The sequence below is a fragment of the Emys orbicularis genome, chromosome 10 (genome assembly GCF_028017835.1).
Source record: "Emys orbicularis isolate rEmyOrb1 chromosome 10, rEmyOrb1.hap1, whole genome shotgun sequence".
Lineage (NCBI taxonomy): Eukaryota > Metazoa > Chordata > Testudines > Emydidae > Emys > Emys orbicularis.
In genome coordinates this window covers 63,559,475-63,703,653 of record NC_088692.1, presented here as the reverse complement: position 1 = coordinate 63,703,653, position 144,179 = coordinate 63,559,475, and the positions used below count along the sequence as shown (strand labels likewise).

The 144,179-nt window shown below is 43.8% G+C and overlaps 1 protein-coding gene across 1 annotated transcript; it reads left to right on the top strand.

Moving 5' to 3' along the window:
• The first annotated feature begins 65,496 nt into the window (after positions 1-65,496).
• On the top strand, positions 65,497-141,581 carry LIPC (lipase C, hepatic type). Its single transcript, XM_065411908.1, has 9 exons — positions 65,497-65,578; positions 117,216-117,403; positions 119,710-119,889; positions 122,886-123,003; positions 127,106-127,339; positions 128,405-128,647; positions 134,756-134,876; positions 136,371-136,589; positions 140,735-141,581. Exons 1-9 carry the CDS (start codon positions 65,497-65,499, stop codon positions 140,856-140,858), a joined length of 1,509 nt encoding a protein of 502 aa, XP_065267980.1. The 3' UTR covers positions 140,859-141,581.
• Positions 141,582-144,179: the final 2,598 nt, after the last annotated feature.

Below are 144,179 nucleotides of genomic sequence, written 5' to 3'. Positions count from 1 at the left end.
ACCACCGTGAGGGCATGAATTCGGAGAGTAGCTCCGAGCTCTCAGAAAACAGGAGACCCTGCGCCCAGGACATCTCGGTGTCACTGGGTCTTGTGGATACTGTGGAACGGCGATTCTGGGCCCTGGAAACAAGCACGGACTGGTGGGACCGCATAGTGCTGCAGGTCTGGGATGAATCCCAGTGGCTGCGAAACTTTCGCATGCGGAAGGGGACTTTCCTCGAACTGTGTGAGTTGCTGTCCCCTGCCCTGAAGCGCAAGGACACCCGGATGTGAGCAGCCCTGACTGTCCAGAAGCGAGTGGCCATAGCCCTCTGGAAGCTTGCAACGCCAGACAGCTACCGGTCAGTCGCGAACCACTTTGGTGTGGGCAAGTCTACCGTGGGGGTTGCTGTCATGCAAGTAGCCAAGGCAATCGTCAAGGTACTGCTATCAAAGGTAGTGACCCCGGGAAACGTGGAGCTCATCATAGATGGCTTTGCCGAGATGGGATTCCCAAACTGCGGTGGGGCTATAGATGGGACTCACATCCCTATCCTGGGACCGCACCACCAGGCCAGCCAGTACATAAACAGAAAGGGATACTTTTCCATGGTGCTGCAAGCACTGGTGGACCATCGGGGACGTTTTACAAATATCAACGTTGGATGGCCTGGCAAGGTTCATGACGCTCGTGTTTTCAGGAACTCTGGTCTGTTTAGACGGCTGCAGGAAGGTCTTTACTTCCCGGACCACAAAATAAGTCTTGGGGATGTGGAGATGCCTACAGTGATCCTCGGGGACCCTGCATACCCGCTAATGCCCTGGCTCATGAAGCCCTACACTGGCGCACTGGACTCAGAGAAAGAACTCTTCAACTACCGGCTGAGCAAGTGCAGAATGGTGGTGGAGTGTGCTTTTGGCCGTCTCAAGGGGAGATGGAGAAGCTTACTCACTCGCTGTGATCTCAGCGAAACCAATATCCCCATTGTGATAGCTGCTTGCTGTGTGCTCCACAATCTGTGTGAGAGCAAGGGGGAGACCTTTATGGCGGGGTGGGAGGTTGAGGCAAATAGCCTGGCATCTGATTACGCCCAGCCAGACAGCCGGGCAATTAGAAGATCACAGCGGGACGCGCTGTGCATCAGGGAGGCTTTGAAAGCCAGGTTCCTGACTGAGCAGGGTCTCCAGTGACTGTTTAGTTTGTGGACACAGATGCTGAACCTGCCCCCGTTTCTTTACCCAGTTACTGTTGACTATCCTTCCAAGTTACATACCCCCTTCACCACCTTCCCAACAAATAAAATCTGTTCTGTTTTGTTAATGAACAACGTTCTCTTTCTTACTGTTTTCGCGGGAATGTTTTAAACCGGGGACGCAGACTGTGGCGGGGGGCGGGTTTAGTGTTCTGATGCAAATGATGCTTCTAAACTCCCGGAATGACAGGCTCCGCAGTGGTGGATTGGTTGTTTCAACGGAGCCTGCCAGCAGTCCTGGGCGGGACTGCGTGTATGTGTCGGCCAAGTGACTTTCTGGCAGGGGGTGGAGGGTTACAGACCCCCTGCTGCGTGGCTCTGTGATCCAGGATAAGGACCGCGGCATAAGATCTCTAACTGCCCTCCCCTGCCACAAAGTCACAGATCAACCCCCCCCGCCCCCCAGAACATGAAAACCACCTCCCAGACTGACCAGGGTAAATGGTGACTGCACTGTGTATGTGTCCTGATGCTGGACCTGCCCCCGCCTCTGTAGCCTGCTAAAGGTGACTGTCCTGTCCAATTAACAAACCCCTTCCCCCCCTTCAGACAGAATCTCCTCTAAAAGACAATCTTGGAAACAGTACTTAACAGAAACAGATGTTTTATTATGAACCGCACATGAAAAGGGGGGGAGGAAACTTGGACGGGGGCTTGTGTGAGATGGGTAGGAAAGGACTTTTCAAACTTTGTGGAACGAGAGCCTTCTATTGCTGCAGCAGTCTGCAGGGGTTGACTGAAAGTTTTAACGGCCCTTGCCGCCCCTCCTTCTTTGGACTTTTGGTGAGGGGGGTGTGGGACTTGGTGGCGGGGGAGGGCGGTTAGAGATAGACTGCAGCGGGGCTCTGTCCTCCTGCCTCCGGTCTTGCAGAACATCCACTAGGCGCCGGAGCGTCTCCGTTTGCTCCCTCATTAGTCCAAGCAGGGTTTGAGTAGCCTGCTGGTCTTCCTGGCGCCACCTCTCCTCCCGTTCCATGACTGCTCGGTGCATTTGTGACAAGTTCTCCCTCCACTGTGTCGTCTGGGCTGCCTGCTCTCGTGAGCAGTCCATAAGTTCATAGAACATGTCCTCACGCGTCTTCTTCTTCCTCCTCCTAATCTGCGCTAGCCTCTGGGAGTGTGATGCCAGGCTGGGTTGGGAGACAGTCGCAGATGTGTCTGTGGGAATGGGAAAAAGGGAGTGAATTCCTGAGACAGATAAATGAAGTTGCTAACAAAGAACATAGTCTTTCTCTGTGAACAACACCATGCACTGCACCTTTCACATGCGCACTCAGGACAAGGTCGAATTTTCGGCCCTCGCCTTCAGTGCCTGGGGTCTTGCAGTTGCGATCTGAGATGCGTGGCAGGACACCTCTACTTTTGTTGCAGGAAAACATGGTAAGCCGTAGACTTGTGGCAGCTTAAAACTTTAATAGTAGCACTGGGCTCCTTTCGCACTGAAAGCAATGCCACTCTCTGCTGGCAGCAATCAGGGAAGCATGAGCTCTGCCCCTGTCCCACCACCTCGCGGCTGTCCCAGGGAAAGATCCCTGTATGCTGCCCCTCTGCCGCCTCCACCGCGTGGCTGTAAAGCAGTCCCAATACTAACATTCCCCTCCCTAATTTAAAGCAGGGCGTCATGTGCGACATCACGCTAATGAGGATCTCGGAGAGCGACAGGGGACGGATGCTTCGGGAGAGCATGCAGAAGCCAGGGCCGTATGCCGCCATGCTCTGCCGTGCTATGATCCCGGACTACTTGATAGAGTCATGGCGTGGGAACGTGTCTTACCACGGTGGACCTAACAAGATCGCCCTGCCACGGAACCTGATGCGCAGGCTTGAGCAGTACCTCCAGGAGAGCTATGCTGAGCTCTCCCAGGAGGACTCTCTGTCAATTCCCGGACATATTGACCGTCTTTTCGTGTAACTGTACTGGAAGGGACTACAGAGTGGAGCGTCCTGTGGTTGCCTAATCATGAAAATCCGGACATTATTTGATTTTTTATACATAGTTGGGACTAAATAGTTGCCTAAGGCAAAGAAATCATGAACACCCAATTGCTGACATAGTTAATATTCCTGTTGTGTTATAAATAAAAGTTTCTATGTTTAAATGAGTGAATGAAAACCCCATTGTTTACAATATAAATATTCCAGTTATGTTAAAATTAAATGTTTAGATGTTTAAAGCACTCACTGCTTGATCCTTCCCCTGATTCGGTGTCCGGGGTAACGGATGGGGACGGTTGGTAGGGGATCTCGGTAAGGGTGATGAAGAGCTCCTGGCTGTCGGGGAAATCAGCGGTGCAAGCGCTGTCGACTGCCTTGTCCTCCTCATCTCCTTCCTCATCTTCCCCGTCCGCTAACATTTCCGACGAGGAACCGGCCGTGGACAATATCCCATCCTCAGAGTCCACGGTCAGTGGTGGGGTAGTGGTGGCGGCCGCACCTAGGATGGAATGCAGTGCCTCGTAGAAACGGGATGTCTGGGGCTGGGATCCGGAGCGTCCGTTTGCCTCTTTGGTTTTTTGGTAGCCTTGTCTCAGCTCCTTGATTTTCACGCGGCACTGCGTTGCATCCCGGCTGTATCCTCTCTCTGCCATGGCTTTAGAGATCTTCTCGTAGATCTTTGCATTCCTTCTTTTGGAGCGCAGCTCGGAAAGCACAGACTCATCGCCCCACACAGCGATGAGATCCAAGACTTCCCGCTCAGTCCATGCTGGGGTCCTCTTTCTATTAGATTGCACGGCCATCTCTGCTGGAGAGCTCTGCATCGTTGCAAGTGCTGCTGAGCTCTCCACGCTGTCCAAACAGAAAATGAGATTCAAACTGCCCAGACAGGAAAAGGAATTCAAATTTTCCCGGGCCTTTTCCTGTGTGGCTGGTCAGAGCATCCGAGCTCGAACTGCTGTCCAGAGCGTCAACAGACTGGTGCACTGTGGGATAGCTCCCGGAGCTATTACCGTCGATTTCCATCCACACCTAGCCTAATTCGATATTGCCATTTCGAATTTAGCGCTACTCCTCTCGTTTTCGAGGAGTACAGAAGTCGAATTTAAGAGAGCTCTATGTCGAACTAAATAGCTTCGTGGTGTGGACGGGTGCAGGGTTAATTCGATGTAACGGCGCTAAATTCGACATAAACTCCTAGTGTAGACCAGGCCTCAGTCAGAATGGGGCTCCTTTACACTGAAAGCCACATAAGCACATGTGCCCTGGCCCTGAAGAACTTACAATCTAAGATGACATTTGACATACAAAAGGAGGGGGAAAGGAATATGTAAAATTTGTCTATTTGACTGTATGGTCACTTTTTTTCTGATAATTATAAACAGTAAATCCAGCTATCCTTATCTTACCCTCAATCAACTCATTTCATATATGCGCCAAGCCAGCAGTGGATCTTGAGGAGATATTTGGAGGAGGTAGCAAAGATCTTACAATCCATTTGCTCATTTTTACTGGAGTCATACCCTGAGCTGATGAGTACAAGGATTTCATGCACTGACTCCTAAATCCCAGGGCTGCTTGGTATGCTATATCACTGTTCCATTTAATCTGTATATTCCACAGTATTAATTTAAGTTTGTCTGCATTCACTTTATTTTCAGTCTACCTACACTATCATCTTAGAGATAAATCTCCCTGAATATTCTTCAATTTATTTATCTTCAATTTCAGTATCCTCAGCAAATAGTTATCTTACAATTGATATTGCTATCCATCATCATTAGATACAGCAATCAACAAAAAGATGGCTCATAACTGACCCCGAAGGAAATGCACCATTTTCTAACAGTCACTCAGTTACTTGTTTCTGAGACTGATTTCTATCCATTAAACTATTTTCCCCTCTCACACAGAGAGTCTTCACTATACCATCACCATGGGACCTTAAATGTTTTTTTTAAATGTAAATTTATTCTGTATTATATCTCCTGTATTAGCTGTGCCAATCATGGCAGTGATACTGTATCCTTGAAGAAATGCAAGAAGATAATGAACCAAGATCTCCCTCTCCTAAATCCAGCTTGATTGGCTCTTATAAAATTAAGTTTTTCAAGGTGTTCCTTCACAAAATTCTGAAAAACAGACTGCTAATATTCTCAGTCACAACTGTTGTGAGGTAACTAGGCTACTCTAAATGCTTGCCAATCTTTCCTAACCTTTATCTTGAATTATGTTTACCCCAGAATCTGATCATTTAAACAGCGCATTGGGATTTAATTTCTACTCCCATTTCCCTTAAAATTCATGGGTATATATTATTTGGACCTGCGTTCACTCTAAGAGATTCCAGTGTTTAAACAACTGTTTCCATTCTTATCTACACACTAGCTAACACTTCCTGTGTCCTAACAGGAAATCTGATCTCTGCCATACATAGTTCTTTATCCTTTCATTCCATTTTAAAGCCAGCTGAAAACGAATTGTTCTTTAAGGGCAATGAAGTAAATGACAGGGCATCCATTAGCTTCAGTAGGAGCAGAATTTGGCCTTAAGTCTTCTTCATCCTTATGGGATTTCCCTAGACTCCCCCTGAATGTCCCCAACACCCCAGTTACATGCAGTGTTGCCAATTTAGTCGTTAGTTGGAAATCTGAACTGAAATTGAAACATTAATACACACTTTAAAAGCATATGCAGTATATGAGAAAATACTTGTACCTGAGAAAGCATAATGGGTTTGAAAAGTATGAACAAAGACTAGCTTCCTCATATAGCTCTTATTTATGACAATGTCGGCACATTTGTTTTGGCTATCTTGGCCTATCTAATAATTTCAAATTATTATTTATAAGCAAGGTCTGAATGAGATCTCCCCTGACAGCTAGTGATGAGCCAGTGATGGTTGGAAAGTCTTCAGAACTAGACTGTATTTACATGAACACACCTTCTCTGCCTAGGTATCCAGCAGACAGAACTGTGCTACCAAGTGATCAGTTTTGGCTGGTGTTGGGTTACAAATCACTTAAGTATTAAATGTGGGGCTTATGAAACGTTGTTATCCTTATTGTATGAGTAAAGGGCAGCAGAACTGTACTTAGCCTGACTGAGGGCTTGTCTATACTGGCAAGTTTTATCTCCAAAAACTGCCTTTTGGTGACAAAACAGCGATAGCGTACACACTGCAAGATCACTTTTTTTTTTTAAAAAACGTTTAGATTTGGCATCAAAAAACTTCCACCCCTGTGAGAGACTTTTGTCTTTTCCCTCCCTTTATTGTCGACAAACAGTGTAGACACCACAGTGGTTTTTTTTCGATTTTATTGGCCTCCAGAAAGTATCCCACAATTCCCATGCTGCCGCTCTGGTCAGCGGTTTGAACTCCACTGCCCTGCAGCCATCCTGCCCCTCCCCCTTGCAAGCCCCGGGATTTTTAAATCTCATTTCCTGTTAGCCGGCTTCCCAGAGGAGCTTCCCAGGTGAGCCTGGCTGGCTATCGCACCAAACGCGCTCCCGCTTGGAGCACCGCTGAATTGTTGGATCTGATCAGTATACAGGGAGAGGAGTCTGTTCAGTCACACCTGTGAGTGACCCATAGGAATCGGGACACATATGGGCAAATTTCTCAGGGCTGTGTGAAAAGGGCTATGATCGGAATATGCAACTGTGCAGAGCGAAGATAAAGGAGCTGAGGCAGACGTACCATAAAGCGTGGGAGGCGAACCATCATTCCGGTGATGCACCTAAGACCTGCCGCGTCTCTAAGGAGCTGAATGCTATCCTCGGTGGTGACCCCACCTCCATCACCGATTGCCCCGTGGATACTTCGTATGCAGCTGAAAAGGGGGTAACCCGGAGGCTGAAATTGTGGATGAAGAAGTCGAGCTAGAAGAGGATGCGGTGTTCCCAGCAGGGTTGCCCGGTGGGGCAGGCAGCCAGGAACTTTTCTCCACTCCAGAAGTGCTCAACGGGGAGCAGGAAGCAGATGAGATGCCAGGCAAGTTGCTGTGGCTTGTGTAGGGAATCGAAAAGTGGGAGGCAGGTTTTCTGTGAGCTGGACATTGCCCTGTGTAGCTAATCTGCATGGCCAAGCAGGATATCAACGGACATCGAGACCTGCAGGGAATCCTCCAGAGAGTGGCTCTGGAAAGTTTCCAAGAGGTACTTGTTAATCCTCTGCCACAGATTCCAAGGGATTGCAGCCTTGTTAGTTCCCCCATTGTAGGAAACTGTACCATGCCATTTAGCAATCACTGGAGCTGGGACCAAAGCAGCACATAGCTGAGCTGCATATAGACCGGGGTGAAAGCAGCAAGCATTCAGCAGCTGAGCCCTGGTTTCTCTGGTCACCCTCAGCAGCGAGATGTCAGCCAGCAGGTTGGCCGCCTGTGAAAAATTGTGGGATAATTTTACAATGAGATCTCTGCTAAGGTACCCTGCAAGCCGTGACCTTTTTGTCCGTATGCACAACCAGCTTCCCCCACTCCCGAAACTCACCATGATTGGGGTGCTCGCAGAGCTGTGTGCCTGCCTAGAGTCTCAGAGAGAAAGTGATTTCTACTAGCAAAATGCCCTTTTTACTAAAATGTTTCAATCGTTTGCTGGAATGTAACAATCCCACTTCTGTTCAGCACAGACCTTGAAGAACACACCACGCACCTCCGCAGACCAGCTGTGGCAGATAAGAAAAAAACCTAGGTGCAGCAAAGAAGACACGTTCCGTGAGGTTATACAGCGCAATGAGAGACAGACCAGGGAACGGAAAGAGTGCTGGGAAGCCGAAAGGCAGGACAGAAAAGAGAATGCTGCTTTTGCTAGGCAAGCGACAGAGTGGATGATAAAAGTTATGGAGGATCAGACAGAGATGCTCAAGTCTCTGATACAGCTGCAGACTGAGCAGATCCGAGTTCGAGCGCCACTGCAGCAGATGCACAATTCTTTGCCAACCCCACCCTCCTCTATGCCCACACATTTCTTTTCACTTCACAGCACTCCTGAGTTTCCCCATCACTCCACCCCCTCTCACAGCTTGCACAATGATAGCTGGAGCTACACACAGTTGTGAGGTTTTACCCTTTTTAACAATAAATAAAGGCTAAGGTATTTAATGGTACAGCATTTTTATTCTGTGATCTACAAAAGTGTATAGCAATCAGTTCACTCTCGGGAACAGGTTCCTAAAGCATTGTGTTGCACGAATCTTGGGCCCCAAAATTGTACACGGATGCAACAGGGAAGCAACTCCAAAGCAGACATGTGTTACTGCCCCTCATTGTCAAAGTGGTTCCTCAAAGCCTCTCTGATGTTAATAGCAGCCCTCTGGGCTCCTCTGACAGCCCTAGCATCTGGCTGTTCAAACTGTGCAGCCAAGCGCTCTGCCTCAGTGCTCCACACCTGAACAAACATTTCACCTTTAGATTCACACAGATTATGCAAAGTGCAGCATGCGGCTATGACCACGGAAATATTATCCTCGGTAAGATCTAGCCTGCCATTGAGACACCTCCAGCGAGCTTTCAAACAGCCAAAGGCACATTTGACTACCATGCAGCACCTGCCGAACCTGTTGTGAAAACGCTCCTTGCTGCTGTCCAGTTGCCCTGTGTAAGGTTTCATGAGCCAGGACTGTAAGGGGTAATCCGGGTCTCCCAGGATTACTATGGGCATTTCCACATCCCCCACTGTGATGTTGTGGTCTGGAAAGAAAGTCCCCGCCTGCAGCTTTCTGTACAGGCCACTGTTCCTGAAGATGCGTGTGTCACGCAACTTTCCAGACCAGACTGCATTGATGTCCGTGAAACGCCCCTGGTGATCCACAAGCACCTGCAACACCATGGAGAAGTATCCCTTCCTATTGATGTATTCAGAGGCAAGGTGGTCTGGCGCTAAAATTGGAATGTGTGTGCCATCAATCGCCCTGCCACAGTTAGGGAAACCCATCTCTGCAAAGCCATCCACTATTTCATGCACATTTCCCAGAGTCACGGTCCTCCGCAGCAGGATGCAATTTATTGCCCTGCACACTTGGAGTAATACAGCCCCAACAGTGGACTTTCCTACTCCAAATTGATTTGCGACTGACTGGTAGCAGTCTGGATTCGCCAGCTTCCACACAACGATTGCAACATGCTTCTCTACCGGAAGGGCAGCTCTCAATCTGGTGTCCTTGCGCCGCAGGTCGGGGACCAGTCCAGTACATAGCTCCATGAAGGTTGCTTTACGCATCCTGAAGTTCTGTACCCCGTGGTCGTCACCCCACACCTGCATGACAATGCGATCCCACCAATCAGTGCTTCTTTCCCTAGCCCAAAAGCAACAGTCTACCATATGTAGCTGCTCTGTGAATGCACAAAGCACTGATAAGTTGCTGCTGTCCATATCACACTCGGGTGCCTGCGATTCATCCTCTGCTAACTTTGCAAGTAACTCAGAGAGTAACTGTGCTGCCATGCGATGTCTTCACGACAGCTAACAGCGCATAAGAGAGAAGTGAGGGATCCATCCTCTCTCACTGCAGATGCTGGAGCACACTACAAAAGAATGACAGTTGGAAAAACGGTGCGAAAGGAAGCCAGAGACCTTAGGGGGTGGGACACAAAGCGGTGCATGATGGTACATTTTGCACATCCCAGGACGTGCCGCGCTGCGTTTCCGCATTCCCACAACACCTAGCGACGGATGTTGTCGCCAGGCATTGTGGGATACATACCCACAGTCCATTGCTCTCACTGTCGACAAAGGTGCCCCAAATGTGGACATGATCTGTCAACAGAGGGAGCAAATGTAGACACTTTTGTCGATTTTTCATTGGCGACATTAGTTTCATTGAAAAAACTTGCCAGTGTAGACAAGCCCTTAATGAAGGGGTCTCCCTCAGTGCTTAATTTGTGCTGGGGCTTGCCAGGGCTGAGCTCCAGCACCTCTAGGCTTTGCAGTTCATAGCCCTGGCACCTCTGGGCTTGTCACATCAGTTATGAAAGTAACAAACTTGCTTGAGCCCAAGCATCTCTTTTGTTACAAATTAAGCACTGGGCATCCTCAACTGAACTGCACTCCCTAAGCAGGAGGTTTGGATGCCAGATCCTAGTGAAGAGAGAGAGGGTGGGGCACAGGTGTTTTGCTTGGTGGTGTGGGCTCTGCCTTTTTGACCTGCCCCTCTCTCCTGTTTAGAGAGAGAGCTGATTAGGCTTCATAAGTGACCACTAGAGCTGAAATCACTGATAATCAGGTCTAAGTGCTTAGACCTGCTGTGGGACAGTGTTTCTGTGGAAGAGACAGTCCAGCCGGTACTAGCAGCAAGGTTCCCCCACTGAGAGCTGGGTGGAACCGCGAGAGACCGACACGCAGAGGTCACAGTGGCAGGTGGCAACAGAAGGTGACAGTGCAGGGCCATTGGGGACCGAGTGGTAGAGTGAACGGTGGCATGACAAACAACAGCGGCCAGAGCACTGGATTATGTTTTAGTGACTTCACTACAGAATGTTAGATTTGTGACTGGGAAACTTATATAAATACATTTCCTAGTAGGTCAAGATTTTTAAAATGCATTATTTGCCAAGGTCATTATCTCACATCATTGCTACCTCAAGAGGTCGTTATCTTGGAGAGTTTCTGTACTAAACTTTTTTATTATAATTATTTTTACGTAAGAACGGCCATATTGGGTCAGACCAATGGTCCATCTATCCCAGTATCCTGTCTTCCAACAGTGACTATTACAGGTGCTTCAGAGGGAATGAACAGAACAGAGAATCATCGAGAGATCCATCCCCTGTCATCCACTCCCAGCTTCTGGCGAACAGAGGCTAGGCACACTCAGAGCATGGTGTTGCCTCCCTGCCCACCCTGTTATAATTTTGGCCTGGCAAAAAGTTCCACAGGTGACTGTGTGTTGTGTGAAGAAATACTTCCTTTTATTTGTTTTAAACTTAGTGCCTATTAATTTCATTGGGTGATCCCTGGTTCTTGTGTTAAGTGAAGGGGTAAATAACACTTCCTTATTCCTTATTTTCTCCACACCAGTCAAGATTTTATAAACCTCTATAATATCCCCTCTTAGTCGTCTCTTTTCCAAGCTGAAAAGTCCCAGTCTTTTTAATCTCTCCTCATATGGAATCTGTTCCATACCCCTCATAATTTTTGTTGCCCTCTCTGTACCTTTTTCAGTTCCAATATATCTTTTTTGAGATGGAGTGACCAGAACTGCATGCAGTATTCAAGATGTGGGTGTATCATGGATTTATATAGTAAAAGTGAAGGAGCTTGGTTTGCCAGACTGATCAGTTAAGCCAATACTGACAACCTATATGAAAAGGCTGCAAAACACCATGCCTCTGGACTGCATCAACATGCAGAAAACCTTATAAGCCAGTCATTGTCAAAGCCAATTTTAGAAGAACATAATGAGGCTGTTAGGAATGCTGGAGACACAACTCAGTGTTTGTGAACCAACACGGCTGTTGCATCATACTTTCTATTTAAGCAAGATACCACACACTACAAACTGGAGACCAATGTTAATCTTGAAGTTGGACACAGGTTTCAAAAAAGACTGGCAAATGCTTGCTATCTTTCTGAAAAAACTCAGTTGACTCTCTAGAACAGTGGTCTCCAAAGTGGGGTGCGCAAGAGGATCTTTGGGGGTGCACGGCAGGAGGAGTGCTTTTTTTTTCTTTTCTTGCTTCGGCAGTTCGGGCGGGAGTCCGAGCGTCTTGTTTTTTTTTGCGCTTCGGCAAAAATGGTAGAGCCGGCGCGGCAGGGGGTGCATGCTCAAAAATTTTTTACTGATAGGAGTGCGCGATCAAAAAAGTTTGGAGACCACTGCTCTAGAAGCATGCAGTGCAACAGTGAAAAACACAGCAGTTGAAAAAGTGAAGAATTCTCTCACCGTATTCAGAATATGTGCATACATGGCTGATGAAGCACCAATGCAAATAGGCATCAAATATTAAGTTATTGGATATGTTATCTTGATGTCCATGGTAGGCCAGTAGATGTATTCTAGATGTTCAGGTTATAGAAGACATATCAGCTGCATCTGTCACATCTTAGAAGAGTTAAATGTTTGTAAATTGAACCCCAAACAGATGGCTGCTTGTGCACTTGATGGAGCTACAAACTTCTCTGGAAGACATAGTGGAGTACAAGCTTTGCTCAGAGAAAAGTGTAACCCTAATCTCTCCTATACACACTGCAGAGGCCATCTACTCCAACTAGCACTAGTGCAAGCTGCAGAATCTTAAAAAGACATTTAAAAGCCAAAAATTTAATGGCTGTTTTATACTCTTTTTTCCAGCAAGAGTCCAAAAGGACGGAACTTCTTGGAAACAAATAGAAGATACATTGGGATTGAAGTTCAAATTAGTCCAACCTGGAAAACCCTGCTGGCTTTCTTATGAGCAAGTCTTGGCTGCTGTCTTAAAATTACTGCAACTGTTATTACTGACTTTGGAAAGTATCCACCAAAATAGGACAGCTCTAAGTAGTGAGGCTGGTGGACTACTTTTGTTATTAAGTTCAGAGAAGACTATTGCCATTCTCTCTCTCAAAAGTCTACTGTTGAAACCACTTGGATCATTAAACAATGTCATCCAGGCATCTCCTATAGCAGTAGTAGATCTTTGTCCAGCAATAGAAGCTACTCTTGGATCAATCAGAGATATCCATTTAAAATGTACTGAAAGAAGCAAAGACTTCAGTCCAGAAGTTGACAAATTATGGTACTATATATTGACTCCTTAAGTGAAGAGGACAAGAAGTGCGTGTTAAGCCAACTGAAAAAGTACATAGACTTGATTCTTACAAATGTACAATAGCGAGTTCTGGATTCTACTCAACCTCCACATAGCTTTTACAGATTCCTGTCTTATAAAACACCTACGGTTGAGTGGCGTGAGGCACTACCAGCAATAGGGCTGCTATGTGATCAGGACAGAATAGAGAATTTTGAACACAGAGTGGAATATCATACAACGAATGAATGAAGATTTAACTTCAACTTCTTTCTCAACACTAGTGGTTCAACCCAATCTTTGTGCTATGTTTCCTGGGATGAAAGAAGTAGGAATTCATCTCTTGCTACTCCCAGTCACAACAGCTACAGTTGAGCATACTTTTTCCTCATTGAATAAAATTTTGTATTCTGAAAGAAGTCGCCTTCTGCCTGATCATGAGCATATCATGAATGACTGGAAGTAACGGACACACAAGAAGACACCAAAGAGTGCAAAATTACAACAAGAAACCAAGATGGATGTAGATGTAGTGCTTCCTAGTAGGCTTGAGTGGCCAACTTTTATTTTTGTGATGATTTTAAAACATGAGTTAAAGCTAATAAAATGGTCGTGAAACATTTTTCAATTTTTACTATGGTGCCATACAGCACACCTTTGCCCTCACGGTCTCGACCCTCGTTGGCCCTCACCTGCCAACACCCCCCCTAATTTCAATTCCTGGGGAAAACACTGCTTACCTTCGATCTCTGCTTGCCACTATAATGAGTGGACCAAATACATGTAGATGAGCGATGTAGCTGTCTCACAGAGAGGATAACCTTTAGTTCATGTGGGAGAGGCCTGTGATTTCGCAATTTAAAAAAATCTAAGTTGCTCTCCTGGATCCCTGTTTGTGTGTGAGATTAATACAGTAATTGTGTCTCTGGTCATATGGATTATTATTCAAGTGACCTTGTTTGGTAATATATTTGAAGAACATGTTAATTCTGCAGTCTTTTTAAAAGGGTGGTAGCATTGTGGCTTCTATTGTAGAACCCACAAAATAGTGACACTAGCTGGTGACAACTATTCACTGTCTCTAAAAAGTGAATTTTCATCTATGTTTGTTTGAAAGCTTCACTTTACAGTGAAAATTGTGTCAAACAGTAATCTGTTTCAAAGTCAGGTGAAAGGGAGTGTTCTGATTTTGTTACATACTATAAGCCAGATTCTGGTATAACATAGGTACTTCTGGAGTAACGTCACTCAAGTCTGTGGAGCTGCACTGATACAAAACTTAAGAGAGATCAGATCCAAAAAGCTGGAATCAGACATCCATGCTACTTTGGAGTGAGAATTATATGGATGTCCTACCCCTAGCTGGTTCACCTAAGATGTTTATGAGTCTGCTACTGTTCCCAGATAACAGGCCTAGTTCTTTAGCTTAAACAGCAGAGACTCCTTGATTTAAAAGCAAGAAGCAGCGGGCTTTTATCCCCACTCGGTATCACACTGAAATTCTGACATTCATGTAGATTTCATAGTTACTTCAATACAATTCCACTATTTACCCTCAATTAACTAAACAATTATATGGATTTAGATGCATAGGTCACTTAGGCACATCTGAAAATTTTACCATAAGTTATATTTTCTTTTATATTAGTACATCTTCATATTTTCTTGTATAAGTTCCTACCACTGAGGCTATAACTGAAGAAGATTGAAGAAATACAAAGCCCAAAAGAAACAGGATTAAATGCTACTAAAATACTGCGCTAAGATTTTGTAATTTCAATATTTAACATTGTGTTCTAACACCAATAGATGGGTACTTGGCATCACAGACTAAAGCAGATGTTAAGGCAAGAAAACTGGTAAACACGGAACAGTGCAAAAGGGTTCTATCATGATTCAGAACTTGCTGAAAACATGCTACGATTGGCTAATGTTGTGTCTGCCAATTAAAAAGAGCTAGTTAAATTATTTATTTAAAACAATATCTTTTGAAAAATAACCCTTTTTTTGTTAGTGGATTGTTCAGGAGCTAATCATAGTTTCCTCAAATGCATGCATTATTCATTAGTATTCAGTTTATGGGGGTTGTTCATAAACTGTTCACTTTGATTAATCACCATTTGTATTATAGTCGCCTGGTATAGATTTTCTGTTCCCTGACTGGATGACAGATTTTTAAGTCTAGAGAATAACTTCTCTTTTCCCATATACAAGGAACAACTCTATACTTTCAAACACAATTACCTTTATTTTACATTAAAAGGAACAAGCAAGCGCAAAAGTAATACAGATACAAGCTACGTACAGCAAGAATAATGATTATAAATGCTAAATAATGAATAGCCCACTTCTGAGATGAATGTTTCAATAATGTGAAACAAACTTCTGGGATCTGCAGACATTTTACAGCAAATTGCACTTAGGTATTTTATTCACAGCCATTCATAAATTGTTTGGGTTTTTTAAAATATTTACGCAGTTCTACAATAAGTAATTATTCAACTCCTCAACAGGTTCACAGGGTGCTTTACTCATTGTATGTGCCTCTTGCACTTTAGAGCTGCTGGTTCTCACCCAGCCCTGTGGTTTTGGGGTGCAGGTCCATCCCCAGAATCATAAGGAAGCCCAGCAATCCAAGCCACTTTAACACTACACCTCTACCCCGATATAACGCGACCCGATATAACATGAATTCGGATATAACGTGGTAAAGCAGCGCTCCGGGGGGGGCGGGGCTGCGCACTCCAGCAGATCAAAGCAAGTTCGATATAACACGGTTTCACCTATAATACAGTACGATTTTTTGGCTCCCGAGGACAGCGTTATATCGGGGTACAGGTGTACTTCCCTCCTCCTAAACCAAACCCTTGCACCCATACAGTATCCTATCGAGATCAGTTGGACCTCTCGCACAGACCTCCGTGCCCATACAGTGTTCTGAGTGTCCCAATCAAGTCAATGGGACTCCGAGCACAGACCCCTACACTGTACAATGCCCCACACCAAAGCCTGTAGGATGCTACATGGACACCAATTCTGTGCTAGTGGATTTCATGACAGGGCTAGGGCCTTGGACTGGAAGCTCCCCAGGGGAGGGACCATGTCTTGTTTCTGTTAAGCACCAAGTCCTCTTTTGGGCACACAATTTCTTTTTTAAATGATGGGAATAAATTGCTGATTTTTCCTGAGCTTCTTTGCTAACTAGTGAAGGAGAAAGGCGCTGTTTGCACTTAGCAGAATGTGAGTATGCAAGGGTAGCTGTGCTGTACCTACTAAACTCAACTTATCTATGGAGAGAAAACCTTCATGTTCTGGGACATAATCTCTGCTTTCAGGCTGCTGGATAAATCAGGCAGGCACAGTTGTGCTGTTCCATTCACAGCATGGGGGCAAAGGTTAATGGAACTGGCAGCCTCTAGTAGAAAATTGGTTCCCTACATCCATTGTATCCATTTTGCAGTTTGAACAAAGTGTTATTTTGGCATGTGGCTATTCCCTGGGCAAACAGGATTGCACAGATCAGTTATTTATTTAACTGCTTTCTTTTTTAAGCTGTTTGTTTTAGAAATAGTCTAGCAGCTGAGCATCTACACCTAAGAACATGAAAGGTTAAAAGTTCAGGTGCTATGAGGTGTCTGGACAAAAGGACAGGAAACTGAGCATGCTGCCGTGATTGAGCAGTTTAGGAGGTAGATAAAACCTTTAAAAGGCTCTCATATCTTATGCTGTCTCATGCTTCCTTGCTCTCAGTTTCCAGGCAGAGTCTGAATCTCCTTTTAAGTATCTCTGACATCATTTAGTCCAACACGTAGTGCTACAAGAGGCTGAACACCAAACCTCTTGAATAGTTTATCAGGTCTCTCTGCAACCTCCTTCATCTTTGCTTCTGGAAGATTAACAACAATCCTGTTAGCTAACCCCTTTTTACAGCTATAGATACCCACAAAGCATATGATTGAGTCTCCTATTACAATAAATCTATATCCTTCTTTTGCTTCCCAGTGTTCTCTCATTATGCTTTGCTGCACAGTGAAACGATCCTTTGAATCATATTCTGTGCCAACCAGTACCTGAAACCATAAGCACTTCATTTCCCTATATACTATTCCTTTTATCTGTCCAACAGCATCTCCTGCCTTTTACCTATTCACCATTTAAGAGCAACTAGTTTTATCTATACTGCGCCTCTAAAACACCCTCCACACAGTTCTCAGACATTCTGGGGCTAAAATGATAACACTCATACAGTACCTTTGATCTCAAAGCACAGTACAAACTATGCCCACGAATCACTTCATACACCACTGAAATGAAGCAACTCAAGCTGAAAGGCAGCAACTGCTTAATAGTGCATGGCAACATGACCACAGAAGTTACGTCAGCAAATGGTGAATAAATTTGTTCCATCTGAACCTGCTGTTGGGATTTAGGGTAGGGGTAGGCAGAATGTAATGACGGCAAGTTGGAATTTGACCAGGACAACAGTCTCGAAAGATGCTTTGGGAGTTTTAAATGGCCACAAGTGGTCAGGACCTTATTTTTACATTTAATCTGGAAGATGAATGGTCACTGTGTTGTCAATGAACCTCTAATTGGTTTGCCCCAGAGCCTTTTAAATCAACACCTTATACCTCCTACTCTCTATCAAACAAAGATTTTACACTCAGAACAATGCAGTCCCCCTGTTTCAGCATGACAGCATGGTTTTAAAGAGAGGACTGGGAATGCTTATAAATTTACCATGTGTGTTGAAAAACCTTCATTTGTTTTGAACTACAGCCAAAATGCTTCTGAAATAAATGTAGTCAAACTTTACTAATTCTGGGTCACTGAGAATGAAAATGATGCTTAAAATTGTTGATTGGCTCTAGTTTTCAAGATATGCTATTGGGTCAGTATATACGACCCTTGACTTGGGAATGGCGGAGGACAAGTGAGTTATAAAGGGAAGAGATCTCAATTTAAACCAGAAATGACTAAAATACATCTTTGTCTGGATCTATGAATAAATCTATGACTGGGTTTGGACAGTACTTGCTTTTTAGGCAAAACAATGAATGATGCAATCTGAAGCTGGTATTGCGTCATACATGATATGAATTGCATCATGTTATTCCTAGAAGTCATGGATGATGCAATCATAACGAAGCTTACATCACTCTGCTGAACAAATTGCCCTATATCAGCTCTAGAAATCATACAGTGTCGTGCTCTCTTATTTGTCAGTGTTTGATTTTGCAAAGGGACACATTTCTGTTTAGCCAAAGTGAGCAGAGATGCCTCGTACTTGTGTGAACAGTGCAGATAACTTCTGCTATGTTTGTGGTGAAGTGACTTTTGCATCACAAAAGCGCAGTATAACCACTATGGTTAAGAAAGCCTATCACCTTTATTTTGGCTGCAAAATTGGAGATCAGGACAAGAGGTGGGCCCCACACATATGCTGCAACACTTGTGCAACAAATCTTCGCCAGTGGTTGAACACGAAAAGGAAATCTATGCCTTGCCAATGATTTGGAGAGAGCCAACAGATCATAATACCAGCAATTGTTACTTCTGCATGGTGCCTCCAGTTGGGAAAGGTGTGTCAAAGAAGAAAAAGTGGACTGTGCATTATCCAAACATTGCATCAGCTATACGCCCAGTACCCCACGGAGAAGGATTGCCGGTTCCTGATGCACCAGAATCATTCTCACTTGAGTCAGACGAGGAAGAGGAAGAGGATGAAACTTCTGGTCCTAAACCATCAATGTCACAGGACCCACATTGTCTCCCATCCTCCTCCTCTGAACCACACCTCATAACACAAGGTGAACTGAATGACCTTGTCAGGGATTTGGAACTACCCAAGAGTAAGGCAGAGCTGTTGGGCTCCAGACTACAGCAGTGGAATCTCCTGGCAGGTGATGTTAAGGTTTCCATGTTCCGTGACCGTCAAAAGGATCTTGTCCCATTCTTCTTCATGGAAGGTGATCTTGTAGCCTGCAACAACATCGATGGTGTGATGGCAGCCCTCAACATCGTTCACGATCCAGATGAGTGGAGACTGTTCATTGATTCATCGAAGATGAGTCTTAAAGCTGTTTTGCTGCATAATGGCAATGTTTTGCCATCAATTCCAGTTGGTCATGCAGTCCATATGAAGGAAACCTATGACAACATGAAACAACTTTTGAGGTGCATAAACTATGACCAACATCAGTGGCAGCTTTGTGGCGATTTGAAGGTTGTTGCTCTCTTGCTTGGTCTGCAGACTGGATACACAAAGTACTGCTGTTTTCTCTGCGAATGGGATAGTCGTGCAAGAGATTCCCACTACATCAAGAAAGATTGGCCACTCCGACAGTCATTGGAGCCTGGGAGGAAAAGTGTTCAGCATCCACCACTTGTTGAATCAAGGAAGATTTTGTTACCACCCTTACACATCAAGCTGGGTCTGATGAAGAACTTTGTCAAGGCCATTGACAAAACACAAGCAGCTTTCAAGTACCTCTGTGGAAAATTTCCAAGGTTAAGTGAAGCTAAGATAAAGGAAGGTGTCTTTGTTGGTCCTCAGATTCGTGAACTTCTTCGAGATGATGCATTTGACCATGCACTGCGTGGCAAGGAAAAGACGGCATGGAAAGCCTTCCAGTTAGTGGCAATAAATTTTCTCGGAAACAACAAGGCAGACAACTACAGGTTGTTGGTGGAAAACCTCCTCAAGGCATACAAAAGCCTTGGTTGCAACATGTCACTAAAGATACATTTTTTGCACTCTCATCTAGATTGTTTTCCACCGAACTGCGGAGCAGTGAGCGACGAGCACGGCGAGCGATTTCACCAGGACATTGCAACAATGGAGAAACGCTATCAGGGCAAATGGAGCCCATCAATGCTTGCAGACTATTGCTGGACAGTGACAAGAGATGCTCCATTTAATGAATACAAGAGACAAGCCAAGAAGCGCCGAGTAGACACTGAATAGGACTAAACTATGTACATAATAGTTTTTTGCCTTTTGTTTCATAATAAATTTTATTTATATAACCCTTTTGCTGATTTTTAAAGTGTTACATAAACAGGACAGGTGAAATATTATCATGTAAAGCAACCATAAACACATGAAAAGACCTAGGTTTACAATTTATGATTAAAACTCTACTATCTACACAATATACGTAGACATAAAATGTAAAAACTTAAATATCTTAGAAACAGTAGCCAATCAGTTGTTTTAATTGTCATATTTGAATTCAGCACATCAAAATACATAATAAATAGCACATTTTATCTCTGAAGCAGACGACTTCTCAAAAATTGTAGACCAGTGTTATCTGGTCTGCAGCAGGCAGAAAAAACCAAAAGCTTCTAAGTAATAGTTTGGGAACAGACTAGGCTTCTATTAGCAACTTTAAAAAAAAAATTCTCTGAGCTCTGCCACCTCCCTTGAGCAAAGGTCAAAAAAAAAAGGGTTAGTGTCCTTTTCTGTTCTCCCTCCTGACAAAAACTAAACAGCTTCACTTACCAGTGAAAATACCTTGAAATGTTGGAAATAGACATTTAATTATTTCTACTCTACAGTAATTCTATGATTTGATTTGCATTAGTTCAATACAAAATAAACCACACCCTGAATTTAGAGAGCTGTGAATGACTGGAAAAGTATGTGTACACTGCAATTAGACACCTGCGGCTGGCCCGTGCCACCTAACTCAGGCTCCCGGGATTTGGGCTAAGGGGCTGTTTAGTTGCAGTGTAGATGTTAGGGCACAGTCTGGAGTCCAGGCTTTGGGACCCTGTGAGATGGGAGGGTCCCAGAGCCTGGGTCCAGCCCGAGTCCAAATGTCTACACCACATTTAGACAGCTCCTTAGCCTGAACCCAGCGAGCCTGAATCAGGTGGCATGGGCCAGCTGCGGGTGTCTGATTGCAGCATAGACATACCCAATGAGGCCAGACAAGAGAGCAAATACAATATGATGACCACTGACACAGGTGCACAATTTCTCTCACATTCACCAAGTTCTAAGATTCCTTTTATGTCAGGTGTGGCAAACACAGAGCTCCTGGACCAGCGCTGGCCCACCTGATGTTTCATGTGGAACCACATAAATACATTTCAATTTTTCAGAATTTGATTTTTCATTTAAAAAAAAAGTTTCTAGCCTCGTGACTGCAAAGAAAGCTTTCCAAATATGAAACTGTGTTGTCTTGACTCTGCAGACAGCCATAAACATCAACTCAGAGGTGTGAAATTTTCTGCCTCAGATTCATCTCATCTCTAAGCCTAATGGTGACACTTCAAATGTGAGCTATTTAACCAACTATTTAGTAGTTGATCATTTTAGCAGATGGAATGGGAGAAGGGGTGGGAGAGAGGGAAGCAGGAGGCTGAATCTTTTAGCTTGTAAGCTTTTTAGAGCAGAGACTGTCAGGGCCTGGTTGCAGCTGCCCAGGAGAATAAGACAACCCATGATGGCCCTGTGCAGCTCCCTGCACCTTGGATCCAGAGGTAGGCAAGAGAACAGGGGCAGCATGCTGTATTCCATACCCAAACCCATGGGGTAAAAAAAGGTGGTGGAAAGGTGTAGAGCCTGCAACCGGCTGGCCAGCAGAGCTAAGGGCTGGCCTACACTGAAAACTTGCATTGGCATAGCTACCTCTTACAGGGGGTGTGAAAAATCCACACTGCAAGAGATGTAGCAAAGCCAGGGTAGACAGAAGAACTCTTCCATCAACCTAGCTACTGCCTGTCAGGGAGGTAGATTAACTGCAGCAATGGTAGATTAACTGCAGCAACCCTCCTGTCACTGTAGCGAGTGTCTAGGGAAGCACAGAAGCTGTGCTGCTATAACGTTTTAAGTGTAAACATAGTCTTAGGCCTGGTCTACACTAGGAGTTTATGTCGAATTTAGCACCGTTACATCGGATTAACTCTGCACCCGTCCACACCACGAAGCTATTTAGTTCGACATAGAGGTCTCTTAAATTATAAGGTCGACTTCTGTACTTCTCCCCAACGAGGGGAGTAGCGCTAAATTCGACATGGCCATGTCGAATTAGGCTAGGTGTGGATGGAAATCGACGGTAATAGCTCCGGGAGCTATCCCACAGTGCACCACTCTGTTGACACTCTGGACAGCAGTCCAAGCTCGGATGCTCTGACCAGCCACACAGGAAAAGCCCCGGGAAAATTTGAATTCCTTTTCCTGTCTGGGCAGTTTGAATCTCATTTCCTGTTTGGACATTGTGGCGAGCTCAGCAGCACTGGCAACGATGCAGAGCTCTCCAGCAGAGATGGCCATGCAATCTCAGAATAGAAAGAGGGCCCCAGCATGGACTGATTGGGAAGTCTTGGATCTGATCGCTGTGTGGGGCGATGAGTCCGTGCTTTCCGAGCTGCGATCGAAAAGACGGAATGCAAAGATCTACGAGAAGATCTCTAAAGCCATGGCAGAGAGAGGATACAGCCGGGATGCAACGCAGTGCCGCGTGAAAATCAAGGAGCTGAGACAAGGCTACCAGAAGACCAAAGAGGCAAACGGACGCTCTGGATCCCAGCCCCAGACATCCCGTTTCTACGAGGCACTGCATTCCATCCTAGGTGCGGCCGCCACCACTACCCCACCACTGACCGTGGACTCTGAGGATGGGATATTGTCGACGGCCGGTTCCTCGAACATGTTAGCGGACGGAGAAGATGAGGAAGGAGATGAGGAGGACGAGGCAGTCGACAGCGCTTGCAACGCTGATTTCCCCGACAGCCAAGATCTCTTCATCACCCTTACAGAGATCCCCTACCAACCGTCCCCAGGCGTTAACCCGGACACAGAATCAGGGGAAGGATCAGTCGGTAAGTGTTTTAAACATGTAAACATTTATTTTTAACAGAACAGGAATATTAACAATATTAACAATGGGTTTTGCATGATTACTTTGCCCTAGGCGCTTAACGTTTCAGTCCTTGGCAGTGCAACTTCTGAAAAAAAAATCTAACAATGTCCGGTTTAGCATGATTGTTTTGCCCTAGGCGCTCTACTGTGTAGTCCCTGCCAGTGCAGCTACAGTAAAATCCGGTCTATATGTCCGGGGATAGAGCAGAAATCCTCCTGGGACATCTCCACGAAGCTCTCCTGGAGGTAATTGGAAAGCCTTTGCATCAGGTTCCTGGGGAGAGCGGCCTTATTGGGTCCTCCGTGGTAGGAAACGTTTCCGCGCCAGGAGACAATCAAGTACTCGGGTATCATTGCCTTGCAGAGCATGGCGGCATACGGCCCTGGTCTTTGCAGGCTTTCCCGAAGCATCCGTTCTTTCTCCGTCTCTGAAATCCTCATCAGAGTGATGTCCCTCATGGTGACCTGCTTTGAATTAGGTAGGGGAATGTTAGTATTGGGACTGCTTGCCTGTTCCTTTACAGAACTGTAACCGGCGGTTTAGAGCCACGCGGTGGAGGCGGGAGAGGAGCAGCATACAGGGATCTTTCCCTGGGACAGCCGCGAGGGGGTGGGACAGGGGCAGAGTTCATGCTTGCCGGATTGCTGGCAGCAGGGACTGGCATTGCTTTGAACGTGAAAGGAGGCCAGTGCTATTATTAAAGTTTTAAGCAGCCACAAGTCTACGGCTTACCATGTCAGCCTGTTACCCAAATTCCGCTGTCCTGTCCCGCTTGTCTGATCTGCACTGCAAGACCCCAGGCACTGAATGCGAAGGCCGAAAATTCGACCTTGTCCTGAGTGCGCATGTGATAGGTGCTGTGCATGGTCTTGTTCACAGAGAAAGACTATGTTCTTTGTTCACCCAAAAATTTATCTTTCTGAGGAATTCACTCCCTTTTTCCCATCCCACAGCTGCGACTGTCTCCCGAACTACCCTGGCATCACACTCCCAGAGGCTAGCGCAGATTAGGCGTAGGAAGAAGAGGACACGGGAGGACATGTTCTCGGAACTTATGGGCTGCTCCCGAGCCCAGGCAGCCCAGCAGACCCAGTGGAGGGACAACTTGTCCCAAATCCACCGATCACACATGGAACGGGAGGAGAGGTGGCGGCAGGAAGACCAGCAGGCGACTCAAACGCTGCTTGGACTAATGAGGGAGCAAACGGACACGCTCCGGCGCCTTGTGGATGTTCTGCAGGACCGGAGGCAGGAGGACAGAGCCCCGCTGCAGTCTATCTCTAACCGCCCTCCCCCGCCACAAAGTCCCATACCCCTCTCACCCAAAGTCCAAAGAAGGAGGGGCGGCAGAGTCCGTGAAAGCTCTCACTCCACCCCTGCAGACTGCTCAAGTACCAGAAGGCTCTCATTCCCCAAAATTTGATAAGTCCTTTCCTTCCCGCCTCACCCAAGCCCCCGTCCCAGTTTCATCCCCCAATTTCATGTGTAGTTGCTAATAAAAAATACGTTTCTGTTAATTACTGTTTCCATCATGTTCTTTTAGAGGAGAGTCTGTTTGAAGGGGGGGGAGGGGGTTGGTAATTGGACAGGACAGTCACCTTTACCAGGGTACAGACGCGGGGGCAGGTTCAGCAGCAGGGCACACACACATTGCATTCACTAGTTACCCTGGTCAGTCTGCGAGGTGGTTTTCATGTTCTGTGTGTGTGTGGAGGGGGGGGGGGGCTATGTGACTTTGTGGCGGGGGAGGGCGGTTAGAGATCTTATGCAGCGGTCCTTATCCTGGATCACAGAGCCACGCAGCAGGGGATCTGTAACCGTCCTCCCCCTGCCACAAAGTCACATAGCCCCCACACACAGAGTCCCGAACAGGAGGGGTGGCAGGCTCCGTTGAAACAACCAGTCCACCAGTGCGGAGCCTGTCATTCCTGGAGTTTAGAAGCGTCCTTTGCATCACTACACTACACCCGCTCCCCACCACAGTCTGCGTCCCAGGTTCAACACTTTCCCGCGAAAACAGTAATAAAGAAAACGGTGTTCATTAACAAATTTCAAGTGATTTTATTTTTAAACGTGTGTTGGAAGGGGGGGAACGGGGGGAACGGGGTATGTAACTGGAGAGGATAGTGAACATTTACTGGGTAAAGAAACGGGGGCAGGTTCAGCTTCTCTGTAAACAAACTTAATAGTCACAGGTTACCCTGCTCACTCAGGAAGCTAGCTTTCAAAGCCTCCCGGATGCACAGCGCGTCCCGCTGGGATCTTCTAATCACCCGGCTGTCTGGCTGGGCGTAATCAGCAGCCAGGCTATTTGCCTCAACCTCCCACCCCGCCATAAACGTCTCCCCCTTGCTCTCACACAGATTGTGGAGCACACAGCAAGCTGCAATAACAATGGGGATATTGGTTTCGCTGAGATCAGAGTGAGTCAGTAAGGTTCTCCATCTCCCCTTGAGACGTCCAAAAGCACACTCCACCACCATTCTGCACTTGCTCAGCCGGTAGTTGAAGAATTCTTTTTCAGTGTCCAGGGCGCCTGTATAGGGCTTCATGAGCCAGGGCATTAGCGGGTAGGCTGGGTCCCCGAGGATGACTATAGGCATCTCCACATCCCCAATGGTAATTTTCTGGTCTGGGAAGTAAATACCTTCCTGCAGCCGTCTAAACAGACCAGAGTTCCTGAAAACACGAGCGTCATGAACCTTGCCCGGCCATCCGACGTTGATGTTTGTAAAACGTCCCCTATGGTCCACCAGTGCTTGCAACACCATTGAAAAGTAGCCCTTTCGGTTAATGTACTGGCTGGTCTGGTGGTCCGGTCCCAGGATAGGGATGTGAGTCCCATCTATAGCCCCACCGCAGTTTGGGAATCCCATTGCGGCGAAGCCATCTATGATGACCTCCACGTTTCCCAGGGTCACTACCTTTGAGAGCAGTAGCTCAACGATTGCGTTGGCTACTTGCATCACAACAACCCCCACGGTAGCTTTGCCCACGCCAAAGTGGTTCGCGACTGACCGGTAGCTGTCCGGCGTTGCAAGCTTCCAGAGGGCTATGGCCACTCACTTCTGGACACTCAGGGCTGCTCGCATCCGGGTGTCCTTGCGCTTCAGGGCAGGGGACAGCAACTCACAAAGTTCCAGGAAAGTCCCCTTCCGCATGCGAAAGTTTCGCAGCCACTGTGATTCATCCCAGACCTGCAGCACTATGCGGTCCCACCAGTCCGTGCTTGTTTCCCGGGCCCAGAATCGCCGTTCCACAACATCAACATGACCCATTGCCACCATGATGTCCTCGGCGCGGGGTCCTGTGCTTTGTCACAGGTCTGTGCCACTCTCAGACTTCAGGTCCTCACCGCGCTGCCGTAGCCTCCTCGCCCGATTTCTCAGCATCTGCCTCTGGGAAAGGTGGATGATAAGGTGCGAGGTGTTGATAACGGCCATAACTGCAGCGATGGTCGCAGCGGGCTCTATGCTCGCAGTGCTGTGGCGTCCGCGCTGTCACTGACCAGAAAAGTGCGCAAACTGATTTCCCGCCGGCGCTTTCAGGGAGGGAGGGCGGGAGTGACGGTTGGATGACGACAGTTACCCAAAACCACCCTCAACACATTTTTTTCCCCAGAAGGCATTGGGGGCTCGACCCAGAATTCCAATGGGCAGCGGGGACTGCGGGAACTGTGGGATAGCTGCCCACAGTGCACCACTTCCAATGTCGACACTTGCCCCGTTAGTGTGGACTCACAAAGTCGAATTACTGTCCTTAGTGTGGACACACACGTTCGACTTTGTAATATCGATTCCACATATTCGATTTAAGTAAAATTGAACTACTCTCGTAGTGTAGACATACCCTTAGTCAATACCAGGGGATGGGAGCAAGCCACACCTGGAAGTAGTCAGTAGCAAGTTACTCCTCCCTTCCCCACTTCCCATCTACAGGAGCAAGAGGAGACGGGCTCTTCCCGGATGGCATATATACACACAAACCTGTACTCAGGGCATCGGGCAAAGGCTAGGACTATAACAGCGTTTAAAAGAGAACTTGATAAATTCATGGAGGTTAAGTCCATTAATGGCTATTAGCCAGGATGGGGAAGGAATGGTGTCCCTAGCCTCTGTTTGTCAGAGGGTGGTGATGGAAGGCAGGAGAGAGATCACATGATCATTACCTGTTAGGTTCATTCCCTCTGGGGCACCTGGCATTGGCCACTGTCGGTAGACAGGATACTGGGCTGGATGGACCTTTGGTCTGACCCAGTATGGCCGTTCTTATGTTCTTATGTAAAGCCCCAATAGTTCAGTCACTGCATAAAAGCCAGGACTACGCTACAAACTTTTGCTGACGTAGCTTTGTCAGTCAAGAGTGTGAGGAGGTGTGATTTGTGACTGATAGCTGTGCCGGAAAAAACCCCTTGTATAGCTGCTCTTCTACCAATATAGCTTTTTTTTTTTTTTTTTTTTTTTTGGGTGAGGCAGTTGGGAATATTACCTGGACTAAGCTATACTGGCAAAAACACAGTTTTGCTGTTATACCAGCAAAGCTTTCAAAGTGTGGATGCAGCTATAGCATACTGGTGTAGCTATACTGGCAAAGCGATCCCAGTATAGACCTGGTCAAAGGCTATAACCTACCCTTGACCCTTGTATCAACCTCCCACAGGTAATTCTGTTGTGGGTTGAGAGGAATACCCTCTTAAACTTACTTCCTGGCTTATAATTAAATATAGAATTCAGCCCACCTCACAGAACAAGTTTGAGTCCCCTGCATCAAAACAGGGCTGTAAAGCACATTTTCCAGAAAGACCTTCAGATTCTACAGATGCATCCCTCAAGTGAAAATCCCTCTTCAAGGCTCCCCACCATACTGTAATGTATATTAATATGTATCAAGCTTCCTATATGTACCATATAGAGAAGGCCAGGAGAACATTTGGGACACTGTTTCAACCTCCAGGTAAAATGGCCTTCCTCAGAGTAGACAGTTTATTGAGGGAGCACTGTATTTTATGAGATAGGACTAGGACAGTTCTTCCATCCAACATAATGAAGTTGGAGCAAGCAGTGTGAGACTTAACATCTCTGTGACTTCCACCTCAGGAGGCCACAACAAAGCAGAGTACTTTTTTCCAAATGTATTTTACTGTAAAAGTAAATGAGTAATATTAATGCCTAAAACATGCACCAAGGGAACAAGAGGCTGCAAAATATTAAATTAACTCTAGACCAGATTAGCATAGCTTTGATCTGCAAGAACAGTACTGGCAATAAACTTTAACTTTGTACTGAATTTTTTTTAAACCTCACTGTAGTTTCTTCTATTTTTGTGCGTGTGCCTAATCTTAACTTCAAATTCAGCATGCAAGTCACCCCACATGTTTAAAACTAGCCCAGATTTATACAGAACACACATCCTCCTTCTTCAAAGGTTGACTGATCCAAGTCCAACAACTATAGTCAAAGGATGCGTTTTATTTTTGGTTTAATGTTAGCAGCTGAAGTCGAAAGTTTGAAGTTCATACTGAATGTGTTTAACAATGTTATATTTTAATAATTCAGAAAACTAGCCAAAAACCCCACCCTAATACTTATGTTATAAAAAAAATCCTTTTAGCCACTTTAAAAGACTGTCAAATTTACCATCACAAAATGCACAAATAAAGGTGATTTTTATTCCCTTGGGTGACTAGCACACCCAGACAGAGACTATAACAATCACTTTTGACGTTTTTCCATTTTCTATGTATCTGAGTTTCTGCCACTCAAACTAGTACAAGGAACCTAAGTTTAGAGAAATATAAACATGAAGCCTATGTCCCAGAAGGCACTCTCATGCTTTAGTTAGTACATTGGTAACATATTTACAGTTTAAACATTTTGCACTGATTTCTCTCTCCCTGCAACCGAAGCTTTTAAGGATCTCTGTCTATTTTCTTCTAGGGTTGAGAACTATTCTCCTCATGAATCTTCTCACTTTGACAGGGCTAGGCACAGCATTTTCCTTTTGCTAGGAAAGTAGCTGACTAGCGCTTCCTATAAAATTGCTGTTCAGTTCAAGAGCCATGGAGCTGTGGCCATCCTGCCATGAACCCAATAGTCTCCCTTTTGTGAAACTCCAAAGTTCCACCTGCTCAGGAGGAGCAAGCTACAGGCATTCCTCAACCTGGAGCTGCTGCACACTGTAGTGCAAAATGCAACAAGGCCACTAGGGCTATTCACAAGGCCTGCTCAGATGGGTCAGATTTTCAGTGGGCCTCCTTGAGTGTACCTGCAAACAGATTGAGTGCATCCATTTTGCATACTGAAAACCCACCAGCTGAATCATGAGTGCTTAGACTGAACAGAAAAGGAGAATCGCACTCATAAGCATCAGAAAAAAATATAAAGCCTTGAAAAGGAAGTACTTCGTATGGGAAAATGGCTGTATGTATTGGCATTTTACATTTGAATTTTTGCTTATTTGGTATAATGGAAAATTGCAAACATTATACAATGTCAGCTATTACCATGTACATAATAATTGGGCCACATAATTCATTTCTAGTAGCTATTAGTAGGAAGCCAAGTGTAAAAGAAATAGTTTATGAGCAAGCCCTTTTACTAAGGATTTATGGTTGCGTGTGACCTTCAGTTAGCAAAGTTAATGTGATTCATTCCACCGAAGGAATCGGAGTATGTTTTCCAAATCCTTATTTTGAATCCTTAAAATCCTTTGTCTTTTGGTTTCTTCTGTATTCATTTTGAAGAGTGTGTAATTTAACATATGAGGTAGTTTTTCTTCCTGTAATTGGCTCATCCATTGAAAGATAGGAAAGCAGCATTGCTAGCTTTTTTTTTTTATTTCTTTGTTTTTTAAATTAAATTACTTCCCTTGTAACTAAATAATAATGGCTCCAACTACAAAAATCAAAATAAGTAGTGTCAGCAAAAAACGGGGTGGAGTGCTCCACAAAGAATACAAATGGAAGGAAAAGATGAAATGTCCACGTTTACAATCTTTATACATCCAGAACTTCCCGTGAAGCCAGTAGGTACATGCCTGACTGTAAGTGATATGCTCCATTCAGTACTGATGGTTTTGCTAAATACTCTACAATTGCAGTGATCTGCTAAAGCCTTAATATATTTTGTTATCGAATCCAAAATGGTAAGGGCCCTTTCCTGTAATCCCAAGTAAGGGCTTCCTATGCAGGAGAGGGAAGAAAAGAAAAACAAACAAAAAAATTAAATGAAGGGTAGAGATATCGAAAAATTATGGTTAGATCAAAGACAAATACAACCTGTATCCTGCTCCATTTCTTAGTGCTATATCGATTTTGACATAGGTCCTGAACTACGTGCAATCTTAAAGTCAGGGTTTTAATAATTACAGAAAATGACACTTGATTCTATTCTTAGCTCTTCAGAAATATTATATAGTGGATAGATTAAAATATAGACGTTTCTGAGGATTTATTAGTCATTATTTGGAGTCTGTCATTTCAGAGCTAAGGGAAGTCAGTTTATAACTTCTCCCATTAACAAATACTGCTTACCATGTGTAATCCTTCAAAAGTTATTTCACTGATTTGGAACAAAGTCTGGAGGACAATAATTTTTTCTAAAAATCAGTAGTCCATGTGCCTGTCAGAAACACAACATTCTGTTTTACTACTGAAAATAAGAGGATCAAAGTAGTCTTCCAGCCCAGCCCCGTATTATTGCCTAGGCCGACAAGGCCTAGGCCTAGGGCGGCAAATTTGCAGGGGCGGAAGCTCCCCTCCGTGCCCCGCCCCCCTGCTCCAGCTCACCTTCGCCTCCTCTGCAAGCGCGCCGCCGCGTCCTGTTTCTCCTCCCAGCGCTTGCGCCGCGAAACAGCTGTTTCGCAGGGCAGGAAGGGAGGGGGAAGGAGGGGGAAACACCGCGCGCTGGGGGAAGAGGCGGGGCCGGGGCGGGGATTTGGGAAGGGATCCAATAGGGGAAGGGAGGGGGCGGAGTTGGGGCGGGGACTTTGGGGAGGGGGTTGGAATGGGGGCAGGAAAAGGGCGGAGTCGGGGCAGGGCCAGGGCGGCAATTATTTCCCGGCCTAGGGGCAGCAAAATTATTAATCCGCCACTGTTCCAGCCCCCATAAAAATTAAATTCCCAAGTCTTTAGTTAAGAACAGAGTTTTAAACTTGTTTTTCAGATAAGATTTGTACTACTGAATTATGCTGAATATGTCACAGGCTCTCTCTGTAACAACAAAATGACTGGAATTATTAACAGAACGTTCATTTGCATAGCACACTCACAGCTCAAAAGCAGAATAATATTTTGCATTTATATAGCACCTTTTATCCCAAGGGATCTTCCAAAGCTTGTCACAGGCTATAAACATTAAACACCACTGAAACATACAATGCCTTCTGATTTGGGGAAATCTTCCACTGAAGTCAGTGGGAGGTTTAAATGAACGGCATGAGAATCCAGCCCATGGAACTTGTGATTGCCAGCTAGAATGTACAAGTATTAAGAAGATTTTTAAAGTGCTTTGGTTAGGATATTGCAGCAAACCAAAGATTTTTGACTTACCTCTATAATTTATAGTATTTGTTGCAACTGGATTTTTTACTGCTCTTCTCAAACAGCCTGTTTGCAAGTTACTCCTGTTCATATTTCTAAAGATGATAGCACTGGATCCTTTGAGTGGGATAGAAAAAGGATTCCAACTGTAAACAGTGGATGAATATGCTGGAGGGAAAAAAGGTGAATTCCTACTAGTTTATCAAGCCAGTTCCCTGCAAGTCAAACGGCTAATTTGTATTATTACTAATAATTTGTGTTGTGATGGTGACCAGAGATCCTGGCTCCATCACACTAAGCACATTACAAAAGACAACTCCTGCTCCAAAGAGCTTACCGTGTAACTAAACATGCAGGGTGAAATTCCATGCTGCATCTGAGGGTATGTCTACACTATGAAATTGGGTCGATTTTGTAGAAGTCGATCTTTAGAAAGCGATTTTATACAGTCGATCGTGCGTGTCCCCACTAAGCGCATTAGATCGGCAGAGTGTGTCCTCAATACCATGGCTAGCATCGACTAGCGGAGTGGTGCACTGTGGGTAGCTATCCCACAGTCCCCACTGCCCATTGGAATTCAGGGTTAAGCTCCCAATGCCTGATGGGGCAAAAACATTGTCGCGGGTGGTATTGGTACATGTCACCAGTATCCCCTTCCTCCCTCCCTCCTTGAAAGCAACGGCAAAAAATCGTTTCGTGCCTTTTTTCCTGGGCTACCCATGCAGACGCCATAGCACGGCAAGCATGGAGCCTGCTCAGCTCACCGCTGCTGTTGTGAGTGTTGTAAACACCTCGCGCATTATCCTGCGGTATGTGCAGAACCTGGCTAGGAGACGCCAGCATGAGGATGATTGTGAGGAGGACATGGACACAGACATTCCTGAAAGCACGGGATGTGGCAATTGGGACATCATGGCAGCAGTGGGGCAGGTTGATACAGTGAAATGCCAATTCTGGGCCCGGGAAATAAGCACAGACTGGTGGGACCGCATAATGTTGCAGGTATGGAATGATTCCCAGTGGCTGCGAAACTTTTGCATGCGTAAGGCCACTTTCATGGAGCTGTGTGAGTTGTTTTTCCCCACCCTGAAGTGCAGGAATACCAAGATGAGACCTGCCCTGACAGTTGAGAAGCAAGTGGCAATAGCCCTGTGGAGGCTTGCAATGCCTGACTACTACCGGTCAGTCAGGAATCAATTCGGAGTGGGCAATTCTACCGTGGGGGCTGCTGTGATCCAAGTAGCCAAGGGAATCAGTAACCTTCTGCTAGCAAGGGAAGTGACTCTGGGAAATGTGCAGGTCATAGTGGATGGCTTTGCTGCAATGGGGTTCCCTAACTGTGGTGAGGCGATAGACGGAACGCATATCCCTATCTTGGCACCGGACCACCTTGCCAACCAGTACATGAACCACAAGGGGTACTTCTCAATGGTGCTGCAAGCACTGGTGGATCACAAGGAACGTTTCACCAACATCAACGTGGGATGGCCGGGAAAGGTGCATGACGCTCGCATCTTTAGGAACTCCGGGCTGTTCGAACAGCTGCAAGAAGTGACTTACTTCCCAGACCAGAAAATTACCATTGGGGATGTTGAAATGCCAATAGTTATCCTTGGAGACCCAGCCTACCCCTTGATCCCATGGTTCATGAAGCCTGGACAGTAGTAAGGAGCAGCCTGGACAGTAGTAAGGAGCAGCCTGGACAGTAGTAAGGAGCAGTTCAACTATAGGCTGAGCAAGTACAGAATGGTGGTAGAATGTGCCTTTGGATATTTAAAAGCTCGCTGGCACTGTTTGCTGACTAGTTTAGACCTCAGAACAACCAATATTCCCATTGTTATTGCTGCTTGCTGTGTGCTCCATAATATCTGTGAGAGTAAGGGGGAAACGTTTATGGCGGGGTGGGAGGTTGAGGCATATCGCCGGGCGGCCAATTTTGAACAGCCAGACACCAGGGCAATTAGAAGAGCACAGCTAGGCGCGCTGCGCATCAGAGAGGCTTTGAAAACCAGTTTCATGATCGGCCAGACTACGGTGTGACAGTTGTGTGTGTTTCTCCTTGATGCAAAACCTCCCCCTTTGTTGAATTTACTTCCCTGTAAGCCAATCCTCCTCCCACCCTTTGACCAAGCTGGCAAAGGAAATAAAGTCCCAGCACTTGCGCGGTGAAACAGCTGATTCGCGGGGCAGGGAGGGAAGGGGGAGGAGGGGAAACGTGGCACGCTGGGGGAAGAGGCGGGGCCGGGGCAGGGATTTGGGGAAGGGATCCAATAGGGGCAGGGAGAGGGCAGAGTTAGAGCGGAGACTTTGGGGATGGGGTTGGAATGGGGGCGGGGCCAGGGGCAGGGAATGGGGTGGAGTTGAGGCGGGGCCAGGGGCGGGGAAAGGGGCAGGGGGCGCGGGAACCCACCGGCACCGGAGAAAGTTGGCGCCTATGCCTCCAGGAGATCTTCATGGAGATGTCCCTAGAGGATTCCCGCTCCATCCCCAGACACGTTAACAGACTTTTCCAGTAGCTGTACTGGCCGCGAATGCATCCCAATTCTTCAGGGCAAATCGAACATTAAACACAATTGCTTTTAACCCCTGTAGTGTAGTTACAAATGTGAACTCATCAGAGGTGCCTTCTCCGCCTTCAGGGTCCGGAAACCCGCCTTGGGAGGGTATTGGCTCCAGGGTGATGAAAAGGTCCTGGCTGCCAGGGAGAACGGATTCTCCGCTTGCCTGCTGCGCATTCTCCTCCTCCTCCTCCTTCTCCTCCTCCTCATCCATAAAATCCTCCTCCATGTTGCGTGAGACTCCCCCCTTGCAAGCGTCCACGGACAGTGGTGGGGTACTGGTAGGGTCCCCCCCTAGAATGGCATGCAGCTGATCATAGAAGCGGCATATATGGGGCTCTGACCCAGAGCGACCGTTTGCCTCCTTTGTCTTGTGGTAGGCTTGCCTAAGCTCCTTAACTTTCACACGGCACTGCTGTGTGTCCCTGGTGTAGCCTCTCTCCACCATGTCCTGTGAGATTTTGGCATATATATTAGCATTTCTTCTTTTTGATCGGAGTTCTGCCTGCACAGATTCTTCTCCCCATACAGCAAGCAGATCCAGTGTCTCCTGTTCGCTCCATGCTGGAGCTTGTTTGCAATTCTGGGACTGCATGGTCACCTGTGCTGCTGAGCTCGCCACGCTGACCAAACAGGAAATGAAATTCAAAAGTTCCCGGGGCTTTTCCTATGTACCTGGCTAGTGCATCGGAGCTGAAAGTGCTGTCCAGTGCGGTCACATTGGAGCTCTCTGGGATAGCTCCTGGAGGCCAATACCTTTGAATTGCACAACACTGCGTCTGCACTACTCCAAATTCGACCCAAGATTTTAGCGCTACTCCCCTCGCCGGGGAGGAGTACAGCAGTCGATTTTAAGAGCCCTTTAGGTCAACGGAACGGGGTTGGTTGTGTAGCTGCATGGCTTATAAAATCGACCTAACGCGGCTAAATTCGACCTAACCTCATAGTGTAGACCAGGGCTAAGAGGCACAACACAGAACTCACAGCTCAAAGGGAGATAGGCTAAAGTGCCTTTAAGGCCTGAAGCCTAAGTCATAGAAGGCTCCCTGGGTTTCCCTATGCACCTCAGAGCTACACAGAATATCATAGTGCTCAACAATGTGGCCCGGCCCCAAACATGCTTCTTCTACCCCTGCGAGTGCAAACCCCAGCACATCTCCTAAACTGGGGCTTGAGATGGGGGTCCTCAAAGGGCAGCCTTACAGCAGTCTTCCATACTATCTGCATCAAGGGAATCCTCCCAAGGATGCAACCAGGACATTTAGGGTATGTCTGCGCTGCCATAAAAGATCAGCTGCAGCTGATCCGGGTCAGCTGACTTGAGGCATGGGGAGGGTCTCAGAGCCCTGACTCCAGCCTGAGCATCTATACTACTATTTCATAGTCCCACAGCCTGAGCCCTGAGAATCCAAGTCAGCTGACCCTGGCTCAGACTTGGTGCCGTGGGTTTTTTAATTGCAGTGTTAACATATCCTGTGAGCCCCTATACGCTGCTCCAGCCCTTTTACCCAGCTAAAGCTAACAGAGCAGTGGTGAGGTTCCGAGCCTCAAACTTCACCTTGAATTGTGACTTAAACCCTCAACAGAATTAGCTAGGCTGTCTGTTTAAACACATCTGATCAGCTTTAATCATGAATACTTATTCTGCATTCTCTCTGTATAAACAGTTGGGGCTAATACACTCATCCCAAACTTAGGGTACGTCTACACTTACCGGAGGGTCCGGCGGCAGGCAATCGATGTTCTGGGATCGATCCCGGAAGTGCTCGCCGTCGACGCCAGTACTCCAGCTCGGCGAGAGGAGTACGCGGCATCGACGGGGGAGCCTGCCTGCCGCGTCTGGACCCGCGGTAAGTTCGGACTAAGGTACTTCGAATTCAGCTACGTTATTAACGTAGCTGAATTTGTGTACCTTAGTCCGAAGTGGGGGCTTAGTGGGGACCAGGCCTCATACTAATGAAACATTTATACAACACCCAACCATTATGCATTTTCTCCATATAAAGAGCTATCCCATAACAATTAAACATATAAAGGGTCTGAAAGCAGCTCAGTGTTCAGGTCTTTCCAATCTTTACTTCAGTTCCAAAGTCACTTTAGAGAACTCCAGACAAAAGCTTTGATACTCTGGAAAGGCCAAGGTAATCATAAAGTTTGTCCAAATGGGAAAACAGGTAGGGTAGGAGCCATTGAGCAAGCATTTTTTAAAGTGAAAGCTAAGAAATCCAATGCAGTTTAAATGCATCTCTTTTTCTCTCAATAAATGTTTTAAAATAGCACTCAGTGTGTGGCTTCAGGATGTTTTTATGTTTCTGGTCTTACAGCTTCCATTTTATGTGTTTAAATTCATTTGAATTATTTAATAGTCTCAAAAAATGATCAATGGGTAATTAATTATTACAGGCCATTGTGACTGAGCACAGGATAAAGCAAATGTCTAATTTCAAATTATATTTACTTCCAACTCTCAAAGCTAGGCAAGCTCCCTCCAGAAAAAAAAGTGTGTTTATATAGAAACAGAAAGGAATTGCTTTACTGATCACAGAACAGGAGCTGAGTAATTGTGCACAACTAAGGCGGTGTCTTTCCTGCATCTTTGTTTTTCTTTTTGAGGGAAACAGAAAGCTTTCTGGCACCACCAGATGCAGTAGTACTAAAAGCATAAAGAAGGATCCTGTTCTAACTGAACACAATACAGCAGAAATGTCAGAAAAGCAGCTGGATTGTTTTGCAAAATGTTCGTTGATCTATGGAGTACAGTAAGCAGCATTGTCATTTGCAATATGGCAGATTAAACAAGTTTGAATTGTACGTATGAAGAGTTAAAACAAATTCCTTATCTTCCTGCATATTGTGAAGGAAAAACAAGATACTAATAAGCTTTAATGAGATGCCTCCTCTTCCTCTGATGGTCACATTTAGTCAATTGGATTGAGCAAGAAACTTTTTAATAAACGAAGTCAATATTCTCACAAACATTTGAACAAAGCACACACTTCTTTCCTACTGGGATAGTGAACACAGAGTTTTGTCAGTTTCCTAGAAGTTAGGATAAGCCCCAACAAACTGTAAACAGGGAGAGAGAAATTTACATCATTTATGTTGTAGGTAATGTTTCCATACTTTAACATAAGCTTTTTTTTTACTAACATAAGCAGTATTTTTGTCAGAATAGATGTGTTTATTTACAAACATTCATTTGGACATTCTCTTTATTTTCTATCAAAATAAAGAGATCCCAAATAAAGGTTGATTTTATTCAACATAACTGGAGTTGGATGTACAGACTGTTACACTAGGGACAAGCACTGTTGGATACTCCAGAAGAAAGGATGCTAACTTCAGCCCTTAAAAGAGGGGGAAGTAAGTCTTCAGAGGCAAGGGAGTTGGTTATTACTCTCCTCAAATGATACCAGGAGGAAGTAGATTAGTATTGCCACGTGGAGAGATAAACACCCCAAAATGTATCAGGCTGATTACAGAATAAGATTGCTTTGTAGAGATTAGATTAGTGGTCTCAGAAAGAGGTATAAAACTCTGGAGTGATATGTTCAAATCATAGCCAGCATGACTTAGTGCCTCATTCTTCAGTTATGTATCTAGAGTAACAATCAGTTCATTGTATGGGGGCCTTTCAGATATTGGCACAACTCAGATGAAGTTGGGCATAATTTGTGAAGGCCTTTGGAATAAATGTGCAATTCTTGCATTGCTTTCACATTTCAATAAAGTGCAATTCTACAGTAACATGTTCAATGTTTCATTTATAATAACCCAACCACATTTTCTAACCTGAAGATGTAGATATGTACTCAACTTTTTTATTTTATCAAATCCTATTGTCTAAAATAAATTACTCAAAATCATTTTGCACCATCCAGCAATAGATCACAGCCCATGCTCACATGCATAATGTTTTTAAAAATGTGGTTTTTTTAAACCACATTTAATAAACCACATTTATTGCAATGCTTGCATCATTTATTGCAATAAATGATGCAAGCAAAATTTATTAACAGCACATTTGCTTTAATCTATTCAAAAGTACAGAATAGTATGATAAAGCAATAAATTGCATTATTATTTACTTCAAAATGAAGCAGTGTATAATGCATATTGTAACAAATCTCTAGCTACGTAAGATTTCATGGTCATCTTCAACACCATCGCCAAATGGAACTTCACAGCAAAAGCAGGAATAGAACTCAAGTCCCCCTGCTCCAAAAGTATAGGCTTCTAACAATTACATTACAGGAGAATTCCCATTAATTATGGGAATGAATAGACTAGTTTTGATTGCATCTAATGGAGGGCAGGACACACTAGCTGGTTCATTGCTAGTATATTTGTCTCTAGGAAAAATACCTATTTTAACATGAGCTTCCTATCCAGTAGTAAGGATTGCTTAAATTCAGCTGTTTAATAAGCTGCCATCACTCCACCTATAGGCTAACACACTGCACTATACTTTATATAAAATGCATTAAATGTATCTATCCAAATCTATCTAAGATTTCTAACGGAATACAAAATGAGTGATTTAACACAATCATTCTGCCAGTGCATCACTGCTCCATTATTTTACAATTGTTCTAAAACCTTGACTAAGAATAGCTTCATTAACTGACAAAAAACTGATTAAAGAGACCAACATGGCTCCAACACCACAAAAAACTGATTGTAAGATGTTAATGTGTTCTGAAATTTTTTATCTGATCTGTAGTTTCTCCTTCAATATAACAAGGCAGCTTACAGCAGAAGTGGCTTGAGCTGAGTCTGAATTCAATGTGTAGCAAAGAATCTCATATTTCCAACCATACGCCTGTAGTGCTTTGCATCTAAAAAGGTGAATAACAGCTTGAAAGAGCTTGTAACCAAGATTAAAGTTTAAAACCTCCATAGACGTTGCAAAGAGCATTTTTTTTAAAAAAAAGGCAGCAGATGGGAAAGGTAAATGCCTTTGCACATTGAATTATCAAATACCTATGAACCTGGTATTATTTGAAACTGATCTACCCAAATGTTGTCTTATGCAATCAGTAAATTAACAAAGTTTAATTTTATAGCTAATTTCATAATTTAGCAACCAGGAAATCAAACAGTAGAAAATGTCAGACACACTCTAGCTAAACAGAATAAGAAAAAAAATGTCCTACATTGTTACTAGTATCATCTTAGAATTAAAAAAAAAATTGTGTAGTTTGGACAGTCAGGAAAATCAGATTTTTAGGTTGACTCCAAAAAATAAACCCCTCCTGGGTTTGTGAAGCTTCCCATTGCAGTTAGGAGAAGCCTGGTGCTCCTTTGTATTTCAATTAATTAAATTGTGGAAGTGTGATATCCAAAAGCAGAGTCTGGGAGGCCACCTCCTCTTTCAGTTATTCCTCAGGGAAGAGCATCCCTGCAGAGGGCAGGTAAGGAAGGTGAGAGGTGGACAGGGATTGGAACTGGTGGAGTACACTCTGGAGATAGCCTCTAGTACACATCGGTTGGTGATTACTCCAGTCAAGCCTGATAAAAATAATGATGTAGGTACTGTAGTTGTCTCAAAGCCCTTCAGTATTGAACCAGAAGCTTACACAGTGACACTTGAGAGGGTTGTGTGTTATGCTTCTGGGAAGAGAGGGGAAGGCTAGTAGCCTCAGCTTCTCTTGGGATCTGTGCTTAGTGCAATGAGCTGTTCTTTCCCTACCTCTGAGTTGAGAGGCAGTACCAACCTATAGTGCCACAGGTGCCATGGGAGCAGACCTGGGTTTTGGCAGACATGACTCTTATCCTGCTAGCGCTGGGCCGGTCTCTTTCCAATACTGATCATGGGTATCAGGGATACTTAAACTGGGTCTTCGTGGACAGTCCATTCTGGAGCTCAGTGTCCAATCTGAAGGAATGGAGGTGCACTTCATGGATTGCACAAGATGACACAGTTTAGAGAGGTGTCCATAGATAGGGGCAGACCAAGCAGTGATTAGGCACCTGGCTCTCACAAGGCAAAACAGTCAGCAGCTATGGCCATCTTTGAAGGGAATTAGTCCATTACAAGACAGGTTGGGCTTATGGTTTTGGATCCACCATTCCAGGCAGTAGAGGTGTGAGGTGCCAAACAAAATTCATAAAGATTTGTTTTTGTTTTGTTCTAAAAACAAACCTAAGATGGGAAAAAAAGAGTCAGGAATTGAACCCTGACTGAGCTAAGATAACAAAATTCTACCCAGAAAGTGGCAGATGGCATTGGTTCCCTCCCACCACCACAGGCAGGAAGAGGGACCTGCAGAACAGTTGTAATTCTTTGCTTTTATGTTTTACATAACTGCAATCTGTAAACATTAACTCAAAAGTTTTTGGTATGGGAATGTACAGTTATGTGTGGGGAGAAATGTATTCCTTTAAAATGTCTATTCCTTTAATATTGTTGTATGCAGTGTTGTTGTATCTGTGTCGGGTCCCAGGGTATTAGAGAGACGAGGTAGGTGAGGTGATATCTTTTATTGGAGTAGCTTCTGCTAGTGAAAGAGGCATTCAAGAGCTTGTCTCTCTCACCAACAGAAGTTGGCCCAATAAAAAAGATCTCATCCACCTTATCTCCTATTCCTTTTCCAGGCATTCCTTTAAGTGAGTTCTATTGTATAAAAATAGCAGAAATATGTAAAGGAAAAAACAGCCAACACTTTCCTTAAGCTCTACCACCACCAACTAGTCTGAATACATCTTCAAGCACTCAGTCTGGGCCAGAGCTAACTTTTTGACTTGCGGTATTTGGAGGAAAGGTGCTATATAAAACACTTTATGGACAATTCACTCAGCCTCATGACACTCCCAAGAGGTAGATATTATTAAACCCCATGTACAGATGGGACATCAGTGCCACAGGGAGGTCAAGTGACTTGCCCAAGGTCACACAGGAAGTCAGTGACAGAGCAGAAACAGAACACAAGTCACCTAATTTCCAGTTCTGTGCTTTAACAACTAGACCACGCTCCCACATCTGCCTTTAATGAGCAGAGTTTTGTCATTTTTTAAAAATGGCTTTTCGGGGGGGGGGGAAACTGTTCAGTTCAACAAGTTTCAGAAACCAAAAGGCTACTTTTCCTGTTGTGTGGCGTTTTTTCCCTTCAATTTCCAAACTAAATTGGTCGAGTATCTAAGCCTACCTGCACTGTGGGCCTTTTATCACAGCTTTCTGTGAAGCTGCACAGGCACCTGCACATCAAAGTGATACTTCTTTCAACTTTTAAATGAGACTGTTAGTCAGGAGGAGGCAGATCTGTAGATGCTTTGACAAGCTGCTACTCAGGAGAACTCACTGGTTCCATAGAACACCAGTATCATGGAGAAAGTATAGGAAAGGAGAAATAATTGACAATGGAGAAAGATGAAGCAAGGGAGAGACAGAGATCTCACACTAGCAGAATATAGGAATAAGGGGAAGCTAAAGAGAAGACAGAAAGAGAACACATTAGTAATGTTAGCAGCAATATAGTTGATTAATAGTATGTTTTCTATTAATAATAAAACAACCACTGCCACCACCATGGGTTTTGTTTTAAAAAACAAAAGGGTCTTTTCCTGCCAGGTCATATATAAATGACACACTAAATAATGTCCCAATACTTTAAAGTAACTCAGCTTCCAAGAGTAAAAAATAGTTTGCATTTATGCTGTCTGTAGCATATGAAAGAGTGGGATGTGACACGCTCTGAACCTCGGGGGAACACCCTACACCCCCATGTTCATCTTTATAAAATGACTGTGTGGTATCCAATGCAAAGTTTGTCATGGGTGTCTTCGGAAGGCTCATAATGCACTGAGCATGGTTGTTATAGTGATGTTACAGTAATTTGTTACAGTAATGTTATAGGAAGGTTATAGGTTATAATTTCAGGTATATAGTTATGAGGCTGAAAATGTATCCTCATGGCTTAAAGCAAGCCCATGCAAAAACTCTCCAAGAACAGAGAGGCAGTTCACACCTCGTCAGGGCATGGATGGGACAAACCCAGCCCAGCCTCACAGGAACAATGGACACTGGCTTAGGCAGCACCAAAAGAATCTGTTAGACCCTCGAAGGAGTCACCCCCTTCCTTTGGGCAGTTTGGGACTGCAGTGAGGTAATGCTCACCTGACTCTGAAGGGGGGGGCAAAGCCAAGAGGAAAGAAAGGACATGATAAAAGAGAGAGACATTTTGCCATGCTCGGTCTCTCTCTTCCACCTACCTCTACAGACATCACCACCACGCAGCAACTGAAATGCTGATCAAAGGGGACAGCCCGATTGAAAAGTAACCAGCCAGCCTGTGGTGAGAAGCATCTAAGTTTTAAAGATATTGAAAGTGTTAAAATCAGCTTAGAATGCGTTTTGCTTTTATTTCATTTGACCAAATCTGACTTGTTATGCTTTAACTTATAATCACTTAAAAATCTATCTTTGTAAAAAATGTAAATAAATACATTTATTTATTCTACCTGAAGCAGTGCGTTTGGTTTGAAGCGTGTCAGACTCCCCTTGGAATAACAAGCCTGGTACATATCAATTTATTTGTTAAATTGACGAACTTATATAAGCTTGCAGTGTCCAGTGAGCATAACTGGACACTGCAAGACGGAGGTTCCTAGGGTTGTGTCTGGGACCGGAGATATTGGCTAGTGTCATTCGCTTGCAAGTAGCTGGGAGCAGCTTACATGCCAGAGGCTGTGCATGAACAGCCCGGGAATGGGGGTTCTCACAGCAGAGCAGGGTAAGGCCGGCTCCCAGAGTCAAGAATTGGAGTGGCCTAGCAGATCACTGGTCCAGACAACACCAGAGGGGAACGTCACAGGATGGATCAGTGAACTTGAGCTTTCATGGTATTTTGTGGATAATAATTCTGTTTTATCTGTGATGTGCGTTGTGGATTCATAGATTTTAAAGCGAAAAGGGACCATTCTGATCAGCTAATCTGGACCTCCTACATAATGAGAATCATATTTCACCAATAATGCCTGCATCAAACCCAATAACTTGTGATTAAATTAGAGTATATCATTTAGAGAGACTTCAAGTGATGGAGAATTTCCCATCCCTCTTGGTAAACTGTTCCAGTGCTTAATTGCCCTCACTGTACAAATGGTCATTTTATTTCCATTTTGAAGTTTTCTAACAATCTTCCAGCCATCGGATCTTGTAATACTGCTTGACTGAGACAAAGGAGTCCTCTAATATTAGAAATCTTCTTCCTGTGTAGGTACCCATAGACTGATCAAGTCACCCGTTGAGATTCTCTTCAATAAACATAGACCAAACTCTTTCGTTCCAAGGCGCATTTCCTAGACCTCAAATATTCTTATAGCTCTTTTTTCTAAACATTCCCCAGTCATTATATGGGACACTGGCTGTTGTTAGTAAGGTTTCTTATGGACTTTTGTAAGTTCGCCATGTTTTTCTGATGTCAGTTCATGCTGAGAGTAAGAGAGGGTAGGACAAAGAGTAAAAGTAATCTTTAAATCCCTAAATGTTCAATGCCATACATCTAGCAGAAGGGGATGGGGAACATACAGAAAAACCTGCCTAAAGAGAAGAGTTGTTAAGCTGCTTTATTGTGTACATGACCCCATTCATGTAACACTCACCTGTTTCCCCTCCCACAGAACACACCTGATCAGTCTTGTCATCTGATTAGCCCTTCGCTAACTTTCCTCTTTTTAGGCAGGTATGTTCATTTGCTTAAAGCTACTGGCTGAACGAAATCTACTTAAAAAAGCAACAAGCACAAACTGGTACTTCGGCTGAGTATATCATGGCTACACAACCATCACCATCATGCTCTCTCAGGGTACGTCTACACTACGAAATTAAGTCGAATTTATAGAAGCCGGTTTTATAGAAATCGGTTGTATACAGCCGATTGTGTGTGTCCCCACATAAAATGCTCTAAGTGCTCTAGTCGGCGGACCGCGTCCACAGTACCGTCGACTTCCGGAGCATTGCACTATGGGTAGCTATCCCACAGTTCCCGCAGTCTCCGCCGCCCATTGGAATTCTGGGTTGAGATCCCAATGCCCGAATGATGCAAAACAGTGTCGCGGGGGGTTCTGGGTACATGTCGTCAGGCCCCTCCCCCTCCGTCAGAGCAACGGCAGACAATAGATTCGCGCCTTTTTACCTGGGTTACCTGTGCAGACAACATACCACGGCAAGCATGGAGCCCGCTCAGCTCAGCTCACCGTCACCATATGTCATCTGGGTGCCGGCAGACGTGGGACTGCATTGCTACACAGCAGCAGCAGCTAACTGCCTTTTGGCGGTAGACGGTGCAGCATGACTGGTAGCCTTCATTGGCGATCTGGGTGCTGGCAGCCGTGGGGCTGGCAGCCGTAGGGCTGCATTGCACCAGCCCCTTGCCTTTTGGTAGAAGATGGTATATTATGACTGGTATCCATCATCATCGTACTGCAGTGGCTGTCAATCATGGGCACCTGGGCAGACATGCTCAGTCCTATCGAACTGTCTTGATGATGATGGCTATCAGTCATAGTATGCTATTTTCTGCCAAGCGCCCAGTATTTTCTGCCAAGCACCCAGAAGATGCCGAGGGCTATCAGTCATGCTGCACCGTCGTCTTAAGATGTAAAAAATAGATTTGTTCTGTATTCATTAGCTTCCCCCTCCCGCCGTGAAATCAACGGCCTGCTAAACCCAGGGTTTTGAGTTCAATCTTTGGGGGGGGCCATTCTGTGTGACAGTTGTTTGTGTTTCTCCCTGATGCACAGCCACCTTTGTTGATTTTAATTCCCTGTACCTGTACGCCATGTCGTCACTCGCCCCTCCCTCCCTCCCTCCCTCCTTCCCGTGGTCCGTCAGATACTAGTTTTGCGCCTTTTTTCAGACCAGGCGCCATAGCTAGCACTGGGATCATGGAGCCCGCTCAGATCACCGCGGCAATTATAAGCACTATGAACACCACGCACATTGTCCTGGAGTATATGCAGAGCCAGGACATGCCAAAGCAAAACCAGGACCAGCCGAGGAGGCGATTGCAGCGCGGCGACGAGAGTGATGAGGAAATTGACATGGACATAGACCTCTCACAAGGCACAGGCCCCAGCAATGTGGAAATCATGGTGTTACTGGGGCAGGTTCATGCCGTGGAACGCCGATTCTGGGCCCGGGAAACAAGCACAGACTGGTGGGACCGCATCGTGCTGCAGGTGTGGGACGATTCCCAGTGGCTGAGAAACTTTCGCATGCGTAAGGGCACTTCCATGGAACTTTGTGACTTGCTTTCCCCTGCCCTGAAGCGCCAGAATACCAGGATGAGAGCAGCCCTCACGGTTGAGAAGCGAGTGGCGATAGCCCTGTGGAAGCTTGCAACGCCAGACAGCTACCGGTCAGTCGGGAATCAGTTTGGAGTGGGCAAATCTACTGTGGGGGCTGCTGTGATCCAAGTTGCCAGGGCAATGAAAGACCTGGTGATATCAAGGGTAGTGACTCTGGGAAACGTGCAGGCCATAGCGGATGGCTTTGCTGCAATGGGATTCCCAAACTGTGGTGGGGCCATAGACGGAACCCATATCCCTATCTTGGCACCGGAGCACCAAGCCACCGAGTACATAAACCGCAAGGGGTACTTTTCAATGCTGCTGCAAGCCCTGGTGGATCACAAGGGACGTTTCACCAACATCAACGTGGGATGGCCGGGAAAGGTACATGATGCTCGCGTCTTCAGGCACTCTGCTCTGTTTCGAAAGCTGGAGGAAGGGACTTTCTTCCCGGACCAGAAAATAACCGTTGGGGATGTTGAAATGCCTATCGTGATCCTTGGGGACCCAGCCTACACCTTAATGCCATGGCTCATGAAGCCGTACACAGGCAGCCTGGACGGGAGTCAGGACCTGTTCAACTACAGGCTGAGCAAGTGCCGAATGGTGGTGGAATGTGCATTTGGACGTTTAAAAGCGCGCTGGGGCAGCTTACTGACTCGCTCAGACCTTAGCGAAAAGAATATCCCCATTGTTATTGCTGCTTGCTGTGCGCTCCACAATATCTGTGAGAGTAAGGGGGAGACATTTATGGCGGGGTGGGAGGTTGAGGCAAATCGCCTGGCCGCTGATTACGCGCAGCCAGACACCAGGGCGGTTAGAGGAGCACAGCAGGGCGCGGTGCGCATCAGAGAAGCTTTGAAATAGAGTTTTGTGACTGGCCAGGCTACGGTGTGAAACTTCTGTTTGTTTCTCCTTGATGAACCCTCCGCCCCCCCCCCCATCCGGTTCAGTCTACTTCCCTGTAAGCCAACCACCCCACCCTCCCCTCCCCCCTTCGAGCACCGCTTGCAGAGGCAATAAAGTCATTGTTACTTCACATTCATGCATTCTTTATTAATTCATCACACAACTAGGGGGATAATTGCCAAGGTAGCCCGGGATGGGTGGGGGAGGAGGGAAGGAAAAGGACACACTGCAGTTTAAAACTTTAACTCTTATTGAAGGCCAGCCTTCTGATGCTAGGGCAATCATCTGGGGTGGAGTGACTGGGTGGCCGGAGGCCCCCCCCACCGTGTTCTTGGGCGTCTGGGTGAGGAGGCTATGGAACTTGGGGAGGAGGGCTGTTGGTTACACAGGGGCTGTAGCGGCGGTCTCTGCTCCTGCTGCCTTTCCTGCAGCTCAACCATACGCTGGAGCATATCAGTTTGATGCTCCAGCAGCCAGAGCATCGACTCTTGCCTTCTGTCTGCAAGCTGACGCCACCTATCATCTTCAGCCCGCAACTTGCTCTGTTCATCCCGCGATTCAGCACGCCACCTCTCCTCTCGTTCATATTGTGCTTTTCTGTAATCAGTCATTGACTGCCTCCACGCATTCTGCTGTGCTCTGTCAGCGTGGGAGGACATCTGGAGCTCTGTGAACATGTCATCCCGCGTCCTCCTTTTTCTCTTTCTAATCTTCACTAGCCTCTGTGAAGGAGAAACATTTGCAGCTGGTGGAGGAGAAGGGAGAGGTGGTTAAAAAAGACACATTTTAGAGAACAATGGGTACACTCTTTCACATTAAATTTTGCTGTTCACATTACACAGCACATGTGCTTTCATAGACTCATAGACTCATAGACTTTAAGGTCAGAAGGGACCAATATGGTCATCTAGTCTGACCTCCCGCTTTCGTTACAAGGTCGCATTTTTCCTCTTATATTGAGGGCCTGCCGGTTTGGTGTGAGAGATCACTCACGCAGTGCCAGGCCACAGATTTCGGCTTGCAGGCAGCCATGGTAAGACACAGTCTTTTGGCTTTTTTAACCTTCTTAACATGTGGGAATGGTTTCAAACAGTAGTGCTCTCATTTCCCATACCAAGCACCCGTTGGGTTGGCCATTTAAAATGGGTTTGCAATGTAAAAGGAGGGGCTGCGGTTTCAGGGTTAACATGCAGCACAAACCCAACTAACTCCCCTCCCCCCCACACCCAATTCTCTGGGATGATCACTTCACCCCTCCCCCCCACCGCGTGGCTAACAGCGGGGAATATTTCTGTTCAGCAGAGCAGGAACGGGCACCTCTGAATATCCCCTTAATAAAATCGCCCCATTTCAACCAGGTGACCGTGAATGATATCACTCTCCTGAGGATAACAAAGAGCGATAAGGAATGGATGTTGTCTGCATGCCAGCAAACACCGGGACCATACGCTGCCATGCTTTGTTATGCAATGATTCCAGACTACGTGCTACTGGCCTGGCGTGGTAAAGTGTCCTACCATGGCGGACGGGATAAGGCAGCCCTCCCCAGAAACCTTTTGCAAAGGCTTTGGGAGTACATCCAGGAGAGTTTTCTGGAGATGTCCCTGGAGGATTTCCACTCCATCCCCATACACGTTAACAGACTTTTCCAGTAGCTGTACTGGCCGCGATTGCCAGGGCAAATTAATCATTAAACACGCTTGCTTTTAAACCATGTGTAATATTTACAAAGGTACACTCACCAGAGGTCCCCTGTGTGCCCTCAGGGGATGGGAGCACGCCTTGGGTGAGTTCGGGGGTTACTGGTTCCAGGTCCAGGGTGATAAACATATCCTGGCTGTTGGGGAAACCGGTTTCTCCGCTTCCTTGCTGCTGTGAGCTATCTACATTATCTCCATCCTCATCTTCCTCGTACCCCGAACCCGCTTCCCTGTGTGTTTCTCCAGTGAGGGAGTCATAGCACATGGTTGGGGTAGTGGTGGCTGCACCCCCTAGAATGGCATGCAGCTCCGCGTAGAAGCGGCATGTTTGCGGCTCAGCCCCAGACCTTCCGTTTGCTTCTCTGGCTTTGTGGTAGGCTTGCTGTAGCTCCTTAATTTTCACGCGGCACTGCTGTGCGTCCCTGTTATGGCCTCTGTCCTTCATGGCCTTGGAGACCTTTTGTAATATTTTGTCATTTCGTTTACTGCTTCCGAGTTCAGCTAGCACTGATTCATCTCCCCATATGGCGAGCAGATCCCGTACCTCCCGTTCTGTCCATGCTGGAGCTCTTTTGCGATCCTGGGACTCCATCACGGTTACCTGTGCTGATGAGCTCTGCGTGGTCACCTGTGCTCTCCACGCTCAGCAAACAGGAAATGAAATTCAAACGTTCGCGGGGCTTTTCCTATCTACCTGGTCAGTGCATCTGAGTTGAGAGTGCTGTCCAGAGCGGTCACAATGAAGCACTGTGGGATAGCTCCCGGAGGCCAATAACGTCGAATTCCATCCACACTACCCCAATTCCGACCCGCTAAGGCCGATTTTATCGCTAATCCCCTCGTCGGAGGTGGAGTAAAGAAACCGGTTTAAAGGGCCCTTTAAGTCGAAAGAAAGGGCTTCGTCATGTGAACGTGTCCAGGCTTAATTCGATTTAACGCTGCTAAAGTCGACCTAAACTCGTAGTGTAGACCAGGCCTGAGTTACCACATTTTCGCTTGTGCATATAGCATGTGCCCTGTGACTTGTTTGCAGTGCCTTTGACTGCAATAGTTGCTACTCACCGATGGAGAGCTAGCTTTGTGCTAGCTATTTTGTCCCCAGTAAAATATTTCCACATATAAATTAAATACACCCAGAATGAAGCAAAGCAGAAACTAAGAGAAGATTCCAATGTTTTCTATAAAAAATTCCCTCTCTCCTAGCAGACTCCAGATTGCTAACACTGGGCTCCACAGATGGAAGTGGGTGTTTCACGGCCATTGAATACTGAAATTTTACTAATCTGTTACAATAGAAACATCTGTGCTAAATTCAGTGTTTAATAGTTTTCCTAATTCCTCATTTCAACCGTAGAACATCAATATCCATAGGACACTAGCACAAAACAGATTGTGAGCATGAATTCAAATCACTTAGTTTCAACAATGACATGTTCCTGCAAGTCACTGCAATAGCTATGGACACCCAGATGGCACCACAGTTCATCAATTTTCTTACGGTTAATCAAAGACTGCAAGTAACAAATAAGTGTTTCACATATTGCCAGTGGACTGCTGGTATTTTTATTTATGCCAACAGAAGTTGACAATTTTTAAAGCATTTTGCAATGCCTTCACTAAATTCCTCCCCACCATTGCTATTACTTTCCAGTACAAATCAATTTCCTAGATACAATTGTCAAGATGTAAAAAAATAATGGGTCATTGAACACTGAACATTACAAACATTCACATATGCTAAAGAAGCCACGCTTCCAATTTGCACACACTAAAATACCGTCCACGTCTCCAAATAGCCATTCCTATCACTTCCAGCCCAAGCAAAAAGGAAAGAATGATGCATATGTTCCATGCATGAGGCCTTCTCATTTGCCATGGGTGAGATCTAGCTGGAATGACAATGGAAAACACGCTAGTGGGGTCCTGACTGGGATGGAAGGGAGTGGTGGTGCTGTCTCCTTAACGTCCTCATGCATAGAATGGGCTATGGTTGGGGAATCATACTTGGCTCCTACCCTCGCAGCCTGACTGCACAATCCCAGTGGGCACTGATGGCTCCCCCCACGAGGCAGGGAGCAGCTTATATTGCTTCTCCTGGACATGGGCTGCCATTCACAGCTGTTTTCTTTCCCCACTTGCCCTTCCCATGGGTACTTGTTTTATTGTGTCTACTGCTCAATTTCCCAGTTTCCCCTGGTTTTTGGCCAGCCCCCTTTTAAGGAGATAAGAAGGATCTTTCCCACATCACAGACTGCCTATTATCGGTGTACGTTTTTCACCTTCAACAGACTGCACAGGAGAAGTTTCTGAGGAGGGGTATTGGACTGTCAAGCTGTCTGGAGTGGTTCATGAAGTTATTTACAAGGTTTAAGCTGGTGAACACACACGAGTTACAGTCTTCGGTTTCAAAAAGTAATAGATCTTGCACATTAAACCAGCTTCTATATGTCCTTTAGGGCTAACCCAACCTAAGCAGCTTGGGGATCCTTGTTTATGCTTAGAAATATTGCCTTCTCCAAATTCCAAGCAGCAGAGTGATAGAGATCTTTCTGATCAGGGATTTTTATTCCCATCTCCCAGAGTTCAAATCATGATGAGACGAGGATTTTTGCACATCCCCTATTCATGGGGTGTGGGGAGCAAACAACAAAATATTTTGTCCACTGATGTTCCACCATAGTCCATTTGGTATCTATTGGCTTTCTTTTGTTGGGCAGGAGATACCACCGCCTGTGGAAAACTAGCATCTCACACCTGGTAAAGCAGTGTTTCTCAAACTGGGGTCGCCGCTTGTGTAGGGAAAGCCCCTGGCGGGCCGGGCCGGTTTGTTTACCTTCCCTGTCCGCAGGTCTGGCCGATCGCAGCTCCCACCGGCCGCGGTCCGCTGCTCCGGGCCAATGGGAGCTGCTGGAAGCGGCGCAGGCCGAGGGACGTACTGGCCGCCGCTTCCAGCAGCTCCCATTGGCCTGCAGCGGCGAACTGCAGCCAGTGGGAGCCGCAATTGGCCGGACCTGCGGACGAGGCAGGTAAACAAACTGGCCCGGCCCGCCAGGGGCTTTCCCTACACAAGCGGCAACCCCAGTTTGAGAAACACTGTGGTAAAGCTTCTCTCCTGACTGTTGGGGTTTCCAGTTTCATAGCAAACACTTTTATAGTTACAAAGCAAATACTTAAACATTATTTTATAACGTAGGATACAGATATAATAAGTGAGATGAATGCATGAAGCAACTCTCAAGCGTTTCATGAAGTCCAAACACATCTCTATAGATCTAATACCTAGTTTAACAATACTATTACAGGTGAGCCAGACTAGTTTCCACCTATGCATTTGTCAATGTTCAGTGAGGTCTAGGGCCCTTGGTATGAACTGACACCTGGTCTGCCAGCATCACATGGACTATTGAGTTATTTGCACCAACTGTATAGCACATGTCCAGTATAGGTTAACTGAGATACTGGGATTTTGAGTTATTGCTGAAGCCCTGGGCACTGGCCAGGTGCAAGCTGGCTGGATCCTTACTCTCCATTACCAGCTTCAATGTCTGGTGCAGAAAGACACTTTTCACCTCATCCCTCGCATGAGGAAAGCAAGGAGGTGGCGGAGAAGAATCTCTCTGGTCTTCCTGGTCCTGATCCTTGGGTAGGATTCACAGGAGGGGGCTAGCTGTACTCCCCTCGTAAGGGCTGCTCTGTCTTCACAGCTGTTAGTTTGCAAACTGCTTTGGAGTTATCCCGGCAGGTAGTTTGTGTGGGATGATGCCACTTGGCAATTTCTCCCCTGGGTTTGTTATGTCGCAGCTAATAGCACTTGCTGCCTTGGCTTTAACTAGACCTCTTTATGAATTATTCAATGCAGTGTCCAGACCAAGTGTGCTATTACACCCAGTGCAGTTGAAATGTAAACGCAGTCTTCATGTAGGTGGTCAATGTGGCCATTTCTTTTCACTCTAATTTTCCTACTTGTATTTAAACTGGAAGATATCTGTGGCTTTAAGAACAGTCCAAGGACAGAGGGCAAAGGGCTCCAAGATACCTGGCCCTGAATTGCAGCTTGCTTAACCAGTTCAGTGTACCCCAATTCTTTAATGTCATGGAATGTGTCTGAGAAGTATCATGCAAAGTACCAATGAAAAGCTCATGACTCAGTGGTTACAATGCAGGTGCAAGCAACTGATGCAGACTTGTGGAGAAACTGAAATTATATTTCTTAAACTGTGTTTGCCAGCTGAGCAGGAGTTACCCCACCCTAGACAAAGGAATGTGTTTTTTCCACCTGGAAATTACTGCCAAAGTACTTAAAAAAACCCAAGGAGAACGTATTTACATATTGCCTAAACAGACCCATCAAGCTAACAAGGGGTGGAGGCAAACCTCACACTCTCGGGGGAGTGGGGGAAGGGGGGAGATTGACACTCACAGATTTAATGTTCATGTAATTACAGCAGAGGGGGCAGGACCTACATAATTTGCATTATCTGCTAAAATGCAAATGTCCCTGTGTCTGGTATGGTTTATAGCTGAGAGAGTGTCAATCTCAGGTCAGACTGTCAGAAAACAGGGCAGACACCCCAAACTGGTGATATATCCTATAATTAGATTTCATCAAACCTGTAACAAATGTGCACTCCTGGACTACATGTCAGTCTTGCCATGGACAGTTCCCTTAAGCTCTCCAGCCCCTCAGACAAACTGGAGTTTATGATGAAAGGCTATTAGAATCAAAATTCACCACACATTAGGTTACTCCCGACCCCAAGGGACAAATCACTTACCCCAGGTCAATGGATACTCTTGATCTCATCAAAGACAACACTGTAGCCAATTTCTCTAGTAAACTAACTAAAGATTTATTAGCTAAGAAAAAGAAATGAAAGTTATTGAGAGGTTAAAGCAGGTAAAATACATTACAGGTGAGTCTAAGTTTGTAGTCTAATCTGCTAGTTCTCCATAAGTCTCTCCGGGGTTGCCCAAAATGGCTTTAGGGACCTCGGTCTTGCATCTGGAACACCCCTGACAGCATCCAAAATAGATCAGAGATACAGGATCATTCCCTTGAATCAGTATTTATAGGCCCCGCTCACAGAAGGCATGCTGACAAGCGTCTTGCCCTATTTACATGCTTCCTTTGATGACGAAGATTAGGAAATGCAGACTGGGACTGTGACTCCTTTGTCGTTTAATGGCCCTTGCTTTTTCATTTACATTTCCAAGGCTCCAATTTCCAATGGGCAAACATAATGTAAACACAATGTGATAGCCAGAAACAATCTTTCATTAGTTTTCATGAAGTTTTACATATTAAGTGAACTCACATCTAAACACTAATATCCATTTGTATTTAGTTAGCCCTAGATCAATGTAAATCAACAAGTTTTAGATGAGTGAAGACAACACTATTAGCATTCCTCTAGATTTCAAGAATTTAGGGCAAATGTAATTATCGGGCATATGCCATGTATATGAATTACCCCTTTTGTTCTATTCTAACAAGTGAATTGGTTTGTACACACTATGATCTTTTACCATTTCTTTGGTTTCTATTAGCATGCGAGTGAATTAGTCTGCTGCCTAGGTTTTAGCTGGCAGCCTGCTAGGCAACGTCACACTCAGCAGGAAACTTCCTTCACCGGTAGACTCCACGTTTCCTTCCTCACAGTTTGAGTGAACTTTATGTAGAGGTAACTCCAGCTGAAGTAACAAACTGTTGGATATTGATCCTAAAGGAGCAGTAAATTAACTTTCCTCTGATTGTTCCAAAGCAAGTGTTTTTGGGGGGGAAATTCAGGAAGTGTAGAGTCACTATCAGATGTTAACCAAGGCCGGTGGAAGTCTGGGGTCTGCAGACAGGCTCATGGATCAAAGGCATTGGACCAGGGCTGCCCCATACATAGACAGAGGACATGCTGGTTGCTGACTGTGGGCATCCCAGGCAGAGAACTACAGTAGCAAAGCTTTGGGCACTTAAGGATTATAGGGTAAGAGGTGACAGCTCTTTACCAGTCTGGATTGCCCCCAGAACATAACACCATCTTTCCTTCCCCCGCCCCATTTAAAGTTAATTTGGTGCTCACAAAAAAGATGCAAAAGTGAAACCTCACAGAATGAGATCCTCAGAATGTGTGTGGCACAGATTCCCTCCCCACCCCCAATCAGCATGCCTAAACACTGCCCTGAAAATAACTACAACACACACTCAGCTATGATTTTGACTCAGCACTAGTGACTGTGCTAAGTGTAGAAGACTTCTGTATAAATGTCTGAAAGCCTTATTAAAAAGTTTGCAATTCTTATGGCTTTGTCCGTTCATCATAGGACAGACAACAGAAATTTGCAGAGCCTGTTACCTTTGCATAAGAAATGGAAATTCTTATTGCCTGCCTTTATAAGAACCAATCCTACTCCCTTTGTACAGGCAAAGCAAACTTTACACAGCTCTTCGATTCAAGTTACAACACGTTTTGGACCCTTAATTTGTAGTATTTGCAAATAAAGCAGCATTGAAAAACCCAGACAACTAGCAACAATCCTTATGAAATACATCCCTTAAAGACCACATCATCCAGAATAACATCTGCAGTAAACAGATTGAACTTTGAAACACTCTTGTTACTTCTCCAAAAATATTAAGGGAGAAAAATGCAGACAGATGACTGCAATATCTGCTGGTACAAATCCCATTAAAAGCCATCACAAAAGTTCCTCATAAATCAAGATTGGGTGCACTGACCAGAACCTTTAAGAAAATCGTGACCTGAACCCAAACTGAAATTGAGGTTCAAAAAGAATGAAACATTTTTAAAAAATTCTTTAAAAAATATCTGTTGCATGCCTCTGCCTAGCTCCAACAGAAACTGCTGAAAATATTTGTATCCAACATTGCAGATTCAGATAGTGCTTCTCTAAACTTTCTGAACAAACTTCTGTGTGCTTAATCCAATTGAACCTCTGAACTTTCAAGATCTTCCATCTCTAAAATAAACTCACTTCCTACCATATAATCTTCTATGAACACAGGAATTGCCAAACTCCATCAGATTGGTGGAGTATCTAGTCCAGTATCCTACCTCCAACAGTGGCTAATAACAGCTGCTTCAGAGAAAGGTGCAAGAATCCCTGAAATAAACAATTATAGGACAACCTGCCCATAGGGAAAGTTTCTAACTAATGGGGTTCAGGAAGAGTTTGAGTTCGTCTTATAAACCCTCATGCTTCAAAATATATTATTCTGCACTTTGGGTTTTGTTTATCATGGCTATTCCTTACCCTTTCATAGATTCCCATTTTCATTGTTCAGAAATATTTTTAGATTTGATGTGTATTTTACCCATTTCTTCTTTGATTTTTGTTGTCTGCTTGGTCTTCTCGTTATTTTATTAAAGACAGTTTCAGATACATTGCCTCTCCAGAGGGATTCAGGTTTTGCTCTCATAAGCGTGGTAACTCCTAAGAGTCACCAACAATCAGCACTTGAATGTTTAATGTCTTTCAATATCCTTTGTTTTGCCACAGTTCTCGGCCTTTTATTTTAAGTGATTTCAAGTGTATCCCTCTTCAAATATGTTGCCTAAATGATCCCTGGTTGTCTTGTTCTGCTGTCTTCTTTATTCAGAGGAACTATAAATCAATTTCTGAAACAAGCCTGCTCTCTATCTAGTATCAGAAACATTTGCCTCCTCCCAAGTGCAGCCAAGGAAAGGGAGGTGAGTAAGCATTGTTGTTTTTACCATGCAGTCATCTCTTTGAGATGTACTTTTATTTGAAGTGAGGGAGGTGAACGAGCAAGGCTGCTTTAAAACAGAAATTGCACTTCTCTTTGCTTAAAACCTTGAAGCTCTGTTCCCAAAAGGAGAAGAAAACAACAAAAACACAAAAATGCCATGCATGAGGCTGGGTTGGGTTGCAGTCTTTCAATTAAATTCTTTATGTATGTTTGAGTAGTTTATTTTACATGCAGTACAATGAAAGGAAAAGACCTTTTGCCTGACTGTGACGGTCCACGCCCCTAAGGTTGCGGGCGGCGTGGACTATCCGCCACCGTCTGTCAACTAGCCCTTTAACCCAGGGCTGTATAGCCTAGTGGCCAAAGTCTATGACGTCCCCTTTGCCTCAAGGGGACGCAGCCTAACGGCAAGAGTCTGGAACCCAGCCCGTGGCTACCGGGCGGTACGGCCTATAGGCCAGAGTCCCCAAAAGCAACCCTCGGGAGGAGGGTAGCGTGGCCTAGCGGCCAGAGTCCCCAAAAGCGACCCTCGGGTGGAGGGTAGCGTGGCCTAGCGGCCAGAGTCCCAAAAGCGACCCTCGGGTGGAGGGTAGCGTGGCCTAGCGGCCAGAGTCCCAAAAGCGACCCTCGGGTGGAGGGTAGCGTGGCCTAGCGGCCAGAGTCCCAAAAGCGACCCTCGGGTGGAGGGTAGCGTGGCCTAGCGGCCAGAGTCCCAAAAGCGACCCTCGGGTGGAGGGTAGCGTGGCCTAGCGGCCAGAGTCCCAAAAGCGACCCTCGGGTGGAGGGTAGCGTGAGGCTTTTTTACCAACTCAGCGGGGGGGTTCCGACCGAAACACGCTGAGATTCCCCGGGGGGGGGGGAGGTACCACTCTGTCACCCTCCCGGGGTCCCTTCCTACCAGAGTCTCCGCTGGGGTCTCCCAGGAGTCGACGGGTACTTGGTGCTCGGCGAGTTCGGTCGTCCCCTGGGTCTCCTCTAAGCACCGGGGCGCCGGCGGGCCGTGGACGGCATCTCTTCCCGGCGTAGCCACCGGCTGTGGCTGGTCCGCCGCAGGAGCTTCCCCGGCAGGTCCTGCGCCTACGGGCTCCACCCCAGACTGAGCCGGTCTCCCTCCCTTTATACTCCTATAGCACTTGGAGCATGCCCAGTCCGCCCAGGGAGGCGGGACTTCCGCTGTCAGTCCCTGGGGCTTAACTCCTTCCGGGTTAAGGCGGGGTTGCCTGGCCCCGCCACACTGACCAAACACAAGGACATGAGTAAGCACAGACTTAATGCACTTTGTCACACACAACAGAAGGCAGTAGACCTGGCAGGCATGCCTGATTCTTACTAGGGGTTCCATGAAATATCTATCATGCTTGTAGGGGCAATAAGTTCCTTAACATGTATGCTTTGCCATGTAGAGTTATGGAAGGCTTCCCCCTCTCCCCAATCTTGACCCTCTATATCATCACTGACCAGGTACTAGGGTTACCATACGTCTGGATTTTCCCGGACATGTCCGGCTTTTTGGTCCTCAAATCCCCGTCCAGGAGGAATTTCCAAAAAGCCAAACATGCATGGACCCCAAGAGCAGCCATCTTGCCCAAGGGGGACATCCCCCAGCAGTCTCCATCCATGGGACTACTATGGAGTTCCAGCCAGATTTTAAAGCCACCTTCTTTTGGCAGCCCCCCCAATACCACCAGCTGCCCTCTTCCCAGCGTAAGTCCCCAACAGAGCACAGCAGCCCCCTCTAAGCAGTGGGATACACGTTGTACTCCACACACACCCTAATGGGGGTTCCATAAAACAGTTATCATAAATATAACCATTAAAACATTGCAAAGCTTATTTTGTCTAAGCCAAATAGAAACTTCTTAATCACCTTACGAGAGATGCACATTACCAAGATGTAAATTTTGACATAACCTCACATATGCATATAGTTGAGTTGTGTGTGCCCCTTTCCAACATGCCTTTTAATGTCACCAAACAGCCAGATCAGAATGGTCACAGGTTGTACAGAAAGATCCAGCAGGCATCCTGAACTTGGAGAATTCCAGCTTCAATAATTCTCTATATGGAAACAGACATCTATGGTATGCCTTAGATCTTCTGCAGTCACTATCTACTAACAAACCCATTGGAAGCTAACTTCCTCTGATAACATGATCCTTCCTTCAACCAGGGGATATAGCCTGTGAATTGAAACAAAGGAATTCCATTTACGAAAATGATCATCTGTTCGCATGGTCAGTGCCAAAGGGCTAACAAGCCAGTAACTGCTGAAGCATAACCAGATCTTTCTATGCCTTTCCTATAAGCTGAAAGCTTGTGTGTGATCTCTGTGCGTTACTGACTACAGTTTAGTAACAAGAGCCAGTCTGCAACCCAATTGAGACAGAGCAGCTCACACAAAGCTGGCAACTCATTTATTGAGTGACCTGTCAAACATGTGGCAGGATTGGCTAAGTTACAATTTAGATAAGAAGCCCTTTTTCTGTGCATCTAATCAGGAAACCTCTACCTCTAAAGTACATTATATTGTAGGAGATCCAGTCTTCTCTTGATGAGTGCGTATTAAAGTTAATTGGAATTACTCATGTACATCAAATGGAGATTAGACCTAGGAAAAAGAAAAAGACCCTGATCACATGTAATGTGAATGGGATAGCCTTGCGAGGGGCCATTGTGAGCAGTGACTTCCCTTAGAAAACAATGGCATCTGTTTTCTATTGACTAATGTACCATAGCATGCAATTTTATGCTACATCAACTTATCTTAAATGCATGCTGTGGAATTTCTCATTCTAATACTGTACAAGTATTCCCAGAGCACTGCTTGGTTTTCTAGCCATTATTGCTTGTATTACTGTCAATGCTGAAGGCAAATTACTAATGCTGCTAGCAAAATATGAATTTGCTTTATATAGCAGAAGTATTACCTGGAAATAGGAGTGTTGCAATAACATGACCATTGACTTCAATATGGAATTTGATGGGGGAGGGTGACACCACACCCACGAGAAAGTGTTAATTGGGCATACTAGTTGTAAATGATACCCCAGTTAGAACTTTTAGACCAAGACAGATATTGCCATGAAGGAATACACACAAGCACAATTTGTTAAAGATATTAAATTGTTTTAATTTCATAGCACCTTCCATCTAATAATCTCCAAACCACTTTTAAACCTCATCTGAATTAAGGCTCAGCATCCTTTGAGGTCAATTGTGTCATCATCTTAATTTTTCAGATGAGGAATGGAGGCCTAGAGAATTTAAGTTACTTGAACAAGGTCACAAAACAAAGCGTAACAAAAGAGAAGAGAACTCAGATCTCCCTTAGGTAGGAGATGAGTCATGATTAGGTTCCTCATACTGAGGAACCAGAGCCACTTCCAGACAAAGCAGAGATCTTTCCATATCTCTAACAATATGTCTGCTTGGTTTTGTCTATTGCCTGTTTTATTGTGCTTGTTTTCTAATGTTCTGGTAGTATTTTTTCCTGTCAGCTTGTTGTGACAGTCTGTACTATTATGTTCACCATTGGGGAACTGAAGAGACAGTTATTCAACAGTCCAGACTGCACCCTGGGTAATGTCACGCTGGTGTAAACTTCTTACTTGGGTTCATTTCCTCTCTACCCATTGTTTTCCCTTGATCCTTTTACCTGTGACATATCTGAAGTATCATGAACGCATGCAGCCACTAACTTTGCGCGAGTTTTTTGGGTGCGACAAAGCTGAAAACACCTTCATGCTTTCTCTTGAGCTACCCTCAGGCTTCTGAGGAACTCCCCATAAACAGCCACAAGCCCTCTGAGGCAGGGTCTGTCTTTTTGGTCGGTGTTTGCACAGTGCCTAGCACAATGAGGGAGGGAGGGAGGTTGTCCATGACAAAGGGCTCCTAGGGACTAAGGTAATACAAATAAATAAGATAGTGGAATTTGCTCCAGGTTTTTGTTTATAAAGCCTAACAAATCAGTTTGTAGTACTAATGTAGGATTCAGATCCATCTGGGCTTCCGAGCTACCAAATGAAAGAAGGTTCTGTAACAAGTAACAGTATGCTGAAGGAGGAAGAGTTCAAAGTAGACATTAGAAAATAGCTTTTAATGGTAAAACCAATTGAACAATTAAATAAACTGTGACCATTGCCTATAATGGATCACCACTGAGAATGCCACACTCAGGGCTGAGACACCTCAAGAACTAGTGCTTTATTCTATCATCAGAGTCACCAAACCAATAACAAAATGAGCTTCTGTAGCACCACATTGGTTAACAAGAAGCAAAATTGCAGATCCATTTAGGCATTCCAGATCCTGGTTCCCATCCAGACAAATTAGTCTAATATAGTGAGAGGTTACTGAAAACCCAATTCACTGTACATGAGGTTCTACCAATCGCAAAGGATGAGATACTTATCCCCAGGTCAATATATATTTAGGATCTTAGCCAAATATCATGCTGTCAGCCAATTCTTAGTAAATTAAAGATTTTATTAATAAAAGAAAAAGAAGAGTTAAATGGTTAACGAATCATATACAAGTGATTGGCAAATCCTCAGATCAGAATTGTAGCACTGATGGTAAATTTTCTAGTTTGCATGAAAGTCTCTCTGGAATCATTCCAACAGGTCAGAATCCAAAGGCAGTTTAGATGTAGAGTCAGTTCAAGTCTTTCCACTCATTTTCCAGGGTATTCCAAGTAACTACTTGGAAGATCTCGGTCCCATGGTTTAAACTTTCCCTGTTCAAAGTTCAGCAGACTAGAGATGCAGAATCAGGCCCAAGGTTTCTCTTTTATAGCTGAAACAGGCTGTCAAGTGTTTTGAGCACCGCATGTGACTGCGGCTCCTTCTTTGTTGAGCACATCCTGACCCATTCATGGAAGTTAACATTCCATTTCCAACGCATCCACAGGTAATCTAATTACACTGATTTACATAAGGGAATTGCTGGTTATTCATTAGGAACAGAGATAGATAAACTGAAGACAATATAGATAATATTACCAGTTTCCTGCAGGGACTCACATCTTTGATCTTCAGGTTAACTGAACACAGTCGCATACATAATATAAAGGCAATTAAGACATGAAAGGGACTTAGCATCTATACACTAATTTATTTACATTGGTAAACTAACACGATATAGATAGATAGGCAAACATTTATCATCTCCCTTGATTCCTACTACTAATGAATGGGTTAGTGATTGCTGGTCTGCTTACATCTCTTTGATATTCACACACATGAATTGTACTGATTACAACTGCAATGCCTGTTGTTAAATTATGGGTCATACACAGGGGTTAGCTGGTTTGCCAGCATAACTAACTACTAAGTGTTGCAATCCCAAAATGATCACCATGTGATCAGAAACAGGTTAGATGAGTGAGAATGATAGGAGCAATCATGCAAATTAAGAGTTTGAGACAATAGAGTGGAAAAAACACCATTATGGGTCATCCTATCTATTTTTCTAATCTTTCAGCTTCTGGTTTCAGCTATTCTATCCTATGCAGATAGTTCTGGAGTTCTTATTAAAGCATTTTCTCTCTATTTGCTATTTCTAAACAGCAAACCCTTGCAAACAAAGTATAGCAGAGAGTTTACAAAATAGTCTTTAGAGCACACCAAGTCTACTTAACCATTCTGACAATATAGTTCCTGTGACCCTTACATTCTCATTAATGAGGTCCTCCAAGTCTTGGGGAAATGGGGAACTTCCACTTGAATCATATGCCTTTGCTTTTAGCTCCACTTTTCGTAATTTAAGAGGATGTCCCAGTTCTGATTTGTAAAGGAACCCATGAGATGTTGGAGAAATGCAGGATTTGAAGGCTGAATAGTTTACAGAACTGTAGAAACATTTTTCCAGTTTCAGAGTAGCAGCCGTGTTAGTCTGTATCCGCAAAAAGAACAGGAGTACTTGTGGCACCTTAGAGACTAACGAATTTGAGCTTATGCTCAAATAAATTTGTTAGTCTCTAAGGTGCCACAAATACTCCTGTTCATTTTTCCAGTTGAGATTCAGGAGCAAATGCTCATTACATTTTTTTCCCCTCAGGTGGGAGGAACTTCTGAAGTTGTCTTGGTTTTTTGAAGATCCATATTTTTGTGCAGCTGTAATCTCCAGGTGACATCAGTTAGCCAATGTCCTGACCACCTAAGTAGTCCTCCCAACTAGCGCTGTGTGAAGCTTTCATAACAAAAGGAAAGAACTGATTAAAAGTAGCCAGTTTGGGATTTCAGTGTGCCCGTGGAACTCAGGATGGTTTTCACATAAGAGTTACCACAGCTCCCACACCTGTTAATGAACTTGGAGAGAGATTTGAACACATCTGACTGAATTGTGATTTTGGGTGGAAAAAACTGAATTTATACAGTCATATTTGTGCTTTGCTGTGAGGACTTTTTGTTTTGCTTGAATGGGAAACTCAAAAGGAAGCCTCAAGGGACTACGAACTCCCATGAAGTGCCAAGTGAAAAAAGTTCATTTGAAGTTCTGTAAAGGGAGAATTTGGTTCACAAAACTCCATTCCCAACACCTGCCAGCACAGGTGATGAGATACCAAGATGAGGAATGAAACATAAGTAGCTACACAGTGGGGTAAAGATTAATCCAATGGCATTAGGCAGGCTCACCTGCAACATCCAGATCATCTCCCACTCCATAAATCTCATGTGAGGGGATTTTTTAGGAAAGCCACATCAGGCTCCACTCAGAGATCAACCCAACAGTAGGGTTACCATATTTCAGCAAGCAAAAAAGAGGATGGGAGGAGCCCCGCCCCAGTCCTGCCCTAGCCCCACCCCAGTCCTGCCCTAGCCCCGCCCCTGCCCCTTCCACTCCCTCCCACTTCCCGCCCCCCTCAGGACCCCCAACCCTCCCCCTGCTCCTTGTCCCCTGACTGCCCCCTCCTGGGACCCCTGCCCCTAACTGCCCCCCAGGACTCCACCCCCTACCTAAGCCTCCCTGCTCCTTGTTCCCTGACTGCCCCCTCCTGAGACCCTCCCCCCATCCTAACTGGCCCCCTAGGACCTTACCCCCTACCTGCCCCCTGACTGCCCCAACCCTTATCCACACCCCCACACCCAGTCAGACCCCCGGGACTCCCACGCCCCATCCAACCACTCCCCACCCCCTGACAGCCCCCCCCAGAACTCCCGACCCATCTAAACCCCTCTGCTCCCTGTCCCCTGACTGCTCCGATCCCTCTCCCCACCCCTGCCAGCCCCCCACTCCTTGTCCCCTGACTACCCCTCCTGGGACCCCTGCTCCTAACTGCCCTCCGGAACCCCACCCCCTACCTAAGCCTCCCTGTTCCTTGTCCCCTAACTGCCCCCTCCTGAGACCCCCCCCACCCTAACTGCCCCCCCCCAGGATCCTACCCCCTACCTGTACCCTGACTGCCCAAAACCTTATCCACACCCCCACCCCCAGAAAGCCCTCCCCCCCAAATGCCTGACCCCCCCCCGTCTCTTGACTGCTCCCTCCAGAACCTCCCTGCCCCTTCTCCGACCCCCTGGCCCCCTTACTCTGCCGCTCAGACCAGCGTGCCGGAGAGGAGGAGCAGGGGGAGGAGCTCCAGACTGCCGGTGCGAACGGCCGGCTGGTGATCTGCGAATGCAGGGAGGGAGGGAGTGCTCTCAGTTGCAGGGGAGAGGAGGGGGAAGTGGAGGAGGGGTTCTCTCTGGCTGTCGGAGCCCCATGTAAGTGGCACCATCCGTCCGGCTGCCCTGTCAGCAGCGCGTGCTCTGCAGGGGGGGGGGGGGGAAGTCCGGACATTTACAAATTCCCCCCAGACGCTATTTTTAACTGTAAAAGCCGGACATGTCCGGGGGAATCCGGACGAATGGTAACCCTACCCAACAGTGTTTAATTGCCTTAGCCCAAGCAGAGGGCCTGCCTCCAAATCTGGTGGTTCCCCTAAGATCTACTGAGGTCCTGTGCCTCTTCCTCACCTCAGCTTCATTGGAGGGGGACTAATAGGGATTCCCCCAGCTGTGGCTGCTCTTGGGACACCCCGGAAGGTCTCTAGGAAATCCAGGACAGTTGGGGGCTGTATTCATGTCTCTGGGGAATCTCCTTGGGGCTAAGCAACCCTTTGTCCTTGGCTGCTCAATTTCCAAGAAGTCTACGGGCAGACAGCTGAGCCCCCCACTTCCCTAATAGTGTAGGAGCCTAGCTTAAAAGCTTTTTTTTTTTTCTTAACAAATTTTGTAGAGACCTACTAATATTTCAGAAAAACAAAGTGATCTTCAGTGACCTTTTGAAGTTTATAATAGAAATGCTCAAAATTTTAGTTAAACCAGGATGATAGGAACCATGAAGTCAAGCTATATGTAAAGTGGTGCACTGGATCAGCTGGTTAAAACACTCCCGTAGTCAGCAAGGTTTCTTCCTTGAGGTAAAAACAACGAGGAGTCCTTGTGGCACCTTAGAGACTAACAAATTTATTTGGGCCTAAGCTTTCGTGGGCTAGAACCCACTTCATCAGATGCATGGAGTGGAAAATGCAGGAGCAGGTATAAATACATGAAAAGATGTGATTTGCCTTACGACGTCTGAGGTCAGTCTAACGGGACAATTCAATTGACAGCAGGATACCAAGGGAAGAAAAATAACTTTTGACGTGGTAATGAGAGTGGCCCATTTCAGATAGTTGACAAGAAGGTGTGAGTAACAGTAGGAAGAAATTAGTATTGGGGAAATTAGGTTTAGGGTTTGTAATGACCCAACCACTCCCAGTCTTTATTCAGACCATGCATCTGATGAAGTGGGTTCTAGACCACGAAAGCTTATGCCCAAATAAATTTGTTAGTCTCTAAGGTGCCACAAGGATTCCTCGTTGTTTTTGCTGATACAGACTAACACGGCTACTCCTCCTTGAGGTAGTAATCTTTGCGTTCTGGAGTGAGTTTGTTACAACAAAGTAGTGCCTTATCCCAAAAGTAGTTCCAGTGAACTTTGTGGGACTGCATTTAATATAAGGCACTACTCTACTAGAGAAAGGGTGTCAGAATCTGTCCCTAGGAGGAACTCTATCACCTCAAAACAGTCTTTAATAAAAAAAAATAGCTTGCTACATTCCCTCCAAGTGCCTGACTGGGCCCTCAGCACTACACCTCACACATGACCAGGGCAGAAATAAGCAGTGCTCCCAGCCTACTTGACAAGGCCTCTTCACTCTGTCACAGCACAAATACAGTACACACCTTTATAGCGAAATTCGTACACATCACAATTATTAACCACCTGCTCTGATTTCCAGTAGACAATGTACCATAGAAACAATGACTTTTCTTTGAAGTCACCCCTACACTTACTGCAGTTATTGTTATTAGTGGAGGGAAATGTCAGTTAATTGTGCTTTATTAATGAATTTCTCACACAAAATAAAAATCTGTCTGCTTACTTTAAACTAAAAAACATTTTCTTCTTGTACAAGAGCAGTTATCTATTATAGCACTGAAGTTAGCAAAACTGTTTATTAAGTGAGGCATTTCAGCATATCACATTAATTCCCCACCACCACCACCCTACCGGCTCCCCTCTACACACACAAACCCCAACTTAGATGTCTCTAGGTTTGTGAACTATTTAGATTAGTCTTCTTTTCCTTTAGTCATTTTGCAATATGTTCAGACTGAGCCAACCAACTTTGAGCTAACTACCCACGACCTTCAGCTGCGTTTCAGAACAGAATATTCACCCTCATTGTGATCTGTTCAAAACTGAGCACTGCTGAATAAGGTAGGGATCCAGCTCTAAATTTATTTTCTGCCAAAAGCAACATAAAATGAAAACGTATTTGGATGAAAGTAAATTCAGTTCACATTAGAGTGAGGCACAGAAGGAAAATATTGGAACAGTGAACAGAACACTTAAAGGTTAAAGGTTAACGATTAATGGGTAACCATTTCTTCCAAAGTATTGATAATCTTCTATGTCTCTTTGGCAGCAGAAAATTAGTAGTGAAAGCCTCAGTGTTCGTGTGGAAAGAGAAGAAATGAGAAGTTTCCGATTTCTCTCACTTTTTTTGCTTTTCTTCATCTTTACTCAAGCAAATACACATGGAGGGAAGAAAAAAGGTAATATACTGGCTAATGTAACTAGCAATCATGATTTTTGTTTCAAAGTTTGTGCTATAAAGATTGAGATACTGAATCTTTGGGACTCAGCATGCTTTTTTGAACATTATGTTCTCTTAATCAAATGCATGGCCATTAAAATGACATTTATAAGAAAATGTAGCTGTTTTTAAATGAGAGGAAACCATTCTCAAAGAATGTAGCTGCAAGTTAATCTGACCTCTAAGATGTTTGTTGACAGTTATGTTAAAAAAATGTATTTGTTTGAAAACTCTCTTGAACCAATAGTGGAATCTGCTCTGGGAAAGAATATTTTCTAAAACAGGAGAAAAGGTCTCCAGAAATTTTACAAATTGCTTCATTAATTTATTTATTGGTGTAGTGTCGTTGGAGTGAAAGTAGTATATCTTTGAAATCTTGTGCCGGAGGAGTTGTGCGTAGAATCATTAAGTTGTTGCACCCCCATTTTCCATGGTATTGTGCCACTTTATGTCAGAGTATCCCTTTGATTATTGAAATATGACAACCACAAAACTGTAGTACTAAACCTCTCTAATTTGTCAAAGTTAATTTCATATTCAACCTTGTAAACCATACATACTAAGTAGCAGTTTTCCTTCTTATCTAAGGTTATTTCCAATACTTTAAATCTGGAGGGGATAATATAGTATCATCCCTAGACTGAGGTGAGATGTAGAGTTGTACATCTGCAGTAGAAGTATGTCCTTTGTTGGTAGCTGTGTAAGGTTTTATGATATAACAATTCTATTAACTATTTCCCATCAGAGGATACTATATACATCACTTGCACAGTGATTTCAATTTGGGGGCAAGGGGGTTCTGCATCCCAAGTTTCACTTTGTGTTTCAGGTCTTACACGACAAAAACTTGAAGAAAAACCTCAGTCAAAACCAGTTTCACTCAAAACTATAATCTCTTCCAGGTTCACACACAGCTGGGCCCACAGGTACTTGAAAGGCTGACAACTCTTAGCAAAACGTTGACAGGCCTACACCGAGTTTCAAATTTTTAATAGAACTCAGATGGAGATTTGTTTGTAATGTAAGCTTTACCCATCTCCGTTCAAAACCTTGTGTGTTAAAAGTTCAGGTCATTCATCAAAAACATGACAGCAGGTTACTGTACCCCAGTTCCTCTAAGGTCAGAAGGCTCACTTGATGCCAGTGCCTACTCTCCCTCCCTTACCATCTCTGGCACCTTTCATAGCATTCCTTTTTGTAATCTAGGCACAATTATGTCAATGGACTCCACTTGTTTGCTCTTTGCTTCCCTAGCTTAGAACCTACCTAGGCTTCCAAGAAGCACGTTAAGCATGTGTCCCATTAGCGTTAGCGGGCACATCCACATTAGTCTCTTTTTTAAATGAGATACTGTTGATTTAAGAAACAAGAATAGGTAAAGCTAAGAAATATATTTTTTTTTAAAAAAGAAAATCTGCTCTGTTCTCATCTGCACAGAACATGGCTAGAATGGTCTGCACAGCTTAGTTACAAAGGTTAAAATCTGGTTGCAGCAGCCTTGCATACCAGAGTCAGATTCTTGTCTCACATCAGCTTTATACCACTATAACTCTTGACCTCAATGGAGTTATTCAAGTAATAACCATTATTCTTCTTCTTAAGGATTAAAAAAAAAAATCAAAGTGTGTAAAGTAGTCTAAGTTTCAGGTTTGAAATACATAGAATGACACTCCTTTCAACTGGATTTGAATTTGTAGTTAGGTTAGACTTGGCCCCTCACCCTTTCAAAGCAGGGAAATTAAGCACCGGCTAGTTTATTGTGTGAGGGTATTTAGGATGGGAAGACACTAGCAGATGTCATTTACTTCAGTGGGATTTGTGGGTCACTGTTGCCTCAGAACAGTCAGGCTCTTTAATTTAGGACATCTAAATATGGATTTAGGAGTTAAACTAAGTACCCACATTTGAAAATTTTGGTCCAAGGATTGGTCTGACTGGTCTCTGCTTGGATGTTGAAGATCCAGATCCCATTACATTCCTTGAGTCCTCTGCCAAAATTCCCCAGCCCCCCCCCCCCCATTGTTGGAGAACGTGCTATACATTTGCTGGCTGCTGCCCTCTACACCATCGGTGGCTGCATTTCATTAGAGATACTGTATAGACATACAGCAGCAACGTCCTTTGGAATTAAGAGTTCTATCACCTAAAAAGTTACTCCTTCTTTGAGGGTTTCATTGAAGATTTTCAAGATCTGGCTAACCGCAAAAGTGAAACTGCAGACATCAATCTTTCCCATCGAAATCCAAAATATAACTTCAGTCCAATTAATTAAAGACCTTTTTCTTTTGTTCATGGAAATACCCAATACTAGGGTCTAGAACAAAGAACTAGCATGCATCAAACAAGCTTCAATGTTTTCTTCTAATGCAAATGACTGAACATCTTAATGAGGGGCTTACGTTCACCAGCAGAAGAAAACATAATAGGTATTCACTTGACTTGTGCATTACTTTCCTTTTCCTGCTACTATTCACACAGTAGCGATCACTTACATCACACTAAAAAAACTGGAACAAAGTACATTTTCTTGATAATGCAGTAGTGCATCTACACAGCACTGCAGAAATGTTGTTAATGGTTTGTGGTTTTCTTCATTCCTTTCAGAGTAGAAGAGGTGATATCATTTTAATGGGAAATGTCAATAGATACATTTATTATTAATTATTTTCTGCAATGCTTGTTGTTGTTTACCACTGGCTTATCTGGCATATTTTGTCATATAAGAGCTATGCTGAATCTACTTGAAGTTTCAAGGGTAATAGTGGGGTTTCATTAACTACATTAATAATGCAGTTTTCAACTTTATGTTGCTCAGCAGAGTAGCCTTAGTGTAGTGACCTCTTTTCCTACGTATTAGCTACAGCTAAGAATGGTTTGCTGAAGCTAAGTCAGGCTTCATATGTAGTCAGAGCACGTGGCAGTATTTGGATGGGCCAGCAGCCACTTCCAAGCAGCATGCATAAGATTTCCTAGCAGAATAAGCAATAACTGGCAAGAGAGACAAAAGGGGCCATGTATCTGCACATGCCAAGCCTGGGTGATAAAATTCATTACTTTGGCAACGGGCCAAACTGAATTATGATCCTCTTCAGATAGATGTGGAAAACAAACCTTACACTGTTCTCCTTTAAAAACAATTTACTGAAGAATTTCCCTCTAAAATGGTTTACTCAACAAAGCATTTGTGAAAAACAAAGGCAGTTTACACAGTTATGAACTCTTACTTGTTAATTACTCTGATTTCATAAAAGTTGCTCCAGTTCTTACCCGTTCATGTGCTGTAACTTCCCTGAAAGTGTTAACTTGTAGAAGACTAATTTCCTTCATAAGCACCTAGCAACAGTCTCATGACCTCACATTATAATCAGCCAATGAAAGTTTATTCTGGTAAAGCAATGCATGTAGGATGACATGCTTCACGGTCTTGGCAGTTGGATGTATGGCAACCTGACAGCACGTGCCCATGCGCGCACACACACACACACACACACTTCAAGTTGCTTGTGCAGTTTCAATTACATTCAGTTGAATTAGTATTTTACCAGTAACACAAAATAGATTTTACTTTTCTAATTGGCCTCCAGATTCAGATACAACTACATCAAGTGCAACATACAGTAAATACCAAAAAGGATGTGACAAAGAGGAACCCAATTGAAACTGATTATGAATGGAGACGCTATTCATACATACAGCTCTCTGTAACAAATTAAGCCACCTTGCACCACATATTGCAAATCCAAATTTGGATTTGCACTAGAGCAGTCCTATGACTTACTACTATTCAAGAATTTGATTCTCTCACTCTTACTCCCATGGCATACTACCTTACTCTGCAGCTGAAGTTACTGGGACCACTCACAGAGTAAGGTATTATACAATGGGAGTAATGTTGTCAGAATAAGGCTCCAAGGCAGCAAACAGACTCCTATTTCCAGTCATTGTAGCTTTGGAGTAGACAGACTCCCACAAGGCTCTGCTTCCATGGCATGTTATCCCACACGTTCTTTGCTAAGCAAATATATAAAAACAGAGCCTGAGATTAGATTGGTCATTTTCATACATCTGTATATTAAATCATTTACCCATAGTTCTCTTATTTCAGGGTCAAATGTTCTGTAGCGTGCCATGAGTGATTTATTCCCTATTTCAAGTGCCACTGCTCTACCATTGGGTAATGAGGGGTCATGAGGCATGTTGGAGGACATCAATTAATGTTTAACTCTGTGTTCATAACTCCTCATTTCCAAAGACCACTCAATTAGGAGCCCAGTCAAATGTAAACTTGTCCTCTTCAATCACTTACAATAAATGCTGGCTATAAAAAACAGTCCAGATGAATTCTGATTTACCAGGATGTCCACGTTAATAAATGTTAGCAATTACTTAAACTTCAGACACTGTTCAGGAACAAACCCTATTTGCCTGGAAACTTTAAAATGTTTCTTTATAGATACACTAATGTTTATATTTTACAGGACACACACCATGGTAAAGTGTGGTATTACATTTACTTGCACCATGGTAAGATGTGGTATTACCAAGAGGTGGGTGTTGTTTTGGTTTGATCTCATCTCTAGTTCGTGATTTTCTGATTTGAGAATGAGAAGCAGCTGGTAGTTTTAATTTTTATGTAACTAAATTTTAACCTAGGGCAATAGCTCTCGAACCCTCAGGGAGTTTCTGTATTCACTACATATCAAATACATAAAATATTGTGTGTTATATCAGCAATATTTCCACTACAGAGCTTACATTGTACTGATGAAATATCTTTAAACCATTTGAGAATGGACTGTGTCTAGGATTGTTACTGTTATTTGGGGAAATGCTTGAGAAGTACTGCATTTCACACCACTGATTACAACCTCTGTAGTGATATATTGTTTATTACAGATATGGGGAAATAAATACAAATATGAACTGATGTTTGTAAGACATCTTGAGGGAAGCTTAACCTCCAGCTTATCTCAGATACTTGATTTGTAAACTATGTATCTTTGCTAAATTGTATTATGCAAGAATCTAAGGGCCTTTCCATGTTTATTCAACCAAAGTTCTTAGGAGCGATTTAAACCCCATTTAAAAATGACTAGTCCTAGACTCCAACCCAAGTGCTCTCCCCTGGAAGTTCACTAGGGAAAGTGGTTACCAAACCTTTTTCAGGCAACTGAAATATAACAAAGACTAATCTTGGCTAAATCAACCAGTTCCTATTCAAATGTGTATGTCTAACCTACAACAGAGTTCCATAGCTATGAATCCCAGTTTCACAAGTGCATACAATTAAGAGAGCTGGCTAGCAGTAGCTTATCTGGACCCAGAACAGAGGCTCACCACTGAGAGCTAAATTGTCACAGCCTTTACTCAGCCATGCAGGGGAGTAAGGTCTCCTCTGTTTAACTGGCTTAGATTGTAACACCAGCTGCAGAGGGGAAGATGGTGCTGCTTCGCTGATGAGGTTTGACTTTGGCTCAACCCACCTCACCCCCCAAGTAGATGAAAAGGTGCAGTGGGAGCAGTAAACTGGTCTGTGAAAAGGATAAAGTACCTTCCACCCAAGCACAAGGGAGGAATTGTAACCCAACCAATTCATTCTCTGGTCTGCTCCTGGGATGGTGCAGCCATGAGGTTGTAGGAAGGTTGTAAAATGGCCATCTAAACCTAAAGTAGAGAAGGGAGCTTAGATTATCAGTCTCACAAGTCTTAAGCGCCAATATACATACCAGCAACTGGGGAGCAGCTGCAGTGGAATACTGCACTGAGAGCCAGCTGGCTCATCACCCAGTAATTTATTGTGCTCCATCTCCATCATGCTTACCTTCTGCTTACTGGGCAATAGAAATTGAAAACGACATCATTATTCAAGCTTGTTCTTTTAACAGAGAACAGTTTTTTTGTAAGGAAAATAATAGATTGGAATTTTCTTAGCAAATGAGATCAAAGTCATGACAGCTGAGGAATTAACAAGAGGTGCTGCATGGGAAATCCTAGGCGACTGATGAGGTTTTTAATGTATGCAATGTAAGATGTGCACACGTGTGTGGTATTGAACTTTTGTGCTTCCTTTAGTTACTAAGGGTGCAGTTTTGCCATCTTTACTGGTACTGAGTAGTAGTACTTTTTAAATAAAGTAGTCCAACTGAAACTCATAGGACTACTTGTGCAGAAAGGTACTACTCAAAGGCAGAATTTGAGCCCTAGATTTTAGGGTTATCTTTACAAAAATAGTGTTCCAAACAGTCTACAGTTGACCTGTACATGTTGTTCACTTGGGCAAGACAAGGTCAACAAGAAAGAAATGAAACCCCATGTGCACTGTACAATGCTCACAAATAAGGACGTTTCAAATTCAGTCAAGGATACGGAGCATACAGAGTTTACTGAATGAAAGAAGTTTTGCTCTCTGTGAGCTAAATTCTAGCACTTAGCCATAGCTCCGCACTGGTGGACTAGTGGATCTACCTTAGGGTGATTGGACAGCAAGTGTGAAAAAAAATCAGGATGTGGGGGAGGGTGGTAATAGGCACCTATATAAGGAAAAGCCCTGAATATCAGGACCGTCCCTACAAAATTGGGACATCTGGTCACCCTAAGCTAAGGGGAGCACAGGGTGGCTTTCAGAATACCTCCTAGTGCACAGAAGCATATAGGTATGATATACCCTTTCAAGAAGGGTGACATAATCCTCTCCTTAAATTTATTGCAACAGAACCATTTCCAAAAAGAAACATGACCCCCCCACACTATGGAGTCAATGTTGTGAGGAACGGAGTACCTCACCACCCATAGATATGGTAGTATCCTTTGCAGAAATAAATAAAATAAAAAAAGCATGACTTGGTTGTAACAACTATAAAGGAGATTCTTAAGTGAAGCCGCTGGACACAGATGCAATGTGGTTGTCTCTATCTTCCAAACTAAGTAGAACCTATGCTCCTTATTGTCACTATTTCCCCAAATCCCAGCCTGGACTAAGCAGAAATGGAAGGGGCTGATTACTACACTTCATACTTCAATGGTTATGGAGGGCATTTGAATGTGTAGAATTGAGTTCTTGACATCTAACATTTAAAAGTAGCAGAAAGTTAAACTAGTTTCTCCATAGACCCCTCCCTTTGAACTCCTTTATGCATGGGATGGAGGGAACTAAATACAAGTATGGCCAGAGAAGACAGAAGAAAGGGAATGGAGGTTTTGTGACATGCTTCTCCCTCCTTATGAAACAGCCAGCAGGAATTCCCTGTGCCCTGTCTCTGCAGTTTCAGGACTCCATGTGACTTGCTCTTGAATCTTTTTTGCTTGTTATTTTTATGATTCTATACTATATTGCATCTTTCAAGTTCAATTTATATATACAGCAGTCTGTTTGTAAAATAAAATATTTTAAGTAAAATAAGAATTTGCTAGCTCTAGACTTCCATAAAAGAAGTGTCTGTATATTCTCAGAACACCTTCAGCTTCTCATTTAAATGAAATGTTCTCTGAATATCTGTGAGCAGGTGAGTTCTCATAAGCCAACCTGAAATGTTTAGGTTCTGAGCTGCTTTCCATTTATGAAGGACAAACATTTTAGAGGTTAAACTGGCTAAACTTAACATTCTCATCTGGTTTTCTGTTACCCTGAATATAATAATTCTAGTCTAAAAAAAAAAAAAGGAATAAAATGCTGAAACATCAGAGACTGACACCTTATCAGCTCAGAGACTAAAATACCTAAATATGCATAAAAGGACACTCCACAGAACATATGCATCAGATTAGCAGTCAGTGCTCTCCAAATCAGGTCATTGTTTCTGATCTTCTCTTAACCATCCTGGACTGAGTCCAGGGCAAGCTAAACAAATGAGTCTCACGTTTTTCATAACCAATAGGTTTTCTATGTTGTGTGCTCCATAACCCACTATTAGGGCTTGTCTACACTTACCAGAAGATCGACGCTGCGGCGATCAATTTAGCGGGTCTAGTGAAGACCTGCTAAATCGACCGCCGATCGCTCTCCCGTCGACTTCTGTTCTCCACCTGATCAAGAAGAGTAAGGGGAGTCGATCGGAGAGCGTCTCCCGTCGACGTGGCATAGTGTGGACCCTGCGGTAAGTAGATCTAAGCTACATTGATTTGAGTTACACTATTCATGTAACTCAAATTGCGTAGCTTAGATCGAATTTTCCCTTTAGTGTAGGCAAGGACTGAGTAACTCAATTCAGTCCCTTACTACCTGCATTCATTTTTTAAAATACAATAAAAAAAAAAAGTTTGTACTCAGGAAGTAGCCAAAGGACCCCAAAACTTTCCAGAAAGAAGGTTGTGTCTGGAATATCCTTTTATGCTGGTGTGAAGTACTTATTTCTGCAATAAACTCTCTTAATAAGGATCCATGCCAGCTTCCATTTAAGTCAATGGCAGGTTATCCATTGAATTAACAGGAGCTGGCTCTGGCCCAATAGGAGATTCCAATATCCACAGTAGTTTGTGCGCTGTACTAGAGCATCTAATAGTTAATACTTAGTCCTGCCATGACTGCAGGGGACTAGAATAGATGACCTCACGAGGTCCCTTCCAGTCCGATGATTCTATGAAGGGTGCCATGTAAACCAAATTTTTCAAGCTTGCGTGCCTACAGTCTGTCACCTTAATCCATAAGTAGGTCCCTAAAAAAGCTTCAGTTAAAGCACTTAACTGTAAGCTATCAAGTGTAAACATTTTTGTCCTGCTGCTCACAACCCCACCACACTAATACAGCTCAAGGGCAAGTGGAGAGATGCTTTTTGCCAAATTTAGAACCCAATAGAAAAGTCACAGGTTCTATATTTAGAACAGAAGAGTTGACATTCTAGATCCATTTAGCTCTGGAGAAATACGAGGTCTAGTCTGGGCTTGATTTTTGTTTTATTTTTTCTAGCCACATTCCAGTGGGGGCAGGTGGGTGCTCAGCACTTTAAGTCCATAGTTAAGCATGACTTTCAATCTTAAGTGTAGGTTCCTGTTTTAGCACTTCTCTAATCACATTTGTTTACAAGATTCCATTCTGCAGATCTCCTCAAATCTGACAGAAGTAGAAATCAGCCCCAACTTTCAGCCCCAGTAAATTCTGCTATTACTACTTATTCCCTATTAGATAAAAACCTAAAGACTGCAGTGGCCAGATTCTGATCTTAGCTACCCAATAATAAAAATTGGGAATATCTCCATCAACTTCTGTGACTACTTTTTGACTGACTGCTGCACAAGAGCAGAATTTGGCCTTTGTTTCCTTAGTAGTGACTATAGTGATTTTATTTGCAGTTCCTGGCTCCATTAGAATTTAAAGGGCATCTTTCTCCTCTAATTTCATGGATTGATTTCTAATCATTTCATCAGCGAGAAAAAAAAAAGCAGAAGGAGACAGTTCTGTCACTCTGCTGATGGCTTGTGAAAGGTTTAAGGGGGGGGGACATTTCTGTCTGGTGCTAATAATATTTACATTAAGGTGGTCTAGGGCACACTTCCCCTTGAAAAACTAGAGCTAATATGATTATTTTCTCCATAGTCAGCAATCTAGTCTGCCAGTTAAAATAAAAACCTCTACCTCTGAGCTCTCTGGACACTTGCCCAAATTAAAGCCTAGATTTTCCTCAGACCCCTTTGTGCATACTTACGCAAATGAATTCTAAGTATTGAAGAGAAAATGTTTAACTATGAATGAATGATCCAACTCCTATTCCAGTTTTCTTTCCAATATTGCCAGTTTTAACAAGGTGATTTAACTCAGAATATCAGCCTCTGTAAGTAATACCCTACAGTGAAATATATTTGACAGATCTGTTTGCCCTTCTGTGCCGCATCTCTCTCTCTGTCTCACACACACACTTTTAGATCATTACTCTGAATTTATACTAAATACAGAACCATGAGAGCATGAGCTTTCCCAAACACATTCAAAGAAACAAAATCTCAGTCCTTCAAGGACCAGAGCAATTTATTTTAGGCATTTCAGTGCCAAGGCAGGTCAGTGAAGTTATTATTAGCATTAATTAGCACTCCTACAAGCTATTGAATTCTTTACCTGCAGCCAAGAGGCATGCAAGACAATGCAGAATTCTCTTACTTCTTTCTAAGATTTAATTCCCATTCTCATTATTACAAGCAAGATACAAATATCACCAATGCAAACTGACTTTTGGTAAAGTAAGATTTGACCCATGTACCAAAAATGGCTATATAAACAGAGATCAGATAAAAACAAAACTTCAGAGGAAAGAAACTCTCCACAGAGAGTCTGTTTAAGAATTTGTAAAGAAAAATCATTTGGTCCTACTAATTATAGACAGACCAGGTGTTATATGTGGTATATCAGGTCACAGACAGATAATTCACACACTCAGCTCAATCATGACAATGTACTTTCAGGTCTGTGCTTTATGAGTCTGAATATACATGAAAATTGACTCCTCCTCCAAAAATCTGAACTGCAAATATCAGGGCTGAATCAGAGGTCCAAAAACAAACTGATATCAGTTATGAAGTGATCTAAGAATTGATGAAAGTCCACCAGCACATCATTCTCATGCACTATATGCATATTCTAACAAAGTGCCATGAGACCGGAAGCCTGACAGTAGCTCTCATTATTAAAAGACACTGCCATTTCATTGAGGGAGCTGCCAGCGGATTTATTTAGGAGAAAAAATAATATTTAAAATCAGTGATTTTATTGGAATTAAGAGACAATCCACAGAGAAATCTTAAATCCAGAGATACAAATACTATGAAAAATAAAATACAGCTATTACATGAATTAAGAAACAAGATATTTTGTAAAACATGACACCAAAGTATAGCCTCCAAGAGAGAAATGCATCAATGGGTATTAGCCAAGATGCTCATGGATGCAACCCCGTGCTCTGGGTGTCCCTAACCTCTGACTGCCAGAAGCTGGGAGTGGATGACAAGGGAGGGATCACTTGATGATTACCCGTTCTGTTCATTCCCTCTGAAGCACCTGGCACTGGCTACTGTTGGAAGACAGGTTACTGGGCTAGGTGGACCATTGGTCTGACCCAGTATGGCTATTCTTATATCCTCCACCTTACCCCTCATATAAATCCCATGGGATTAGAAAGAAAGTGGAAAAACTCTTCAGTCAGCAGACCTGGATTCACTCATATGCACTCTGTGAACTTGCACATAACCCCCCCCCCCCCAATCTTGGGGCGGCAGGTAAGGGGGAGCTGAACATCAGAAAAAATGGTCACAGCACAGCACCACTCACTCAGGTTTAGCCCACTGCTTCCCCATCATGATGGGGGCGGGGTGCAGATGGGCCAGTTTTGAGTAAGTGACATTTGTGACCTGGCACACAGGGTCACAGTGCTACTCTGGTCTGGGGTTCCCCAATGTCCATGCAAAGGCCCCAAAATTCTTTGGCTGTGCCATGTTACTCAGCATTCCCAGTGAAACGGATAAGCACAGTGAAGAAGCAGAGGAGGCCAAGAAAATAAAAAATAAGCACTGCATGTCTTGGTGAGGTAATCTAGGTACAGCAAGAGTGAACGGGAGGTCATCAGATGTAGACAGGCAAGTGAAGTTTAGCCCTTCATGAACCAAAACTAACTAGTCAGCTGAACACAGATGCTTTCTGTGACAGGCTGGGGGCATGCCTGTCAAATTGTGAACTCCATTTTGGTTTGTGAATGCCATTTTGTGATTATAACCTTCATTGTGACCTCCTTGTTGGATTATGGCACCCAGGTGGTGTTGAAAGCTAGTCTCATCCTGAGAAGGTCAGTCTATTCTTTGTGCTCATGCTATCCGTGGGCTACCTACCATGGGGCTAAACAAAGAGCCATCAGATCTGAGGGGCTAGTAGTTGAGACTATCTGCAAGAACAATTAACAAGGAAGGAACTGCAGTTCCTCAGCCTGAGCCACATGGACCAGAAGGGGAGAGGGAGACTTTTAAAAAGATGGCTACATCTCTGAGGTGGGGGCCAAATTGCATGTTATGGTGGCTGGCAAATAGACCAGGTTAAGGAGAGGAAGTGCTGCTTAGCCTGAGGACAGTGACCAACCCCAGGACCCACAAAAGGGGTGAGATCAGACAAGGCAGATTGGATTCGAGGACTGTTTCTTTTCCAAAGTTCTGTAACTCTCTAGTACTTTCAAGTGTCTATGGTTAAGAAATTCCTTTGCTAAGTCTGTACTCCTTGCTTTCCTGACAGTTTAACTAGAAAGCAGAGCTCCTCCAGCTAGGTGGACTTTGGGGGAAATGTATTTAAGCAACTGGGGGCACTGGTAGCAGGGTCCCACTGGCCAAGAAGAGTGTCAGACATGGGGGCTGCAGCTATCATATCAATGTTTTTCAGAAGGCCTGTTAAGTGCCACAAAGCAAGCTATCATTCTGATTGGCTGCCAGTAACGTCATTATCTTTGTCAGTAACATGCAGTAAATGCACAAGTCTGAGTTTTCCTTGTTCAGATATACCATTTCCTGACACCAAAGAGCATTCTAAGTTGTGCATTGCTGGGGTAGTCACACACCACCAGCCACGGGTCGCAGTAATTGCCTGAATGTACGTTGTGTCATGTCTTTTTGCTAAAAATTAATTAATATAATGGGAGTTGTGGACCTGATTCCCCACAGATCAAACTGAAAACAGCCTTTAATGACATGACAGAAACGAATGTCAAATCTGTCATGAACCTTTCCCTTCGTGCAAACATTAAGTAAAAAAACTCCCCCCAGAAACAGGCCTAGCTAACAGCATCACTCAAGTATAACTCTGCGGCTCACCCCTCACCATCAGCTTTCAGAAGGAAGAGAACTAAATATTCAAACTGATTATGATAAACAGTTTGGTCACTGACTGACTAATTCATAAAGTTACAAAGCTAAGTAAAGGTTGCCAAGCACTGATATTGTAATAGGTCCGTATCCTGGCTTCAGATGTGCACTTAGTGCCTCCAACAACCTGAAAAATGGAAGATTAACACAGATCAGAAAGAATAAGGCACTTATTCTGGAATTTTCCATTTTGTTCTTAAGCTAGGGATGAATTTTTTTTAAACCACGTACAGCCTCCAAATTCATGCAGTCGAAGGATTCATAGAAGATCAATGGTTAATATATATTTTCTTTAATTGGGTTTTATTAATTTCAGCATTCCATAGTAAGATTCTCTCTGTTTGCATGACAAGGCTTCAGTATTGGTATGGTTGGGCATAGAAATACAGTAGTAACAATGTACTTCATGGTGCTTTGTTCTAATGCTCAGTCTGCTGAGAAAAGCTTTCAGTTGAAAGTAACCTAAAATTATTATATAAATATATATGAGCAAAGCTAATTTGAAATAACATGACATGCTTTGATAAGCACATTTCTTCTCATTTCCAAAACCAAGACTCATGTCTGATATTATGTAACATGACAGTCACTCACCCACCCACAAGTCTCTCATTAAATCAACATGTATATTGATGCTGTGCCTATGACATTTTCCTTTTATGTAATGGACCTAAAGCACATGAATCCAAAAAAAATACAACTCATGCATTCAATATACTTGATCTTCAACAGCCAGTGATTTATAGGACAGTCCTGTGACACTTCAGATATTCCAAACATGGAAGTGAATAAACTCTCTCAGGATGGCAGCCACACAAATTACTTGAGTCAAGTTGTTAAAAAAGAAAAAAAATGCTGTGGTTATCATCATTATAGTTCAAACTTGATGAGGGAATCTAGGATGTTGTTCTACCAGTACTAAGCCATGAATTTATTTTACGCAGGCCTAATCACTATTATATCACATACAGAAAACACAAACAGGTTCCCTGTTTATGGAGGAATATGCAGGGCCGGCTCTGGCTTTTTGGACGCCCCAAGCAAAAAAAAAACAGGGCGGCCAGAACGGCAAAGCAAAAAAAAAAAAAAACCTGCGGCGCGGCGGGAGCGCGGGTGCAGGGGGACCAGCTGGGGGGGGGAGAGGGAGAGGGAGCGGGCAGGAGAGAGAGAGAAGGGGGCGGCCAGGGCTACAGCAGGGGCGCTGCCATGCGGCCCCTCCCGCTGCGCCGCCTCCTGCCGCCTGCCGCGAGGGCTCCGCTCTGGTCGGCGGGGAGGGAAGGAAGAGGACTGCCCTGCAGGGCACTCTGGTTCTCCGCGCCGTCGCCCCCCACAGGGCGGCCGGAGCAGAACAAGAAAAAAAGAAAAAAAGCGGCCATGCCGCCCTAGGATTGGGCAGAATGCCGCCTCCAACAATCTGCCGCCCCAAGCACCAGCTTGCTCAGCTGGTGCCTGGAGCCAGCCCTGGGAATATGTAGCTAAAGTATGAAAATTCTTGTTTCCACTTGTTAAAAAAAAAAGTTATTTAAGCATAAGACTATGAAATACAAATGTGCAATAATTTAAGTCTGAATTGCCTGAAATTTGGAGAGACATCCACCTGGAAAATTTGTAACTTGGTGTAAACCAGAGAATATATTTGTGTGAACTCTGCAGCTCTTACTTTTTCCTTTTCCTCCCTCATTCAGTTTCTATTGCAGGTGACAATATGTAAGCAACCTAGTGCCTTAAAATCTGTACATTTATACATGTTAAATCAAAGACTAAGTCAAATTTTGCTGTCAGTTACCATTCAAATCCTGCTCCCACACTCAACTCCCTTCCATGACTGAAGAGGCTTGTGAAGCAATGGAACTGGCATCACTGAGCTGTGCAAAAGTGGGCAGAAGATTTAGGAACTCTTCACAGAGGGCATTCACCTCCTGTGAACTGCAGAGTTGCACCCCATAGGATCTCCTTGTTCCCAAGTACACAGAGGTTTTGGGTTGGAGCAAGAAGATCCACAATTAGTGCACCAGTATTGGCATCTACTGCAGTACAGCTCTGCTACAGCTCTCTGACCTGTGGTGGCTTATTTTACGGTTCATTTAACATGTGAAGTTGTTTTGGATCAGGTAACAACTAAACATTTCAACTATCATGCCTGCTAACCAGTGTGCACCCCGTTCCTCCTACATTCCAACAAGCAGCACTACAAGTTAGGGGAGGGGTTATGGTCAGACAGGTAATCACGCATCCATATTACAAAAAATTCCCTTGGCCGTCAGTCATAGTGGAAACCAAGGACCTGACCATCTCCAAGGTAGCTCTATCCAAGCCTTGGTGACTCTTGATACTTCAATCATGCCAACCCAGACATGTCTATGTGACTCCCACCCAGTCCATTCAATGCTTGTTCTCATGCTCCCAGCAAGAGTGTCTTTGGAAAGAAGCTAGCTTCTTGCAACCAAGTAGGTAGCCATACAAAAGCAAATGGGTAAACTGAGTCACAATTTTCATAAAAATACTGTAATTTCCCACAATCTCCACATCTGGCCTGTAGATCTCAGAAAAGGGATGGGATATTTGAGTAATATGTTATTATGCAGACAATAAGCTCATAGCAATGGGCTGCGGTGATGAGCTCTATAAACACACCAAAACAAATGCCTAAATAATAGAAGCGACAAGCTTGTACGAATAGGCTGTTGCATTGCTGTGTAGCCAAGTGAAATACGTATGCGACGTTCTTAAATAGAACTTCTAATAAAATGCTTCCCCTTTATTACATGAAAGGCTGGCTGTCAGTGTCACTTGCAATACAATGGCCAAATTAAAATAAAATTAACATTCCTTTTCTAGGCACCCGGCTTTATACTAAAGCAATAACAGAAGCGTTCCTTCTTTGTTTTCTGTATGTAGGTTGCCAGGAAGAGGGGCATGGTTGGTTGGGTTTTGAAGGGCTTTTAAAAATAATTTCAGTGAAGCTTCTAATTTGATACTGGAAATCAACTATGTTCAAGAAGGCAGCCAACATTCAATCAACAAAAGAAAAGGTATGTCTTTTCTTGCTGCTTTACTGTGAGTTTTGGATACAAAAACTCCAATGCAGCCAGTGTTGTTGTAGGTTAACAAAAGTGGAATAAGGAAATCCACATTTGTGAATCTTGGGAACATTGGCTCAAGAGTATGAAAATATTCTTAAGGGGACAATTCATCCCCCATCCATCACTGTGATGAGTGCTCACAGTTACTTGAGCTTAGCAACGGACAAAGGTTTCCAAGTTCTCCTTTCATGATGCAGAGCTATATTATGCCACTCAACCTAGGTCCCAGGTATTTATTTTCCTCATTTTATCCTAATCTGAAAAAAAAATTAATTAAAGGACATTTTATGATAACGTATTTGCTTGGAGCAGGGGTCCTAACTTGGCAAAGATCAATTCCTTGGAGGCTGGATTCTACAAGTAACAACCCACACGTCCTAAAACAACTCCTCACTTTTCTTTTCTTTCCCCTTAATTAGCCACAGCTGCATTACTAGCTAGCTCTTTAAATAGCTGCCTAACAGCAAGCCTTGGAAATAACACCAAAAAAGGCTCTAAAGCTACGTGTATTCTGATTTGCAAACCATGATCTGAGAAGTCAGGAACAGCACAGATGGTTTTGAGGCTACATTCACCATGAAAAAAGTATTGCTTCACAAGTGGTCAGGGTTTGTTTGTTTTTTAAACCTAGAATTCCCTGTTGTTGTCATGTGGCAATTTTCTTCTAAATAAGCCATTCTTAATGTTAAACAACTTGATAAAAAGGAAATAATCAAGGCAAACCCTCTCACCACCACCACAACAACCCTATTTTACCTGAAGCTTTCAGCGTTATGAATTTAGCACAAAGCTTATTTCCATCTCAATTTGCAGGGAGTTAGAAGAGGAAATCTCAGAGCACTCAGATGGGAATAAATACTGTATGGGTTAAAGCCTGCTTGTCTTTGTTCTGCATGTTGTCTACTCTGAGGACAATGGGAATACTCACAGGAATATAGCCAGTAGGATTTGACAATATGCCACTGGGGGGGAGGGAGTGGCAAGAGAGATGGGAGGGAACACACCACACACAGGCTGCCTAACTTTAGAAAGTCTAATCCTTTCTTCATTAAACTTTAGTGGCAGTAGGGGTTTTTTATTATTATTTTTATCCCTCCAAGTTTGGAAGATTAAATATAAGCGGTTCCAGTTTTGGTCCATTTGACCTTGACCCACAATGACAGTAGTTCTATTGACATGATCTGGAACGTACCGATAGCTGCAGCTATCAGAGGCTAAATTTTAGCATGTTACTGAAGCCGTCAGCATGGACATTTCTCTAAAGTACAATGGCCACCCTTGTTTGGTTGCTGAAGCTTTAAAACAAGGCTCTTTAAAGAATTATTAAATGAAATAAAATGGCATATCCAACAAGCGTTGCTATATGCCAAATAAAGTGTTGTGCTGCAGTAAGATTCCTTTAAAAATATTTTATTTAAAAGCACATTAGTAACTACAAAGATAAACCTTATTCTCCAACTGATGTGATTCACAACTAGCAGCGCTTGGAAATTGGAACAGTAAAAACCCCGATAACCGTTACATTCACACATATATTTCCAAAAAGAAGCTTTGTAAGGAGATGTGACTAAAATAAATGGGTAAATGTCAGGTTTCACAGGACTTGTATTTTTAAAAAGTCACTATGCTATGTCAAATCTATAGTATTATCAATCCTTTATGAAATACTTACAGTATATAAACACATTGTACACTGTGGTGACTGCAATACTTCAGGCAAGCAGCTCCCTATTGTGATTTTGGAATTTTTTGTTAGAGTTGTTAACATTTTATGAAACCTTGCTAAGAAATTACTCTCAGAAGTGCCTTATTTCCAAAAAACAATATTCTAGCACTATTTTACTCATCCCTATTCTCTTATCTTTATGAGGTGGGGCAGGGTCCACACAGAATAACCCATTGACTAGAAAATGTTTACACTGAATAACTTTGTACGGCTTAGGAAAATATTTCGGTCCAAGGAAGTTTTCGATCATCTTTGGAATGAGATTGCCCCACAACTTTGTTATGGCCCCCACAAGCATTTGTCACTCACCCTTGCCTCGCTGGCCAATCACAAGCTCCATGGAGTAACTAACAGACACATTTCCGAGTGGTAGCTGTGTTAGTCTGTATCAGTAAAAACAACGAGGAGTCCTTGTGGCACCTTAGAGACTAATACATTTATTTGCTCTAAGGTGCCACAAGGACTCCTCGTTGTTTTTACTAACAGACATGTACACTCTGCCATGTGATCCCCAGGTACCGCATACTCCAGTACTTTTTCTTTCAAAAGATGCTGTATTTGGCATTCCTGCTAAGATAGACTTGTACGCAGTATATATCTTCCCTCACAAGTGTGTCAAACCATTTGATTTCAGCTGGCAGAAAATGCAGAGGCAACTGCTTTCCACTTCCTACATTTTTTCACGCCTATCCTTTTTATTGTGATACAAAAGAGTCCATGTGGCACTGTAGGAAGAATGAGATCATATGCAGCCTCAAATAACTCTAAATATTCATTGTTGAGGTAGTTTTAAAACCATGCCCATTTTGAACAGCCATATCTCTAAAAATCCATCCTCAATTTATTTACAATGATGACATCACTTTATAAACCTCCTTAGCAATTGGAACTCCCACACACTTAACTATACCAAGCCTCATAAATGTAACCCTTCTGCCAGGTGGAGCTGGCAGGGACTAGGGCCAATTTCAATATCTAGGGGTTCCTTTTAACAATACAAAACAGAACTGGCTTGAGCCCCTAGCCCCACTCAGAGGGGCCCTGGGATGGTGGTAAATTTCTAAGAGAATACCTCCCAAACTTGCAAGCACTGAGTCTGTGTATAACAAAAGAACTTTTAATAAAAGGGAAAGGGAACCAAGCTTTAATCTGGGGAAACACCACAACCACATTCAAAAGCATAGGACCATAAGCAAACCCAACCTCACTGTGTGTTGAGCAGTGTCCTTTGTCCCATTTCCCACCTTGTGGTGGGAAAGTCCAACAAACCAATGTCCCTTTAAAATATCACTCCCCTCTCCCTCCACTGCACCCCACTCACAGTTGGCTGTCCTTGGTTAGTGAAGACTCAGAGTTCAGAGGTGCATTTATAGGGGGGGGAGGGGCAGGAGCATCAGCATCGAACAATGCCTCTGCTGTCTCCTGGCTACGGGCCCACTGTCCTCAGCCGCCGCTGCTTCCACAACATCATGTTCTGAGGTTCCACCACTTAACCCAGCTCTTGGTGATTTCAGCAGGTAGCAGGGAACCTCAGAGCTAGTGCAGTCTCCGTGCACTGTCCCCACACAAGGCCTAAGTCTTCACTCCTAGACTAGCTCAGCAGTGATGTCAGCTCTAGGAATCACCAACCAGCAACAAAAACTCTGAACTGAGTCTAATCAGCCCCATCATTACACACTGGAGAGGGGCAGGTCAAACAGTGTCTAGGACTCTTTGGGCAACATCCCCACCCATGCTCCTATCTACTTGGCATCCATACTCCCTACTTAGCAAGTGAGGTTGAGTTTAGGGCAACTCCCTCAGTCAGGGCATGCTAAGCACAGTTCTGCTGCCCTTCACTCGTACAATAAGGGAAATGTTTCATTAGCCCTGCAATCAAATACTAGAGTGATTTGTAACTCGAAACCAGCCAAATTGATCAATTTGGCAAAGCAACTCCATCTGCTGCACCCCTAGGCAGAATAGGCACATGTATGCAAACATGGTCTGCTCCTGAAGTGTTTTCCCCTGCCTTATCGCTAGCTGCCAGGGGAGAACTCATTCAGACCCTGCTTACACCAGCAATATTTTTAGAAGCCTTCTTTGCCTGATAATTTCACAGCCTCTAGTCTACCATTCTCCTAATGAATGCAAATTAAAAAAAACACGATAATTAAACAGAGAAATATTTCATCCTGTCAAATATTTGGCTGTCTGGAGCATGAGGAGAGGCTGGGATAGAGAAACTGATTTGTCTCCATAGCAATAAGAGGAAATATACCTGTAAAACTGTCTGCATTGATCTGCTGCAAGACAATTATTAGAAACCAGTCCAAATATCTAAGCAAATTTCAAGCATCCTTCACAGGCAGTGGTGACTAAAGGGCCATAGATTGTTTAGTTACTGCCACACCATCAGGTTAGCTTCTAGTTCTGCCTTTGTCATGGTCAGACTTCATTTTCTTGCTGAGGCTCACAAATGGTGCTTGTCCTCACCTAGCCATATCTATAATCCAGGACAAATTGTCTTACTTCAAAGTAGTTTTTAAACTAATGAATTGCAGGACTTAATAAACTGGGGGGGGGAGGAATAAATCAAGCAGGTGCAAAATACCCTTTCTTTAGTCAACCACTCTAGAGGGCTCTGCTAGGAAGGCTCTCTTTAAATGATAGAGCAAAGCTGTGGGTTACATATAGTATGTATGACAAGAGAATTTCTCTATCTCTTGCACTGCTCCATACATCATATGCCCCAAGGAAACCCTTCTATTCCTTGAAAGGAAGAATACTTCTTTCTACCAAAAGCCCACCCTGTACTCAAGCAGACAGATGTGAGCCATTGTGTCTTATCAACACAGTGGAATGGGACAGGTGTGGGCAGTCAGCAATACCTTCTTTAAGTATCCGCACCCAATGCTATGTGTCTAATCATGACAATATTAGCTCAAGTGGATAGGGTGACCAGACAGCAAGTGTGAAAAATCAGGACAGGGGGTTGGGGGGGTAATAGCAGCCTATATAAGAAAAAGAACCAAAAATCAGGACTGTCCCTATAAAATCAGGACATCAGGTCACCCTACAAGTAGATGATGCTCAGGGAGAATGCCTTAAGAATGTCAGGTAATGAAGCTGGACCAGAATTTTATTTGTTCATTCTCATTTACTCCCATTTTTCCTCAAGCATTAGCTCTGTTCCTAGATTAGCTCTGGAACAGAATGCTTCCCAAGGGCAGGGCTTCTCCCCAGCTTCTAAGAATACACTACCCCATCCTTTGAATACCTTTATTGGCCACACACAAGCAAAACCACAACTGGTTCTTCAGCTCACTTCTCTGCCAGTTCTTATACAGCCAGTGCTGCTTTCCACCTGCTCTGTTACTCTTCTGGAACAACAAGTCCAGGGCAACCTTCCTGGGTACCTGGCCCCCTGTTCTAAGGCCCCACCACAGGAGTTAGCTCCACTCCCCAGGCACAGCCTGCCCCAATCACTCCTAAATTTGCCCTGTGACAGACCTCTATTGACCCAGGTGTAGCCCTGCCCCTTTTAATTGGCTCAAGTGGGCCCACCTGCTCTGAGACGGGGTGCTGGGCCGGTCAACTCAAAGGGACCACCTATTCTGTGACAAATACTATGAATAATTTTTGGTCCATCCACAAACATTTACAGGGACATATTTCAGATAATTCACATAGGTTACCTGCATTTTCCCCCCACCCCATCCCCAAGTATCAGGAAGTTTGAGTTACCCAACTATATTGTGGACATTAGAAATATACAACAGATGCAGCAAAAGGATTCATCAGTTCCACAGAGCAGCTCTCTGGGTTATTTTCTACCTCCCATCTCCATGTGAGTAGGTTGATGAAGGGAATGGCATGATTCCTTCCATAATGGGTTAAAGCCTAATTGGAAAATGTTATTTTAAGTGGCAGGTGAACCTGACATTTTTGGGTAGATAACAAGCATCCAGGTGCACACTTGGCCCCTGTCACACTTGATTAAGGTTACAGGATTCTTGCATGGCAATAATATCAGATACTAATTAGGAATGGGTAAAGCAGTTTGGCTAAATCAGCAATCGAAACCTTTGCCCAAAAATGAAATCAAACCTTATCCTAAGCTCAAGAAGTGTTGTTAAATTTTGTTGTTGATTTTTCTTTTTCACTACTTCAGGCTGAGACCACAAACCTGCCAAAATACCATGAGAAAGGCAGTCCTCATGGCATTGCTGGAATTGTGCAAAAAAGCATATTCTTCTGAAATTGCCAGTGCAGTTTTTCAGACAGTCAGCTAAAACAAGCAGCTAAATTTTTGCATGTTTATTCAAACTTTGGTTGGAGTGTTGTTCTAGCCAAGTCAGTCCCAGGCTATTACAGACACAAGGCGGGTGAGGTAATATCATTTATTGGACCAATTTTGTGAGCTTTGCCCTACACTAATATTAACACTAGATCATTCTGACATAAATTGTACTAGTTGCAAATTTGTGATTTCTACAAAACTGTCTTTTAATTTTCATGCAAAAACATTTCTAGTGAAGAATGCCGTTTAAAAAAAAGTACGTCCTGCTCCCATTGCCCCCACGCCAAAGTCCTTGATGTGCTCTGCCAGAGCACTGATTCTGCACCAGTGTTTGTTTTGTTCATGAGAAAAATTGTCCTGCACTAAGTAGATGTTTTTACTGCAAACCTTCTAAGAAAAGAGGTAATAAAACTGAAGGATTGTAGGGAAAATTATGTTTAGGATGAAATGAACACTTGTTTAAAGGAATAATTCTCACATTTCTGCAAAATGTCTCCTTTAGAGTGGCTACCACACAAAGTACTAACTCAGGACTACAGAGTGCTTCAGAAAAAGCTTATCAGTCGACAGATTAGAATAACTGCTACATACCTTTGAGGTTAGAATGCTTAGAATACAAATACTGTAATTATATAGTACTGTAATTATAGTTAATAGTTACCAGAAAGGTTAGAAAGAAACTTGTGCAAAATAAAGGAATCTCTCTCCATTTAATTGAAGGTTTTGCTATTAGATTTGTCAGTCCTAGATGGAGGAGAATGTATTTCTCTTTTTTTAAAAACAGCATGATCTTTATGTGAATCCAGAGAGAAAATTATGGAAGTTATTAAACTCCCTGGTAGACGTGTAATAGATGGAACTGGGTAGATTTTTTTGCTTGCAGTGTAAGTTGTTTAGTCTAGGCAGCCTCCATAAATCTGAACAAAATCCATGATGTTGTTACACAACAAAATGAAAGAGAAAGAGGACACATACATCACATAATCTCCATGGGGATTGGGTCAGTTCTTGGAAATGAAAGTGAATCTATCTCCAGGTGTTATTTACAGGTTATACTCAGGAGCCTTAGAAGCAAGAGAATTTCAGACAACTCTTGGCACCTGACATGCCTGGACCTGGAGTGCCTGTTCATCTAATACACCTTTTAAAATGAAATTTGCAAGGCACTCTAAAAGCTATTCTAATTACTAAATATCTATGTGCATAGAATAAACAATGGTGCAAGCAGCCATTATGGCACCTTCCTAACTTGGAGAGATAATAAAAGCAGCCCTGCACCTGCATGCACAGAAAAACAAAAAATACCTTCAAAGGTTGCTGCGAAGTATTTGTATCTTTCCTGCAAAATTCATGCTGGCTCTAATAAAAGAAGGAATAGAGCTCACCATACAGTAACTTTCCAAATCTACTGCCTCTTAAACTTCCTTGCTGTATTTGCATTTCATACCCCATCAGCATTTTTATTAGATTGAACTTCTTGCTAGGAAGTAGCAGCTCTCATGAAGAAATGTCAGCACGAATCAGCAATAGATGCTACCTATCTCTCTATCTAGGTAATTACATGCCCCTTTCACGTTAGAATCTACCTGCCTCACAAATATTAATGACTTTATCCATACACATACATGGAAGTTAAGGAAGTACTATTCTTCCCAGTTTACAGAGGGGGAACTGAGGTATCAAGAACTCCTGAGTCTCAATCCAGTGCTTCACATGCTCATTCTCAAGACCATCCTTTCTCCCTGCTGTGTTTCTAAAATCTGGTCTCTAATACAAAAGATGGAGACCTAGGGTCTTGTAGTCAAATTATGGGAGTTCTCCTTTAATTTAGCCAGCTGGGATTCATTCCAGTAATTCCTTTTATACCACTCTGCAGTGTTTTTCTGATAATGGCTGATCAGCTCAGGCTAACAGCAAATATATAAACATTTTAGATTTATTTTTAACATGTGAGGTAGTGAAAAAACACAGAGAAAAGGTAGGTATTCATCAGTTGTTGCTTTCTTCTTAGGTGCTTTAAGTGGATCTATCTATATGGTATATGATTAACTAAGTACCAGTACGAGTGGTGCATAATATTGTTACAAATATGTTCCCACAAGGCTTTTACCATTTGTTTACTTTATATTTTGTTTTTACTATTTAGGGAAACATTTTCTTAAGCTAAGATCATTCTAGAAACAAAATCTTGAAACACTGACAAGTAACTTAACATTTGTTTCCTGGCCCAATCATATGATCTAGATCATTGTTCCAAACACAAATTATTATTCATAGTGCAGTAGCATCTAAGGGCCCTCGTTAGGGCACACACACAAATAAATATACCCCCTTCACATGACTGGAGTTGGTATACACTATCTCCCATGGTCACCAATTCCCTGCCCCCAGCCCTAGTGCATACTTTTCCATTTAACTGAATTAAAGCTCATCCTGTTTAAATGACTGTAATTTCCAGATTATTTTGTAATTTTGACTTTCACCTAGGTGCAATTCCTAGTCTCAGCACACAGCCAGACACCTGGGCTATTTGCAATGTGACATTCCCCCTCTTTCCCAGGCAGCTAGAGCAACAAGAGAGACGTTCCCACAGTCACAGTTTCACCTCCCCTCCATGGTGAAACACCTTCTCCATGGTGAAAAATTAGTGTAGATCCCATTCATTCTGTCCCCAGCATCCTGCCTCTCCCGGTCCCAGTAGAATAGTCAGGGCATTCTGTGACTATGGAGACAGGATTTGCAAAATCCTTGTGAGTTAACAGCTTCTACAGATTTCATCTGTTTACTTTTCTTTACATTCCACAATTATAGTAGTAAGGGTTAGGGGGTTAGGAAGAAAATACCTCTGTGGGCAAGTTATTCCATAAATGTTCACTGCAGACTGATTTGCACCTTCCTCTGGAGCACCTGATGCTGATCATTGTCAGAGACAAAATACTGGACCTAGATGGACCATTGGCTTGATCCAGTGTGGCAGTTCTTATGCTCCTAATTTAATAGTCACTTTGTCCACTGTAATTTTTACACAGAAAACTAACTGGCTGACCTTGCATGATTTGTTCTATTGAGCTGTTTTTCTCTTCTGAGTCTTTACATGAGGATTTCTTTATTACACATTAGAGAACTAGTTGGTGATACCTGAATCTCCATTTTTACCTTTTAAAAAGGACCGGTAGAGGATTTGCCTTTCTCCGATCCCTTGGTTCCTTGAATCCCTGTTTGTCATGAATTTTCAGAAGATAATCTGCAATTTCTGCGTCTAGTCCCTTGGCTAGCTGAAATCGAGCCCTGCTGACTTATCTTCCTCCCTTCACTTGCATACTTAATCTATCAAAATCAATTTGTTATACTTAAATTATATGCATAGATGACATTTGGTCCCTGCTAAAGACTAGTGCACCAATACCAGTCAGAATACTTTTTATTGCTATAAGACTCAGCTCTTAATGCACATAAAACAGCTGCACAACACATGAACACACGCACAGTTAACAAAATTTCATCTCACAGAAAGTTCTTACTGAACATTTTTCTAAGAAAACTATTAGCTACAAAGTGTGCCCACCCAGCCACTGGATAGGGAGGTTTGTACTTGGGGAGAGGGGAAGCTAGTTAGAAAACTCAATAAATCAATAGAAGCATAACTCAAAAGATATCAGGTTTCAATTCTATTCTGAACCTTGAGCAGAATTCCCAGGTTCATTTGGTACAAAATGATTTTGTAACCAAGATTTCCCTGTAGAATCCTCCCAACTGAGTGCCCAATAGCTTCAGTCTAGTAACAACTCGTTTGGGGATTAAATTGTTCCAAGTGCATATATGTTTTGTAACCTTTCTGCAAATGGTAAGGATAAATTGTTCATCCGTCTGGTCCTACGCTACAGAAATTATTGCTAAAGAACTTTTTGATTTCTCTCTTATAATCTATATATATAAACTACCTATTAACTAGTTCTTGAACTATATTCTCTGCTAATGCTGCATTTCTTAACTGAAGCTTTAGACACTTGGTTAGCTCTTAAGAACACAAAGCAACCCACTACAACTCTTTATTACCATTTAAATATCATCCACTGTTCAACTCCTCTCTCCTCACACTATGGGGACCACTCTGCCAGGTGTGTATAATGTGTGCTTTGGAGGAATAGGTGCAGCAGTATGGAGAACTGTCCATGTTGAACTAAGGAATATTCAGGCCTAGACCATCACTTCTCCACTATAAGCTATTAATTCTCAAGCTGTCTAGGAGCTCAGAAGGAATTCATTTGGTACCTATTCCTCTTCTCTCAGCGATATCAGGAGAGGCAGAAGAGTGGATAATTTTTGCAAATATTTTTGCTATCATTATTCTCTGTCATGCCTGGCCACGGTACAGAGACTCCACTCGTTTCTTTAGCTGATGATCTAGTGACAGTGGACAGAGGCCAAGTGCCCATGATGATATTATTACATTTATTAGCCTTTGATATGGCTGAGCACAAAGTATTGCTGACATGCCAGCAGGATCAAATTGGCCAATGGGATTGTTCTTTAGATTCTCTGTTCTTTGCTGCAGGTCTCAGAGAAGAACCTGGGAAGTATTAGACCGTGGATAGCACCAAGTAGCTGCTCACTTGTGGTGGTGACACAGGGCTCCGATCAGCCATGGTCACGGCGGCATATATACAAGGCTGCTGGGGAGACTGTGAGGCACTGTGTGTTGCTGGTAACACTCAGCTCTAAGTCTCTTTTTCATCAGGCTGCACTTTGATCAGAATTGCCATTGCTTGTCCAAGACACAGACACTAACTAACTCAGCTGCAGCTCAGTCTGGGGTGGGCAGAGGTGATGCTGGCAATGCAGTCTGCCTGCTTAGCCTAGGGGGTCAGACATCTGCGCATTTCATCTGTGCTGTGTCCATCTTTAAATTTGCTTCCCACTTGTTTTCAGGGGCAACTGACAGTGTTGGTGCTAATCTAGTAAATCCTATATACTCTAGGAGTGGCTCTCTTAGGGGCCAACTCTCACACTATGCTTTATCATGATGGCCATCAGCAGCAGAGGTATTTGTCCTGACAGTCACTGCTTGCACACTCTTGGAGAATGGAGGCTCCCCAGGAATTCAGTGCCTGTGACAGCCCAAATTTCTTAATTGGAGCATGGTACCAAACACATTGTTTTGGTCAAACCCTGGATAATATAGTGTATTTGGTTGGGGTGGCACACAGAGTGGGGGCTCTCTGCACTGCATATTTGGGACAGATTAATTTGTTGAGCCTTTATTTACAGTAAGTCATGATCCAAGATGCCACAGCATTGGGCATATAAAAACCATAAACTAAACAGGACAATTACAGTGGAGGCTTACAAAAAATCATCAAAACATTACTTTTGATGCGCTTTTCATCAGTAACAAAGGAAACTGGTATAGTGAACATTTGCCGGACACAATTGGAGTTCCAAAGGGGCAGGCGTGCGGGATGGAAGGGAACTACCTACTGCAGTGGGGAGAGTATTAATCAGAAACAAAATGAAAGCGTAACCCGCTATTCAGTGTGTGTTACATGTCACCCCATGGGCCTGGTCCACATAGAGGCTCATGCTTTTGCTCTGCAGATCTTGGGTTCAGTCACTGGAGATGACCAAGCTGATGGGTGTCACAGAAGCACTACTGTATTTCCACAAAGATCTGTAAAGCATAACAGAAAGGAACAATTTTATATTATTTTTGATTGATCACTGACAGTAAGAGCAATGTGTGGTGTGAGTTCTCTATATCCACACACCTAATTGCCACAGATTTATACATCCTTAGTAAAAATACCCTAACACTTACAGTGTGACCAAGTGGCCAGAGCACACAGGACTGGAGGTCATGATTCCTGATCAGCCAATGACCTTTTGGCCTTCAGCAAGTCACTTTACCTGTGTCTCAGTTTCCCCATTTGCGTTGTGGGTGGTGTACTACATACCCACCTCAGAGTGCAGAGGTTAAAATAACTGTAAAATGCTTTCAGCTCCTCAGCTGACAAGCACTATACACATACAAGCAGTTTTATCATCACGTTGACAAAAGACATTGCATGTTTTGACTACACAATGAATTTCAATACAGTGGAAAGACATGGTCGTTCTTGGCAGAGGCTGAAGAAGTATGATTTATGCAGCATCTCCTTTCCCGTTCTGAATCACTGCTCTCTCACATGCATGAACTGCCATCTCACCTTCTCTGCCCTACAGAATGTAACAGATGCTGGATTCAATACACCAGCCAAAAACTGGGAGCATGAGTAGATTTGTTACAACCAGCATGTGCTACATAGAATATACACAGTAGGGGAAGGTGACTTTTTGGTGACAAAAAAATGTTAAGATGACAACACAAAATTAACCTCTTCTAGTTCACCTGTCAGGATTTTATTTACACAGCTGTTCTCATGAATAATCCATCTTTCTCCTTCTGACTCCTTCAGTTGTTGCATCTCTGCTTTGCACAAAAGGGCTGGAAGGATGTCACTCTTGCATGATTTTGGTAGCATTCGTACACTTACAGATCTAAGCAGTAGCGGATATTCACCAAGTGACGTAACAGCTCCCTTGCTCTTCTACCAAGACATTGCTCTCTCTTTGGACTTTGAGTATGTAAGAGTTTGACCTCCTGGATAAAAAGTAAACTGTTCATTTTCTCCAGATTCCATTCCTTCATATTAGAGATACTGTGGTAAGCTTTGCTGCATCCCCCCATTTGCTATAGGAACATTAAGGAGGAGGGTTCTCATGACTGTTTTTACAGATTCTTTGTAGGTTTTCCTAGTCACTTGTATGGAGTTTCACATTGCCACCCATACTAAATCTCAGGGAAAACTTCCTAATGGTAAGAACAATAGGACAATAGAACAGACTACCTAGGGAGGTTGAGGAAGCTTCTTCACTGGACATTTTCTAAAGGAGGCTGGATAACCATTTGTCTTGGATCGTTTAAATACAACGAATCCTACATTTTGGCAGGGCGTTAGACTTGACTACCCTGGCTGCCCCTCCTAACCCTATGATTCTACCCAGTATGGTTTATAGCAGCGGTTCTCAAACTTTAGCAACCCAAGGACCCCCATTTTGATTTACAAATTTTTGGGGACCCCCAGCCTCCTGCTCAGCCCAAGGCCCCACTCCTGTCCCCTCTCTTCCCACCCCCCACTCACTCCATCCCCCCTCCCTCCATCGCTCACTCTCCCCCATCCTCACTCCCTTTTACCAGGCTGGGGCAGGGGATTGGGGTGCAGGAAGGGGTGCAGCTCTGGGAGGGAGTTTGGGTGCAGGAGGGGGTTTAGGGTGCAGGCTCTGCATAAGCATACACCCTTCCCCCCAGTGCTTAGAGGCTTCACCAAACAAAGTTTTGTTTTTCAAGTTTGGAGTTTTAGGGATCATTCATCAGCTATGCTGAACTGCTGGCCAGCTGTGGTGGGGAGAAGCTGAACCAGCTGTAAGCCAATCCTGGGGTCAGTTTCTAAGGGATGTTCTAACCTGCACTGGTTTGTAATGGCTTCCCCGTGGGACCAGCATGGGTAACAGTGCACCCTGGCTATGCCCCAAGAATGCCCCTCCCACCACCAGTACTGGAGGAGGAACAGAAGGGACTGGCTTTATGCCATCATGCTGGGCAAATCCTCAGTGGCCCAGTTAGCACAGGATTAAGGCCCCTTCGCACTGCACTGACAATACAAAGAGACCTGAGCAGGGCCAAGGATTTGGCCCATATAATCTAATTTTACTTCCTTGACTATTAACCTGGGTTACTTCTAATACTCCTAGGTGCTAATTGTGCACATAACCAGTCTATGCAATGCATTTCTTTTATTCCCTATTCCCTCTGTTTGCTACAGCCCTTCGTTGCATCTTCTCTTCAGTTAGGCCCTGTTCCTGCATCTGGATAAACAGAAACATACCCCTTGTGCGCACAGAGGATCCTAGTGATTTCAATGTGGCTCTCAATGGGTGCAAAGATACATCCACACAGAAGTAACTGCAAGATCAAGCTCTTATACTGTAAGCTCTTCAGCATAGGGAAGGTCTCTTCCTGTGCAGTTGTACAGCACCTAGCACTATGAAACCCAGAGGCTGATGGTGGCCTCTGGGCACCACTGCAATACAAATAAGTAATAGTGTCATCCTCTTAGTAGATTCGGTGGAGTTATTCTGCTCTAATACTGGAGTAACTAAGATCAGAATCTGGCCCAGTACATAAGGAAATCCAAGAGAATTTGTTAAATGAGTAGTTAATATTAAGTAGAATTTAAATCAGCATACAGTTCAATTATATACACATGACATGGACATTAAATATAGCCAGTATCAAGTGTATTTAATTTTTGTTTTTCACTGGTTGCAATATCTGCTGCTTAAAATGCGTATTTCCCTTCCACATCTTGTCCTTTTCACCTATCCAGTGGGAAATTGCCCTGTTTATTAGCAGCCAAAAATCAATGAGGTGATCAGTGATGTCAATAAAGCTCTTGGCATGCTGCTAGCTAGCTAACCTGTACTCCTCTTTTTTGGGCTGATGACTCTTTCTGTAGCCAGAGAGCAAACACGCTCTGGTTGAATCATGCATAAGCACCAAAGAGTGTGGGGAGTGAGCATTAGAGGGAGGGCTTTTTTTTTTTTTTTTTATAATAAGCTTCCATGGTGACAATGTGGTAGGTTTTAAAACTAGAAATATTTTATAACCTTGAAGACGTTCCCTGTCAGATTATATCCATTGCCACTGTGTCCACTTAATAACTAGCTACTAGTACTATTAATATTTTTTAATTTATAGGCATTTTTATGGTGCTTATCTCCACAGCATCTCAGCTTTCCATAAACTTTAATGAGTCTGCAACACTAATATGAGGCAGAGGCCAACCTAGAGGTTACAGAGAGGTTAACTGACTTGCCCAAAGTCATAATGCAAGTCTGGGGCACAGCTGGGAGAGCCAGGTATCCTGACTCCCTGTCCTGTGCCTTGCCCAAAAGTCCATCCTTCCATGTTTGTGAGTGCTACTGAGTCACGTAGAAGAAACTGGCCTGAATTTCAGAGGTGTTCAGCACCCAGCAACTGTGGTGGAAGTTGTGGGTGCCTGGTGGAAGGCACTTGAGCAGCTACTACGCGAGGTCTCACTATATGTTGAAGTGGTGCTGACTATCCGGGACATCCTTGTCATTGCTAATGAATTTATTTTCCTCTATTATATCCACATTTACCACTCTGTGCTCCTTGCTCCAGCTTTCAGCACACCACCACAGGGGACTCAGCAACTGTGATAGTCCATCCACTTATGAGGGTGGCTAATTTTGAACATCCAAAAATTGTGAGTAGGGGGCTTGCCCCTAAAACATGCCCATTGACCAAAGTTTTCACTCCTTCACAGGTGTGCACTAATTATCCAACTGACTGTCACCTTTCCACCTCAGAAGTGGCTGCATTTCAGTGATATTTAATATATGTCATTTGGGGACACACTGTCCTCTTGAGGATGAAAGGCACTAGAGCAATTTTCAAGATACCGAAAGAAGAAAAGTAGGGATCTGATATTGCATGCTACTGCTAAGAAAACTAAGGGCCTGGCTACACTTGCGAGTTAGAGCGCATTAAAGCAGCCCTGTGCGCTCTAACTCATGATGCGTCCACACTGGCAAGGCACGTAGAGCGCTCTGACTCCGCGGCTAGAGCACTCCTGGTACTCCACCTCAGTGAGTAGAATAACGTTTGATGCGCCCCCGCTGGAGCGCCGCAGCGCCAGTGTGGATGCTCTGGTCTGTTAATGCACTCTGATCGGCCTCCAGAAGTGTCCCACAATGCCTGTTCTAGCCACTCTGGTCATCATTTTGAACTCTATTGCCCTGCCGTCAGGTGACCAACCATCAGATCCGCCCTTTAAATTATCTGGGAATTTTGAAAATCCCCTTCCTGTTTGCCCAGCCAGGCATGGAGTGCTCTCAGCGAATCTTTCCAGGTGACCTTGCCTCCACACACCAGGCGATCCCCAGTATGGAGCAATGGCGAGGTGCTGGACCTCATCAGTGTTTGGGGGGAGGAAGCTGTCCAGTCCCAGCTGCGCTCCAGCTGTAGGAATTATGATACCTACGGGCAGATATCAAGGGACATGATGGAAAGGGGCCATGACCGGGATGCACTGCAGTGCAGGGTTAAAGTGAAGGAGCTGCAGAATGCCTAGTGCAAAGCCTGCGAGGCAAACCACCGCTCCGGTGCTGCTCCTGTGACCTGCCGTTTCTACGAAGAGCTGGACGCAATACTTGGGGGCAACCCCACCTCCACTCCAAGTACCACCATGGACACTTCAGAGCCCATTTCAACAAGGCAGGAGGAGGTAGAAAGCGGGAGCGAGGGTGCTAAGGAGGAGGAAGACACACCGGCATCCCTAGATGCATGCAGCCAGGAGCTGTTCTCAAGCTAGGAGGAAGGTAGTCAGTCGTGGCGGCCGGTGCTTGGGGAAGGACAAACACCAGAGGACGTGCCCGGTAAGCGGCTTTTATTTTGGGAAGGAAGTTATTCTGTGCGGGCTCTTGGGGCAAGCAGGGTTAGGGCTGCATGCATGCCTAGATGCAGAATAGGGCGTTGATGTGCTCTCTCACATCGCAGTAATTGGCCTCAGTGATATCTTCAAAGGTCTCATCCAGAACTTGGGCAATGTGCTTGCGGAGGTTTCTTGGGAGAGCCACTGTGGTCCTTGTCCCAGTCAGGCTAACATGTCCGCGCCACTATGCTGTGAGGGGCGGGAGGACCATTGCTGCACACAGGCAAGCTGCATATGGGCCAGGACGGAAGCCATATTGTAGTAGAAAACCCTCCCTTGCTTCCCAGGTCACCCTCAGCAGTGAGAGATCTTCCAGGACGAACTCCTGTGGAAAATGTGGGGACAGTGTTCAGTATCAGGGGCCCCCTGCAGCTGTTGGCTCTCCCCAAGGCACAGAAACCCAGAGGACAGTACAGACGTGAAACAATCAGTCCCCCTTGACCCTGTGCTTACTCACCATTTTGGGGCTCCTATGGGTTATGTCCGCTCGCTTTGGGACGGGCAAATAATGCTATTGTGTAGATTGTGCTTGCCCTTAAATACGGGGGAATCATTGCTCTGTCTGGTGTGAACAATGCTGCCTCTGTTAAGTGTTGCATTTTGCCTTTACAGATGCAACCTTGAGATCTCAGCCGTCCATCATATCACCAGCCGAAAGACTCCAAAGAATTAAGAAGAGGCCACGTAGAAGCAAAGAAGACATGCTGCATGAAGTAATGCAGCAGTCCCTTAACGAGAATCTAAAAGCACAGGAGTGGAGGGAGAGTGAAAGGAGGATCCGCCAGCAGAATGAGGAGCGCCGGCACAAAAGCGTTGAGCTCCGGCAGCAAAGCACAGATCGGCTGATAAGCATCATGGAGCGCCAAGTGGACTTGATCCAGGCGCTCATAGCCATGCTGGCAGAGCACTATCACACCCATCCCTCCCCCCCCCCCCCACAGCCCTTGTCCCAAAACTCTTTCCCTTGTGCCCCCATGTCACCTCCAACCCACTTTCCCCAACATCCGGGTTCTTATCACCACCAGCTGCCTCCAACACCTGTAGCTTCACCACCCAGCCCTGAAAACTACGACCCTTACCCACTGCACTCAACCCCCATCACCATGCAGTATAGCCATCCTGACGTGCAGCACTCATTGCACAGCACTCCAGACAGGAAGGCTGAATATGATAACAGAACATATGCAAATCTGTGATTGTACCGTTCCCCACCCCATCCCCTTGCCCTTTCTGTTTCCCAAGCAGTTGTGTTTCTTTTCAATAAATGGATTTTTTGGCTTTGAAAACATGCATTATTATTGCATAAAGTAAAAGATACCTTAGCCCAGGAAAGCAATAGTCACTGCAAGTCAGTGTAGCAAACAGAGATTCCTACTAACATTGGAACCATTGCACTTCACTCCTGTGCAAGGCACCAGACATTACTGCTGGTTTTCAGCCTCAAATTGCTCCCTCAGGGCATCCCTAATCCTTGCAGCCCAACATTGGGCCCCTCTAATAGCCCTGCTCTCTGGCTGTTCAAATTCAGCCTCCAGGTGTTGAACATCTGAGTTCCATGCCTGAGTGAATCTTTCACCCTTCCCTTCACAAATGTTATGGAGGGTACAGCACGCGATATAACCATGGGGATGCTGTCATCGGCCAGGTCCAGCTTCCCATACAGAGAGCGCCAACGGCCCTTTAAACAGCCAAAAGCACACTCCGCGGTCATTCTTCACTGGCTCAGCCTGTTGTTGAACCGCTCCTTGCTGCTGTCAAGGCTCCCTATGTAGGATTTCATGAGCCACGGCATTAAAGGTAAGCGGGGTCTCCAAGGATCACAATGGGCATTTCAACTTCCCCTACGGTGATCTTCTGGTCTGGGAAAAAAGTCCTAGCTTGCAGCTTCCTGAACAGGCCAGTGTTCCGAAAGATGCGTGCGTCATGCACCTTTCCGGGCCAGCCTGCGTTTATGTCAATGAAACGCCCACAGTGATCCACAAGGGCCTGGAGAACCATAGAGAAATACCCCTTCCGATTACCGTACTCGGAGGCAAGGTGGGCTGTTGCCAGAATTGGAATATGCGTCCCATCTATCGCCCCTCTGCAGTTAGGGAAACCCATTGTGCAAAGCCAGCCACAATGTCATGCACGTTACCCAGAGTCACAGTTCTTCTAAGCAGGATGCGATTAATGGCCCTGCAAACTTGCATCAACACTATTCCAACAGTTGACTTTCCCACTTCAAATTGGTTAGCGACCGATCGGTAGCTGTCTGGAGTTGCCAGCTTCCAGACTGCAATAGCCACCCGCTTCTCCACCGTCAGGGCGCCTCTCAATCTCCTGTCCTTGTGCCGCAGGATGGGGGCGAGCTTCTCACACAGTCCCATGAAAGTGGCTTTTCTCATCAAAAAGTTCTGAAGCCACTGCTCGTCATCCCAGACTTGCAGGACGATGTGATCCCACCACTCAGTGCTTGTTTTCTGAGCCCAAAAGCGGTGTTCCACGGTGGTGAGCATGTCCGTGAATGCCACAAGCAATCTCCTGTCGTATGCGTTACTCGAGTCGATATCATCGTCGGAGTCCTCACTGTCAGTTTGGATCTTAAGGAGTAACTCGACTGCCAAACATGACGTGCTGGCGAGACTTGTCAGCATATTCCTCAGCAGTTCGGGCTCCATTCCCGCAGACCGAAAGGGAAGACAGAGCGCACAGCACAAAAAATGTTGAAAGATGGCACCAAATGTGGATGGAAGCACAGGGATTGCTGGGATGCAAACCAATGCATCATGGGGTGTTGGGACAGGACCCAGAATGCCCCACACCCCCTCCCCCTTCCCACAAGCCACAGCGCCAGAATGGGAAGAGGTGCTCTGTGGGATAGCTGCCCATAATGCACTGCTCCCAATGCTGCTGCAAGTGCCACAAATGTGGCCACGCCAGTGCACTTGCAGCTGTCAGTGTGACCAGACAGCAGCGCTTTCCCTACTGTGCTCTCCAAAGGCTGGTTTAACTCAAAGCACTCTACATCTGCAAGTGTAGCCATGCCCTAAGTGGAGCTAACTCCCTACTCCACTTGTCTTCTAACATCAGAGTAAATACTTGAGACCTGAGCCTGCATGGTGCCGAGCACCCACTAAAGGGTCTCAGTGCCCCCACCTCCCACTAATTTCAAAGACATTCAGCAATTTATAAGCCCTTTGCTAGTCTAGTTCAAATCTGAACAGCTTCTTTCTTGTTGCTTGGCAGCTGCCCTCTTGATTCAGTGTTTGCTCTTTCCAGGCTGTCAGATCTGATACATCGGATACTGTTTGGAGAGTTCATCCTAACAGTGACAGGGCCTGCCACCTGTACCCTCACCTCTTGCACCAACCCAGACCACTCAGAGACTTTCTTGCTTGGCAGCACCAGTGTGTACTTTATTTACAGTGTCTGACTGTCTCCACCAATACATATCAGTGCTTCCATGCCTTGCACTGTGTTCCCACTTTCTGTTCCTTTCTTCCAAGGAAGGAGGGGTTCAAGTGTCTCTATTCCAAAAACTCCACTTGACAGGCTCACCTAGCTGCTGTCACACCGTGCCCTCCTCAAGCACTTCCTTCCTTTGCTCCTTTTAAATCATTTTGCTGTTAATGGGTTGATTAGCTCATTAACTTCCTAATCCCAGTCTGACCTGGTAATCAGGCATAGCCCTGATCAGTTAGGTCTTTGCTGGGGGAACCTAATTAGTGCTAATAGTGACCAGAGTGCTCGCTCATGCTCCAACTCTGTCACACTCACCTTTAAGATTAGGGGGATTTTCCTGTTGTTTCTGATCCAAGGATAGACAGACTCTCCAATTGGATCCCAGCAAGTATCACATGGAAAAACCACACACGCTCTCTGGAAAGCTGAAAACACTTTTTCAGAAAATTTGATATAATCATCCCAGTTTTGGTTTTCCCACGTACCAGGAATACACATGTAAAATACCCAGTAAAACATAGCATTGTGTGAGTTTGTCATACATAGATTTTCTTCATTGAAATCGAACAAGCTTCCTTTGAAAATTGAATACAGCTTCAAGCTGCTTACTTTTACTGTGCCACATTTGGTGGATTATGTTGAACGAAAGACTCTTAGTGGCAACAGACCCAGCTCGGTTTCACAAACCGTCCAACAACAACAACTGTTCCAGTTCTAACAATAATTCTAATACTATGCATAGAATTTCAATTGATTGTTCAGTTAATTTATGATAAATCTCTTCTCCTCAACAAAATATCATAAGCAAAGATCAAAGAATTTCAAGAAATTCATTTCTCTTTCACCATTCCTACATTTATGAACTGGTAAGGTGTCTACAAAGAATGACTAATGGCAGCTGGTGAATCCAAGCACAGCCTGTACTCCCAACATGGAAATCAATCACAATGAAACCTCAGCCTGACTAGGAAAATTGTGTCCAAGGGGGAAAAAAGTCAAGGTTGTAACCCAAAATGTGTCTTTTATTTTGGAAAGTTTGGTGCTCAGGAAAATTGACAGCCCTGGAGACTGCAGCTCTCTAGCCAAAGACCAAGAACAGCATGAGCAGTACTGCTCCACAAGTAACGGGGTGAATGGATAGGTCAGTCTTCATGGTATAGTCCTTGGTTCTTCTATTGAGGTTCACAACAAAATTTCTGGTTAGTGCAAATATTCTGGATGTTTTTAGGTTGTGGACACTGCCCTACTGTGAATTTTTAAATAAGACTTGACGTTCCATTGTTCATTTTTCCAGTTGTTTTATTTGTAGGGGTAGATGAGTAACAGGAGCAGAATTTTCCCATGTTTTTGGTTGCCATTAGGTACCACAGCAATGCAAATAGTAAAACAACAACTATATTGCATTACACTGTTGTAAATTAGTGCAATCTACCCAGCTCATTGATGGTTATACTCTCCAGTTTCCATACCCTCAAAAAATGGGAATCTGTTTTCCAGTTTGGCCCATGTAACATTAAAATTTGTCAAGAACACTGAAATAGAAGTGCTCTGTCTAAACAGTGAACTTTACAATTTTCTTCAATCTGATGTCTTAGTATCAAAGCCCAAACATGTGGGCTATAGAAATTGCCATAACATAGCAGACCAATAGTCCATCTAGCATCCTGTCTCAGAGTAGCCAATAACACATGTTTCAGCAGAAGGTGGAGGAAACGCCATATCAGAGAATTATACACGTAATAACTTGCATATAAGGGAAGATAATTCATATACCTAGGAAATTAGTGGCTGGCTTATGTCCTGACGCATGAGGGTGTATATCCCTCAGACATTTTTAACCTCTAATGTAACTCCAGATTTTCTTGTTTCCCCCAGCTTCCATCAGTGAATATCTTTTTAAGATGACTTGCAAAACAGGGCAGGAAACACATGCAGAATAAAGTGTGCCTGCATAATTTTCAGACTAAACCAGTCACTCACTGCTCCTTGATCTTAGGCAAGGTTGTATCTGAACAGACTCCTGCTAAGACATTCTGGTTATAGGGAGGTTGTTTGTTTACTGGGGGGGGGGGTATAACTTGACAAAAGGGGGAGGGAGAATGCAAACAAGTAGCCATCCACTGTAAACAAATGACTAGATGCTGTGAGGTCCTGAGCACCTGAATCTCCCATTGAAATTAAAGGGAGTCAATAGTGTAAAGCATCTTGTAGGTTCCAGATCCAAAGGAGACATCTGACTTTCTTTACTGGGTGAGGGAAGGGGAATGTCATTTTAGTGTCTGGCTCACACACAGCCTGTATGTATCTGTATCGCTGAGTTTTGTTTCTCACTTTTTGAGATTGTCATTCCTTTAATGGTATTAGAATACAGATTTTTGTGCCTTGAGTTTCCCTTTTCCGTTAAAACTCTTAATCAAGAAGAAAAACAAATGCCACATCAATATGTTATGGCTCTGGTTCTACAGTGTCTTCAGATCTTATACATCATTAGATTAATTGGACTAAATCCTTAGAGCCTGACCAACCCACTGAGGATTCTCCCAGCCTAGCACCTGCTATGCCCTCCACCTTCCCAGATTCTCATACAAGGGGTGCAGCTGACACATCCCTTGGACTCAGAGATCCATGGCTCCTGGAATGCTTTGGAGTGTGAGCCTCTAGTGTAAATTAGAGCATACGTCAGGCTGCTGTAACTTGCATTGGGGGTTCAAACAACCATAGCATCCAAAGGCACCTTTTCCTCTTTCTTCATCCTCCACTTCATAGTCTTCCATGCTGAATGTAGCTTGGCTGGACTGGAGGATCTTGCCTATGTTGTTTTAATGGATGTAGGTGTAGTATTTTTAATATGTATCCACAGCACCAGCAAGCATATAAATAAGCACACACTGGAGAAAAAGGTGACATCTCTATGAAATAGCAACAGGATTCACATTCAGAGACACCCAGGGAGAAGGAGTGTTCAGATCCACAAGAAAGAGCTACAGGACCCACCCGGGAGATCTGACCCCATGTAATTTTAGTTGTGAAGCTTCCTCTGCTGCACCTGCTGGGCGAACTTCTTATCCCAGGCTGAATCAGTTTCACAGACAGCATCATATCACGGACAGACATTCAGGGAGAAACCAGCTGAATCACTCTGCAAGCACAGGCCTATTCAAGGTTATCCAAAACTAGTGCAGATGTTCTGTTTGTAGAGTCTTCATCTGCATTAAATACCATAGTCAGGGCCTAAAGAAATACACAGTGATGCATGGATGTGCAGTGAAATTTTAAAAAATACTCACTGACATTTTATGGACATGCGCCTTACATATTAAACAAATACCAGCAACCTCTAATTCCAAACTTCATTCATATTATGTGCTGTAATTGTATAGAAAAAATATAATTATATATTATATACACAAATATGTACATCACAAACTTATACAAAAATATATATAATATACCCACACACTTTTTTCTACATCTATAACTATATAAACTACACATACATACCCACACCTGTGGTGGTGATAACCATATGACAAATTGCAAAGCCGTACAATATAGTGTATCACATGGTTTACCGTTTATCAAGCAACTTTGGCCACCTCATCACTGGCACTGCCCACTGACCCATCTCCATTGACACTTGCTTTCAATATTCCAAACTCTAAGCAACTTCCAAGAGCTGCCATTTTTTAAGCAACTTGCCAGAAAAATGATTCCAAATGTGGAATTCTCCCCAAACTATTAAGCCTGCCATAGCAAGGAAAACACAGTGCTAGAGCAACAATAGATTAAAAGTCCAATATTCTATGAGCCTGTAGTGCTACAAAAAAGCAGCTTTATACCTTTGGAGATTGAGATTTACAGCTTCCAATGGGACACGCATCATTTACTACTAGCTGCCCAAGTTAATGCACCTTATCATGACTTTTAAAATATAATTTGGGGTCATGGTAACTAAGGTGATCTGGCTTTACAGGGAAAGTGATAGAAAAATCCTAATAAAAAAAGTTTTAAACTCCCTAAAATAGTTTTTCTGTAACGTAAGTGACATACAGTATAGAGAATACAAGACAAAGGTGTGGTACAAAGGTTTTCTCAGCACTCATTTTGGACTGCCTGCATAACTCACTAACAGCTTTGCCAGTTTTAAATAATGCATCAGCCCCAACTTAAGCTAAAAAACCCTTTATATCACACCACCATAAATCTCTTCCTGTAATATATTATATGAAAGATCTTTATGGGTTATAGCTGGAGTGCTTGATATAATATTTTTGTTCTGAATTTATAGATTACACGAGATTAATTAAAAAGAAAACACCTAAGTGTATAGTATAGAGAATCTACATGAATTCAGTCTAAGGTAAATAAGCAGGAAATGTATTTAACTTGGTCTTAATGGGGCTGGAATGTTCTCTAATTCCAAGTCTTTTTTTGCTAAGAAGCTTTCTTTCTAAACCCAAAACATGAACAGACAGAACCTGCAATGCATACCATTTACAAGAATTTGTTGCAGAAATAACTGCTTTGGATCATCTCTTGTTTATCAGGCACCCACTGTAAGAGATGACCTTGGAGAAAATTTAGGACATGCCCAAAACCTTCTGGGCCCTTTGATCTGAAATCAGTGAACATATTAAACTGTTGTTTAGATGAACACGCCTAGTGACTCTCAAAGCAAACAGCCACTATGTGCTTCAAAGCCAGGACTTCCCGGGCAGCTATTTTTGCCTTACTAATTCTTCCAGACTAGAACAGTAAAAACAAAATAAAGTTTTAAAAAATTCAAAGGGTTGGATGAAAGGTAAGGAAAAAACAAAAACAGGAACACTAGAAAGAACAGAAGGTGAAACCAGAAAAGCAAGGGGAAAGTACTAGCAAATGAAAGTTCCATGGGAAATACTGTATGTACTTCAATATTTTTAGCACCGTTTCTACTAAAATCCAATTCTCTTGGAACTGCAACAATTTAATATACTCGGTCACTAAGTTATTTATCTTAGACTGAAACATCTGGCTTTCTGGGAACTTGCAAAGACATCAGTTTAATTCCCTGTAGCTTTACCACATGCAGAGCTCCACTCCAGAGCCACTCATCTTCAATGCCATGCAACAGAGCTATTATAGTGTCAGTGGGTTGGAAGGCCTTCCATGGTTGTTACTCTGATTGGTGAATTTTACCTCCCTTAAAGAGCAAATTTCACACTGGAGAACTTCTGTAGAACAATCCAGGAATATTTCTACCTTGTCTCTCTCATAAACATTCTCACTATTTTAGCTAAATTTCAAATACGAGGTCATATTTCACATACTTTATGATCCCTCTTCTTCTACCTAATACTGCGGTGCAGAAGTTACAATGAAATTGTGACATCTCAGCCATTTCCATGGCAAGTTGTCATCAGGCTAGATTGTCACTTCACTGCAAGATCATGCAGAAAGAAAAAGCAGGGAAGTGAGGAGGAAGAACACTTCTATTTCTAGCACAGATATCTTTAAACAGAACTCCAAAAAAAAAAAAAGTCACATCCTTTGCAAAACTGTCCTCTTTTCAAATTTTCCCCTGTCATTATAGCCCTGCTGTAAAGTGAAATGGATACAGCAACCATACAGCTATGCAATTTTCTCCCTATCTTTTGCAATAATATATAAGGAGAAGAAGAGAAAAAGAAAAGAAAGAAAAAGAAATCACAATGTCCTGACTTGGTTATACAAGATATACACACAGTTTGAATCCTTGGATCAACATTTCCTTCCTATCTCCTACATTTCTTATTTAGAGATGGGTTGACTATTCATAACAAATAAGTCAACAAACTTAGCCGTCTTTTTTCACAAATTATCCATGAACAAATTTTGATTTTACTAATTTGTTCCTTATTCAAAATTGTTTGGCACGGCTGTTGTGCAGAGACCACTGTAGATTACAGTGACCAATATATTGTCTCATTGCTCATTTCTACTTGCCTGTCCATTTATATTCACCTGTTGTCTCTAGTCTGATATTTAGATTGTAAGTTCCTTGGGGTAGGGACTGTCTTTCTGTTCTGTCTGTACAGCACCTACCACTATGGGGTCCTGGTTTAGGACTAGGGCTCATAGGAGCTATGGTAATAGCAATAGAAACTATGAAAAACGTATTTCGGCCTTATACATGTTCTTAAAAGCAGGAGGAAAATGAGAGCTCAAGATGGGCATCTGCACACTTCTGGCATGTATCTTGGCTAAAAAATTTAGTCACACATTTTCATACAAATATTTTCAGTGACTATTCCTGTAAAGGGGGAAAAATCCTTGGGATGAATGTTTGCAGAAAATAAATAAAAAGGGGCACATATAGTCAGAGTATATTCACAGTCTGTATTTGAACAAGTGTCCATGAATACTTTTTTGCAGTATTTGCCCAGTTCTAAGTCTGATCAACTTCAATAAGAATTTATTTCCTGTGGGAGTTTTGTTTAAATAAGGAAGGGGGGAGGGGAAGGATCATTACTTCCCTTTTACTTACGTCTTTAAATGAATGTGTGTTGAGTTTGATGTTTGTGGTACATACATGTCCTAAGAATTTCTGGCAAGACTTCTTTTTATTTCCCAGTATTGCTGCGAGTAGAATTCAGGATAGGTCAGGTGAAATTCATAATCACTTTCATACAGTAGAATACTGGGCAATCCCTCATGTGCTTGAAAAAACACTATTTAAGAGTTCAGAAGGTTAAATAGAACAAGTGTGTGTATTTAGAGGGATTAATTCACCCTATTTTATGAGGTCCCTTCGAACCCTGATATTCTATGATTCTAAGATGGGGTCTCCTCTAAACCAGTAACTAAACCTACGTTGGCTATATTACTGTGACTGACAGCAGACACTTCAAGGCAGAAGCATTAAAATCATCAGAACACCCTGACTAGGGGCAAGTTCACCCTTATGCAGTGGGCCAACAAAGCCCATGCACCATATAAATCCCATTTAAGCTCTCAAATTTAAGAGTCCATCCACCCTAGATGAACATACCATGAGGAAAACCCTGTTACTTAGTAACTAATGAAAGATGCTTAGTCCTTTCAGGGGTGGTACATCCTCCTAGATTTCTTTATATAAGAATAATCTACACTGTCTCCCTTTCAGAGAGTATAAAGTGGAAGTCAGGAGACATAGGTTCTAATCCAGACTCTGTCCAAGGACCCTCTGCCTCTCAGTTTCCCCATTTGCTGAGGATAATCACCACTTGACTGTGGTACTGAGAGGACTAACTGATGTTTTTAAATTGCTTTAAGATGAAAGATGCTAAAGAACTGCAAAATTGGTATTTATATTAACCAGAAAAGGAAAAAAGGCCTCAAGCTTTTGAGATTTGGTTTCTTTCCATAAGGTTTTGATTTTTAATGAATGTGAAAAGGGTTGACCCACAACTTTGTTGGCTTTTGTGTTTCAGTCTTTGCCCATCTTTCAGACTAACCGTTATTGCTGCTACGCTTGGCTCCACATAAAGTAAACATACTTGGAAAAAAGATTACATTGAAGTTTTACACAACAAAAGGGAGTTTAATAGGGGAAGAGAAAGATTAAGAAGAACAAAGCACAAGCACCAGAAAATAAATGTCTGTTTGGATGGTTTTTGAGCCAACACAGTATTTAAAACTAATGAGGGAAGCAATGTGGATTTGGCAAGAGGAGAGACAATTAACATAGCATTTAGAGCAAAGCAGAAGGAGAATCTGTTCATTTCTGTTTCTTGACATACAGGTTATACTGCATGTGCTGCTTCCTCTTTGAAAACCTCGAAACAAACACAGTATTATTTGACTCATATGTGAAGATGTAAGGGAGATGTTTCAGAACAGACAACAGCACATGGGAACTAAACTATCACAGCACTGAGCCTATGTTCACACTCATCTCTTTAAAGATCTGCTAGAAAGGTTTTTGATGGTCTTTTTATATTCTCAGAATCCTCAAATACTGTCATTTGAGACACACTTAGGCATTGGCAGTTTGCATCTCTCTTGGTCACCAGCCTGAATGCTTACAGGAGAAGGAAGTTCTGAATAAACAGCATCAACAGGAGTGTGACTAGGGTATCATAATAAACAGGTGATGAAGATCTCTGATCAATTATCCTTGATATAAGAAGCCTTTGCAGGTAGCATGCACTCATTTATGTTTTAAACCCAGGGCCAGATTAATGCAGGGACTTTAAGGGCAGCAGCCTAGGGCCTCAGGCTAAGGGGAGCCCCGGATGCGGCCCACTGCTTCTTTCCATCCACCCCACGGCAAGTCTCTGCGCCGCAGGCCAGACACTGGTCCCCGAGCCTCGGTGCTTCCCCACCTCCAGGCCTGGTGCTGCGAGCACCGGCTTGCCGATGTGTCCCTGCGGCCCCTAGGCAATCTCTGGGAATCTCTGCACGCTGCCCCAGCGCCAGCTCTGCAGCTCCCATTGGCCGGGCACTGCGGCCAATGGGAGCTGCGGGGGCGGCACCTGCAGGCATGGACAGAATGCACCGTGCAGAGCAGCCTGGCCGCTCTGCCTAGGGGCTGGACATACCGGCCACTTCGGGGAGGAGAGCAGTGCGGAGCCAGGGCAGGCAGGGATCCTGCCGTAGTCCTGTTGCGCCGCCGCCCAGGAGCCGCCCAAGGTAAGCGCCTCCTGGCTGGATCCTGCACCCCAATCCCCTGCCGCAGCCCTGAGCCCACTCCCCAACTCCAAACCCCCAGGGACCCCACAAAATCTAATAGCCCTGGGCCCAAAGGAGAGTTAATCCAGCCCTGTTTAAACCACAGATCAAACAAATTGTACTTAATAAAGAAAAGAGCAGTTGTGCTCAACCTGAATATTATTTACAGCTGTTTGTTCTACTGACTTGCATCTTCAGTGATATCAGTGTTGGGTATTTCTTCCGATTGTTCTTTCTGAGGAAGGTAGTTAAATAGTTTCTGTTCTAATCAAATTTGGACACCTAGTGTATAGGTCTAAAGTTCTTTCTAACACATGTATGCACATTCCAGTTCTCCCATTATATTTTGTGCCTTATTAAAAAAAATGATTTTCTCTAGAACACACTAGGGCAGGATAAGGATCTTTGCTTAGTGGCTACTAATTGTATCTACAGCCAAAATCTTTGGTTCTTTTTCATGTTGAAAAAAGTTCATTAGATACAGACCACAGACCTGCTAGGTCCTGTACATATTATATATAGCATAGAGCAGATTGTGATATGTCTGATATATCTATATCTATCTAGATAGATAGATAGATAAGACATATTTCCTGTGTTTCCCTGCAGTGTGAGGGGTTTTTTGTTGTAGGTCTCAGAACGTGCCCTCCCACGGTGGTGCAGCTGAATTCCTCCACAGGGAAAGGTTTGGGGAGGACAGGTTGTTTCTTATTAGCCAATACAAAAATCATTCCTCTGTAATGGAGTAGGTGTTCACCTCCAGGTAGGCGTGGGGAGGATTCTAACTTTCAGAGAAAAAATATCCCTCATGCTTCAAAAGGTAAAGAATTCACAAAGGGAAACACAAGAGACAATCACACCCCTTGTCACCCAGGGTATGCACTAGTATGCTATTTTTGTAAAAAGTAACACACACACACACACACACTTTCGCATTAACAGTTTCATTGACTGTTCAGGGGAAGCATAGGAATTGGCTCAAAAATCTCCTATATCAGTCTAAATTTAATCACTCTTCAGTCACTATGGACCACTAATGCCACCAATACAGCCTTGCCTGTATCCCAGCCCATGAAATCCACACATCTCCAATTTCAATTTTTGCCTTGTGCCATGATCTTCTTTCCTGATTGAATTTCAAGACCCTGCTTGTCTGTGACTTGCACCTCTCAGTCCTGTTATCTCCATGCATAGAATTCTACTTGTTCATGCTAATTGCCCTGGCCCCTTTACTTTCACCAATCATCTTTCAAATGAACGTCAGTGCACACATACAGTATTCTACCTCCATAACAGACACCAGCTGCTGTTAGTCCCTGAAAAACAAGCTGAGAGAACTGCATTGGTTTGACTCCTGCCAGTTCCCAAGATGATGTGTCAGTGCTTCCTGTTGTGTTTTCCCTCAAAGGACAAGGAGTAGATAGAACCTGTTGACCAAAGCTGGGGAGTGTTGAATGTTGGAATGACAAGAAAACGTTGCACCATCTGGAGCCCTGATGTTGACTACACACAGTCATTTGAGTGCACTTTGGCTGGCCTATCTTATGTATATGTCTAGTGCCATATAAACCATAATCATCTGGAAAGCAAACAACATGCAAGGAATAACTGTGCTGTGGCTCCACATTTTCAAAACCAACTTAATTTTTCTAATAATTTTCCCATCCAAAGAAACTCCAGAGCATTTTTATTCCATAACTAATTTGGTTGTAGGAATGCCAGCTTACTAGTGTCTAGGAACTTCTCCGACTGCAGTTGTTGCCCACTTTCAGAGATGCAGAAGATCTGCGGGCCTCATCTCCCTCTCCCTCTCCCTCTCCTCCCCCCACATGCACTTCCACTGTTTGCCAGGAGAGCTTTGGCTGAACTGGAAAAGGAAAGACATGGCCCTAAGTGCCCCGCTGGAGTTGAGCAGAGTGATGGTGCCCTTCTAGCCTGTTTGGTAACCTTGTGCTTGGGTAGAGCAGGAGGCCACCTTTACTTTCCACCCTCACAGCCTGATTGGGCCAATCATGGTCATATTGGCCGAATTACTCTCCCATAAGGATGGGCTGCCACTTACCCATTTTCTTTCCCCACACACCCTTTCCAGGGGTGGTGGTTTGTTTTTTTTCCTGACTTTACTACTAGATTTCCCTACTTTGCCCTGGGCTTCAGCCAGCTCCTTTTTTGGGGGAAAAGAAGGCTCTTTACCACCTCACACTGGCAGTGAGCGGTGGGGGGGTTTCACCTTCAACAGGCTCTCCTCTGGGAAGGGGCTTTGAGCTATCACATTATTTGCACCACCTGTGTGGCGTGTGTCCAGTGCAGGTTAACTGAGGTATCAAGGGGCCTGAGTTATTACGATGGCACCAAGCACTGATCATGTGGCAACTGGCTGGACCCCTATTCTGCATTGCCTGGCACCAGGAAGGCTTCAATGTCTGGTGCAGAAAGAGGCAACTTTCACCTCATCCTTTGCATGAGGAAATAGAAAAGGGGGACTTGGGGTCTTTCTGGTTCTGATCCTTGGGTGGATTTGCAGAAGGGGGCTAGCGGCCCTTTCTTTTTGACAACTGCTCTGCGTTTATAGTGGTTTGTTTGCAAACTGCAATGCACTTATTCTGCCAGGTAATTTGTGGGAGGAGCTGCCTGGCAGTTTCTCCCAAGTCACATTATGTCATAGCTAAGGCTAAGATTTTGTCACAGATATTTTTAGTAAAAGTCACAGACAGGTCATGGGCAATAAAGAAAAATTCACGGAAGCCGTGACCTGTCTCTGACTTTTTACTAAAAATAATGTGACAAAATAGGGATCTGTGGGTCCTCACACTACCAGTGGCGGGGCAGCTGCGGGGCAGCTGGGCGCTCTGGAGGCCTACATTGCGGGTTGGGTGTCGGAGCTCCACTATGGCTGGGAGCTGCGGGGGCTGTGCCACCTGCAGCAGCTGGGAGCTGCAGGGTGCCTCTGCTGCCCGTGGTGGCTTGGAGTTCCAGATGTGGGGCTACCCCACAGCTTGTGGTGGCTAAGAGTTCCGGAGGCAGGGCTACCCGCAGCTCCCTGCCCTTGCGGGTGGCAGGGGACCCTGCAGCTCCCCACCACCGCAGGCTGAAGTCACGGAGGTCTCTGGAAGTCATGGATTCTGTGACTTCCACGACCTCCGTGACTAAATCGTAGCCTTAGTCATAGCTCATATAAGTTGTGGCCGTGGCTTTAACCAGGTCTGTGTGTGGTGTCTTATTCACTTCAGTGTCCAACCCAAGGCTCTGTGGATAGTTTTCAATCTTCATTATTCTATGCAGTCTTGTTTCAGCCATATTGGTCCCAGGATATAGGTGGGTGAGGTAATATCTTTATTGGACCAACATCTGTTGGTGAGAGAGACAAGCTTTTGCGCTTATACACACACCTGAAGAGCACTCTGTGAACTCAAAAGCTTCTCTCTCTCACCAACACTTCCTTAAGCTCATTATTACTTAAACTCTGATTTAAGAGTTCCACACAACATTAGCTCTAATTTTCTACATTACATCCTGCCATTTTATGTCAGCTTCAGCAGATTATGCTTTGAAAGTGTACAGTTTGGGGGGTTTTGACAGGCACTTCAAAGTGAAAAGAGGCTCGTGAATAGGGTTTTAGATAAACAGCAGGAACACTGACAACATTTCTAGCAAGAAAACCTCTGAAAGATAAATTTGTGAAACTAAAGCACTCAGAATGCATCTATTTCATTAACCCTTGTTCCATGGTGGACAAATATATATATTGCACTGGGATTGGGGTTGCCTCCCTGACCATCCTGACTAATAACCATTGGCGGACCTATTCTCCATTAACTTAGCTAATTGTTTTTTGAACCCAGTTATAGTTTTGGCCTTCACAACAGACGTAATGAGCTCCACAGGTTGACTGTGAAGGGTTCTATGGTGCACTCCAGTCCACTGGTCTATGCTATGCCTCCCCATTACCCAGGTCACAAGCTGCTACTCCTCAGTGGCTTGTGCCAAAATTTTTGAAAGTATCTACTAATTCTGGGGGCCTCAGTATTTGGGTGGCCTGATTTTCAGAGGTGCAGAAGGTCAGTGACTCTCAACTAGCCATCCACGCATGGAAGTACTCAGAATTTGAAACTCGGGTCCTTGGCTTTATTAACTTGAGTATTTCTATGACAGAATCAAAACACCACAACTGACTAATTCAGCAGCCAACAGAGGCCAGGTTTTTCTGGCTTTCAGCAACTGAGGATGAACAGGAAGTATTCAGGAAAAGGCTGCCTAAGGGGAAAGGTATCTCGTAGGCCTCCTGCTAAGGTCCCCATGGAGGGACTTTCCATCAGGGCTGCACCTTAACTCTAAACTTACAAACACTGAGCAGGATCATTCCTTTATAGCAGTCACACAACAGTTAATCATGTACCCTGTCTGAAGGCTACAACTCCCAGCGACTCCTGGTAACAGATGTGCTGGCCTTCACTCTGCTACAGGCCAACACTCTGCTACAGCCCTCTTGGAGGTGTCACAAAATCATCATTAACAGAGAGCAAGAAAGAAAAGACAAAACATCCTGTAACTCTGCAGCACATAAGGAAGCCATAATGGCATTTCCTGCAAATGGTCACCAGGCTGCTTTGCAGGAACCTAGACTATTAGGGCGGGTCTACACTGGGGGGGGGGGAATCGATCCAAGATACGCAACTTCAGCTACGCGAATAGCGTAGCTGAAGTCGAAGTATCTTGGATCAAATTACCTGGGGTCCAGACGGCGCAGGATCGACGGCCACGGCTCCCCCGTCGACTGCGCTACCGCCGCTCGCTCTGGTGGAGTTCCGGAGTCGACGGTGAGCGCGTTCGGGGATCGATATATCGCGTCTTAACAAGACGCGATATATCGATCCCGGATAAATCGATTGCTACCCGCCAATACGGCAGGTAGTGAAGACGTACCCTTAGTGTCAAGGTTTGCACTTATAGAATCACAATCACAGCTTTGGATTTCACTTACTCAAGTAAGAGATAATATTTCCTATGAAATTGAATTTGTCAGCTCCCAGGGAAGTGGCCTTTGTTTTATGTACATATTTATTTTAATGTACAGCGTAACACATTTTGAGTTGATCTTGCTCTCAATTCTCTGTAACAGATCTTCCAAGTATGTCTTAAAATTCTTAGTCCTGATTAGCACTGGATTTTTGAGCCTTTTTATTTTGAAAATATAAATGCATTATGGAACTTTGCAATTATATTTTACTATGTAATTGACTAGCTTCTAGAAAAACTACAGCGACAGATTCCACTCTGGAAGCTCAACATTTCATACACTGTTTTCCTCTTGAAAGCATTAGGTGCATTAACAGATTGAGGCCATGGGCAGCGCGTGACTCCCGCATTTGGGGAGGCTGGACCTGAGCTCTGGAAGCTCCCTGGAAGTGGGGAGGCCACAGGAGCCTGGACCATGGCCCGCCCCCTGCTTCGCCCCAAGGTCCACCCCCAATCAGCATCCTCTCCCCAAGGCCCCACCTATGCTCCACCCCCACTCATGCTCCACCCCCACTCCACCCCAGGCCCCGCTCAGCCCTCTCCCCTGAGGCCCCCCCCCCCGCCCTACTGCTTGTATCTCTCTCTGCCCCTTCCCCGGAGGGCCCCCACACACACCTCTCAGAAGGCCACAGGGGAAGCGGCAAAGAGGTATGAGAGACAGGCAGGGGGGCCACAGGGGGAGGCGGTGGACCAAGAGCACAAAGAGGAGCAGTGTGGACGGGTCCACGGGAGAAGAGCGGGACACGGGAGTGGGGCCTCAGGGCAGAGCAGCGGCAGCACTCCAAAGGCATCAGGCTGGCAGTGTGCCTCCAAAGGGAGGTGTGTTGTATCCGGTTTTGGGAGACTTAGCCTCCCCTGGCCTATTATACCCACCGCCCATGACTGAGGCACTCCTTTGTCTCATAACACAGCAGACTCTGGTGGCACTTTTCACCTTTGACAGTCATAAATAAGTGCCAAACAGCATTTTTAAGTTCTTCCTCCCAGACCTACCACCAAGCCAAAAGCTCACATCACAACCACCACATTTATACAAAACCCCCAATATAGTTATTTATTACTGAGCAACATCAATAATATATATGTCAATGTATAAAATACAGAAAGGCAAAGGGCCTTTGCCTAGTAACTAGCAGGAATTCAGTCAGAGAGCAAAAGTGCTGCAAAAAAAATGTAAGAGGGAAAAAAAACAAAGTAAAGGTGTCCATTTTATTATGTTCACTAGGTTTTTAAGTGCTCTTCTCATTTACTAAGAATGCAATACATTTTATGCCTTGCTATAGATAATATTCACAGCTCCTTAAAGTGAGTCCATGGTTAAGCATATCTGCTTCTTTAAACTGTCCCCCTGGTTTGCTGTGGCTTGATCTTTTCCTAATATTGCTCTGCTCTGAAACCAAAGGCCTCAGATACAAAGTCAGCCACTCATGACTGTATCCTGTGAAAAAGAAATGATCAAGCTAAGTTCTAAATAGCTGTAATGGTCAAATTGATTTTTAAAGAACAATATGGCATACTTTCTAGAGACAAATCGCTTGAGAACTGCTCTAATGGCGTCAGAGGTCACCCAAAACAGAATTATAGGATTGTATTAAATGGTTGCTTTATCATAATGCTACTTGCTTTGCATCTACTAGCACATACACATTAGTTATATGTCCCCTGCAGAGTTACTATGTTGTTGGCTATGCATGCAATAATGTTGTAGAGTCACAACAACTGTACCTTATCCTTGTGGCAGATATTGTATCATGCACCATAACTGTAAGGCCCATATTTCCTGTGTGATTGCAATTATTGAGAGAGACAGGCTCAAACCAAACCCCAGATTCAAACAGCATCAAACTTTGAAAAAGGTCAGCTTTTGACCAAGCTTTGCATCTTATGCTAGTTATTAAAATAACTTTATTCATCCATGTATTTTAAGCTGTGCTGCATAAATTGTCTTTGCAGGTTTTGTATTCCTTGTTATTAGGTATGTTATATTAATTTCATTTCAGAGGCACTGGAGTCACAGCATCAGCACATTAGAATAAAGAAAAATCAACCCAGTTCAGCAACCAAATTTCGACTCTATATAGATACAACTGAAGAAGGCTGTCTGATTTTGTTTGATCAGTTGGAAACTCTTGACAAATGCAGTTTCAATACCTCTCTTCCTCTGGTGATGATAGTCCATGGATGGTCGGTATGAACTTCACATTATTTTCTTTTTAATTCAAGATGCATCTGATCTGACCTACTTCCCTTATGTTACTACCAAAGTATCTGCCAATAAAGGTTAGGAAAAGAATGACTGCAGATTTCCTTAGTAGGAAACATATCTTGAAATAGTCCAGAGTCTGTTACTCCCATTGAATTCTGAGACAGAATATCAACCTATCATATAGGAGACCTGTGATAGAGATTATTTTCATATTCTCTGGTTTAAAACCAGCAGAGTCTGAACAAGTAGCTGAATTAATGTACTATGTCTCTAAAGGCTCGAATACTGATTTCATGTCTGTTCTATTTGCTAACAGATATTTACAGATTGTTATTGAAAAGAAGTGCTCAAAATCTCCCCACATCTCTTTCACACACACCTTGAAGAGAAATTCTCTATAAACACTTTCAGCTGAAAATGAAGCCTTGAACAGCAATAAATAACCACTGAACTGGTTCCAAGTTAAAAAAATATAAAAAGCCAGTTCAAACAGCCGTTCTAGTCTGCAGTGAATTTTGATCAGCTCTTCAGTTAAAAAAAATGCTCATTTAACAGACATTCAAAGCAGAATCTTATAGAAGCCGCAATTACTAGCAAAGTTGGACAAAACTGTCTGAGCAAATCTTTTATCACAGAAAACTTTATAGGGTGTTGCCCCAAAGCACATGGATGTAATACCTTTTGGCATTAGTAGGAGCTACAGATGAATAGAGATGGAGAATGCACCACTAAAATTATTTCAGTAAAGGACCCCAAACAAAAAAGTAAGGGAATAAAAGATAAACAACTCTTCCGAATTCCAATGGAGCTTTTTGTAACAAAGTGGAAAATGAGGATGCGGTTAGAAATTGGCACAGGAATACTATTTCAGAAGTTTGGACAGAGTAAACCAGGGTTTCAACTTGTTCCTCAACCTGGTCAACAGTTCCAGTTTTGTAAAGTTCAAGTGAAGTTCCCCAAATCAGGTAGAGACATGTACATTTAAGAGCTTTTATTTGGACCCCCATCTACAACGAGGGTGAAATCTTGGCCTCATTGAAGTCAATGGCAAAACTCCCATCAACTTCAGTGGAGCCAACATTTAACCCTGGGTCTTTAACCAAACTAGGGGGCCTTATTCAAACACTGTCCTCATTGAGCAAACAATGGGCCTGATCCTATTCCCACTGAAGTCAGTGACAAAACTTCTTAACTTCAGTATGAGAGGGGTCAGGCCCTGAGTTGGAACTCAGTGCTTAAGTCAGATTTAAACATGGATTCTCAAACTCTGTTAGAGGCTCAGTGGAGAAGAGATTTAGAAGTCTGTAAAGTGCCCCAGCAAAGGAAATGTATTCAATTCATTTAACTTAATTCTGACAGCTTTAGCAATTAAAAAATTTGGTTGTATTAGATTTGATAGAAACTAAGGATTCTTGCAATCAAAAAAGCATTAGGAATGTATGGCCCAAATAATTAAATGGGACTACTCATGTGAATACAGGCTTCATGATCAGACCTTTAAAAAAGAGAGAGAGAGCTCGTGCATGCACACAACAAGAACAAAAATGGGGCAAGACAGATTTCAAAATTATTGATAGAATCTTCTAAAAAAAAAATCAGAAGTTTGGAAATCTAGATTCCCAGCAATCTTCCACCACCACACCGACCGCTTTCCCCGTACCTAGGATTTTTGGAGATTAGCTGCTCTAAAATGAAATCTGAGAAATTATTCAGTTATCCCTGGAAGAGAGTGTAAATACAGTAGCACCTGTTCATTGTCAAGGGCAGGGGCAGCTCCAGGCACCAGCGCACCAAGCGCGTGCCTGGGGCAGCAAGCCGCGGGGGGCGGCCTGCCGGTCGCCGTGAGGGCAGCAGTCAGGCTGCCTTCGGCGGCATGCCTGCGGGAGATCCGCCGGTCCCGCGGTTTCAGCGGCAATTCGGCGGCAGGTACGCCAAAGGCGCGGGACCGGCGGACCGCCGAAGGCTGCCTGACTGCAGTGCTTGGGGCGGCAACATACATAGAGCCACCCTTGGTCAAGGGCCCATGTCATAAGGCCCAAAAGTTGAATGCTTTTGATATTGGCTCTTGAGTTTGTTTTATCCTTCCGATCTGACTACTATATGCAAACATTTTATCATCATCCTCAGAAGGGATATACAAAACCTTAGAGCTCCCAAAACCTGATGATTACTAAATAATCCTCCTTGCTCACATATTCTGGTTTTCATGCAATTAGTGGTCAGGAATTTCATAGGAATGTACTTGGTAAAGAGGTTCTTTTTTTCTCCCCCCAAACCCTTTTTTACAGGTAGATGGAATGTTAGAAGGGTGGATCTGGAAGATGGTAGCAGCCCTGAAATCTCAGCATAAACAAACAAATGTGATTATTGCAGACTGGCTTACACTTGCTCACCAGCATTACCCTATAGCAGCACAGAATACACGCAATATAGGGCAAGAGATAGCAGGTTTCCTGGAATGGCTGGAGGTAAGAGCCCCCAAACCAAAATGTGTTTCTTTGAGCAAGAGCTATTTTCTCCTTTTGTTTATGCTTTCACCGCAGTTCGAAGTTATGATGTTGGTTAATGTGATCTGCTTCACTCACTTACGTTCTTTCATTGCAATGCACAAACGAATTTCTTCCCTAAACTTTAAGATGACTTTATAAAAAATTTATTGTGCAAGAGCGAGACAGCAAGTGGCCTTTTGTTTATTAAAACATTTTGCTATTACTTTAGAGATGTGATCATTTCATGCTACTGTAATTTTCTTTGTTCTGTTAGCACTTCTGCAGGCAGCTGTTTATCTGAGTTATAGACCTGTACTGGATAATAAAGCTCAAGTTCAAAACACTTAAACTGATGGTGGTCGGTGGAAGCAGGTCAGAATGAAAGAGCAACACATTTTCAGAGCCTGATTTTGCCTGAGCATCATTTTCAAGAAGAATGGGCTTCACTGGACAGGGGCTGAGGTGTTTTGGCTTCAGTTCCCAGCTCTGCCACAGACTTGTGACCTTGGACAAGTCTTTACTTCAGTTCTCCACAGCTGGCACTAAGCACTTTGGTCCCCCCAGGCCCTCTCCAAAGTGGTCTCAGCTGCTGTGGAAGCAGCAGCAAGGCCTGAGCTTTGCTGATGTGATGACTCCCAGCGCTGGCCACTGCGCCTGGTCTCAGTTAAAGAGGGAGCACCCTCACAGAGGCAGACACATGCGCTTCAAAGCTGTCCTAGCTGTGGCAGGCAGCCATGCCAGAGCAGCATTGGTCTGATAGCTACCAGCTACTGCTGCTGCCATGATGGTGATGGAGGAGCACCATGATGATATTTCAGCTGATGGGGGCATGAAGAATGAGAGAATAAGAGCTACCCATAAAAATTAGGTGCTTTAGGCAGCCCCCTATTTAGTACACACACACACACACACACACACACACACACAGCTGGTCCAGGATTCCCCATATGTAAAATGGGATAATGCTTCCCTACCTCACAGGAAAAATATGAAGTCACAGGCCACATCTACACTACAGAGCTTTGTCCGCATAGCTATGTTGGTTGAGGTGTGAAAAAACACACACAGGCCTAGCCAACACAGCTGCCCCAGCAAAAACCCCATTGTAGATGCAACTATGCTGACAGAAGAGTGCTTCTATTGGCAGAGCTAATGTCATTTGGAGAGGTGGCGTAGCTATGCCAACAGAAAAACTCCTTCTGTCAGCATATACTGCATCTACACTCAGGGTCTCTGCCAGTATAGCCATATCAGCAAAGTCTGTGTAGTGTAGACCAGCCCACTTCCTTTTAGTCATGGCTATGTCTACACTGAACTTTCTTTTGGGGGAAAAAAGTCCGTAAAGCTGACTGAGAAATTTGTAACAAACGCTAATGAAGAGCAAAGCAGCTACCACTGGTGATGGCAGGATTATGAGTCGCCATGAGTTCTTCATGTCCAGTTATGGAGTGTGGACACTATGCCACAGAGAGCAGGAAGATAACTGGTGTCACCCTTCTACTTTGTGAGATTAAAAGTAACCTTTGCTCTTGTTCAAATTGGGCCCATGGTTGCAGTGACCTGAAGTCATATTTTGATAGCTGGTTAGTGATCTATGTGAGACAAGTGGGTGGACTTAGTGCAATTCCCAGAGGAGAGGTGGCACATCAGAGAAATCACTATCATACTTGCTAGCTGTCTCAGCAGACAAACCAAGGACTGACTACAGCATGGGACTGAAGAAGTGATTCTGGGCACATTGCTGTGGCATCATGGATGGATTCCTTTATGCTGTGTGTCCATGATTTACACTGACTGTCACCTTTCACAGCTTTAAATTCCATTGAGCGGGAGATTAAATTCACTTGAGAGAAAGTGTTCATAAAGTAAACATTGCTAACAAAACTAATGAAACAACAACAAAAAGTACCCCTAGTCCATTTAGGAATGAGAATTTTCCTTTCCACCTTCCAGAAGTGTCTTTCTGCTGTGTATCCACCTACTTAGAGCCAGATGTGAACACCTGAAATGTCCACAGTGAAGGTATCAAATATTTCAGAGGTGTATATGTTTTAATTGAAAATACAAAAGAAAGCAAATCTTAGAGTTCTTAGTCCAGGAGTTTAGGAGGTATCATCTCTAGCTTGGCAACGTCTGTTAAGAAAAATATTCGTTTCAGATTTCCCACGTGTAATTTCTGTGAATCATCTTTTCCCCACAAGAATTTACTATTTTCCCTCTAAATACTTCTCTCTAGTGGAGATTGAGAAATGTAGCAGAATAATTTGGCGTCAGGTAAAGTCCACCCCGAAAGGTTTGGATATTTCTGTAAGAGACACAAATATCACATTTTTCTTTCCAACTCAGAAAATTCTTGTGCCTCAGAGTGTAAGTGAGAGAGCTAAGATATATGCAGTATTGAGTAGGAAGAGTGATGAGCCTAAGGCCATTCTACTTCAGTAGGCTTGTTTCAAATCAGATACCCAGTTGTACAAATTAGTCCAAGAAATGACATTGCTGTATCACTTTACATTTCTGATGAGAAGTGCTGTGATACTTTGCTTGCAATATGCGTCAGTGTCTCAGTATGAGGTGACAGGACACTACAGTATATGTAAAGGATTGTTTTACACTGTATTTAACACACATCCAGCAATTGAAAAGCAGAATATTGCTGACACAGATAATACAACACCTGCAACATTTCTAATGAAGATCAACAAACCCCTGCTATTTCTACCCAGGGCCTAGCTGAGCAGAGTATGTGAGCAACAGTGTCTAATTGTATGGCAGTTTCCTGAGGTATGTACATGTCCAGTAGAAATTAAATGAAGTTAAAATCAGCAAATGCCTTTCATGACCTAAGCACCTCATTCGATCATTGGCATCAAAATACAGATTGGCTTGTGTTGTAACCAATGGGAATTCGTAGACAGCAAGTACCAGTTTATTTTTCACTTTTTATGCACCTAAATCAAGCTACTGATGTCTTCCAGGAATCTGTTCAATTTTCCAGAAGCAATGTTCATCTAATTGGGTACAGCCTAGGAGCTCATGTTTCAGGGTTTGCTGGCAGTTATATTAGTGGCACAAACAAGATTGGAAGAATTACAGGTAAAAAAATATTTATTACTTTAATAGAACAGCCAGCTGGCTTCATTGCTCAAGTGTACTGATACTTAACAGCCTTATGTTACAGCTTACATTAGAACTATATTTTTTTTTAAATGAGCAATCTTATCTTCACTGATTGTGTTAGTATATAACAGATATTTGCACTGGATTTTCAAAGGTTTTCTTGTAATTAATTTATTTCAGCAGTCCTATGATGCAGTGTGCTAAATAAATTCATGTTGTGTACTGGTCTCCTTTTCTAATAAAATTATTACAAATTTTAACACACACACTGAGGTCCTGATTCTGAAAAAAATACTTAGACATGTAAGCAACTTTGTACACTTGAGATGTCCCAATGAACTCAATGGAACTATGCAAGTGTGAAAATTTAATCATATGTGGGGTCAAAAACTGAAAGATCTGCAGATATTGTTCTCTGTGGGCGTATTTTAGTAGTTATATAATTATTGCAGCTATTTATGTCTTTAAAGGAAGGCCCATTGTTTTGTATAATGTAGTGTTGAACAGAGGTAAGCCAGACACCCATCATTTGGAACTGGATCCCCAAAACAAATATGTTTAAATCCAGTGTTTTGTTCAGGCCCACTGCTATCAGGGAGCAAAAAGTAAAGTCTATAGCCTCAAACTCCATATATGTTACAGTTTGCAGGACATCCAATACAGGTCCTAAGGTGAATCCTAAGGCAAAACTCTTCTGATTATTAGGTCTTATGAGTAAGGCCTTGTGTAAATAAAGATTTCATGGAGGGCATGGAAATCATGAAAATGCCTCCAAACTGATCTCTTAAGTATTTGTCCTTGAAACTGACTACATTTACAGGTGAAATTCATTCAGTCCTTGAAATTGACTAACATTAGTTGTAAAATTCATTCCATCCTCAAAATTGATTAATTTCGGTTGTAAAATTCATTCCCTGCAAACTCTGTGAAATTCAATACTTTGCCATTTATGCTATAGTGAATTTTCTTTAAAAAAAAAAAAAAAAAAAAAAAGAGATTTACACAAGGTCCTACTTATGAGCCTTCTTACTTATTTGCCTTCTCCAACCTGATCAAAACCAAAGTCCACACAATATCTAGAGTCCAAACATAAACTCTTCCTGAGGTTTGCCTGTTTAACAAAGGAATAGGAGATAAGATAAAGTTCAACTCATGCCTTTGCCCCAGGCGAGACTGTTCTCAGGATTCCTACCTCAGACCTGCTCATTTTACACCCAATATTCTCTGTTCCTGAAGAACTGCTCCTACCTCTCTTATGCCAGGTGTCAAAATAAACCACTGCCTTCAGTAAGCCAGCAGAACCCACTGGATATTGCTGGGAAAGGGTTAACACCTGCTCACAGGGCAGGGTATCTCAGGCACTGCCAGCCTTCTACAGATCTGTACGAAGAATACCGCAGCGTCCAAATGTATTTTCTCAGTTCACCACATGATTGTTTTTCTTTGACAGAAGCTGTAATGAGTGGTGATATAAATGGAAGAGAAGCACATTTAGAGTCTGCCAAATGTTTGATATTTAAAGGCAAAGTGCACCCTTCTGAAAATATTTCTCTTAGCTGTAACCACTGTACTTTTTCTTGGCTGGCCAATGCCTGTGCAATGGCTCCCACAATAAAATATGCAATTGTTGTATTTTTAGAGCTGTGAAATAGTCCGTTTTGGACTAGTTCTGCCTTGACTGCTGGTTCATTCTCCTTCTAATGTACATTTTCTTGAAGTTACTGATTTTCTGGAGTGGAATGGTAATTAGAGCCTTGATCCTGCTTCCACTGAAGTCTCTGACAAAATTCCCATTGACTTTAGTGGTGCAAAAGCAGGCCTCATCAGAAAAGCCATACAGACTCCACTTGCAACAAAGAAGCAGAATTTAGCACTTAAGCTTCTATTTAGATTTCGGTTGGAAAAAGGCAAAATTTCTCATTGCAAAAAGTTTATGCTGTAATGGGAACTAGATTCAGTTTGGAAGCTTCTCCCACTGGTGTAGAAACTGGGCTGAAATTCTCCTAAGCACAGAATCTTAGGATATCCAAGACTTCTGTGTTCTGAATTGGAAGAATTGCAGTAACAATCTTTCTTGCAGTATTACTGTACACCATCTTCCAGTCTCAGCCCAAACCAAGGAAATGCAGAGGTCCACAAGCATCAACCAAAGGATTCCACTCAAGTATGGGTCAAGTTTTGGGCAAAGGTTCAGAATGCTTCTTATTTTATCCTAAGTAGTTTGGCCATCCCTAGCAGGAACCCTCACTTTTAAGGGTGAGCAAGTGAGAAAATGCTCACAGTGCCCTCTGTGTTCATCTTAATGGACTCAATCAAGGACCTTACAGTTGGACCACATGCTCCCTATTAACTTCCCACCTCAACCTTTATCTTTTTATCCACTCCTGACAATGTCCCAAATTAAGCTACTCATTTGTGGCCTCATCTTGTCACTGATCTGACCGACAACTGTTCTCCCTTCAGACTCCATTGTTCTCACCCCTAATATCTTCATCATTAACTACGAGTTTTAAAAGAAAATTATATTAAGGAACTTGTCTAGTTGTACTTGCGCTTTCAGATGTGGAACCTCTCTCTTTATGGTGACTTGAAGTCAATTCCCTTGTGACAAAATTATAGTCCTGGATTATATTTGACAAGGACCATATCATTAGAGTATCCCTAATACATGCTTAAAGTTAACATGAAAGTTAACTGTTACACTTGATTATGCTGACTAATGCCATTTTGGCCCTACTGTTATGTAATGTCATACCAATTATGAGTATAACTTGAATGAGTGTATGAGATTATTCACATATGTAGAGCATCATACCAAGTAAATGCACAATGACATTTTAAAAAAAATAGAAAGGAAATATTACACGAGGTCCACATCACCTGCAGCGTTTAGGTTATCAACGAAAATATTTGACTTTAATCTGGTCTGGGAATGAGGCAAACTGAGACAACTATAGTTTTAACTCCTAGTTCTGATCATAGATTCACTGATATATGCCTCCAGTTCTTGGGCCTGTTCATGCATGCAAAGCAGCTAATTTTACATGATACACACCTGTGTATACGAGCTGGTATCAAAGCCCTTAGTTCAGTTTATTCACATCATGTTTAGTACATTACGCCATTGAAACAAAAAATATATAAAAATACATTATTTCTAATTATAATTAGATATATTCTTCAGTAGCACTGAAATAAGCTTGCAACAATAATCTCCATTAACTGAACACTAAATAGAAAATATCTACAAAAATTGGCAACATAGTCATTATAGCCAACTTTACTTTTAATACACATGTGCCAATTCTGCTCCCATTAGACAAGGGGATTAGCAGGACTATCCAAGCAGTGTCTGGCCCAAAGTAGCCCTCTAGACACAGAAAAGCAGCTAAAAATGTACATGGGCCATTTAAAAAAAAAATCAGTTCTTTCAATAACCCTCAGAAAGTAAGATGATAGGCACCTTGGAAAAACATTTAATAAACTAAATCTAACAGTCCAAAACTGGACTATTTTTTCTGAAGAGGGATAATTATTAGCCTTGATATACAGTCATTTGATGGTGGAAAATCATTATGAATAAAAATAGCTAACCAGACAGAGAAGCCTTTCTATAAACAAACCAAACATTATGAAGTCTCAGGTCCCAAATGTAGGGTAAAAGTCAAGCTTAATGTGGAACACCTGTCTGCAATAGGGCCTCTGCCATGTGTGACCTCTGCAGGATTTAAAAACCAGAATTAAGTAAACACCACCCAAGCAGACATAGCAGCAGTGAACACGGCTTGTCTACAACAAACACATCTCTCTCTTCAGGCTAGTGTCCTTGTGTATGTAGAAATGACTGTTTGTTAGTGTCTATATTTGCTTTTAACCCTTTGGGTGTAGTTGTGTTCCCCATACTGGTGGCTTTTTTGTCCCTAGTCTTGTTTCTTAGTATAAAGAAGGCAAGCCATCACTAAAAGTCTAGGTGGTCATAGAGTGTGTTTTTCTCAGTTTTATTGTATTCATTTCATAACTTCTTTTGGTAAAACAAATCTACTGTACCTCTTAAACAGATTATTTGCATTTATTGTAGGCCTTGACCCCGCTGGTCCTTTGTTTGAAGGAATGTCACCAACAGACCGTTTATCTCCAGATGATGCAAACTTTGTAGATGCAATTCATACATTTACTCAACAGCACATGGGTCTCAGCGTAGGGATCAAGCAGCCAGTGGCGCATTTTGACTTTTATCCCAATGGAGGCACCTTTCAACCTGGCTGCCACATCATGCATGTGTATAATCACATTGCACAGTATGGAATCACTGGTAAGAAATGCTTTTTGTCATGTCAAGGAAGCATTGCAGTTTGACTGACAGCAGCTCTGAGAAACTTTAAATGTCCATATGCAATTAAATAGCCTAAAGGATCACCCAATATAAACAACATACTGTAAAAGGGAGCTTTTCTTAGCTAGAAAATGATTACCTGATTTGTAAGATGCTCTAAGCACCCACAGTTCGCCTTGACTTGAGTGAGAGCTATGGGCACTTAGCACCTCTGAAAATTAGGACACAAGCATCCTATCAACCATTTTGGAATGATTCCAAGGATACTTATTTTGGGTACCGAGGCAAGAGGAGAGTTTACCCTAATTAAGACAGACACATTTACAGTGCAATTAGTTATTTAAAATCAAATAAAATTCAGTGCTGTACTACTTACCTCCTCCGCCCCCCAACCCCCACCACCCTCATGACCCTCAGGTACTACCCTGCAAAGTGGACAAACTCGCTCTCGCTCTCTCTCTAGGACCTTATTGCCAATTAGACAAGTAACAATCTAAGTTTTATATATAGAAGCTCTGTCCTAGTGTAGTTCAATGTAAATGTACAGAGACGCCCCGAAGGAGTTTGTTACTGCTGCGATATACTGCCAGAAGATAAGGCACTCATGCAGAGTGACAATTAGAATGATTTGCTGAAACACCAGAATAGGGTAGAGTTTGCCCAGCATACTGCATTCCAAAACATTTTCAGCTGTTCTCACAATACCAAGAAATAAAGCTGTTAGATAGCCCATATCTGGCTTCAGCAGCTATGAATTAGGAAGTTCATGAGTGAGGATGTGTTTTTATAGTCTACCATGGTATATATTAACCACACAGAGAGGCAAATAAGTTCTAAAACTGTAATACTAAGGGAAAAGACTGTTACAAATTAGTTTCTACATGCGTCTCTGCAGGGATTGTCTAACTGATAGAATTTAATAGTAAATATGATGTGTTGAGAAGGATCAATAAGATTTACATGGCAGCTTACTACACTGCTTTGTAACTGGCATGGGAAGTGGGGACATCGGAATGTCAAGGGTTTTGCTATTATATTTTCCAGGGATCACTCAGACAGTGAAATGTGCACACGAGAGGTCGGTTCATCTGTTCATTGACTCTCTACTGCATGATGATAAGCAAAGCATGGCCTACTGGTGCAACGACATCCACACCTTTGACAAAGGAATGTGCCTCAGTTGTAGGAAGAACCGGTGCAACACCCTGGGCTACAACATCAGAAAGGAGAGGCTCCAGAGAAACAGACGGCTCTTTTTGAAAACACGAGCACATGCGCCTTTCAAAGGTCAGTAGGTACACTTGCTAAGGTGCCCAAGTAGAAAATGAAATGAGAGAATTAACTAGGTTTTTGGATCTTGTTAACTCATTTGCCTAAGTAATAAAATCAATAGGTAAAAATCAGTTTGTCCAGATAGTTGTGAATGCTAGTGGGCTTTTCCCCCCAGCCATTCCATCAAGAGCTCTCTTAATATTTTAATGAGAGAAGCAAGTTGCATGCTTATCACATAGTAACTGTGGATTCGTGGCTTCTAAGCTGCTCAGGTCCTGATCTGCAGAATTTTCTTTTAGCTAACTCAAACCGAACAATTGGTATAACATATGCAGGCTGCCAGCCAAGCCAAAAAAAACCCCATAATTGCTCAGGGAAACCTGTAAGACCTCCCATTCTGACTGTGGTACAAATTTTATCTGTAATTAGTCTATAGCAGACACACAAATGATTACTTTTCAAACAGAAGACAGAACAGAATAGTGTGGGTTTTTATAGAGTGGAATTGTAGAACTAAAATGAAGCTACTGGAATTCTAGTGTTATCTTCATTAAATCACTTTGTCAGGAGCACAGTATAACAGCTCACTATTTGAATTTGGAGAGAAAACATACAGAATTACACCAATTACTATTGGGAGGGGTGGAAATAGGTCTGATAGAGAATTATGGAATAGAGGCCTGTCTGCACTATAAAAATTGTCAAGGGACCTGGTTACATACTAACTACAACATGGGTTCTCAGCTTTGGGATTGAGATCTCCAAGGAGGATGGGAACAGGTGTCAGGGGTTCAAAGCCACCATAACCTTTCCATATTGCTATCAATAAGGGAAGTCCTGGAATGGAAGAAGTTAAGACCCACTGAGTTACAACACAGTGAACACACAATCATATCTTGTAGTGTAAGCTGGGCCCCATGTTCCCAACTTTTAGCATTGTTTGGATAGTCCAAGTCATTAGCATGATTCGGAAACACAGTAAGATCCCATCTACACGGCAAGACAGAATCGGGTTTAACCACATCCCAGGGCTATTGTACTGTAACCATGTCCACTGACAATTGCTTTTGTAGTGTAGACGGGGATTGGGTGGGAGTTTGAAATAGTAAAGTAACTAACACACCCCTTTTCATCACTCCCAAGGTCTTTGGTGGCATCCGCTTACCTCTGGAAATCAGGACTGAGTCCTCCAGCCCAGGTCATTTCCTACAAATACATCTTACAGTAGTTAAGATGACTTAACTACAGGTGGCAGACACACACCATCCCATTCATGACCCCCACAGCTGTGTGGGGGTGACAGCGCATTAGATAGTATGGGGCAGCTAGAGTAAGAGAGGGGAGGGGAAGGAAAGGCAGAGGCTGGCAGCTTGGGGAGAATGTAGGAGGAGGAACCAGAAGCAGGCTCCTCCCCTTTCCCCCCCACTCAACAGCTCCTCCCTGTAGCGGAGCAGTTACCCCTCTCCTAGAAAAAAGGCTAGGCTGATTGGGGAAGCAGCCACAGCTGGGGCCACGCCCCAGTCAGGCCACACCTGGCCCTGTTATAAGGGCTCAGGGAGGAGCTGGGTCCGTCTCTCTCTCTAGTTGTGAAGAGAGACGGACCTAGCTACTGGGGAGAAAAGGATACCTGGAGTGGAGCAGTGCTGGGGAGCTCCCCAGACTGAGGCCTTGGTAAAGGCCTATGCAGGTACTGGGGCTGGGAGGTGCTGCCTGGGAATGGGCAGAGGCAGCTGGTCCGACCCTCTTGCTGATGATAAGTGGCCATGACAGGCTGCAGTTTGCCCCAGTGAGTGGGGGCTAGATGATAACTGGTAGTAGCCACTGAGGCCAGGTGGGTGGGAGGTTTGGGGGTTCCCCTGGGAGGGGAGACAGCGCATGGTGGGGTACTGCTGGGGCAGAACCCTGAGGTAAAGGGCACCTAGGTCTGGGAGGGACACGGGGGGGGCTAGCAACAGGCGAGACACCGGCCACCAGGAGGCGCTCCAAGTGCTGGAGAGCTAATTCCCAAGACAACCAGCAGGAGGCACCATGCCTGTGAGTCTTGCTTTGCTACACTCCCCTTTCTCCTGCTGCTGCTGCCACCAAGCTCACAGGAACTAAAAAGGCGAGACTGTCCTCAGGGCTGTTGCCTGCATCACAGAGTATCCAGCAGCTTGGGAATTGCAGGGAAAAGCCTGTACTGCAGGAGATTCTGCTCTGACGCCACAGATGCAATGTATGCCAACGTCAGTCTGGCCAATACTGTCTCACATATTGTTAGAGAGTGAGAATTGTCTGAAGGAGACAATGTGTTCAGTCCTCCTCCCTCCTTTCAGAAATAAGCTATTTATTACCACTTTGGATGCTAAGAGGTTGCCACAGGGAAAGGAGACACCCACATGGTTTGCACATCCCTAGAACAAGCTCTGCTTATGTACAGAACTATTGAATTTTGCTGCTTATACTTTGAGCACTGGGGACATCAGACTGCAACGTGTAATTCAATGTAATCCTTTCACACATTTTTTGGGTTCTTTTGAAAGATTTTTGGAAACCCTTCCTCTAATCCTCGTTTAAAATGCATGGCATTTATTCCAAATGGGGAGGCTACATGCACAGCTCTGTCTCAGCAACTCAGATTGGACTGGATTTAATCCATATGAAAACAGAAAAAAGTTGATTTTCTGAATTTCCTATTTTATTTTTAATTATGATGTGGAAAGCTAATTGTCATGGAGCACATCACTTACCTCTGGACAGGTGCCTCCTCCTGGTCATTCTGGGGATTAGCTCGAGGCCAACACCCCATCCATGGTCTGCACCCCATCACTCCTTCTCCGCAGTCCACCTGCAACCCCTCTGTGTCAGGAGCCACTGCATCCTCTTCATGGCTCAGTTCTCTAGCCATGTGACTATCCGTGTTTCCCCCCTTCCAGGGGAGTTTAGTTCATAGTTCAGCCACTTCCCCAGTGGTGACTGGAGTCAATTGTCCTGCTACTTCCCCCAGTGGTGAGTGGGTGGGACCCAGGCCTGCTCACTACTATGGGTCCCAGCCCAGGGACCCTCTGAATTGCATTCACTTACTGCAGTCCTTTGCCTCTACTATTGCTACATTTCCCTAGGCCACTTCCTTGTAGCCACAACACCCTCCTCCGTCTCAGCAGCCCATCTGGAGCTCCTTCTCTTCTCCCCAGGTTCCTGCCAGCATTGCTTTGTCCAAGATGCTACAGGATTGCAGCTTACTCCAGACACAGTGCTCCCTCCTCAAGCACTGAGGCTCTTTTTATATGGGCCTGCTGGGCCTTCAATGGCCACTCCTCATAGCCCCTCTCCTATTGGCTGCTTTTTGCCACAGCCTCTCTAGGGCTCTATTAACCCCTTACTGGCCAGTGTGGGGCAGATGCCCCATCACACTGCTCAAAATATATTTTGACATTTTAGGAGCCCCTAAGCAGTCACTCTTCACTTGTTCTTCAAAGCAAAAATTTATTTTGGGTCAGCATGGTAAGATCACCTTCAGGATCCATGATTAAACACTGCTTTTATAGTAAGGAATCTACTGACAAATGTGCCTTGGCAAAAGAAAAGATCATTGGTATTGTTTTCTTACTGGCATCTGGAACTCTTTTCTTACCATGAGCCTTAACTCTGTTGTTCCCATTGACTTGAATTTCACTTTTAAAGACATTTCAGTTCCTGGAACTATTCCTGATGTAAAAAGAAAAAGCCATTCTCACAGACCTTTGGGATATCAAAAGGTCAATGCCTTAACAAGACTTTTCTTTCATAGTAGCTGCAAAACAGTCTAACAACTGTGTAAGAATCTGTATCAAGTGATCTTGAAACACTTTCCCAAGAATGCTGTAAAGATCATGTGAAAAATTCAGACAGAAAATAATTAAGAAGCTCAATGTTATACTTCCTCATAATCTTAGTTTCTTTATGAAACTGGACATTCTATTCTTCAAGTTAATGACAGTATGTCCTGGAGTGAAAGCTGACCTGGTTTCATTAAAAAAATAGCAGTTGTAAGAAAACACATTTATAATAGCGCCTTTCATCCTGAAAGATCAACGTGTTATACAGACTGCATGTATGTATGTAGAGGGGTCACTCACCTACCACTGAACTGCAGCCATTCTGTGAGAGTGATGCTACACATCAGTTTTAAGGAGGGGGAGTGAATACCTTTCCACACTAACTATCAGGCAGTATTGGGTAATAGTATGTAATTACCTGATCTGTAATTTAACCAGGAGAGCAGGATAAACACCTGTAACTCTTGCTAAATGTGCCCTGGAGGCGTGAATGCCCAAAATTAGGCTACGTCTACACTACGGGGGGGGGGGGGGATTGATTTCAGATACGCAGATTCAGCTACGGGAATAGCGTAGCTGAATTCGACGTATCTGATCCGACTTATCCCGCTGTGAGGACGGCGGCAAATTGACCGCTGCGGCTCCCCCGTCGACGGTGCTTACTCCTACCTGGGCTGGTGGAGTATGCGCATCGATTCAGGGATCGATTATCGTGTCCCGACGAGACGCAATAAATCGATCCCTGAGAGATCGATTTCTACCCGCCGATCTGGGCGGGTAGTGAAGACAAGCCCTTAGCCAGGACATCTGTTACAGGTCTTATCCAGCAGATGGCTAGGAAAAAAAAAAACCTTCATCCAGTGGGGACAGTGAAAAGGTTTTTGCCTTTAGCTTCTGCAGAAATATATTAGTATTTAATAACATGAACTTCCTTCCCAAGTCTCCAAGATCAGTGCAGGCCCAGCTTTAATTTCACATGGTTATGAGCATAGCATTTGTAAGAGGTGCAGTCTGATCAGTGTAGTCTGATATACAGTGTCAGTAGGTTAAAACCTATTTAAAAATGATAGATTTGGTATTTAGTGGATGGATGGGTTTGAATACTTAGCCAAACCAACCAAGGGACCCATTCTATGCACCTCTCCAGCCTCAAGGTGCTGCTCCAAGCAGCATAAAGGGGCCACATAGAAAGGGCGAAGTGCCAAGGAAAATTCCCCCAGACGCACAAGATCCGTATAAGACTGACATAAGCAGACCTATACTATCCCCTTCCAAGCCCCAGCCTGGAGGGGCGGGCCTGGTGAAGGAAGGAGTGTTTGCCCATAGGGCTCAGTGTTATGGGGGATACCAACAACTCATGAGTGTTATGTTTCTTAATTTAAAGCCATTTAATGTATTGGGGGCAGACGGAGAGTCATCTTGCTCAGAAATCCTCTGATAGATGGTACTATATGAATGGTTTAATCAGCTGATAATGGCTTTTCCACAGTAAATGAAACTACTTCTGTTACCATTACTTCTGACAGGCTGACCGGGCAGAGGATAGACAAAGTTGGGCATTCAAAGCTGTATGGCACAATTTGCACACAGTCAGACAATGATTTTCTGCAATTTGTTACATGTGAAAACTACATATGACACATACGCTGATATCTCAGCCACTCTTCTCCACAAATGCGTCACTTTTTCAGTTCAAAGACTTTCCCAAACCCTCTTCTTCTAGAACCCATCAAACTTCAAAGCAGTAATGACATGTTTCTTATTGCAATGTGTTGAACAAAGTCATATTGTGAACAGATGCATGTTAAGCACAATGTATCATTATGCCATCAAGAACAGTCATCTGTTTTGCTGGGAGATGTTCCAGCTCCAACAGTGAGCAAGGCTGACATCCAGAAGAGAGTTCTCAATCCACGTGACTACTCCACTGCCCTTCCCAGTCCACAAAAGGATTTCTATCTATACACCTGTACAGAATCCAGGGAAGTCAGACCAGGAACTGCCTGCTTACTCTGTGTGACACACACCAGAAATTCTCAGAATTAAATCTTATGAAATCTGAAAGATTTCCCACAGAAAACTCCCGCCCACCCATTTCCCCTACACCACTCCCTATAAAGAGAGCAGCGGGGACCCAAAAACCTGTTGGCTAATGCTGTTTGGCAATGATTAACAACTGCTGACTTTTTAATGGTGACCAATGCATTTAATAAAATAAATGGGAAATGATTTTCAAGTGTCTGCTCTGAACTGCAAATTTCTGCTATCACATGAGTATGCTGCCTGTATGACCATGACTCACCTTGCAATTTCTTCTCCTGTGCAGTTTACCATTATCAATTCAAGATACACTTCATCAATGAAATTCAAGAGAAGCAGGTAGAACCAACTTTTACTGTCTCTCTGACAGGCACTAAAGAAGATGCTGAAAATCTCCCCATCACGCTGTGAGTACTAGACACAAAGTCCCTAGTTTATTGTGGTGAAAAACGATGCTACATTTTCTAATACAGGCTCACTTGAATAATAAATATGCATCATTTGTTCTGAATTGCCTGGTTTAGTACAGTCTTCAATAGATGAACTGGAAATCATGGGGGGCGGGGGTGAGGACTTTTACAATGTTCATGCAAGTCTTGGTATGAAAAGTCACTATAAAATGAACTAGTCAATCTTAGAAGTTTTCTTGAACGTTGAGTACAGCATCCTGTCCAGTCAAGTTCAGTCCATCCCAATGTGAGCAGTTGTAGAATGCTGGATCTATTTTGTGCAGTTAAAAGGCAATCTAACTAAAATGGGGAGGTTCACCAGTATGGGTGGCTGTTGTCATGAGTCTAGACACCACACAGTATCTCTGTATGTTATCATCTTATGCATGCAGGAAGGAGAAGAGAATAGAGATAAGAGAAGAATATATCCCAAAAGGTTCCTCTCTCACCAGGCCCTTAGCCTGCTAACCACAGAGATAGAGCATTTGTGCATGGAGAGAAGTGAAAGACACATCGCTAGCACACCCCACTTCCATTGCTATATGTCATTTAGACTTGACCATTACAGCGAATCTGAATTGATGTAAAAGCAAATGGGAACTTGGGAGGTCCTTCCTGGAGAAATACTGAAACATCTGGTGTCGTTCCCCTCAGTTTAGACTAGTTTAGGGACATTTCTAGAGGGATTTTCTGCAAAATCTGGGTGCTCTGTTTTTCCACCGAGAGGGAGAGGGAGTTGGGTGCTGCTGGTAGGACAGACCTTCTTGTAGTGAAGAAGAGGCACAGAGGGACTCTGTTTTGGGAAATCTTTTCTCCTCCTGTCAGGAGTTACTGCTGCTCCACAAATAGTCCAGGCTCCTCCCATTTCTGTCGGCTCTGTTTGACAAATCCTCACACTTAACCATCCCTGGAGGAGCAGAAGCCCTGGAGGAGCTGTGATTTCCCCAGACCAGGGAGAAGGGAAACTCCTTCTGATTTTAGCAATGGAGGGGAACTGCCCCCACCCACTTTGATCCCTACCTATATGGACAGTAATAACAAAAATTAAGTCCGTCAAGTAAGGTCTTTGAGGCAGGGACTCTCTTTTTGTTCTGTGCTTGTACAGTGCCTAGCACACTGGAGTCCTGGTCCGTGACTGGGACTCTTAGGAACTACTGCAATACAAAGAATATCGGTAGCTCAGTGGCTAATGTACTGACCAGTTTGTAAGTGGGAAGAGTACAACTTTATTTTAATAGTAAATGCACCACTGCTGTAGAATCTTGCAAGATTGTTTACAGTTAAAACGTGCAGGAAGAAAAATACATTTTCTTCAAGTGTTGTTTAGATATTAGTGTCATCTGCTCTACCTCTTCACATGGAAACCATAGATAGACCTATAATACAGAAACTCTCATTCACACAAAGCACATTTCAGTGTCCAGATCACTTTTGGTGGTTTTGCTTTTACAGCGTTGAAGGCATTACAGGAAATAAAACCTATTCCTTTCTCATCACTCTGGACATCGACATTGGTGAGCTAATGATGATCAAATTCAAATGGGAAGGAACTGCAGTTTGGGAAAATATCTGGGACACAGTTCAAACTATCATCCCCTGGACAAAGGGCAACCGTCGACCAGGACTTATTGTAAAGACAATAAGAGTCAAAGCAGGAGAAACACAGCAAAAGTAGGTGTTATAGAAATCACTTTTTGGAGTAATTAAGGAGCAGTGTGGGCACAGACCTTAAATTATCAGAGATAAAATAACTAAGACTACAACTTTTGAGATGCGCAAAGAAAATAAACCTCTTTACTCCAATTCACTTAACACCACCCACTGTGCCTGTCCATCCCACTTGTCTGTCTCCCATATGAGTTTAAAATACATCAGTGGGTGGGATAGGGAGACATAAGAGAACTTACAAAGTGAGCACAAACTGCTTTGTAGCAATGGAAGGAGGGGGGAGTGGGCTTGGTTTTCACCCGCTATGTATAGCGGAAGCAGTCTTTGGTCTGCTCATATTTTGTGTATGTCGAGTACAAGGAGAGTGACATGGCTGTATCATAAATCCAGTTGTGATTCAAAATAGAGCTGAATTCAAGGATTAAAGTGCACCTTTAGATATACCCAGGCCTGAAAAAAATCACAGGATATTTGTAGGCCTGAAACTGAACGTTTTAGATAATTGATTGCTACATGTGGACTCCTGTTCGCTGACAGCAGCCTCTTTACCAGCTGAACTCTTTGGAAGCAACAAGCTTTGAGCACTATGGGTATGTCTTCATTGCAGAGTTAACTGGGGCAATCGCCTGTGTTAGCCTAGCCCAGGAGTGGGCAACCACTCTGCAAAACCCTACCTGAGTCACTCAGTCTTCCCTGGTGCTGCACGCACCCGTGGGAGTCAGTAGGACTTCTGGGGGCATTTCCCATGGTGCTTTACGCTGCAGTAATCTGAGCTGCTCTATGATTGTTTCCCAATGAACACGGGAAATAGGGAGAACTTGTCTGGCCTTCTGGGCACATGGAGGAATTGTGGGAAGACCTTTGAGACCTATCAGCACTTGAGTGGTTTCATCTGCAGGCTTATTACAAAGTAGGGGGCCACTAGCTCAAGTGAAAGTGGCGCTTGAGTCCTAGCATATTTCCCCAGCTTGGTCAGCTAGCCCTGGTTTTAAGCACCACAAACTCTGGTGAGAGCTTTTTACGTGAGAGAGGGTTAGGGACAACACCAAAGTTAACTCTGCAGTGAAGATTTTCCCTAATACAATTGATGACCAAAGGAAGCCTGCTTTTCTTTTTTTTTTTTTTATGCAGAATGCACCTGTCAGAGTCCCTAGGGACCACACAATATTTTTGAAAAAGCACACATTGTTAACAGTAACTTTATAAAGACAACCCCATCACCTGCCCCAACAATAACTCCCTCTAGGGAAAAGCCAGGGTGCTTTATATCATGCTCAGAACTGCAACATAGGAGGAAGCAGATTTCAGAACTATGCAGTCTCCTGTCTGATTATTCATTACATTAATTTAACACAAGAAGTCTGTTTTCTGATAGACTTGGTAGATTTTTCTCACATTAGTTTCTTTTGCTCTGGTCCAGTCTTGGACAGATGAGCTACTACTACTCTGTGTGCAGTATCAAAACTTGTGTGGAGGCCCCTGCCCGGTTGGATAGTGTGTTAGTGAAAAGTGGAATTTCCATGGTGGGTTAAGCATACACATACAGAGATACTGGAGAGGAAAAGCACCATACATAACAACATTGATCACTGCCAGTGTTTGGCAGTCACTCCTGCACTCTATGCTGTCATTTTTCTGGTGCTGTAGATGAAGTGATTGTCAGACAAACTGTAAAATCATTGCACTTTGTTTGCTAGGAGCTAGATTTTTCGTGAGTAAAAACTTCCAAATGCAAGGTGAGGTTTCATGGTTTTCAAGAGCTATTACAGGGGTCGGCAATCTTTCAGAAGTGGTGTGCCGAGTCTTCATTTATTCACTCTAATTTAAGGTTTCGCGTGCCAGTAATACATTTTAACGTTTTTAGAAGGTCTCTTACTATAAGTCTAATATATAACTAAACTATTGTTGTAAAGTAAAAAAGGTTTTTAAAATGTTTAAGAAGCTTCTTTTAAAATTAAATAAAAATGCAGAGCCCCCCGGACCAGTGGCCAGGACCGGGCAGTGTGAGTGCCACTGAAAATCCGCTAGCGTGCTGCCTTTGGCATGCGTGCCATAGGTTGCCTACCCCTGAGCTATTACATCATCCCCCATAGACAAACCACTACAGTACTGGTAAAATCAGTGCTTACATTTGTGAAATAGTTTGTCTTTAAAACAAAGGAAAATTTCAGCCAGAAGACTGCATAGTAATGTTTTTAATGACTGCCACTGCTTTAACCCCTTGAGAACTAGCCATTTTAATTAAGGTTAAATGGGAACAAATTGTCCTACTTTGCAAAAGGCTTCAATCCTGAAGGGACAATTATATTGGTCTTGCTCCATAGAGGTCAGGAAAGACCTCATCACCAATGATATCTATTGCAGATTATTGAGGGTACCCCTACTATCTGCAGAGCCATAGTTTCCTGGTGCTGATTTGAAAGAGGGATTAGATGAGTGATTTACAGAAATTTACATAGTGCTTCAAACCTAAAGGGAAAAAAATTATACATTTACTTGACCAATATCTTTGCTTCTTTTGCTCTTACTCAAAGCATTTGTTTTATAAATATTTTCCTCCTCACAGAACAGCATCTCTGACTTGATCCTGCCATAGAGTATTAATCATGAGTTTGACATCTCATATTGGTATGAGTATGATAATGGACCTAATACAGTATTGACTTAGCTAAGTTAGCTGCAGGATCAATTGAAGAGTAAGATGCATTGTGCATGACAGAGACATGGTTCAACCGGAGTTTTGATAGTTTAAGAAAATGTATACAAAATGTGAAAGTAATATGTGTCTGCTCCATTTGAAATTTTCCTAAAGAAGAAGGTTCCTCCCTGATACTGTTGTGTGTGCCAATAATGTGTTGTAAGAGGACTCTCAAAATCGTTCAAAAGAATTACACTACTGGTGTGCTGTCTAGGGATTCCCACTGGAGTAGATAAGGCTGGGGGGGGGGGGTTGGCACCACAAAACTTTGTAGGTGTTTTAGATACCCAACGACCTTTGGCATTATTTTCTGTAAGTGGAACCGGATTTTGGTGTTGAGGATGTTGTAATAGGGGCTGATGAGGTGCTATTCTCTTTCTATGAAATCTAGAACTTCATGGGAACTGAAATAGTGCTTTGGGGTGAGTGAAAGCTTACTAGGTATTTCTAAAAGGAAGCACAAGGAATACTTAAGAGGAAATCTTTGAAAAAAATGTGGGGGTATATTTAAATCATTTACTAAAACTCCCTTGGAGAGACCAAACTGCATGAATTTAATCATTAGCATATTGGGAATTTTAGATTTTAAAATACTAGAAAAAACAAACCATATGTTTTGATAAGTCTTCCACTTTCCCAGGCACTTGAACAAACTGACTATATTTTCATATCCACATTTTTCCCATTTTAATCATTTGAAACATTTGTTTGGAATGGTTTTATGTGCTAGATTTTCCCTTTGGGTGGAAGAGTGGGACACGTGTCAATGAATAATTTTTCAATAATGCTTCTTAAAGAGCGGAGCAGGGATGTTCAAGGATGGGCTAAGCTTTCATCTGCCTTTGAGATCTCATCCTCACAGCCTCAAAATGTTATTAGGGCTGCATTTATACAAAGATATTTTCACTAAAATGTCCATCTATTGCTATTAATGTTTCAGCATCACACGTGGTAGCAAGAGTAGGAGAACACTAGTGTAGGGTCCAGGCAGCTGCTGCTGTTTTAAGCACCATATTATCTAACTATCAGAACAATCTACATGACCTGGTTTATGCCCCTAGTGGCCATCAGCACCTTGCCCTTACTAGCATGCCACCATTGTGGCATTGAGAGCTAAACTGATGGTAACGGCCGTGGAGAATTCTATCAACAATTTCCTCATGAAGACAAGACTCACGAGAACTAGCATAAAGTTTGGAAGATCAGAAAGAACATACAGAAGCAGTAAACTAAATACATAGGAATCACCTATGCCTCACCTATTCCCCCTTACCCTGCTCTAAATACCTTGTTGCCAGATGCACACTCATCTAATTGTTTTCATTTGCTTTTAATTATATCTTATTAAAAAAAGCAGAAAAAGGAATTGAAGCCAACAATACTATGGGGAACAGAACATTTACACAAAGTGTCCAGAAAAGGTAACTTATACTTTGTGTTTTCTATTTAGAATGACGTTTTGTTCTCAAAGTGTTGACAACGTGCACCTGCATCCAGCCCAAGAGAAAACGTTTGTGAGATGTCCAAACAGCTCTCGGAGACCAAAGAGAAAATTCAGATTAGCAAGAACATGAACAGAGCTGCCCGTCAAGCATTAGTAAAATCCCACACACCTACGACAATAGTTCAAATGTTTTAAATATATCAAGTTTAACAAAAAACAATGTACACGGACATTTCCAGAGGGAACAAGACAAAAATCAAAATTTAATTTTATTTTTGGGATATAACAGTATACTTAAATATGCATTTTGTTTGTCCTTAAAGCTGTTCCCAAACAGATCAGCTTGCAATTTCTTAGCCAATATCATGTGTTTATACCTAAATTGCTTTGAAATGTGGAAAGATAAAACCTGCTCAGTGGAAATGCAAACATGATTACTTCAAAAGACTCTTGCTAAAAGCTGACGTTGAACGCAGGGCAGATTTCATGTTGCTGACTCTTTAAAAAACAATTTGCTTTCCAACTAGACAACTTGGAATAACAATTTGCATACTGCAAGGTAGAAAACAATTTTACTAGCCACAAAACAAGTAGTTCACAGGCTCCATGGGTCAAACCTGAAGCAGCTAAAGCATAGTTGAATTACTTACTAATGAACTTGGTGTGTTAATCACTTACTGCAAAAATATTCTTATTGAAGAGAGAGAATTCTCACACCGATAGAAAACTTTTATGAGCTTTTAACTGAATAACCTGCTAACATTCATGAGCTAAGGAGCTATGAAGGTGACAGGCTCATCCTTCTTGTCTGATACCCAATAAAACTTACAGCGTTATGAGCCAAATAATTGTACCTTTAATAACATGTTTCATTAAAGTTTATTCTATTGGAAAATGCTTTGCTGTTCAATGTAGTGACAGAAATATTTTAAACTAATTTGCTTTAAAGAAATGCTTAGTGTACTAAAGCACATTCCAGCTGATAGTCCTATTTGCAGTCATGTTCAGTGAACTTCTGCACCTAAATCCTTTTCACCATGCTAGTGTAAACTCTAAAGTTATGTTTTCGACTTAAAATTTTCACAGTAGACTAACATGATTTACAAATGAAAATTGTAAAACTTCAGCCATCTTCATTACATTCAGAGAATTATGAAACGTCAAGATTATGCATTTCCGTTATTTTCTGTAGCAATAGAAAATATGGAAAAAAGAAACAGATTTCCTTATAATTTTTATTTTCAGTTTATGATTGCATGTGGTAATCAGAAAAATAGTGTTTTGACACTACATTGGTCATTTGGTTATGCCAGAAATTAAGATTTATCATTACAAGTTTGTTTTTACGACTGTGATGTTTAATTTTTCTTAAAGTCTTTAAGGAATCTGAAATGTTTTTCTCAAATACTGAAAAATGTTTATGGCTGCTGGTGGTCACGAGGCCTGAAACAAGCCATATTGTCACACCAAAAACAGAGAAATGTTAATAAAAATGCACAGAAATTACAAGTCAGGATGAAGGTGAGGATATTGAAAGATGTGGAAAATCAACAATTTAGGCAGATTATCAATCTTTAAATTAGTGAGCAATTACTAAAGGCAGGTCTACACTACAAAATTAAGACTACCTAAATTACATTGATATTCAGCTGCCTCAATAATTAAATCACTTTTGCATGTCCACACTACACACTTTGGGTCAGCAGTGCATGACCTCACTACCAGTGCTTGCATCAAGGCAGAGAGCAATGCACCATGGGTAGCTATCCCACTGTGCAACTTGCCACCACCTACCGCAGGGTATTTTGGGAAGGGATTGCAATGCCTCATTGGGGCAAACGAGTTGTGCATGGGTGACTGGGAACATGCTTTCAATGTCTCATGATCAGGGCCGGCTCTGGCTTTTTTGCCGCCACAGGCAAAAAATCCTCCCGCCGCCGCCCCTGCGGCAGGGGAGGGCGGCAAGCCCCGCCGGGGAGAGTGGAGCCCCGGCAGCCAGAGCGCCGGGGGGAGGGCGGCGAGCCCGGCCGGGGCTCCGCTCTCCCCAGCGGCCAGAGCACCGGGGGAGGGCTGCGAGCCCAGCCGGGGCTCTGTTCTCCCCGGCGGCCAGAGGCAGCACCGGGGGGAGGGCGGAGAGCCCCGCCGGGGCTCCGCTCTCCGCGGCGGCCAGAGGCTGCGCCGGGGGGAGGGCGGAGAGCCCCGCCGGGGCTCCGCTCTCTGCGGCGGCCAGAGGCTGCGCCGGGGGGAGGGCGGAGATCCCCGCCGGGGATCCGCTCTCCCCGGCGGCCAGAGCGCCGGGGGGAGGGCTGCGAGCCCGGCCGGGGCTCCGCTCTCCCCAGCGGCCAGAGGCAGCGCCGGGGGGAGGGCTGCGAGCCACGCCAGGGCTCCGGTCTCCGCGGCGGCCAGAGGCAGCGCCGGGGGGGAGGGCGGCGAGCCCAGTCGCGGCCCCGCTCTCGGGCCGGAGCGCCGCGCCGACCCCCTCCAGGTGCCGCCCCAAGCACCAGCTTGGTGGGCTGGTGCCTGGAGCCGGCCCTGCTCATGATGCAGTTTTCTCTATCCCGTAATTTTATATGCCTCCTATAATGTTTCGCACCTCTTTTCAAAAGCCCCACAAACATGCGCGTCTGCCATCACTGTGTAAAGCATGGATCCTGCACACCTCTCCACTGTTGTGATGAGTGTTGCGTGCACAATGCACCTGATCATGCAGTATTTGAAGAGCTGCCAGAGGAGCCACAGGGAACATGATGATTCCTTGGAGGCTAATTTGCTGTGGGACATAGAAACAATTCAAGGTTGTTGTTGGCATTCACGGAGCAGCTGCAGATGGTGCAGCAACACCAAAATGAGACCTGCTCTGACAGTGGAGAAATGAGTGGCTATCGCTGTGTGGAAGCTTGCAACATCAGATTGATTCCCCACAGATGGGTAGCAATTTGGAATTGGGAAATCCACCATGGGGGTTGCCGTGATGCAAGCGTGCAGGACCATCAATTGCATCCTGCTACGAAGGATTGTGACTGGGCAACATGCAGGACATAGTGGATGGTTTTGAAGCAATGGGGTTGAACTGCGTTGGGGTGCTAGATGCTGTGCATAGCCCGATTTTGGCACTAGATCACCTTGCCCCAGAGTACATCAACAGAAAGGGCTACTTTTCTCTGGTATTGCAAGTGCTGGTGGATTACAGGGGATGCTTTATCGACATTAATGTGGGGTGGTCAAGGATGGTGCATGATGCACGCAGCTTTAAGAACACAGGACTATTCAGAAAGCTGTAAGCAGGGACTTTTTTTTTTTTTCCAGACCAGAGGATTATCATTAGGGATGTTGAAATGCTTTATAAATACAGGGGAAAGAACCTTTGAAAGGGAAAGAACAGTCATTTTCATTTCACAAACACATACACCAACTGTCTCTCTCACAGGGCAGTGCATAGGTGCTCACTTCC

What these genes read in the sequence shown, in the direction of transcription:
- LIPC (XM_065411908.1), top strand. Translation starts at nt 65,497, where the DNA reads ATGAGAAGTTTCCGATTTCTCTCACTTTTTTTGCTTTTCTTCATCTTT. An exon ending in TGCACAGTATGGAATCACTG is followed by an intron (nt 127,340 to 128,404) that starts GTAAGAAATGCT and finishes TATATTTTCCAG; the next exon opens with GGATCACTCAGACAGTGAAA. An exon ending in AGCACATGCGCCTTTCAAAG is followed by an intron (nt 128,648 to 134,755) that starts GTCAGTAGGTAC and finishes TCTCCTGTGCAG; the next exon opens with TTTACCATTATCAATTCAAG.